A 101,347-nucleotide genomic window follows, 5' to 3' on the forward strand; every position below is an offset into this window, starting at 1 on the left:
GAGCAGGGTTGTGTAGACATGTGTCTACCTGGAGCACTCGGTGGCACAGACTCTTGTGACACGTAGGCGTTGCCGGACATCGCGATGTTGTCTGTGGGAGCAGCAGAACAGCGGCTTTGACACCAGTGGCCTGGCCACTCCTCCTCCTCCTCCTCCTCCTGACAAAGGAAATCACGGGTGTGAGGTGTAATGCTCGGAGGATTATGGTTAAACGAGGATTCAAGACAGCAGGACGATCTTCCAAGCAGCATTTTGCCGATCGTTTTTATCAATCATTGAAATTCGCCAACAGTTAAAGAAATAAAGAAAAGAAACACGTTTCTATGGTATTATAAAAAAATGAATAAAAATACTTCTCGTATTATTCCAAAAAAAAACTTCAAATTAACCAAATCATAAATGTACCGTTAAAATTTCTTTAAAATGACATGAACATATATGACAGTTTTATGGATTCCTCACCCCTCTCTCTCTCTCTCCAGTAAGCACATGTACCACATAAAGAAATGTACAAGCTGAAGCAGAACGATTTTGATAGAGAAAGAAATTACTTGATTATAATAGCGACAATGGTGACCACGATGATAAGACCGAGAGAACCCCCACCTCCACCGGCAATCAGCATCATCATGTTATCTTCCTCCTCAACTGCAAACGATTTCCCGTAAAATACTTTTATTCAGTGACGATGATTGAGAGACAAGGACTATTGTTCACGATGTAGGCCTCTAGTAATAAACACCTTGGACTCGGAATATTGTGACATGTCAAGCAACAACAATTCACATTTCTTTCTTTATCTCATAATCCACAGGATTCGTGTTTAAGTGCTGTAATTTTCTGCTTTCTCCTTTTTATGTAAGCATCTGTAATAGAAGAAGTTTATAGGGTGCAGAGATTTAGTATTCTGTCCAACAAATATCATATCAAAGTTTGGGTTCTTTACAGCACCATCAGGCGCTTTTGATGATCTGGTGAAGTGTATATAAGGCCATTATTGTTTCTGATGTCTTAATGTGCTATGAGTCTACCTTTATTATTATTATTATTTGTATTTTTCTCATAATTACCTTCGTCGCACCTGTGTCCAGTCCAGCCTGCAGCGCAACCCAGAGAACAGGTTCCATTGATATGATGACAGGTGGCATTGTCCTTACACTGGCCACATGTAGTGTTGCAGTTGTCACCGAATGTATACTGGGCACACACTAAGAAACAACAACAAAACAGATAAACAAGGGACTGTGTACTTGAAGACGGAGTCGTTGTACCCAGTAAATGGGAAATACATACTTAAATATGTAGAGAAGTAAAAAGTGAAGAAAAGAGAATTGTAAAAGAGAAAACATGGTTTGCAAAATCTAAATGCCGGATATTACATGGTCTGTCTCTATCATGCCAAAATTAACTCCATTACCAAAATGTTTTATAGGTATGGACTTGTGTACATCGTGTACTAAATAATGACTGGTAAGAACAAAAATTAAAAAAAAAAACTGATTCAATACCAACAAACAGGTTATTAGTACTTGATCCAAAAGCAAAACCAGTTCATAATAATTATAACAGAAGAGGTTGAAAGATTCAAAACCTTTTATTCTTCCGACTTTTTGTGGACTGGCTGACAGTGTGTGTGTGTGTATTTGCTTCCCTTTGTTTGTTTGTTTCTTCTGAGTGACACTTTGTACGACTCTTTATGATATTTTGTCATGAAAAAATAAAATACTCACAAGTTCGTCAAGTGATTACCTTTGTCACATCGAGGTCCCGACCATCCCGCAGCGCAGGCTAAAGGGCAGAGGCCGCTGACCCTGTCACACGTGACATTGTCCTTACACCTGCCGCAGGTGTTGCTACAGTTCTCACCGAAAGTGTGGGCTGGACACTCTGAATTATAATACGAGACAGTTTCTACTGTTAATGTCACGAAAAACCTTTTCTTTGAGGTCAAGAATCTAGAAGCATGGAAGAGTTTTGTCCCTTCAAACATAAAAATGCAGAAGAAAGGATTGCATGTTAAAAGGTGGGAAGAATAATGAACTAAACGCAAAGTGCACAATTATCAAGAAATAATTTGTCAAAAGAATCTTTTGCAACATTTTTCGCGATCCCTACACTAATCATCATAAGCAGTGAAGATGATAACGAAGAGACAAGCTTGACAGTTAAGAGAGACATAAGAGAAAGCATGAATTTTAAAGAACAGGAACTAATAAATTTTATTGAGTTTAAATATTCGAGTTGTTTCGGACCTGTGCTCATCGTTGAGAAACAGGGACTAAACTAAATATTTGAGTAACTATTGCTTGTTAACCAAACTGGGAACAGAAAGGAGCGATTAGTGACACAATTTGAGAAATGAGTTATTATTGACACAATCTGACACTAGTACAACAATCCTGGGACAACTGAACTAAAACTGCCGAGTAGTCGCTGACCGCGGTGTAGTACAAGCTGCTGAAGCTACCAGGCGGCCATCTTGCCACTCGTGAGTGTCCGCCAACATGGAGCATGAACAGAGAAGTCTTCAGTTTTACAAATTAATGAAACAAAGCACTTCGTGCCTCAAATATGAATGTACACTATAACAGGACATGCTAAATAATAAGACAGTGTCGCCTTTCAATATGGCGAATATTCCAATCAAGCAGAGCCAGCCTCGATCTGTTTGTTAGTTTCGTATCAGAGATGACATTTACACTTTGCTGCATTCAGTACAAGATATACAACTAGACCAAGACTTTTATTAAACTTCCCCGTGCTGTGTTCTCTCATTATCGGATGATTACCTGTATCACACTTGGGTGCAGCCCAACCTGCAGCACAGCCAGAGGAACAGTGTCCGTTGTCATGGCGACAGGTCTCGTTGTCCTTGCACCGCCCGCAGCTCATTTCGCAGTTTTCTCCGTATTTGTAGCGAACACATTCTAGGAAATGAATTCAATGGTTATAGTCTCTGTTTGTGCATCTGCATGCGTCCATCAGCGATGCAATGTAAAGTTCAATATGCTGCATGTGATGTACACAAATACCAGAGTCAACTTGCACATCGCCCCACAAACATTGGAATTTCGAGGATAAACACGCATGGGGCCTAATTGCACTTCAATTGGTTTCCATATTACAAGTGTTATCTGTTGTATAATTGTATATCAACCAACAAGATATACAAACATAACAAGTATTTATATGTTCTACTGTTTGACCTTATCCTACAAGGATGATAAGTAAGGTTTGCCTGCCTTGGCAAGTGTCGCCAGTGTAGCGAGGCTGGCAAGAGGGAAGCTGGCACTTTGCAGTGTAGCGATCGCAGTAACTGTTGCTTTCACATTTACCGCACGGACGATTGCATCTGTCTCCAAAATATCCACGGGGACACGCTGTGGGAGATCATCATCATCATCATCATCATCATCATCATCATCATCATCATCATCATCATCATCATCATCATCATCATCATCATCATCATCATCATCAATCACAGATACTATATCCGTAGCCAATGTCGCAGCCATTATTTTTCTCCTTCCCAATTCTTTTGTCATTTCATTGTCTGCTTTCTTTTGGCTTTCATGCTTCTCCTCAGTTTACTATTAACGACAATCCACGTATTTGTTTTCTTTGGAATTCACTACTAACTTTGGAGGCAATGGGATCATAAATTTTGGTAAAGCGCAAATTTTCATTGTTACCCATGATCTGGACTTCACAAATGTTGAGGACGTTTTCTTCAGAATTTGAGGAAATGAGTTCTTTTTCAAGTTTCACCCTCCGACCATAAAGTGTAGTTTCACATGAGAGGGATGTCCTCTGACTGATGGGCACTTCCGATCTTAGCACAGAAAGCACCATCGACACTCACCGACACTCCCTTAAGGCGACTGAGGTCTGTCAAAACAGATGTTACCACCTCGTCATTAAAAGCTGAGCCACATGGCTCAAGGTTCATCTCGCTGTCGATGTAAACAAACAAACAAACAAACACCTGGACGAAGGTGAAAATGTGGAGGAAAGAACTGTTAGTCAACGTAGAAGTTACACACAATGTCACGAACATAAACCACAGTTTAGCACATCGCTGGGACCACAACAGTCAGACGATGGATTCCAAAATAAAAATGACAAAATCCACAGCAATCGGGAGAGGTAGTCCCGTCAAGTCGGTAAGGCGAAGGAACATCACTCTTCACATCAGAAGAAGATCAATTAAACATGTAAAACAGAAGCAAAATACTGAAATCTCAGAAGGGAGAGTTTCAGCATGTTCGTTTGCTTGCCCTGTAGAAAACTGTACTGCGATTGTTCAGCATGATTAAGATCTTATTTTATATGTTTGTAGTAAATATACAGTATATAATGATAAGACAGGATTATAAAGATGCATGAGCTAAATATCAACTCACGACCAGTTCGTCCAAAAATCGTGATGTTCAACACTGGGTACACTTGCTGAAGGTTCACCTCCCAGAAAGGCTGGCTATCTCCGGCTTTGGTGTGTATACAGTTGTCGTTGTCAAAATGGCCGTCGGTGTTTCCGTTAGCAGCATTCTCTGGATTTTGAGCGAACTCCGGGTGGAACGAACTTTGTGTGTACCACTTAGACAGCGCCACGTTCTCTACAAAACAAAATGTTTATGAAAATGTATGTAGAGCTGCTTCTCAATGTTGTGTGTATGAATATAAATCTGTCTCTCAACATCCTTTATGAACGTGTCTGTCTTTCTATTTTCTAGTTTGTTACATGCGTAGACAAACACTAACTAGTCGTGTGAGTGCGTGTGTTTGTATTTGTGATTTCAAACATTTGTATCTCAGGTAGTCTTGATGTTGTTTTTTTTGTATGCCTTATGGTGTTTGCATAGAGTAATACAAGTATAAGTTCTAATGTGGACACGAAAGCCGTGTTTCTACAGTCAGAGAAGACTAAATGTTTAGTGCTACTAGTCAGGTAAAAAACAAACAAAAAAATGTCTGACCTACCCTCTGTTTGTGTAAATCCAGACGAAATCATCAAAAACAAAATGTGCACTTGGAGATGAAAGCCGGCCATTTGAAGATAAATTCAGCAAAAAATAAAAGAACTGTCCACCGTACAACTTCAAATTCAGTGAATAAAGAATCTTGCAGTTCCCTTTGTTCCAGATTATTTTGTCTTCTTCTGAAGCTAGTTACACTCGGTTTGCAATGGTCAGCGAGGAAGATCGTCTATGCCAAAGTTCAGCTATCAACTGAAACACTGTCAGAAAACAGTTCCGTGTCTGGGAGTGGTTTATACGAAATTTAAGTTTCGAGTGTAGTGGATAAGGAAGCGAGAGGAGCCAATGACAGTCTGTCTCTTTGCGAAGAGAACTGAAATATTTATTTCTTAAAAAGAAGAAAAAAAAAATATACAGAAAACATGTGATCTTTCTGGCCTGGTACGACCATCCACTTGAAATACCAACGAAGCTACCAAAAGTATATAACTTTCACCTTATCTACAATGCTTAATAAAAATTAACAAAATAACAAGCAAAAGATGTGAACAAGTATTGCTTGTGTACAGGAAATAAAGTTCACATAATTAAAAAAAAATAATCATTATTTTGTGCGTTTCTTTGAAGTTTTGATTTTGTAAAGTCATTATTATTTGAGTTGGTTATCACTGTGGTCGCTAAATTTTCACATAGCAGATCAGTGTCTAGTCCTTCAGAGAGAAGACACCAAGAGGATAACTTCCACCACCCCCTGAAGAAAGAATAAGAACACTGTTTCAAGCAAACATATTCAGGCAAATACTACAACCTTCTAAGCACATGCGAGGTTGGCAAGCTATTACAGCTTGTAGATGATGTGAGAAGCATTTTCTGCTGTTCAAACCACTGAGTACAGCTCAGCCTCTCGAATCAGGATTTGTGGCCGCAGGAAGAGGTCAGAGGAAATGCGGGTCAAGACAGAAAAATCCTCAATGTAGAAGGATGATACAATAGAGGGGAAAGTTTTGAGAGAAATCCTTTGACTTTTGTTTATCTAATGTAGTGAAGAAGAAGTATAGGAGAACGACAATGACAAAAGGAAATAATAACAAAGCACGCTTGTATGAATCAATGTGTCCGTTCTTGGGTGTAAAACACAGTACTGACATGAAATGTGTATTAATATTTTGAAGATTAATAGAACAGCAATGAAAAAGAACAAAAAAACCTGAAACTGTTTTCTTGAATAATTTATCGGCATTTTTGACAGACAGACAAAAACACAGCGACAGTCAGACAGAACTAAATTAATTTTATTAAATAAATGTAAATGTTAATAAGTATGTCCTTCATTAGGGATTTACTCAAGTTGTTCTTGGTTTTTGGCTTGTGGGAATTTATGATTTCACTTTAATTAATACTGTCAGTCGAAATTTAAACGATAGACGAGATTTTCTTAATTCCTAAGATGGTATCTTGGTGGATAAGTGAATCACACGATTCCGTCCGTGTTCCGCGTGGAAGAGACACAGCACAGTGAAATCATAGTAAGAGCTTGACACTCACGATTGCCAGAAGTTCAGGGGAAACACTCGTCTGGTTCATCCGACTATTGTAACACCAGGCAGTAAGAAGTGTTGGGTGTGTGAGAATACTTTTCGAAAAAGTGTTTGGTTCATTATGTTGTTTAAAGGGTCACAAAGTGCTGTACACTCAGCTTTTACTCAGTGGTGTACAATTGTAGTCCAAGATCAAAAATTAAAAAGATGTACAATCAACCAAAAACACTTGATACCATTTTCATAACAGGGAGGTGACATCCTTGGGTATTGCTTCTCTCTGTCTGGTAGTCGTCAAGTGATGATGGGAAACCGAGTGATGATGATGATACTCAACAACCCAGCTTGTGTTAATTATGGCCGCTCATTTATCCAACCATCCAACCAAGCACACATAACCAATCAAACAATCAACTACGTTGTAGGTTTATTGCAGTTTACAATAAGATAATTGCCGTAATCTGTCGACTTATCTACTATAACGATACCAGCAACAATAGAGATGATGATGATGATGATGATGATGATGATGATGATGATGATGATGATGATGATGATGATGATGACAACGACGACGACGACGACAACAGCTAATAAATCATTAACAACTCTATGAGACGTAGGTATGAGGATCACCGAATGGCAGCTCGTGCAGCAGACGACACCAAGTCACTCGTAGAGGAAAGATGTTTCCGGCTCTCGAGGGATAAAAAGTCAGACCTTCCTCACTGAAGATCGCGCTTTCCTCTCTTTTTCTCTAAAGATAGTTGTTAGGAAGATGAATCAGACGAAGTTTCAACTGGTGATGGCGAACCCCCAGGCGGTTGTAATGATGGCGGGAAGTCGAAGAGCCCGAGTGGTGGGAGGGAATGTTGAGCAATAAACTGCACGATTCCCGCTACAAACCTCCAGTAAAATTTAGTTAAAGTTAGTATCGATGTTTTTCCTTTCTAGGAATGTTTATCAATAGTGTTAGCCAGTGAGATTGTCTTACTATATTTCTATATTTTTTCTATATTTGTCATTGCACATGGAGCACGCGCTTTAAAGAGTTCAATTGTTCTTTGCTCTTTATTTATTAATGATAGTATAGAGCATCACACAAAAAGCTAAATAATCTATTTTACACATTATATAAGGTTGACTGTTATTTTTGAATAGTAAAATTATTTTTAAAAATGTACATATACATGAATATCCAGATTACTTTCAAGTACAAGTTTTATCTTGAATAAACCTCAAAGAGTTGGTTATAGCTATGTGTTATGTACACGTTTTGTATAAAATAAAATTTTATATTACAGACAAGTTTTCATTTAGATAAACACCTGATTGTTGCATCATAATTAAATAAGTGTGTACAAGCTTGCATCAGGTTCTTATTAAATTGTCATGTTTATGTAAATATCCGAAGTTTCCAGTTGCTGGGCCATAAGGTAACACAATCGGTATTGCTCCTGAAACATTAGAAAATTAAATATGCTTCTTATCAAGAAAACACGATTAGGACACTAACAAAGATTAAGCCCGAAGAGTCATGAGTTTCTGTTCATTGTTGCTTCAAAGCAAAGTTTGTTCCCTCTACCTTAATATACAATAAGAAAGTTTACAGGTAACAATGTTCTGATCGTGTACTTTGTGTTTTAGAACTGCTGATGTATAAAAATGCTTGAAATTCTTATGAGGAGATTGGAAATGGTTCTTTGTGGGACAAGAAAATCCATCACAAAAGCTAAGTATCGCATTCATGGTATTATTTTGAAGACTTACAAATGAATGAGGTTTATTTTGTGGACTCCGTGTATACAGTATTGGGTAAAACTGAGTTAACTATATTAGTCCGGCCCTGCGGCCCCTTGGGAAAATTAATTGCCCACATAGGTGGACACAACATGTAACCAATGTGGCGACAGAAGGAGAAGAGAGATACAGTTAGCGATTAACTATAGGAGTTTCTCCCTTGAATGCTCTAGCAGTCTAGCGAGTAGGTAATGGATTGGATGACCATATCCATCAATGTCAACGCATACCGCTGTCAGCAGGAAGTCCGGGAAGACACTCTGCACGTGTCTGACGGCCGTGAAGACGTCCACCTGTCCATCCATCGTGATCTGACCCAGCAGGTGACACATGACACAGAACAGGCAGCTCCTGGCCACACTATCACTGTCAACACCGTGTCAAAGTGGAGAAAACATGTCATGGCAGTCATGTTTGTCCTGTCACAGGATTTCTACACGTTATGTCACATGATTTGATGCTGCACAAGATTTTACATTTCAAGACTAAGGTAAATGATGAGAAGAAGATTATTACCTTAACACACACCTGAGAGGATAAGTTACTCATAACTTTATCTTCCCTCTGTTGGCCTTTGTCCTTCTCTCTCTCTCGAACATGTGGTTCTTTCCCTCGTTCTCTTTTCTTCCTTCCCCATCTTTCTTTTTTAGTATTTCTGTCTTTCTGTAAATCTCTTGTATATTTCTGTGTGTGTGTGTGACTTTATTACTGACTTTTTTCCCTTGTATGAATCTCTGTTTCTTGAGTTGCCTTTCTTCTCGCTCCTTTTGTTCTGTCCTTCACAGCTGAGTCAGACTAACATGTGAGGGAATAGGTCATGTTCTGGTGAATATCTATAGCTGTCACCTTCTCTTCATCTTTTCTACATATTAGAGATGGCACACAAATCCATTTTCCATTAAAGATTACCTTTGCACCTCAAACCCTACTTACAAATAACCCTGAAAAATGTCAGTTTTATCATTGAAGAGAAAACAATTAGCTCATGAGCTACTGAGGGGACTGAAACCTTTACTCTGTGGTGCATCAAGGGAGAGAAGTTGTACTAAGAACTTACATGGAGACGACGAGTAGCGGGGCCTGTGTCCGCTCCTGTAGGGTTTTAGTCAACCTCGTGAGCAGGTTGGCGAGTTCCCCCACATTACAGGGTAGTTCTTTCTCCCAGTCCTTGTAGTGCATGAGCTGCACCTCACCAGACTTTTCTTGTCTCTACCCAAGACCCAATCACAAGCAATCAATGAAAGTTCCGTTCAGAATAACAGGAACACTTTATTGTAAATCCAAAGAAATGAGTATCGTCGTCATTTTGTAAAACAAATTACTACAAAGAATTCAAATCTTAAAGTTACAATCTTCCTGTTTCTATTTAAAAAGATGTAATTGTTTTAAAATGTGAATCACTTTGCTAGATGACTGGATTTTGTATCATTTGTTTTTATACCCATGCATTAAAATTACTGAATATGTCAGACACGGGAGGGCAGACTTACAAACTGCTAAAGAGGCCAGACATATTAGTCCGACATAGACTAGTTATATTAGAGATTATATTATATTCCAAGCAATTCACAAAGACAGACAAAATGGGAAATTAAAGAGAGTGAGTTTTCAACAAACATTCCTCTGTTACTACAATTTAGACATTATTTTAATTATTTGTCAACAAAGATTGCGTGCGTTTACATTTTAATAAAGTGTATTGCTGTATTATATTTTAACAGACTGTAAATAATTTACTGTACCTGCCAGGTCATACAGTAGCTGCTAAGACATTCCGATATCCTCCCTTTGTCTGTGAGGCTGAGTGTGTAAGGCCTCACCTGAAGTCTGCTGTTTGCCTGTGTGGGCCAGTAGGGGTCAGCTCCTTGCTAGTGAGAAATTATTTGTTCACAACTATCATGAAGTTATACTCGTGAAACGAGTTTATTTAAAACTTATGTTTAACAGTTAGTGATTTATATAGACATGTGGGCAAAGTCCTAGTATTGAGATTTTTAATTAAAATGGCCATGGTGTCATCAAGACTCCAAAAACAACATAAGTAGCATATGGCTCTTTTATTATTAATATTATTAATTATTAATATGGCGACAGATTTTTTGTGGTCAGCAATTTTTTACACCTGTGTGCGCCTACAGACAGTAGCCTACAGTGTTGGTACAGAAGTCTTTGTCCAGAGACACTATTTCAGTGACATTGTAGTTCTCAACCAGTCTCCAAACTATTTCCGCTGAATTAGTCGGCGGTGACACAAGGATCCCATGGACATCAACCAAGGTCTGGAAATATTATGGTAGCTAATGCAGCAATGAACATTAAGAGTTTCACTGTGAAAGTGAAATATAGAAAAACAAAATGTTTAAATAAAATGACTTTTTCAAAAAATAAACAACTGTAAAAGCACATTTAACCTGCAGCTTAGTGTTTAGCAGAGTACAAAGGTCACTTAAACAAGTGTAGAAATAATTATACATTAGCATGTAGTCTGATTCAAACTGCAATGTATTTAAGAGGCGAAAGGATGTCATGATAGTCAATGTCATTCAACTTACAGGCAAGAAGAATGCTTTAACAGACAGAAATCTTCCGCCAGCTTCAATGCTGATGCTCCTTCTGACGGTTGTATCTGCCAATGACAAGTAATGTATGATAATTCTTTTATTCTTTTATTTTTCTCCTTTATTACTTTTATTTTTATTTTCTGTCTGTTTCGCCCGATCATTTGCACTTGTAGGAGAATTTATAAATGTAAGTAGCAGATGATGTTTGCATATACATTCGTGTCTGTGTTTAGTGTTTAGGGGGCTGGTGCATACCAACGGCCAGATTGTAATTCCTTTGAATAATTCTGCAGACCTTTGTGATGATCACTTTTTTAACCAGTCAAACAGAATTTTATCCTACGCATTGAATACACAGAATCTTTAAATATCAATGCATGGGACGACACATGAAGTCCAAAGGCAGCACCAAAAAAGGATTCGTACATCTGAGATGTGAATTTGTACATGTACAAACCCAGAGAAATATGATCTATGGGCAAATTAGTCAAATAACTAAAAAATACAACAGAAACAACAAGAGTACATAACTTCACCCAAAATTGCGGAAGCATACATAAACAAACATAATATATTAAAGCTTTCTTGCCTCTAAAGTCCTCTGCAGTTGCATAATAGCCGTTGACAAGAACATCAGGCAGAACCATCAGGGTCTGTTCTCAATGAATTTAATGACAATATAATTATTGTAATAATATATTGCATATTAATATCATTTATATTCAATTTTAATTCAGTTATGGTTATATTTATAATTTAGTTTACTGAGGGCAATGGCAATGATTTTTCTAGAGTTATCATGAATTTTGACAGACGATCAACATCCAGCTAAGCTGTACAAAGATCATTTATGGACCTACTTTCATGTCCACATGAATGCATAATTCAATGTTGTACCTGAAACTGCCATTCGATGAGGTTGTTTGGTTTGTGCACCTCCACGATATCATCAAAGACAATCTTGAAAGTCGCCGTGTCCAGGCTCGTGTGGCGGATGATGGAAGCCTCCAGGACAGCCCGGTATAACAACAGGTAATAGTCCTGTAAGACAATAACTACAGGTAACAGTCCTGTAAGACATTAATAACAGGTAATAGTCCTGTAAGACAGTAACTACAGATAATAGTCCTGTAAAAGAATTCAGAGTTACTGTCAGATGAACAACACTGTTACAATATTCTTGCAGTTTCAGACTCAAGATATAATCTCCGTTAGATGAAGCTCAATGGTACCACCCTGTCTGTGCTGATAACTTTTGTTCATTATCCACTCTCACATACAGACACATATCAACCCAGCTCTGACACTTGTTACTGCCCTTGTTCTGTGAGTTCCTCCTGCATCTCAATCTCTCCTCACTGGGAAACAACGTTTGTGATGAGATGACAATCGTGGCTCACCGATGGAACTTTTCTTGGAGGAATAAATGAGAATAAAATGATAATTTCAGTAATTTATCGAAACACGATTCACCTTGTTTTTCACCATGTTACACCTGTCCTGACGCATTCTGTTGACCACATCAAAGATGTTGGTCTCGCTCTCAAACTCCGCTTGCTTCATGACGATGTCGAGGGCGATGTAAACACCAGACAGACCCACGCCAGCGCTGTGGGAAATGACAACCGAGTGTGCAGTCAAAACTATCCTCACATGGAACTAACTGACCAAGTCCATTTTAATTTTTAATTAACAGTCATCTCCCTAACCCAAACTTAAATCAGTACGAATTTTTTGTACTGAGGTTTCTGGCTTCAGGACTAGAGTTAAGAAACCTGAGATGAAACCTTTTTTTGTAGAAAGTAGGACGCATTTGTTATATTTGTTATTTGTCTGATGTTGTGGTTGTCGTGGTCCGGCAGAAGGGAGATCACAGTTGACTCTTGCGGTATCTTCAGTTAATAACGGTTCTGTTTCTTAAATTACCTGCAGTGAATGATGGGAGGCGAAGTGTCATTGAGAGAAGCACGTGAGTTGACGAACCGCCAGAAGCCGACAAAGGACACTGGGGAAGGAGTTTGCTGCTCCGTGAAGCCAGTGAACTGGAACTGTTCCACATGCCGATACTCGTTGTCCTGCAACACGATGGGCTATGAGACCAACCAGACCCAAAGAAATTAGCACACGACTTCCTGGCGACTTACTAAAGTAACATTTTTTGTTTTGGGTGGAACAATATAGTTAGCCCCCTATACAAATCGGAAAAGACCTTTCCTTCGCTTTCTTTGTCTTTACGACCTATGAAACCCAAGTTGTTTTTACTTGGAGGAGGTGAGTGCCTGCGGTCGTCTGTCTGTCCACCTACTTGCTTGACGGAGAAGGTTCTGACGATGAAGTGAGCTTTGCTGACCTCTTCAATGTTGGTCACCTCCACCTGTCCGAACCTTCTTTTCTGTCCAGCGGACGGCCAGTACACGAAGAACGGGGCCTGGAGTCAGCCATTAACCTCATTAAGTTTTCAATAATTTTATAGATTAGTGGATGTAAGAATTATTGCGTACAGGCTACACAAGTTTAATGTTTCAACGAAAATCATTCATACAACTACTACTGTTAGCTTACAACTACTTCTCCAAAACACTTCTTCTTCCTGCTAAAACTAAAAACAAACAAACAAAGAAACAAAACAATACAAAGGAAATAAATACATTCTGAACTCTTGCAAAAAAAAGGAGCAAAACAAACAAACAAAACAACATTACTTTTATTTTTCATGAGTCGATCTTTTGCAATGTTGGGATGAAAGTATTTTGTTTGTTTTCTGACAGCCGCCACAGTTTGATGCACTGATATAGCGATTACTTACAGTCTTTCTTGGGTTTGGTGACGAGTTTTGTTACCATGACAATCTGTGTCACGTGTTGTTCCCACACCATGCGCCAGAAGTCGTCTGTCGTGTTTTCCTTTGGACCTGTTGGAGAATATTTTGTTAGAGGCCTGCAAGGTTTAAATAAATTACTGGGCATGGGTATGAGGTTCTCCTTGACTTTATGTCTTGTGATCTTGTTTTACATCTTTGTTACTATTTTGTGATCTTGTAGATATTTTGCTTTCTCAATAATACTAACAATAACAATAACAATAACAATAACAATAACAATAACAATAACAATAACAATAACAATAATAGACTATTCTGAAAATTCTTGAAACAAAAGACTAAGTCATACTGAAGTAAAGGCAATCTTAGAACACGATTTACTTTCATGAGATAGATAATCAAATTAACATAAAAAGTAAGATTATCGACAAAAGAAAAGTGCAATGGGGAACAATTGTAAGGGGCTAGAGTACAAAAGAGATTTCAAGAGATGAAGTGAACATAGTAAACAAAAAGGCGGGAACAGTAGCCCACCTACCTGAGTGGCAATGTAAGCCTTGTCCTGCTGACAACCCTGTGGAAACAGAACATGGACACAGAACTACACCAGTGCTCTGTATTATATTTTAATATTTCACAAACAATATTCCACATATAGTATTTGGCTTCAAAAGTATCGTGCCATTAATTGAATAAACCCTTCCAACCCCTGACCTTTTCAAAGCTGAAATTGTAAATTGTATGCATACATTTATCAATTCGTAATCAAGAAATAATAAAAACATATTTATTATAAAAATAACAAACATTTAGTAAGTTCTAAAATTTTTAATGGGTTTTAGTTTATTTGCGCGATCGGCTACAAAGAAAAAAACTGACAATAGGTATAAGAATCGAAAGATGAAAGGTTTTTTTTGAACAAACTTTTTTCACAAACCTTGATGTAGCTGGCGTTGATGTAGTCAGAGCAGTCGTCGCCATCAATCCTCTCCAAAATCACTCGTGAGTGGTCATCTGCAACAAATATTGAAGCAAACTGCTTTTTTTGATACTTGTTGCTATAGCACTGATCACACTGTGTTTTATTTTCTGCTCAGACATAGAAACAAATGTTATTTTGAAATCACAGATATCCTGTGACTTTGAGAATGTGCAAAATAAATTCTTCCTGGAAAAATGATATAGGTGGTATTCAACGGTAAACTTTATCATTATATGACTAGATTTTGTAAAAATATTATGCAGATGGTCTTGACACCGGGACTTACACGGGAGAATATCTTTGAAGCGATTTTTCCGACGGTTCTTTCTGCTGGCACCGACTGTGCAGTCAGAGACTTGGGTGGCAGTCAGATGCTGCACAACATTGGCACTGACACTGTATGACACTGACAGACTCAGTACACTAGTGAACTTGACATTAGCTGACAGAATGAATTGTGACTGTCTGCTCATCTGAACAAATTAAAATATTCTTAAATTATTAGCATCGTGTCTTGAGATGTTTTACTGATCAGAACAAATGAATACTTGCTGAAGTTACTGACAGAATATAGGAGGACATTGTAATGGTCTAAAATAAGGAATACAGATTGTTAGGAAGACAGACAGACGAATAGAAATATGAGCATAGAGACAGATGGGAAGAGAGAAAACATATAATGAACAGACATTTTCATCCTCATTCGTTAGTGAATCTACAGTCCGCACTTTCCTCCCTACTTGCATATAAACAGACGTGCAGACATACAGACATACATAAATACATATCCATTCCCTTTCCCATAGGTCAAAGGTCTGTTTTATAAGGTTAGCCTGTTCTTTACCGAGAATTCTCTGTCCAGTTCCGCGGTCTGCAGTTTGTTCAGGATGTAGATTTTCAGTCTGTTCATTTGAACTCTGCTGTCGTGTGCTGCCAGTGGTATGCATCCCTGTCCAGCTGCTTGTAGATGAGCATCAGGGCAAGCTGTGGGTGGAATAGGTGTTCAGTCAGCTTCCTGACAATCAGTGTACAGTCAGCTTCCTGACAATCAGTGTACAGTCAGCTTCCTGACAATCAGTGTACAGTCAGCTTCCTGACAATCAGTGTACAGTCAGCTTCCTGACAATCAGTGTACAGTCAGCTTCCATGACAATCAGTGTACAGTCAGCTTCCTGACAATCAGTGTACACTCAGCTTACTGACAATCAGTCAGCTGTATCATAATTATCAGCAGTAGATGTACAGTGAGAAGCAGGAGGTATAGATTGACTAGTAGACAGACAGGTGTTAACTTGTTACTACCTGATGGACCACAAGACAAGTAACAAGTGCTGTTATAACTTTGTCCACTCACCTAGCGAAGAAGGTGGATGAGAATACCGATCAGACAAATAGTCTCTCTCAGCCAGTGTCGTGTCGCCCGCGGGGCGAGCTGGCAGAGTGGTGCGAGCTGGCAGAGTGGTTCTGTAGAGATGATGCTTGCGACGACTCCTGGTGACACATGAACAGGTCAGTGACCTCATCACAGGATGGGGATCCCACAAACACGTGCAGTGGCATCATTTCTTGAAATGTCATATATTAAGTAAAGGTTGCAAGGTAGCTACGTGAGATGATTATAGAACTAATCGTCCACATGTGTATAAAATACACAAAGGTAAGTAGCTGTCATTGAAATGTAACACACGTGACATGCTTAATGACAAGGGATGCATCGGCTTCTAAACAATTACTTCTCGCAAAATGTCATTTAATTTCACAGAGATAAATTTTAGATGTGTTGTTTTTGGCGAGCTAGGGTTGTCGTGAACAGCCTTCATGAGCTTTTCTTTCTCATCAACAAGTGCATGCATGAAACAAAGGAAAATCACTTCAAAGGAAAAAGAAAACGTACCTTTGGACAACGACTATGATGATTATAATGATAAGTGCCAGAAGATTGCCGCCTCCAAGTGCAATCCACATCATGATGCTAACTTCCTCCTCAGCTGCAATTAAAATCATTTTTGTTGATTTTAAACGATAAAAAAAAAGTAGAGAACTTTTTACAGAAATTAATTTAAAGTTAAACAATCATAGGTCTTCGACACCAGTCTAGATATTGAAACTTGTAGGACAGTACAACAATCGCCAATCAATAGATAAATTATTTGGACCTTTGCTAGAAGGACCTTGAGTGAAAGTATTTGCCGGCCAGAATGAAAGGATAACAAATCCCGTTGGCTGTCCCATTGTATTACATGAGCTGTCTACTTGTTTACTTTTGCTCAGTCACATCAAAGGACAGAAGTGATATGTTTACTCATGATTACCTTCTTGGCACCTGTCTCCAGTCCAGCCTGAAGAGCAACCAAGGGAACAGCTTCCGTGGACATGGTGACAGGTGGCGTTGTCCTTGCACTGACCGCAAGTACTGTTGCAGTTCTCACCGAATGTGTGTTGGGGGCACTCTAAAAAAATCCACTATTTACACCTTCCTTTACAACTACAAAAAAGAAGAAAGTAGAGGGAGGAAAGGAGAAAAAAGAAAGAAAGAGAGAGGAGAGACTGGTCACTAGTAACAAGCTTCTGGTACCGGTTGAGAGGCTGCACTCGTGGAAAGACTAACGGTCACGAATGTCATGTTCATTTTGAACTGTCCCCCATCATCTGTCCAACTGACTTTAAACTTACAAAAGTGTCAACAAACGGCCAAAATTTAAGCACAAAGCATCTGGCATCTACGTCGAGGGGTTACCTTGATGACAGCGGGGTCCCGACCAGCCTGCAGTGCAGCCTGAAGCACAGTGCCCTTTGACCTTTTGACACGTGGCGTTGTCTTTACACCTGCCGCAAATGCTGCTGCAGTTTTCTCCAAAAGTGTAATCTGGACACTCTGAATACAAGTAGAAAAGACATGGAGTATGTAGCCTTTTTTTCAAAAACTGTGAAGCAATATTTTCATATTTTTCAATTAAATAATAAAAAACTTAATGAAGTGTCCGTCCATAGAAACTTCACACTTAGTAATTGCATCATCTTTGGATGAGAAAATCTGAGATGTAGAGATAAAGACATTAGTTCTTCTCATTCCTGTTAGTAGTTCGTCTGCGAGTAAAAGACTTGCCTCGGCACGTGCTGCCAGTGTAGCCAGGCTGGCAAGGGAGGATCCTGCAGTCTCCAGTGTAGCGGTCACAGTCACTGTTGTTGTAGCATTTGCCACATGGATGATGACAGCTGTGTTCATAGAATCCACGGGTACACACTGTGGACATGATCATCATCATCATCATCATTGCTTTGTGCTTGAACTTTTTACCTTTTAATTTATTCCTTTTCCTTTTTTCTTTCTACCATTTATGAACATTCTGTTGTGAGCTACATACCGCAAATATCAGTAGAAGGTATTGACGGGAAAAAATAATAAATTGAGTTTTTACCCCAAATCTGGACTTCACAAACACTGAGGACGTGTTGGTATGAAGATGTTAAACTGCTGTTTGGTTTTTGAAGTTTAACCAGCTGACCATAAAGTGTAGTTGTACACGACAAGGAGGTATTAAGACTTGTGGGTGTTCCCTTGATCCTCGTGCAATTTCGACCATCAACACTGACCGACACTCCATCAAGCCTGTGTAAGACTGAAATAAAGATATTCTGCTATACACATGGTCACACGACAAATTCGAAATAGATTTTATACTGTTAGCAATTTTTTTCACCGAATAAAGACAAAAACAGAAAGAAACAAAACATAATAAAAAGAACCAGCAAAAAAAACTATATTAAATGAAAAACACCAGATAGAAAAAAAGGAAAAGATAGAAACGAATAAAATAGGTTTATTTTTGTTGACATTTCCTGTTATTACTTTTAAAATCGATGTGGCACACTTGCTGTATGGTTTTGCTGTGCCCAGTGTTCAAATATGGCGAAGTACAGATTTGTAAAGGATGCAATACATTCTTCAACAACACAGGACATCGTGTTCATCTTTACTGCCGTATCAATAATTATCTAGAGCAAGGATCTTTTGAAAGAAACAAAAATCTTCAGAAATTAGTACAGAAAGAGACAAGTCATTTCGTCGACCATGGTTTGATGTGGGCTGACATCAAGCAGAGAAAGATTTTGTGGTGAAGCTTTCTTGTAATAGAACACAGTCAGTGCTGAATTATTTCCTTACAATTAGTTCTGCCAAAGATGGTGATGTTCAGCACGGGGTACACCTGTCCAAGATCCACCTGCCAGAAAGGCGCCATATCGGTCTCCATAGTGTCGATGCAGTTGTAGTTGTCAAAGTAACCGCTGGTGTTACCGTTAGCCGCATGCGATGGATTGTATGTGTACTCCGGGTGGAAGGAACTTTGCTTGTAAGTCTTTTTCAGTGCTACGTTTTCTACATGAACAAACAATGAGCATGCTTAGTGTCCCCTGACATCTTTACAAACATACATCAGCATACCTTTTGTACATAAACATATTCTACACACATAAATACATGGTTGAATGAGTGGTTGTCATGTCAGTCAGTGAGTCTGTAACTTTGTATGCGGTGGCGAGTATAAATATATATTATAGTGTGAGTATAAATATATATTTTATACTGTGAGTGTGTATATATCTATATGCAGCTTTGATGTTGTCATACACTACAGATGTGACTGCCTGACCTACCCTCCTGTTGGCAGAAAACAGACGACAGCAGTAAAAAGAAGACTTGTAGGTGGAGTGGACCGCTGGCCATTGTCAGATGAATGAATGAAGAAACTAATGAGCAGAAGACTTCTCTGGAACCTGAACACCGAGTGTTGAATCTCACAACTCAGGGCAACTTTCGTCTTATGTGGTCTTGAGATGTGAGATTAAAATAATTCTGGGCGTTAGCCCTCGTAATCTCCTGTTTCACACCGGCAACCATCCAGTTGTCTGCAGCACTGACTCCAGACTAATTACTGAGAAGCAGATTAGACCAATGTCAGGTTTCGAGTGAGCTTGAGTGCACAAGGAAATATGAATTATTACTCAGAGAAGTCAGAGTATGCTTCGAAGTTTATAAAAAAAGGAGGAAACACACACACACACACACACACACACACACACACACACACACACACACACACACACACACACACACACACACAGAGAGTTTCAAGTTTAACAAGGATTTTTTTTCAAGGATTTAACAAAACACTAGGATTGTTGTTGCACAGAATAGCAAACCTCGTGACGAGCCGTTCACTTGAGGTTCAAAGACAAAACTTGTTTTAATTCCACCTAAGTTGAGCTACGTTCTTTGCTTCCCCATCAAACTTACTTTACTATTATGACTCATTTAATATAAATTTGTGTTAATATAGGAAATATTTACTGCAATCTGCTGTTTCTTTACGGGCTGGATGAAATGAGTTTGTGGCCGAGGTCCGGACGTTGCTCATCCACGTGGTACAGGACCCAGGACAGTGAGTGACAATCACTACATCACAGTCTGATGGACTTTGCATGCAGAGGATAAGTCAACAATTCCCTGCAGTTTAAATCTGCTTATAATTAAGAAGTCTGGAATATTTGTACTTGTGTTTGTGGGTGTGGTGGCTTCGTCATCGTCATCGTCATGGTTAAACTAAACTGATAGACACAGACATAAGCATTTCCTGATTGGGACCATCGCAGCTCATGCAGGATGCAACAACTTAAGACTGAAGGAAGAGTTTAAATTTGTTCTGTCCTCTTGTCAAATGTCATGAAGGTTGTACTGCAGCTTCAACACGTAGTTGTTAACCGAAGAAAAAAATTCTACAAAACACAGAAAAACTACTGACGATGAGTTGTTTGCACCTGCTGTAGACTTTACCTTAGAAAGATAATGAAGTCTGTTGACTTGAAGAACGAAGAAGGATGTCAGCTTAAAGTGATAGATAAAAAAACACGACAAAACTTGCGAAGACACATGATCATCAGAAAAGAAAGGAAGAGACAAGAACTGACATCAGACAGCAGAGTAAATGTTTAATTGATGTCAGTCATGTTCCTCTAGGCCAATCTTTATGTTAATCAGTATCGGGTGGATACTTTGACCTTTTGCTGATTGATCAACAATTGAACGTGTGGTTATTGAGTACTTTTCTTTCAGGTTCTTTTTTGTCCTTTTAATTTACAGGGCTTCTGCGAATGCTAAAATCTTTGTGGTCCCTGAGACCCCTTCTTCAGATTTTTAAGGGGTCCTTGTTCTTCGCCCAGCTTTGGAGGGGACCCCATTGACGAAAATTGAAGGGGTCCTCCGAACTTTTAATGCGTACTGTACGCAATTTTTTGCGTAAGCAGAAGCCCTGAATTAATCATGCACCTCGTGAATACCTCAAATCTTTTCATTATCTCCATTTATTATGACTCTCAGAACATGTCTCTACCCTGAATATTCAGTCCTCGTGCGATGAAAACTGCAGTGAAACAGGTTGACCAGACATGTACATATGCATCAAAAATATACTTTTCTCATTAAACGGTGACTAAAAAATTATCTTTGCCTGTATTCTTTATTATTATCATTAATTACAACAAAGCATTTCAAAAATATGTTTTATTATTTTCAGAGAAGTAGTCAATATCACAAATAATTCTTATGCCTTGCAATTAATTAAAATAATTTTTGGTAAATACTAAAGTGCACAAAACAACATCTATATATACACATATATTGTCAATACAAACAAATACACATAGTAATAAATACGTGATAAATAAATGTAATTCTGAACATACACAGAGATTTCAATATCACTGTGACTACAGCAGTCATGGAAGTAACGGAAATATTTTAGAAGGAATCACGAGTGCTGATGATGGCTAAGTCTCTAATGAGTTTCCTCAGACCGAAAAAGACAGATAGTGTTCTCAGTGTTAGCTATGTGTCTGTCTACAGTGTAGCAGCAGTCGTCTGGGTGTCGGTGGCTTACACTCAGATTACAGCAGAGGTCGCTAGTCCAAACCTGGAAGACAGTGGACCATCCTCAGAGAAAATGCATGTTCCAAAGACAAGATTCCAACATATGACCTATGACCCCCAGTGTTTAAGATCGCCGACATCTCTATATTGTGCATCACATGACTGTCCTTACCCCGCCCCCGGATGCAATAAGCAATACAATGTTTGTCAGGAAATCAAGTTAAAAGAAGAACACAGTGTGAAGGAGTGATTATGGAAGGTCCACATGCTGGTGGTTGTTATCTGCTGGCGTAGAGACTCTGTAAAGCTCGGAACCGATGAGCTACTTCATAGCAGAATCGGTATTCCTCCTGAAATAGAAAATAGAATTACAACATGACGGTGGATATTTATATATATATAGTACACGGAAAGAAATCATCTTATATAATATTATAGAAATCTTCGCTTCAAGCTAGAAGCTTTTCGTAATCTTTTCCCGAATTTCAGTCGCTCAAATGATGAAACATTGGTAGACAACTGGACACAGCCCAGTCTGTGTAATTTAACTGACACGGAGGAACTGGCATCACTTTATTGATGAGGAGATAATTACAAATGCAAGTTGCATATTCATGAAAATAAGACTATTGAAGACGTTCACTGCAATTTGTTCCACCCATAAATCCCAAGTCTTCTGAAGTAAGAATAACTGACTGAAAATATTCAAGAAATAATCGTAGGATTCCTTTGATTATTAACAGCCATGAAAATAATCATCATCATCTCTATTGTTGCTGGTGTCGTCATAGTAGTAGTCAGCAGATTACAGCAATTATCTTATTGTAAACTGCAATAAACCTACAACATAGTTGATTGTTTGATTGGTTATGTGTGATTGGTTGGATGGTTGGATAAATGAGCGGCCATAATTAACACAAGCTGGGCTGTTGAGTATCATCATCATCACTCGGTTTCCCATCATCACTTGATGACTACCAGACAGAGAGACGCCAGACCCAAGGATGTCGTGTCCCTGTTATGAACATTTTATCAAGTTTTTTTGGTTGATTTTACATCTTTTTAATTTTTGATCTTGGACTACAATTGTACACCACTGAGTAAAAGCTGAGTGTACAGAACTTTTGTAACCTTTAAACAACATCATGAACCAAACACTTTTTCGAAAAGCTGGGTTTACTCACACGCCGAGCACTTCTTACTGACTGGTGTTACAATAGTCGGATGAACCAGACGAGTGTTTTCCCTGAACTTCTGGCAATCCTGAGTGTCAAGCTCTTACTATGATTTCACAGTGCTGTGTCTCTTCCAGGTAGAACACGGACGGAATCGTGTGATCCACTTATCCACCGAGATACCATCTTAGGAATTAAGAAAGTCACATTTATCATTTAAATTTCGACTGACAGTATTAATTAAAGTGAAATCATAGATTCCCACAAGCCGAATACCAAAGTCAACCTGAGGAAATCCCTAATGAAGGACATACTCATTAACCTTTAAAAAGTTAAGATTTAATAAAATTAATTTGGTTCTATCGCTGTGTCTTTGTTTTTCTGTCAAAAATGCCGATAAATTATTCAAGAAAACAGTTTCAGGTGTTTTTTTTTCTTTTTCACTACTGTTCTCTTAGTCTTCAAAATGTGAATGCACATTTCATGTCAGTTCTGTGTTTTTACATTCAAGAACGGACACATTGATTCATACAAGCGTGCTTTGTTATTATTTCCGTTTGTCATGTTGTTCTCCTTTCAGTCATGGCCACTATACTATATGAAATGAACAAAAGTCAAAGGATTTCTCTCAAAACTTTCCCAAAACTTTATTGTATCGTCCTTCTACTTTGAGGATTGCTCTCTTGACCCGCATTTCCTCTGACCTCTTCCTGCGGCTTGTTTGTGTTTTATTCCGTGCTAGCAACTATGGCTATATCACGGCAAAAAGTATTTGTAACTTTAAAGGTTTTGGAATAAGAACTTCCTAATTCTTATAAACATGATATATTTTTAAAGGCCAACATAATAAGTAACCAAACTGTAAAAAGGGTGGGTAAAGCATTAAAAGGGGTGTTGAAGCCCAAAAAGGTTACTATCACACCAAAAACAAAACAACTATCAGGATATAGACATTTTTAATTTGATGGTAGAGCCCTATCCTCTTTAAAAATAAAAAGATTGTGCCGATGGGATGGACCTAAATAAGGAAAATAAAGAATTCTTTGTACAAAAACTGACAACGGGTAGTTTCAAGCTCCGGACAGATAATCAAAAAGTGTAGAACATTAACATTTTCCCTACACCGGGGACAAACAGGTGGCGGTTCACCTCGCAAGAGGTGTCCTTGCGTGGCACAGGTGTGTCCTGTCCTTAATCTTGTAAGGACCACCTCCTCACGCCGCGAAAGGTGGCAAGAAGGTAGGCGGTCGAAAGGCAGGGAAGGGTTGCATGTAACTTGTTTTGGTCCAGAGTGTCCCAGCGGCGTTGCCATAAGGACTGAATGCAGGCCGAAAATAAAGATTTGCAGTCTGATGAAATAAGTGATTGAAGTTTACCAGGGGACTGGTATGCAGCCTTGGCAGCCTGGTCTGCTCGAACATTGCCTGGGATACCAGAATGGCCAGGAGCCCAAATAAAAGCAATGTCCTTATTTTGCTGAAAGAGTGCTGCATGAATTTTATGAATATGGACCACAAGGGGGTGGTCAGAATCATTTGAAATGAGGGCTTGAAGTGCAGAAAGAGAGTATGAAATAATCAAAAACTTGTGTTCTAAAGAGCGGTGAGCATGCTGCAAGGCATGTATAAGTATATAAGTATATAAGTATATAAGTATATAAGTATATAAGTATATAAGTATATAAGTATATAAGTATATAAGTATATAAGTACACAAGACTTTTTTTCTTCCTGCGGCCACAAATCCTGATTTGAGAGGCGGGACTGTACTCAGTGGTTTGAACAGCAGAAGACGAAATCCTGCTTCTCACATCATCTCCAAGCTGTCATATCTCGCCATACTCGCATTCATGTTCTTAGCAGGTTGCATTATTTGCCGAAATATGTTTGCTTGAAACAGTGTTCTTATCCTATCTTCAGGGGAGGAAAAATTATCCTCTTGTTGTCTTCTCTCTGAAGGACTGGACACTGACCTGCTAAGTGAAAATTTAGCGACCACAGTGATTACTAACTCAAATAATAATGACTTTACAAAGTCAAAACTTCAAAGAAAAAAACAGAATAATTATTATTATTGTAATTATGTAAACTTTTTTCTTGTACACAAGCAATACTTTCACACCTTTTGCTTGTTATTTTGTTAATTTTTATGTAGCATTGTAGATAAGGTGAAAGTTATATACTTTTGGTAGGTTCATTGGTATTTCAAGTGGATGGTCGTACCGGCCAGAAAGCATGTTTTTTTGCATATTTTTTTCATTTTTATAGCTCATTAACAATCTTTCATTTCATAGACGTATATGGTGATGATATGGTCGCTAATGCTTAAAGTGTTTTGGTTTTTTTGTGCTTTCTGTTAGACTTCCTTCCTGCAGTTATTTAAGCTTTAAACTCTCATCAAATAAATATTTCAGTTCTCTTCGCAAAAAAAAAAAAAAAAAGACAAGCTGTCATTGGCTCCTCACGCTTCCTTATCCGCTTAACTCGAAACTTAAATTTGTTATAAACCACTCCCAGACAAGGAACTGTTTTCTGACAGTGTTTCAGTTGATAACTGGACTTTAAAACAGAGATCTTCATCGCTGACCATTGCAAACCGAGTGTAACTAGCTTCAGAAGAAGAAAAATAATCTGGAACAAAGAGAACTGCAAGATTCTTTATTCACTGAATTTGAAGTTGTACGGTGGATAGTTCTTTTATTTTTTGTTGTTGATGTATTTATCTACAAATGGCCGGCTTTCATCTCCAAGTGCACATTTTGTTTTTGATGATTTCGTCTGGATTTACACAAACAGAGGGTAAGTCAGACATTTTTTTTTGTTTTTTTGTTTTTTTACCTGACTAGTAGCACTAAACATTTAGTCTTCTCTGACTGTAGAAACACGGCTTTCGTGTCCACATTAGAACTTATACTTGTATTACTCTATGCAAACACCAATAGGCATACAAAAAAGACAACATTAAGACTACCTGAGATACAAATGTTTGAAATCACAAATACAAACACACGCACTCACACGACTAGTTAGTGTTTGTCTACGCATGTAACAAACTAGAAAATAGAAAGACAGACAGGTTTATAAAGGATATTGAGAGACAGATTTATATTCATACACACAACATTGAGAACCATATCCAAGCAGCTCTACATACATTTTCATAAACATTTTGTTCTGTAGAGAACGTGGCGCTGTCTAAGTGGTACACACAAAGTTCGTTCCACCCGGTCTTCGCTCACAGGCCAGGGAATGCTGCTAACGGAAACACCGACGGCCATTTTGACAACGACAACTGTATACACACCCACGCCGGAGATTACCAGCCTTCCTGGGAGGTGAACCTTCAGCAAGTGTACCCAGTGTTGAACATCACGATTTTTGGACGAACTGGTTGTGAGTTGTATTTAGCTCTTGCATCTTTATAATCCTGTATTATCAGTATATACTGTATATTTACTACAAACATATAAAATAAGATCTTAATCATGCTGAACAATCGCAGTACAGTTTTTTACAGGGTATGCAAAAGAACACGCTGAAACTTCCCCTTCTGAGATTTCTGTATTTTGCTTCGTTTATATATGTTTAATAATATTTATCTTCTTTTGATGTTCCTTCGCCTTACCGACTTGACGGGACTAGCTCTTCCGATTTCTCTGGATTTTGTTATTTTTAGTTTGGAATGCATCGTTTGACTGTTGTACTGGACTGTGGTTTATGTTCGTGACATTGTGTGTAACTCCTAGGTTGACTAACAGTTCTTTGCTCCACATTTTCACCTGTCCAGGTTTTTGTTTGTTTACGTCGACAGCGAGATGAACCTTGAGCCATGTGGCTCAGCTTTTAATGACGAGGTGGTAACATCTGTCTCTACCTTGTTTCACCTGCAGAGGTTTATTCTAAGTATTCTTGATCGCTTCTTTCTTCACAGTAGGCGTACATTAAGGATGTACCCTAGCACCGCTGTTGTTTAATATCTTCTTGGAGAACATCCCGCTCGAAGCTCTCCACGACCATCATACTTGTTGGAAGTTGTTGGAAGTCCTATCTGCAACCTACCCTAAGCAGACGACAAATATCTGATAGCAGGCACTAACAAACAACTGCGAGACCTCACCAACAGACTGACAGTTAAAATTCATATGGAATGGAGACCAGCACTGTTGTGGTCAACGGCCGCGGCAAAGCAGAGATCTTTCTACAACTCGAAGAGGTCAGCAGCTTCAAATACTTGGGGGCCAACCTCTCCAAGAACGGCAGCTCCACACCAGATGTCCACATCAGGATCGTGACAACAACAGCGGCAATGGCTAGACTAGATAGGATATGGCATAGCCATAAGATAAGGTTTACTACCAAGTACAAGTTGTACAAATCCGTGGTAGTGCCGATCCTGCTGTAGGGATGTGACACGTGGACTCTGCTCGCCGAGACGCAAAGGAGAATCTAGGCATTGGACAACAAGTGGCTGAGGAGGCTGCTCCGGATCTCATACAGAAAACATAGAACCAATGGCTTTGTACAAAACAAGATGGCCACACTCGTAGGAACCAGGAACATTTACTTTCAACAGTCAAGTGACGTAAGCTGCTCAACTTTGGCCACGTGACCCAGGCACGACACCTGTCAAGACACCTTGGAGGGTGGCCGGCGCCGCGGTGGTCAGAGGAAGAACTGAGTAGTCTGGTCGTCCTGTACAGGACCTGCTGACGTTTGCCCACAATAGACAAGAGTGGTGGTCCTGTCACCTGTCAGGTGGTGGTCAAGGAACGACCGACTGACTGATGGCTTCACCGATAAATGAAAAGCGGATGTCAACTCTAAATCACAGACAGTGAACTGTGTGACTAAACTGCAAAGACAACTCTGGTTACCTGTCTTCTTCTGTCTACACGATTTTATTTTGCATAGTTTAATTTTAATTTCAGAGATTTGTTAGATCCCAGAGCACTGTGTTAGTTCAGTTGTTAATCACATAGCACTACACTTTTCCCTTATGTGCTTTGTCCTCTTTTCTATTATGTTGTTTTGGGTTTTTTATACATCATTCTTCTATTATTTTTTTCTTGTGTTGGGTGCATTTTTTAATTTAATATTATATTTTTCACTTAAAACATAAGAGCATGCTATTAAACACCAATAAAAATACACCATCTAATAAGGGGAAATTGTTTTCACAGTCCTCCGTCGCCTTGTGGGAGTGTCGGTGAGAGTCGATGGTGTTTTGTGTACTAAGATAAGGGAACTGCCCACCAGACGGAGGACATCCCTCTCGTGTGCAACTACACTTTATGGTCAGAGGGTGAAACTTGAAAAAGAACTCATTTCTTCAAATTCTGACGAAAACGTCCTCAACATTTGTGAAGTCCAGATCATGGGTAACAATGAAAATTTGCGCTTTACAAAATTTATGTTCCCATTGCCTCCAAAGTTAGTAGTGAATTCCACAGAAAACAAATACGTGGATTGTCGTTAATAGTAAACTGCGGAGAAGCATGATAACCAAAAGAACGCAGACAATGAAATGACAAAAAAATTGGGAAGGAGAAAAATAATGGCTGCGACATTGGCTACGGACATAGTATCTGTGATTGATGATGATGATGATGATGATGATGATGATGATGATGATGATGATGATCTCCCACAGTGTGTCCCCGTGGATATTTTGGAGACAGATGCGATCGTCCGTGCGGTAAATGTCGTAAACGAAACAGTTACTGCGATCGCTACACTGCAAAGTGCCAGCATGCTCTCTTGCCAGCCTCGCTACACTGGCGACACTTGCCAAGGCAGGCAACACTTATTTATCCATCCTTGTAGGATATTGTAGGATAAGGTCAAACAGTAGAACTTATAAACACTTGTTATGTGTGCATATGTTGTTGGTTGATATACAATTATACAACAGATAACACTTGTAATATTTGGAAACCAATTGAAGTGCAGTTAGTGCCACGTGTTTATCCTCGAAATTCCATTGTTTGTGGGTCGATGTGCAAGTTGACTTCTGGTATTTGTGCACATACATCACATGCAGCATATTGAACTTCACATTGCATCGCTGATGGACGCATGCAGATGCACAAACAGTTCTCAAAGCCTTCCTCACGAGAAGAGACTATAACCATTGAATTCATTTCGTAGAATGTGTTGCTACAAATACGGAGAAAACTGCAAAATGAGCTGCGGGCGGTGCAAGGACAAAGTGGCCTGTCGCCATGACAACGGACACTGTTCTTCTGGCTGTGCTGCAGGTTGGGCTGCACCCATGTGTGATACAGGTAATCATCCGATAATGAGAGAACACAGCACGGGGAAGTTTAAATAAGTCTTGTTCTAGTTGTATATCTTGTACTGAATGTATCAAAGTGTAAATGTAATCTCTGATACAAAACTAACAAACAAACAGATCGAGGCTGGCTCTGCTTGATTGGAATATTCGCCATATTGAAAGGCGACACTGTCTTATTATTTAGCATGTCCTGTTATAGTGTACACTCGTATTTGAGGCACGAAGTGCTTTGCTTCATTAATTGTAAAACTGAAGACTTCTCTGTTCATGCTCCATGTTGGCGGACACTACGAGTGGCAAGATGGCCGCCTGGTAGCTTCAGCAGCTTGTACTACACCGCGGTCAGCGACTACTCGGCAGTTTTAATTTAGTTGTCCCAGGATTGTTGTACTGGTGTCAAATTGTGTCACTAATCGCTCATTTCTCAAATTGTGTCACTAATCGCTCATTTCTGTTTCTAGTTTGGTTAACAAGCATTAGTTACTCAAATATTTAATTTAGTCCCTGTTTCTCAACGAGAAGCACAGGGCCTCGAATATTTAAAGTCAATAAAATTTATTAGTTCCTGTTCTTTAAAATTCATGCTTTCTCTTAAGTCTCTCTTAACTGTCAAGCTTGTCTCTTCGTTATCATCTTCACTGCTTATGATGATTAGTGTAGATATCGGGAAGAATGTTGCAGAAGATTCCCATTGACAAATTATTTCTTGATAATTGTGCACTTTGCGTTCAATTCATTATTCTTCCACCTTTTAACATGCAATCCTTTCTTCTACATATTTATTTTTGAAGGACAAATGCTTCTAGATTCTTGACCTCAAAGAAATGGTTGTTCATGACAGTAAAAAACGTCTCGTATTTAATTTAGGGCTCGTCAATTTTTTTTTAAAGTCTCTGTCTCGTATTATAACTCAGAGTGTCCAGCCCACACTTTCGGTGTGAACTGTAGGCAACACCTGCGGCAGGTGTAAGGACAATGTCACGTGTGACAGGTCAGCGGCCTCTGCCCTTTACACTGCGCTGCGGGATGGTCGGGACCTGGATGTGACAAAGGTAATCCTTGACTAACTTGTGAGTATTTTATTTTGTTCATGACAAAATATCATTTAAAGAGTCGTACAAAGTGTCACTCAGAAGTAATAGACAAACAAACAACAAACAAACAACCCAGCCTGCAAAACTAATGGGGTAGTAGTGGGCCCTACTACAGGTTGCCCACAGGTGGGCTGTGGGCTGTCCCATCACAAACTACACTATGCGCCTACCAGTTTTCCCACCAGTTTTCGCTAAACGCAGTTGTGTCCCCTAACGTCGGCATACCCGCTTGGCGCAGTGCAAGCAAGTGGTGTAGAAAGAACAAACAAAGGATTATTCAAATGTAGAAGAAATCAAGGTGTGTCAAAAACATTTGAAAGAAAAGGTCAACCAGTTGCTGCGCATCCATAAGGTCAATGATGACCAAAACTTGAGTGGAGCAGCACCTGATAACTTTTCATTTCCCTCTGACGATAAAGGAAGATGGCTGGAAGACCGTGGTGTGAAAAAGAGAATGGTATGTTTTATAGCAGCTGTTTTCATTAATTTTTTTTTTTTGTTTATAGAGACGTTACTGTTTTTTCCAAGATTATTGCATGGCTATCTTTAAGTGTGTCTTAATTTTGTCACAACAAATTTCATTAACATGAGCTTTTGGTTGCATACCTCAGTATTATAGCATTTTTTACTTTCCAGATTATCTCCTGTATCCAGTGGGTGGGTGGTGAATAGTGTTGCCACTTTGGTATGCATCAAGTACAATTTCACTGATGCCAAGAGGAAAAGAAGATTCAATGTACTCAGATTAAGAGGAGTGATGATGAATGAGTTAGCTCTACTGTATTTGTGGAAAATATTTCTAATATGTGAAAATTTAATATTAGCATTGTTTTGTACTTCATCAGTATCATTGTAAAGGCATATGGAGAAAGAAATATAATAAGAAATAGAAATGTTAAGTTGCTTGTTCAGCTGATGCAGCATGTTTTAGTCTTTCCAAGAACAATGGCTTACAGTAGATACCTCAGTTTGATGTTTGATTCATTAATAAATGCAAAGGAGGTAAGAGAATTTTCTCTAAACTTCTTCACAATCATAGTAGTTTGCTGAATTTTGGAGGCATACCGTGGTTTTTTTTTCCAGCAAAGTAGAGAGACATTATAGCTTCTGTTGGGGCTTTTTTTCTCATTTATATCAGAGGATAGAACTTTGATGATTGTTTTCTTTTTATAAAGTGTCAGTCAGGAGAATGTTTCCACAAGCAACAGAAATGGAAATAAATAGTGTGGCACATAAATGGTTCATTAGTGCCAAGGACAGGGATGGTGAGCGACATCAGCAATTCAACTCAACTACTGGTGAGTAGGCGAGTTCTTCGCGATGACGATCGGGGTCCGTCAAGGGTGCCTACTCTCTCCCATCCTTTCCTTGAAAATCTGTGCAAAGATGACATTGACCTCATGGCAGGCAGTAACAACGAACTTCAGGATTTGACGGACAGACTCTCCAGGCGAGCGGGGGCCTATGGCATGGAAATAAGCTCAGAAAAAAGGAAAGTAATGATTATTCCACCACCGACAGCAGCAGCAACATCGTCATGAACGGCCAGAAACTGGAGGAGGTCAACAGCTTCAAGTATTACCCTGACTAGAGATGGTTGCTGTACAGCAGAGATCCGTATCAGGATTGGTATGGCAACATCCGCAATGTCCAGGCTGGATAGGATCTGGCGAAGCATCAATCAGCTTCCAAGTCCCTCGTGGTTGTCAATCACTCTACGGAAACTTGGACGCTGCTTGCCGCAACGGAAAAGAAACTCCAGGGCTTTGATGCCTGAGAAAGCTGCTCCGCATCTCGTACCGCGAACACAAGACCAACGCATACGTTCCCTCGTGGGCCACATGAACCCCTTCTGGCAACAGTTCGCCTGGTTCGGTCACGTCACCCGCCACAAACCCTGTTCCTACAAGGAACCTCGAAGGGAGCCGTCGTCGTGGTCGTCCGAGGAAAAGCTGGGTCACCAACATTAAAGATGGACGAACGCGAGATGCCAGACCTGCTCTCATCTGCTCAATTCTGTCTGTTGCTGTTGCCGGACGGTCCCCCCTACGCCCGGACCGGGCATGGGACTGACCTGACCTGACCTGACTGGTGAGTGGTCATGACTGACACTTTTTTTTGAGCATCACTAGTGAATCTGTTAGTAAAAGTACATCCAGAAAAAATGATATTTAATTCATCGCAAGAGACGGTAACCTTACCCTCTGATTGCTCAATAGAACAGTTTATTTCTGTCGGCAATTTGTTTTTCAGATTCTGGCTCCCGGTTCCCTAGCAGGCTGTCTGGTGGTGCATCAGTTAATGAACCAGTAGAGTGAGGATTAGCTGCACAGGGTTCTTGGACCTCGTCTTGGACACACTACTTTTGCATGTGACATCTGTTTGCTTCAGCAAAACCCGAGTTACAAAAGTAAAAGTTAGAAATAAAAATAAACCTGAGAGAATCACCCCAATGTAGAAAAATAATCATTTTGAATTGTCATTTGCTTCTTGGTATTGTCTTAGTGTGGTAGAGATTTGATATCATGCTGTGTGAAGGACCGACGGTTTTGGTGGTTAGAAAGTGGTGTAGTGGTAGGCAGAGCACCTGCTGGTGGTATTAAGGTGGTGATAGGGTGGGATTTTGATGGTGAGAAAGTGGTTAGAGGTGCCGAGGTGGGTAGACCACCTGTTGGGAAGCAAATAGTCACACACACAGTCAGCCAGTTTGTACATGTTACACAATGTCCACAAAAAGCCGAAAGAATAAAAGGTCTGAATCTTTAAACCTCGCCTGTTATAATTATTATGAACTGGTTTTGCTTTTGGATCAAGTACTAATAACCTGTTTGTTGGTATTGATCAGTTTTTCTATTTTTTTCTTACAGTCATTATTTAGTACATGATGTACACAAGTGCATACTTATAAAACATTTTGATAATGGAGTTAATTTTGACACGATAGAGACAGACCATGTAATATCTGGCATTTAGATTTTGCAAACTGTTTTCTCTTTTACAATTCTGTTTTCTTCACTTTTTACTTCTCTATATATATCGGGATGGATTTCCCATTTGTTACATTCTTCAGTAATATGCAATAATAAAAGTGTAAGAACATTTGTATAAGGTTCCAACTGTTGATCAAAAGTTGCCAGTTCCATATAGCTGAGAGCTGTATATCTTTCCACTTTCATTAGTCCATATAATTCTTGTCAAAAGACCTGTATATATATATATTATTTCTTTTCTAAATCTGGATTTCTGTATGTAAAACTTTGCCATTATTATTATTGTCTATTACTTTAATCGTGAGACTATTGTGACAAGGCTTGAACACCTTACTAGACAAAGTGAAGTTTGAAATCAGTTCCTTTAGCTTTTTCAAGCATTTTATTTCTTAAACTGGGAAAGTGGGTAACCAAGAGGTCAGAGCATCTGCCTCCTAGTCTTGAGGCCCATCAACTAGCCGATGTGTCATTAATTACGACAAAGCATTTCAAAAATATGTTTTATGATTTTCAGAGAAGTAGTGTATAATATAAGAAATAATTTTATGCCTTGCAATTAATTAAAATAATGTTGGTAAATACTAAAATGCACAAAACAACTTCTATATATACACATGTATTGTCAATACAAACAAATACACGTAGTAATAAATACATGATAAATAAATGTAATTCTGAACACAGCGATTTCAATATAACTGTGACTACCACTGTCATGGAAGTAACGGAAATATTTTAGAAGGAATTACGAGTGCTGATGATGGCTAAGTCCCTAATGAGTTTCCTCAGACCGACAAAGGCAGACAGTGTTCTCAGTGTTAGCTATGTGTCTGTCTACAGTGTAGCAGCAGTCGTCTGGGTGTCGGTGGCTTACACCCGGATTACACCAGAGGTCGTTAGTCCAAACCTGGAGGACAGTGGACCATCCTCAGAGAAAATGCTTGTTCCAAAGACAAGATTCCAACATATGACATGACCCCCAGTGTTTAAGATCGCCGACATTTCTATATTGTCCATCGCATGACTGTCCTTACCCCGCCCCGATTCAATAAGCAATACAATGTTTGTCAGGAAATCAAGTTCAAAGAAGAACACAGTGTGAAGGAGTGATTATGGAAGGTCCACATGTTTGTAGTTGTTATCTATTGGCGTAGAGACTCTGTGAAGCTCGGAACCGATGAGCTACTTCATAGCAGAATCGGTATTCTTCCTGAAATAGAAAATAGAATTACAACATGATGGTGGATATTAATATATATATAGTACACGGAAAGAAATCATCTTATATAATATTATAGAAATCTTTGCTTCAAGCTAGAAGCTTTTCGTAATCTTTTCCGGAATTTTAGTCGCTCAAATGATGATACATTGGTAGACAACTGGACACAGCTCAGTCTGTGTAATTTAACTGACACGGAGGAACTGGCATCACTTTACTTAATTAGAGGATATAATTACAAATGCAAGTTGTATATTCATGAAAATAAGACTATTGAAATTCACTGCAGTTTGTTCCACCCATAAATCCCCAAGTCTTCTCAAGTAAGAATAATATTCCTTTGATTATTAGCAGCCACGAAAATAAGATTGCGAAAGAGTAATAGGTCCACGAAGACTAATCCTTTAAATAAAATGTTTGTTGTTATTATTGTTGTTGTTGTTGTTGTTGTTGTTGTTGTTTTGTCTTGTTTAGTGTCACATTCAATAAGTTCGATGTTGACATGAGATCTCAACTACTGATGGACGTTCACCTACCAGCGACGTGACGACCTCAGGTCTGACCTCCTGCATTTCTCTGACCTTCATGAAGATGTCGGCTGTGAGGTCAGAAGTCATCTGAGTGATGATGTTACACAGTACGCAGAACAAACCACTCTTTGCAGCCCCGTCTCTGTTCACAAAAATAATATTTAACTTTACTGTAAGCTGTTCAAACTATCAAGGAAGCAGTTTTTGACAAATGACCGTAGAGGTTACTACCATTACTATTACTAACAACAAGTAGAAGAAAAAAAGATAAAAAGATAAAAGAGAACAAAAATCAACAAATTCATCAAGAAAACATTAGCACACGTCCTTTGTAGAGTACTGCATGAAACTTTTTTTTGTTTTATTTTGATGCTTAAAAGAAGGAATGAACACTGTGTGGCATCACTGACATGCACTGGATGAGGACGGGGCAGGACTTGGTGTCGAGGGCAAGTCCAAGCAGCAGCTGCAGCAGGTGTACGAGGTCCTCACAATAGCCGGGGACCTTGTCTCGCCAGTCAGTGAAGGACAACAGGTGGACCTCCCCGTGTTTGTGCTTTCGCTGTCAACACAACAGACAACAAACAACTGCATCACCAGAAACCAGTAAACAAATTCTTGAGAACTGGTGTGGCGAAAATATTCTTGTAGTGATTATAGTAAACAACAAAAAATAGTTTTTTCGGCGACATTGTCAGCCACTTACAACAGGCGTCAATGTTAATTGAAGTCAGTCTTAGAAAAGTTTTACATGTCATTTTCTTGTTTGCTCGAAACAAGTTCTCCACATTTTAGATGAGACATATCAGAAAACATTCCAGACATTCTCTGGACATAAAATACAGACTTTGTGTGTTGCAAGTGTTACCTCCCACTTGAGACTGTAGCTCTGTAAGCTGACTCCCAACACATCTTTGTCAACTAGTGTCACAGTGTAATTCTCAGCCACCAACTTTTCTTCTTTTGTCGGCCAATAAGGACACAGATTCTGATGGACAAGGATGAAAATGTAAGAAAACAAACAATTCACACAGCAGTGCAGGGTTACATACAGAATAGAAAATGTCTGAGGTATAAGTGTTTGTTCCTAAGTTTATGCTAGTATACCAAACTATAAACTATGGTTGTTTTTTGTTCTAGTTTTGTTCTTCTTATGATGACATCAATAATAATGAGGATGATTATGATCGTCATCATTATTTTTATGATGAAAACTTATTAGAGACCAAGAAAATAAGCAAATAAAAACAAAAAGAAGGTCGACCCTGCGTGCCTTCTGGTTAGAACGACTCTTGTGTACTAACGTATTATAAGCTATCTGCTTTTTCACCCAAAAATATCATACATAAAGCAAAGTAGCTAATAAACAAAAATTATTAAATAACTATTTTCCAATTCATATCGGCAATGGTATCAAAGGGTTATCATTCAGATAATAGCCTTTATAATTCTAGCTTGTGTACACATTTATAACTCAGTCTACCTTTTGTAAACAGTCAGCACTTCCCAGAGACACAATGTTTGTGACATCAAAGCTTTCCACCAACCGCCACAGGTCTTGGACGGTGTCTGGCAACGGCAGTTGTGTCAAGATGCTGCCTCGGGCATCAATCAGGGTCTGACAACAGAAGGTACAGGCTAATCAGCAATACAATTCATCAATTTAAAATCATTTAAATAACATTCAGCTTCATAGAGCATGCACATCCTATTATATTATTATTATTAATAATTCACATTATCAGAGTTGGCCATTCAGCTTTGTAGTCCTGTCTTTAAGTCTAAGACTAAAACTTAAAATCTTCCCAATATGAAAATAATATTTAACAACAATACAAATTTACTCAGTAGTTCAGTGCATTTTATGTCCAAGCTGAAGAAGGGTAGCTTTCACACACAAACCACAATTTTAATGAGTATGGAAACCACATAAGCAGCAAGACTTATCCGAATTCAGCCTGTAAGCCATGAATGTCAGTCTGAGACATGACTGGAATCAGCCACAGACTAGCAAAGGTCAAAGGGAAATAAATAAATCGTGTGGGCCACCTCAATACCATGTTATAACCACACACACACATTATATTCTAGGATTCATGCTAAATAGTGAGCAGCACTTACTGGAGCAAAAACAGCGGAAATGTAGTTGTTTCTCCCTCGAGCATGCGCAGTGAGGTAAACCAAATGATTGTCAGCTGATAAAAGAAGAATAAATGGACATGTAAAAACTAGTTTTTGATGCAGATTTTAGTGCAGACAATGATATTTGTGTTTCTTTCTCTGTGTGTTCGTTTGTTTGTTTGTTTGTGTTTAGCCCCTGGGCTAACGGTTACTGGGCTAACGGTTCACTACCAGGCATGGCTGTCTATTACGTCACAGTCTGTATATTTTTCTGTCAGTACCTTTCTCTCTCTCACTCACACACACACACACATCAAGCCATTGGATGATGAAAAGATTGCAAAAATATTTTCTTACGAGGAAGAGAATTCATATTTCGATTCTTGTCTCGGTTCTCGGATGAAGTAGAAATCGTGTAACGTGGTTGTTTCAGACGATCTCTCATCAACTGTAGATTCTATAATTAACAACAACAAATTATCTCTCTCTTTTCCACATGTTCAGAGATTCGCATACAAAGATACTCTTACTAAGAGGTTATTTATTACTACTACTACTAACAATTACAATTACGACTAAAGCAATAGTAAATGAACATATAGTATCTGCATTTTTAGTCTACCTGTTCATACTACATTCAAATAAACATATATATATATATATAAACAAACCGACAAAACTAAAAAAGAAATAAGACAAAACTTGTACACCGAAGCAAATCCCGGGAACGAGAATGAGAAAGGAAGGAAGTTGGAATGAAAACAAATTTTTCTGAGACTACGATAAGAACAGACAAGAAAAGCATCATCAATATACATGTCATATTGAATACAGATCGAAGTGGATAAAAACAAGATGAAAAAAGGCATTTGGTAGGTAAAGACGAGACAAACACCAGACAGCACACCACCTGAAACTCAGTGTCCACAATCTTGTCATCAGTTGTGGTGGTGGTGGACATTAAGGAGGCCATGTCAAAGTAGGCGACTTCTCGCCGAGTGTTGAGGCTGCTGTAGGCTTCCAACACCACCTCGTACACAAACGAGTACTGCTCCTACCAGGACATCATATTACTGGCTTCTTCAGCAAATGACTAGCGATTTTTAAAGATATTCTTACATATTTTTTCTTATTATTTATCTGATTGAAACAATTGCAATTGTACCTAATTGGTGTGAACTGTTCAAGTGTCTCAACTCTTATTTATCGCATAACATTATTCGCAAGTGTTTTTATTGATTGAAGTATATAGCTATATTTTGAGTGTTTGTTGCATAAAATAAGCTGTAAGTGTCATTTTTTTCAATATTTGATTTATTTTTGCGGGACGAATACATGATAAAGAACAACAACGAAAAGGATGCCACTTGTCTTCCACAGAATAAAATCAGAGAAAAAGGCGAACCTTGTTTTGCACCATGTTGCATCGGTCGTCCCGCAGTCTCTTGACGACATCCAGAACATCGACAGTCCCATCCTCTGTCGCCTGGTCCATCACAATATCAATCGCTATGTAGGTACCCGTGCGTCCAACACCAGCACTAGAGGGGGGAACGGGAAAGTTGTAAAGAAACTGTCCAACAGCAGCACTAGATTAAGGGACAAACTTTGTTTTATTTTGAACACTGAGGAACCTAACACTTTAGCGGAGAATTCAGTTTTAGATTTTCATCTTTCCCACCAACTCTCTGGAACCTGGAATTTTTAGCAAACAGGCAACAGAGAGTTTGTGTTAAATGTCTTTTCTCAGATCCTATTGTCACCTGTACAGGCTCCCTTCATGGCCGCTGCTTGTCTCTACTCCTGTACATACTGTATATTAACAGTTGTAGAGGCACTACATATAGGAGCTTTCTAGTAAAATGTGGTGATGACACTGCCTTGCTGTCTATTTGTATGATACTGAACATGATCATAGTGATGCTCTTCCTGACTTTGTTCACTGGTGTGACGAACACTTTCTTGTCTTCAATGCCTTAAAGACTAAGGAAATGATTTTCGATTTTTGGACGAAGAGGGCTTAGTCAGTCATCAGTATTATCGATGATAATAACATTGAGGTATTAACCCTAAACCTAACCCTGACTCTTACAAATATCTAGGTACTATCTTCGATAACAAGCTTAAATGAGATGAGCATCCATGAGCTAATAGCGCCTGTACACATCTGTCAGTCCTTCTCCTCTAATACAAGAATGCTACAAAATTTGTGAAAATTACAACAAATATTTAAAAACAAAGACATGTTGTAAAGTGATAACAAGCGTTAAACTATAGTTGTTTTTTTTTTATTGGAAAACATAACGGGTAAACGCAGGGGAAGCAGATGTGCCATTTCGATAATTATTTCCCTTGTTCCTCGCTTCTCTCCATCTGCACGTGTGTCTATTCTCCCTCTCTTTTAACTACTTTCTCTTGTTATGATCTTTATTACAGTAACAAACTATAAAGAATGATTCGTTTAATATTAATAGAGTTTACCTTGATGTATCACTAAAACTCGTCTTTAATATAGAGGCAACTCTTCTTTATAATTATCTAGACGTGGTTAACAGTATGCTGGCTGGTAAGGGAAATAATCGTGAAAAAACCTGACAGACGTCCATCAGTAATTTTAAAAGCTAGAGAGATTGTTTACAATCAACATCAAGAGTCAAGCGCTGACAGGGAAATTAATTGCTTCTTTTCCATGGTAATTACACAAAACTTTCTTCTCTATTTAATTAACACACATGAAATAGTTTTAGTGTGGAGCTGTCTATGGTTACGATCAGACTGACAATACAGATTTGTGTTCACGCACACACAAACACACACACACACACACACACACACACACACACATCACACACAGAGTTAAACATAGAGAACTCGGTGTCTCCATTACCTGCAGTGAACAAGGGGAGGCGACAGTGTACTGGCAGAGTTACGGGACTTTGCAAACTTGCAGAAGTCAGTGAGGGCGATGGTGGAGGGGATCTCGTGGTCCTTCCAGTCCACGTAGTGAAGCTGTTCCACCAGGCGAAAGTTCCTCACCTTTGAGAGAGCAAACAATTTGTTTTATGTCTGACGTAATTGGGAAAATAATAACAATAACAACAATAACAATAATAATAATTACAATAACAATAATAAAGCACATTTATAGAGCTTAGTCGAATATTAAACAAGCTGTAATCGTTTTCCAAAGTAATGCAATCCATAAACTGTATTCATATTTATTAGTTTAAAAAGATTTTTTCCCAAGAATTTGCCGGTGTTTACATTTGTAAAATTTTTTTTTTAAATTCTCTACATTTTGTTCTCAAGTTCTAAAATCCAAACAAATGGACTTAAAGGTTTCAGTCTAGCATTCTAATCAGTTAATAAAACTGATTTTTTTCCAACATAACGTGTAAATTTTCAAATCTGTAATTGCTAATTACTTTGTGCTTTTTTTAAAATGGTTTAATAACTGAAATCATAGAAGGACAACAGGGATTAATACTTACATTGACTGGCTGTACATGAAGAGTCCTTACGATGAAGTGCGCCCTCTTGTCCTCCTCAGCACACGTCACTTCCACCTGCCCGTAAACGTTCTTCTCTCCCTTTGCCGGCCAGTACTCAAAGCACTTGGACTGCACGACATACAGAGTGAGGTGGGCTGCATGGCATGTAGTCACATAGTTCATCTTCACAAGATATTATACACATTATACATAACTGAATGATCTAGGCAATGAAAAAGCTGCAGAAAAGAGCCGACGAAATAAAAATAGGAAAGAAGAAAAGAGAAACTACCTATTGTGCGAACAAAAGAAAGAAAAAAAAACCCAGAATGAAGTAAGAAATGAACAAACACATGAGTAATTAAATAAAACAGGAGGGAAGCACCGCATGGGATTTTTATGAATGTGATGATATCGTTGTTGTGAAGTGGATTACCTTCCCATTTTCAAGAGCGTTAGTCAACATGATTATCTGAGTTACGTTTTCCTGCCACACCATTCGCCAAAAGTCATCAACGGTGTTGTTTCTGGGTCCTGTAGACAATCAGTCAATGATCTCGTCAGTCATTCAAGTTTATTTGATCCTAATTAAATAATCAATTAACAGATTACATTTTATTCATCCACTAGAATTTCTTTCTTTGATCGAAAAAATGGGATAAAATATAAAGCGAGTGAAAGGAGATCTGAAAGAAGAAAACAAGATATACATATAGAGCTATTTGAGCCTGTCATAGTATACACAATACAGTTACACATACCTTGGGCTGCAATGTAAGCTTTGTCTCGCTTGTATCCCTGGAGAAAAGACATTAAATTATATTATAATTTAGAATCCAACAACACGAGTAAACAAGTATTAAACGTTTACTGGCCACAGGAAGCCTCCAACAATAAGTTTCTTCTTTAAAGTGAAGATGCCGAGCTAGATATTTGAAAAGACGATTGAAAGAGTTTCCCATTACTCTTGCTTTTCTTATTGCATTTAAAAAGTGATGCAGACAGTTACATTTTTTACTGTGTTTTGATGTCTCTGTAAGATGCTTTTGCAGCAAGTCTTTTAATTTCCATCTTATTGTTTTCGATTATTAGAACACTAGCATCTACAGCCAGCAACCGTCCAACCCTGCTTCAGGGTGGCACACGAGGTCACGGCCTCTGTTCTACTGGTATCCAGACATCGTCACGATAAGTAGTAGATGATTGTTGCTGCTCCACCCTGTAGACCTCTCTACTACTGAACTCTCACTGACTAGAAATGAAAACATTCAAACACTCAGTCTCACTGACAACACTCACGGTGATGAAGCTGGCGTTGATATAGTCCGAAGAGTTATCACCCTTTACCTTCTCCAGGACAACTCTGTTGAAGTCGTCTGTTGTATGGTGAAAATAACGTAACAATGTTAGTGGGTTTTTTTAAATACACCAAAAATAATTACATTGATAAACATAGTGCATAGTACCAGATTTGTGAAGTTCTGCATAGTTTACTATTAATTCTGTTTACTTTAAAATAGCAATGTTTAGAGAAAAATTATTTACAATTTTTTGCACATTTTCTGAAAGATAACACGGAATATATTCCAAAAATTGTTCTTTCTTTCGAAATGAAAAGATTTTTTTAATTTTCATTTGTGAAAGGTACTTTTCTATGTCACCAATAAGTAACTAACTCACAAGGAAGAATAGTGTTAAACCGATTTTTGTAGTGATTTTCTTTCTGTGATCCGTTTTTGCAGTCATAAATTAAACCAGAGGGCAGCTCCTGCCAAACAAATTTTTTCCATAATTATTTATTCTTTGATTTATTACAAATGTTAACATGAGTCCGTGCGTGCGTGCGTGCGTGCGTGCGTGTGTTCACCCAGGTAAACAAGAAAAATCCGGGCACTTGTCTGCATCCACAAATAACTTAGCCCTTGCATAATCTTGATATTTTCTTAAATACATAGATTTCAAGAAATCAAAACCTGCCACGATTGACCACAAGAAACAAAAATAAATAAATAATAATAATTTATCGTAAATTTCAGCAAGAGATAACAGGAGGTTCAGAATAAATTGTCAATGTTCAAAAAGTTTTCTACGAGGTTCCTCTTACAAAAATCTATTTCCCTTTCTATTATTTTAGTTCTTAGAAAACAGTTTTAGGCTCTGTTACAGACAACAAGTGTATCAACTCGCATAACAACATTTCTTCCTGATTTTACTGAGAATTCGTCGTCAACGGAGCGCAGTTTCTTCTCGACCTCCATTTTGAACATGCGCAGTGACACGCCAGTAGTGGCGGCGTGCATCCGGGCATCTAGGTGTGATGTTCGTCCGCCTGCAGTGAGCAGAGCTTCCGTCCGAATGTTGACATAAACATCAGCAGCCCCGAGTGAGTGCGCAGTGCCGGCCCCTTGTCTCACTTCCGGCTGATGGTGCAGCTGTAGCGTAGCGGTCCTCGCTACCGTAGCGTATTCGTCTGAAATCAAAGGTAAAATCGAAAGTAAACATTCAGTGTGTAAATAGGCAAATACTAATACATACTTTGGTTAATGCAAATTTAAGCACAAAAAATATATTTAACATTTTCTTAAATCTTCAGCTACGACAACTATCCACGGACTATAGTTCTGATAATGAGGATGGAAATGACAACACTGATGGCGACGATGATGACGCTGATGATGATAGGGACGATCATCTCACCATTGGAGACAGGTGGTGAGCACGCATGAGCGACCATGTTGTTGATGTAGTGGACATCCGGTGTATGATTTTCATCAGCGAGGTGAGGAGGCGGACACGATCGCTGAAAACAGGTTTCCGTTGCAGCCAATATCTCCTAGAAAAATTATCAGTTATAACAGATGGGCGATGACATGGTATTTTAATTATAGTAGACTGACATTAATCTACACGAACTGAAGCTCTAGTGGCTTGATTGATGCATGTATACACGTGTTAGGTAAGCACAAAGCATTTTTAAAATTCAGAGAAAGGTCATTGAAATGTGACCTCTCTACCTCTCACCTTTGGAATTGCATGTTATGTTCTTACGTCCAAAATACAGTGCATCGATTACATCTATGAGGCATTTGAAGTGCGAAATTTAAATAATAGTTGAGTTTTATTGCATTGTTTTATATTGTATTGTGTACTGTTTGGATTCCTGTTGAAATGGGTCAAAGGCCTTTTTAATACATTAATCATTAATAAATCTTTATCCAAACCACATTATAATCTACATTCCATCATAGTAGTAACCATGACCAGCATTACCCGTCGTCATCAGAATTTTAAAAACTGGACAGAAAACAAGAGTTCACAGAGTGGAGAATCACAGAAGACTTACCTCACAATGAGAAAAATCACAACGGCCAGCAGAATGATGACAAAGATGATTCCTACAGCAACACCAGCGGCGCTTGTGCTTGTATCTACAAGTTCTGTGGAAAAAAGTTTTCAATGTATTTTGTGATAGTCTTCAAACCACAGAGGTTAAATTTAAAGTAAATTTTATATCAGAAAAATACATTATCAAGATTCATAACATTAATTACTGAAATTTTAATCTAGCACTAACTGTTATCTCAACACGTTGAAATAATTTGTCTGTAAATTTTGAGGGAGGAAAATGCCAAAAGATACTTAACTTGTATGGTAATGGAGGCAAATCTCGAAAAGCATCCTCTTACCCATGCACTTAGTTCCTTGGAAACCCTCCAGACAGCCGTTGCTACAAAAGCCGTTTTCGTGGTGACAGTCCTGCTGGTGACGACACCGTCCGCAGGTCTGGTTACACCCATCACCATGTGAGCCAAGTGGACATTCTGTAAACACGCCATAGATAGTTGTTGTTGTTTATTTTTAGTGTGAGCTTCTGTCTTTTTCTAACCACAGGACTTAATGTTTCTTGGACAGTCTACTATTTGTATTTTTTGAGCTACTACTCACGTTGGTCACAAAGGTCACCTAGAAGTCCAGGTGGACATCCTTTGGCACATTTGCCAGTTTTCTTGTCACAGGCCTCATCGTCCTTACACCGACGGCAAGAGAGTTGACAGTTAGCGCCATACTTGCCGTCTTCACATTCTTCAAAAAGATTCAGTTACTAAGAGAAATTCTAACTGATTTTGAGAAATGATGTCAATATTTAAAAGCATTCACATTTTTATCATACTCATATATACTAATTTACAATGAGCACAGCAGATTGTTGTTATCATCTGGGTAATACAAAAGTATTTGAAGAACAAAATACTCGCCAAACACACCCTTTTCGCACTTATCGCCATTCCACCCTGTTTGACAGCCGTTCGGACATCTACCCGTCACCTTGTCACATGTGAAGTTGGCGCATTTTCCACAAGATTGAGAGCAATTCCAGCCATACGTCCATTCTTCACAAGCTTCACATAATATATAAAGTAAATATTTTTTTAATTTAATTACCTACAGCATCACAAGGTTTTTTTGCTACATGTTTCTTTCCTCATGTCTTTGTGAAACGCCCATAATTTTATTTTAATCGATTTTGACAGATTTTAAATGAAAAGATTTTGCTCGTACATTCGGAGAGCTACTTCTGTCGGTTGTTTTTCTTTGAAAATTTTTTTTACGTTTTCGGTACTCAGGAACAAAATAAATTATCAGACATGTTCGTGTCAAACATACCCGTCTGGCACAAGTCGTCTGTCCACCCTGCTGCACAGCCAGTCGGACATCTACCCGTCACCTTGTCACAAGCCAAGGAGTTGGCACACTGACCACACGACTGAGAACAGCTCCAGCCATACTTCCCATCCAAGCAACCTAAAGTACAAAACAGTCATTTGTAAATCCTAATTTTAATCGGGTGTTACAAGGTAAAGTTTTTGATGTACTTTTCTTTACTTGTCTTTTTCCCTCATTCTCCCAGCTGAGTTTATTTTAAAACGACTTTCACATATTTCAGTCTGCTTGGCTTTACTAGTACAACCTGGGATTTAGCTTTGTTGGTTGTTGTTCACTGAGTTCTGTTTGTGAGAGCAAATGATAAGCCAGATGTCTAAGAAAAGCATTTGTGAAATTAAGTTACATGTTTCACACATGTGGCTAAAAAAAGGTCCTTTAATCCTTTAATCAGGGCATTTTTTTTTTAAATTTACATTGAAAGGACCAAGCTTTTACAAATAAAATCAACCCTTTTTAACTTTTGATCTTTCCCATTTTCCCATTTCCCATATCTCTTTCTATTTTTTTATGCATGGTTATTTTTTATGCAGTTCAGGGTCTAGCATTACTTCTATGATATCATTGCATGATGATTAACATTTTAAGCCTCCCAGACATTATCAGCAAACTGTGGTTGTCATTACTTTTGTGACATCCTTGTCCTTGCCATCCTGGGTGACAGCCTCTCGGACATCGTCCACTTGCTTTGTCACAAGTCTCACCCTCACAGTGACCACAGCTTTGATGACAGTTAGCTCCGTACTTTCCGTCCTTGCAAACTGAAAATGTATTCTTATCTTCTTAATATTTTAAATTCATAATTTGAAAACTCCAATATATTGTCTGCATGATACTTGAATGGTCCAGGCGCACTACATGCTAAACTATGAGAGTGCTTCGGCTAGAAACACTGCATAACATGCGAGTGGAAATAGGTAGGTAAGTTCGCAATTACAAATTAAATGTTCTGTACTTTGTTACGAAAATTCCTGTCGATTTTAGGAACAATATAATAGTGTAGAAAACTGACTTCTAGAGAACAAGAATGATGTTATGTTATACTAGAGGAGGAAACACGTATGGTTATTAAAGTAAAGAAAAGAAAGTGTATACGTACCCCACACCTCAACCTCACACATGTTGAGGCTGATATCGTTCCTATTTCTGCTGTCTCTCCTAATCTTGACTGTCCTGCCAGACAGCGCCGTGGTACAGGACAGGGTAAAAGGGTTGGTAGAGGGCATGTCTTTAATCGAGAAACACTGGTGGTTGTCTATGGTGACAGTTGTGTCCACCATTCTGCGTAAGACTGTGAAGGAATACAGTTGTAGGTCGTTGAAAGGTACAAACATTAGACAAACACACATGTACACAAGTATTATGTTCCTTTACTTATATATAAAGATGACTTTAAACATCACAAACACTCAAATGCTCTCTTTACCTGATAACTAAAAGAACTTTAAGCCAGTGATGTGTTAAGAAGATTAATCCAGCAATTACAAGTTTCTTCTCACTCGACTAGTGGCTAACCTTTGTGGTTCTTAGTGTTGAACAAAGACAAAAAAAGGAGTATTGAACACTAAATTAGAATAAAAGTAAGAAAGCACACAAACAATCCCACCCGACGTACACACACAAGCAGACCCATCCACCCACCATACACACAAACACCCATACAAACTCCCCGTCCAAAAATAGAGACAAAGAAAGAAAGAATAAAGAAGAAAAAGTAAAAAGTGCAATTTTGATTCTGAGTTTCAAATCCGAGTAACTTGAATGGTGCCCACACTATAGCGGGTTGGGAGGTGGGCGAGGGAAAGAGGGGTTGGCGTAGGAGTTTAAGGACGAGTCAGTAGTTGTCACCAAAAGCAGCCCTGTACTAATATTCAGGAGACTGACTCAAGAAAGAAGCGATAGTTAGCAGAGGTTGTGAGATAATTAGATAACAATAAGGGGATTCCTTATAAGAAATCTACATGGTTTTTCTTTTATTGAAAATTTAATTGTTACAAACTGTATAATATACATGTCGCCATCTTGTGTTTCTAGTGCTGAGTAACACTTTAGTATTTGTGTAAAATATTGAAGAGTAACTTACAGCCAGGACGGCCATAGATGGTGATGTAAGCCACAGGGTACACGTGACCAAGGTCTACTTCCCACGATGGATACTCGTCTCTGGGATTTTCAGATGTGTGGATACAGGTCATGAACTCGGTGATATTTCCACCCGGTGTCCTGCCATCCACCGCCGCAGACCCTGATGTAAATTTACTGTGAGTGGAGCTCTGCTTTGTTGCCTTGCTCAAAGCCATGTTCCCTGTAACAACGATCGAGTCAAGAGTTACAATATGAGAGAAGAGGTGTGAGTGAACTAAACTGTAGCACTGGTAGCCATATTTACTTTTAGAGGCTTTCTTCTTTAAATCAACAAACATACATTATAAAAGATTTCTGTGCTCTAGTACACCTTAGCGGGTAATATAAATGGTGTTTACAATATTTTGTGAAATAAAATTGTTCTCACTAAACACAGTGTACAGTAGGTCCCTTGTGAAATGTAAGTACACACCAGTTATGATGTTATACAGCATCTCGAGTATTTACTAATGATGGTATCGATATGAAAGTGTTTATGTAGATAGACAATAATAACACTAAACTTTTCCTTAGGATCAAAAGCACTCGCCTTAGCCTATAACAGGAAGTGGTCAATCGGATTAATAAGACAAAATGTCAAAGGATTTGTTTTACGGGGTGGGGGTGCTGGCCCCACGCCCAACCCTCCTCCTTTGTCAGCCGAGCTTGGGACCGTCCTTGGCGGAGGGCAGCCAGCCCTGTAAACAGATGCCACGTGCAGAGAAAGATCAGCGTGCCCGAGACGAGAAATGAACTCAGGGCAGCCAACCTTCACTGTATTGGTGACAGGCGCTAACAGCGCTAACCGTTGCCACCGGGCCGCTCAAGTGTTTATGTAGATAGACAATAATAACACTAAGCTTTTCCTTAGGATCAAAAACACTCGCCTTAGCCTATAAAAGGAAGTGGTCAATCGGATTAATAAGACAAAATGTTAAAGGCTGAGTCTCAAGGACTGTGACCACGAGAACATATGGATATAATAGTTAATAGACTGACAGAGCAACTATTAAAACAGTTAAATACTAACATCATAAACTATATCAATATATATATATAAAGTATAATTCGCTTGCTTATTCTTTGCTGACTAAAGTCCTGAAAAATAAATTGGCACTAACTTAAAGTAAGTAGATCTTTCTACTGACATCTATAATAAAAATACGAGGAAAACTTCACTTACTGACATCCTGGGCATGACAACAGAAAGCTGTTAACCACGTGACACACAGCTTGAGTAACATTGTCTTTGTCAACTTATACAAGTGATGACCACATGTAGACATCTACCTCTGTCCTGCTATACAAGTGATGACCACATATAGACATCTACCTCTGTCCAGTCTTTGCTGCCAAACAACTTCTCGATGGCAGTGCTAGCATCCAGTACACGATGTGTTACTGTCAGCAGGCACTGACAATGATTCTTTACTGACAGCAACAGTCCACAATTCACTTCTCTGTCAGCAAATTTTCGAAGACATCGAAGGACGATGTTTGATATTATCAGCAGGAAGTAGTTAACTGCGGCTGGAGCAATGCGAGCTTTGTTTTCTACTGGGTAGACACTACGCATGAAATCATCTACCTCTCTTCCATCACTCTTTTATATCTCTACGTCGCTTCTTTTGCCTTTAAATAAACCATCTTTGATTTTTCAGGTTGTTTTGATTTGTCTTTGTATATATGAAATACATTCAACGAGCATGTAGCGATACCATGCTGTCCGGCCTCTTTCACAGAATGTTGTGTGTTTCACTGTTACAATGGCGAAGGAACCAGGAGGGCAATGGGGCAGCCACCCACTTACTGTCTCATGGAGTTCCACATAACAGTTTCCCACAGTGTACAGAGCATCGATGATCGTATCCCAATCTCTCGGGAACTCGAGCGATTACAGCTTCGTGTCTTCATCCTGCACAGTTGGTCCTTCACAGTCTGAGTCATCGACAAGAGCACTGAACTTATTGAACCACTCGAAATAAATGAGCCTGTAATGCGCCAACAATGAAATACTTTCCACCTTTTTTATATTGGTCATCAGGGAGAGGCAAACAGCGAGGGTCAATGTCGTGACACTCTGACCCCGGAAGCTTTACAAAATTAGTTGACCTTCGATTACAATAAGTTTGTCTTTTTAAATTAGTTTGGCGAGTTGTCCACTAGAAATACTCAGTGGTCATCGTTGACGTTGGGAGAGATGAGTCCACAGCTGAAAATCATCGTTTAATGACAGACAGGAAGTGATGATAGAAGACTTGCTGGGTCGCCATACCACCTGCACATCCTGCTTATTGTCAGGTTCGGAAAAAACTACATTTAACACAGGATGCTGTAGGCACGGACCGGACATAAGTTGTTAATATTCTCTGCCACTGCACTTGAGTGAAGTATTTGGCACTGTCCTGTATGTAAGCGATTGTGGGATGTATACTAAAACTTGTTCCTCTATTTTTCCGTCAGTAAACATCATGATGTCGAGTTACTCTGATGCCATTTCTGTTACTCATTAAAATTTCTGATTGAGCTCAAGCATAACCACACACACAAACGCATGCATTTGTTTCAACGATAAATCCCTGTGACATTAAATGGCAGAGAAACAGACAGACAAACGGACTGATATTGATGACACAATAAAACTTTTCCATTCATGTATGTTTTTATTTGACAGAAAGTGCTTCGATAAATCGTTGTCACTCTGATCTTACAGTCAAACATCCTGATAACAGCGAGGCTGACTAGACATCGCCATCCACAGAACTGATGACACTGTTCACTGGCAAGACATACTAGCAGAACTGCTCAAACTGCACACTGGCAAGATACACTCAGAGCTGCTCACATTACTCAAGCTGCTCACATTACTCATGCTGCTCACACTCAAAAGCCGTGTGTCGTTTTGAGATAGAAACTCTCGCATTGTTCTACCCTGTGATACTATCTTCTATATCTGTTATCGACAAATTCACCATTTCTCTTTTCCTAACGTGAAATTTGCTGTCATCGTTCCTTAGACCAGACATGTGCAACGTGCGGCCCTCTGTTCACGTGTGCGGCCCTCAGGCCGCCCTCCTCTTGACATGCTTCCTTTAGACAGTCATGTGGACTACACTGACATGTAGTCAGTATATTTCCAGGTTTATAAGAACCACAGAAACTTCTGTGTAGTCTCATAATGTTACAGAGACTCAAAAGTATTTTTTGTTGGTAGTGACTAATGTCTCATGTTTATAATTTTTAGTTCGCTTTCTTTAGTTAAAATGTGATTTTACATGTCGATTCTTTGTTCTAAGGACTAATAGCCTCAAAGATAATATATTTTAAATATTATTCTAATCTAATAGAGAAGGCAGTACTATGATACAAACTTACAGATGAATATCATCACACAATCGAATGTCGGCGCGCACACTCTCTCACTCGCTTATATTAAGGATCATGAAGTCTGTGTTTTATATATAAACATCAAATCACAAATTTACAATATTCCAATAAAGTGACACATGTCATTGTATTATAAGGAGATAATGAATCTTTTCTGATGCTTCTTATTTAACGGAATATTTTGTTTTCTTGAGCTGAAACTCTTTTTTGTGCTCATCTTGCAGACACACTGACAGATAATATATATCACAAGGTATGATGTGCAGATTGTATAAACAAACACAGTTCCGCTAATCATTAGGATCTTAGAAAAGTGGTTTTGTTGGTCAGTCTGGAAATATCCTGAAGCTGTCGTAGGAGCCAACACCACTGGTAATAATTGTGTGTGGTTGAAAGAGATAAACTCGAGTAAATAAAGTAGGTATGTTTCAAAACCCAGTGAGTCTGTCGTGGATGTCTGGTTGAATACGAATTAAATGAAAAAGGTAATTATTTCACGAACAAATTTACTGCTTAAGTAAATGGCATTATTAAGAATCTCTATCTCAATTCTTCTGACAGTTCTTGTATGTTTTTGACTTTCTGTTGGTGATGAGGTGATAGTAGAAGTAAGTTTGGATGTGGGACAATTTAAAGTTTGTACATTGTCTGTAATGGTAGTGGTTCATCATCGCGAAAAGTTCTGTGTATCAGTGAGTGAAGGCCAGACAGTGAGAGTACTGAACAGGATGCAGACAACTGATGTGATGCATCAGACTGCTCGAGCTGGAAGTGAAGACACTTGTATTCCATGACAACAACAGTCAGCTTGTCTCCCCTGTGAGAAACGACAGAAAAGTTAAACAAATTAACATTAGTGTAGTCGACAAATTTAGAGATTGGTGGGCTAATTAAAAATTAAAATACTTTGAGTGGACCAGTAAGTGCTCAATGTGTAAAACTATTTTTAATTTATTCAATAAACTTAGAAAACAAAACATCTCTACATACTTTAGGTCTTGATCTACAAGTAAAGATGTTGTACATTTACAGTTATTTGTGTCGGTTTTAATAAATTACTGGAATAAGAACTATTTTGAAGAATAATAACAATACAATTGTGTGCATAATGAACAGGATGGTCACAGATGAATGAGCTCAGTGAAAAACCGCAGGTCCAGCAACCGATGTATGAGGTTGCGTCCCCTTTACTGGAAGGTTGAAGGTAGCTCACCAAGATAGACATTGGTTGTTGTGTCAGTCATTCTGTAATCAAGTATCTCTCACACACCCACACACACTCACACACACACACACACTCTCACACACACACAAACCTCTGAAAATAAATCAGAAAAATATTTGATACAAGCACTAAGAAATCTTTAAACAGCTTTTGTAAAGTGAACAGTAAACAAAGATGAGTGTGGAATAAAACGAGAAACACGCGGATCTTTACTGATGTGTGACTGTTATGTGTTAACTTCAGGGTTAGGGAGTCGATACCAGTAAGAGGCTGGTTATTTCTCTTGCAAAGTTTTGAAGAAGTCTCACAAATAGAACATTCATTACAATTGTAATATGACTGTTAAAAATTTGAATGGCTAATCGCATTACCTTAGTGTAGTCTTACCTTGGTTTGTCTCCCTCCTTGTGTCCACGTGTGATTCATCTATAAAGACATTTGATGCCAGCAAAATTACAGTGGGCATTGATAACTTGTAACTGTGGATGCTCATGAAAACAAGAAAATAAGATAATATTGTGTAACCTCGCCAAATTGTTATTTTTAGTAACAATGAAATAAATAATATTCTAAAACATATTTATTAATCAATGTATAGGACTTTTTCCTTGTAAAATGTTGCATAATCGTTTTGACTAGGGTTAAAAGAATAACCATTCAAAGTATTCTTACTATTCGATTTGCTTCTAGTCGTGGGTGTAAACAAATTGTAAGCAAATTGAAGGTTTTCTTGATAAATGTTTTTTTCAGAACACAGAAATGTGACAAAAACTTCTGGTAAAAACTTCCGAGAATTATTTCTTCCATCGGAATAGACTTTTGATATTATCAACATCCTTCACACAAGTGTACATTGAAAGTGTTTCTCAGGTTGGTGTCCATCTCTAGTCGGATGTTGAGGAAGCTGTCATAACAAGATGTACAAACTTCTAGTGACAGCTGTATCACACTGTACAAGTTTGTATCAGACAATTCAGTGATGTGTGTCGGACTGAGTTCTTACATGCTAAATATGTCACTACTGTATGTCTGTGTAATCATCACAACCATCCTTTACTGAAACTGTCAGTTTGGGTAAAAAAAGAAAATCATCGCGTGTTTCAAAAAGATTGTACAAGAATACCTTTCTCGTGGTCATCGTGCTTTTTTTCGTGAGTCTTCATGGTCCCTGTGCAGCCCAGTTTAAATTTAACTGTTTCAGAGAGAAATCTGTCGGTATCATCTCTCAACACACGATCGTGGACCGTCTCCTTTTTAGAAGTAAATCGCGAGTGTCGATCAACAAACACCATCAAATGTTATTCGAAAGTCGATGGTCACAAACTCCTCACTGAATGTCGGTAAGGCTCGGTGGAGTTTGAAAAAGCATGTAGTGGCAAGATCAAAGAAAGCTGCGCACGTGTTACGTAATCACTCATTTGTATTAACTCATCACTCGGCAAGTCTCGATAAGCAAATACAAAAAAAAACCACCTGTTTGCATAGAAAATGACATACGCATCACTAAATCCTTCTGTCCAGAACTTTCATGTTGTAAAAGATTGGATAATTAAAATAATTATAAACTGACTAAAAGTCTTTTATGAAGTTAATAAAAAAATAAATGTCTTAAGATAATAATTATGGGTGAAAGTGACAATGAGAATACGAAGAATCTGGCAAATTAATTGAAAAAATAAAACAGATTGGTATGATTAAATTATATATATATTTTTTGGTCCAACCGAATTCAGATACTAAGCCATCACATCTAACTAATCAAAGAATAAAACAAACAAAACTAAAAGGTTTTCTTAGTATGAAAGTGTCTACAATTAACGGGGACATCTGATTTTTCGACTTTGCGTGATAAACTGCTTGCTGGCAAATGTTTGGCTGTCTGCTAGCTATGCTATGGCTGGACACTTTAAAGACCGAATGATGATAATTGGGATAAATAATATTAAGGATAAGGACACTGTAGGAAAAACGGAGTAATTAAAAAATGAAAGAGGAAAATGTAAGCAAAACATCATGGACACCCAAAGCTCCAATAAATGTGATATTAGTTACACAGTATGGTGATGTCTGCGACACTGTGGTGTGATGTGACATTGATACACTGTTTACAACACTGACGTAATGTGACACTGACAGTCTACAACACTGACATGATGTGTACAACAGTAATGTGCTTTTAAAGACATAATGAACTGTCAGCCGCCCTCTCCATCATCAGTGGTAAAACTTCCTGTTTACTTGACACTCTTTTCTCCGGTCCTGCTGTGAAAGTCGAAACGTTTAAAAGATTTATAAATAATTGTCAAACTTACCGTCTGGCACAAGTCGTCTGTCCACCCTGCTACACAGCCACTCGGACATGTACCCGTCACCTTGTCACAAGCCAAGGAGTTGGCACACTGACCACACGACTGAGAGCAGCTCCAACCATACTTCCCATCTTCACAAGCTTCACAGAATATTTAAAAGTAAATAATTTTACATTTAATTACCTACAGCATCACAAGGTTTTTGTTACATATTTTTTCCTCCTGTCTTCGTGAAACTCACACAATTTTATTGTAATCGACTTTGACAGATTTTAAATTAAAAGATCTTGCTCTGAAAGCTACTTCCGGTTGAAACGTGTTTTGAGTCCCTGGTAATTAGGAACAAAGTGAGTTATTAGAAATAATGATGTCATTGTCAAACTTACCAGTTCGGCACAAGTCGTCTGTCCACCCTGTTTGACAGCCACGCGGACATCTACCCGTCACCTTGTCACAAGTGGAGTTGGCACACTGACCACACGACTGAGAACAGTTCAACCATACGTGCCATCCCTGCAACCTACAGTACACAACAGTTGTAGGTAAACTTTCTCACCTGCTGTTACAAGGTAGGAGTTATTACTACATCTCTCTTCTTTCTCGCCTTGTCTTTCTTACTCATCCCCTCAAAGACTCAACCGAGTTTTCTTTAACGATTTTACAGATTTTAGGTGGTTTGATATTATTAGTCTATTCTGAGAGCTAGCTTTCGGTTGCTGTTTATTCAGTTGTTTTTGTGTGTTCCTGATACTCACAAACATCACAACTGCTCAGACAGTCGTAAGTCTAAAAAGATTTTAAAATTTAGTGTTAGTGACATATTTGATGTTGTGTTTGTGGTTAACAAAGCTCTATACTAACATCTCAGTGAAATAATTCAGACAAGTTTTTTTTTTTTTTCTTGTATTAATATATCTGTAATTGGAGCAAGGATTTTACTAATAGGATCAAAGCCATCTGTCGCTACTAACCTACCCCTTATGTTCTATCTTTCCCTCTCTCTCTTCCTTATTGTATAACCTTGGTCAATTAAGATTTATCCTTTGATATTTCTTTCTCTCATTCCTTCTTCAACTATTTTTATAAAAGTATAATTTTATTTTATGTTACGTTTCATGTAGTGATATAGTGTTATGTATCAGTATCCTACAGTTTTTTTTCTATTATCCCTTTACATATTTTAAAACTGTTGTTGACTCATAGACATTATCAACAAATTGCTATTGTCATTACGTGTGTGACATTGTTGTCCTTGCCAGCCTGGGTCACAGCCTCTCGGACATCGTCCACTGTCTTTGTCACAAGTCTCACCCTCACAGTGACCACAGCTTTGATCACAGCTAGCACCGTACTTTCCGTCCTTGCAAACTGAAAATATATTATCTTCTTAACATCTTTAATTCATATCTTCAAAGCTCCATTATATCTTGTGCATGATACTTGAATCGTCCAGACACACTACATGCTAAACAATAAGAGTGTTTTGGTGAGACACACTGTGAGGGAATTTATCGTCTGTGGACTTAAAACACGCATTGGGATATAGGCAGGTGGGAAAATATTATAGCAGATGTTTTTCATGTGACGAATTGATTTTATAATTTTCAGTTGATAATAATAATAATGAGTGAGAAAACAAATGCAGAACAAAAATCTTTAATTACCAAAAAAATCACAAAAAAGACACTGGCGAAAAAAAATCTTATCCAACATATCAGAAATAGGTTTTGTGTAGTGTCTTTCTGCTAACATATAGACACATCATATTAAACATTGAATGCATATAATTTAGTTAAAGATATCTATTTGCTTTATAAAATATCATTAAACAAACTATCTCGATCACAATTTCAAATTAAATATTCTGTATATCGTTCTGAAAATTCCTGTCGATTTGAAAACAACAGGTAAAATAGTGTAGAGACATGGGCAACAAGAATGGCGGTATGTTAGAGGAGCAAACACTTATTGTTATTATAGCAAAGTTAAGCAAAGTGTATACGTACCCCACACCTGAACTTCGCACATGTTGAGGCTGAAATCCTTCTTAACCCTGCTGTGTCTCTCTATCCTGACTATCCTGCCAGACAGCGCCGTGGTACACAACACGTTAAAACGGTTGGTAGAGGGAGCTTTTTGGATGGAGAAGCACGTGATACTGTCTATGATGACAGTTGTGTCCACCATTCTGTGTAAGACTGTGAAGGAATACAATTGTAAGTCATTGAAAGATACAAACATTAGACAAACACTAATGTACACTAGCATAGCGTTCCTTTATTTATATGTGTATAATAATATCTACAAACATCACAAACACTCACATTCTGTCTCTGTACCTGCTAACTAAATCAACTTTAAACAAATGTGTAAAGAAGTGTTGTTCCAGCAACCACAAGTTTTCTGTCTTATGTCTTGCGGCTAAACTTCATGGTGCTTAGTGTATTGGACAAACACAAAAATGTAAATTAAGACTATTGAGGACGGAAATAAATAAAAAAGAGAGAAAGCATGCAAAGATTGTAACACACATGCCTTTACAGACAAAGAAAGAAAGAAAAGAAAGAAAGAAAGAAAGAAGGAAAGAAAGAAAGAAGGAAAGAAGGAAAGAAAGAAAGAAAGAAAGAAAGAAAATAAAAAGTGCTATTTTGCTAGTTTTATATCTTGATAACTTGAATGGCGCCCACACCATAGCGAGTTGGACTGTTGGTGGGGATGTTAGACGACGAGCCAGTGGTTATCACCCAAAGCAGCCCTGTAGTATACTATATTCAGGAGATTCCCTCAAGAAAGAAGCGATAGTCAGCAGCGGTCGTGAGATAAATAGATAACAAGAGGATACTTTATTAGAAAGCTGCATAGATTTTCTTTTATTGAAACATTTTAATTGTTACAAACTGTAAAATATACATGTCGCCTTCTTGTGTTTCTTGTGCTGAGCAACACTTTAGTATTTGTGTGTAAAATATTGAAGACTAACTTACAGCCGGGACGACCATAGATGGTGATGTAAGCCACAGGGTACACGTGACCAAGGTCTACTTCCCACGATGGAAACTCGTCTCTGGGATTTTCAGATGTGTGGATGCAGGTCATGAACTGGGTGACATCTCCACCCGGTGTCCTGCCATCCACCGCTGTAGACCCTGAGGTAAAGGCACGATAATAGGTGCTCTGACTTGTTGTCTTGTTCAGGGCCACGTTCACTGTAAACACGATCCAGTCAAGAGTAAGAATATTAGATAATAATTGTGAATGAACTGAATTGTAACAATGATGTATTAATTAGAATTCATATTTAGAAGCATTCTTATCTAAGGAATCAATAAAAATTATAAACCAATTTCTTGGCTTTAAAACACTGGAGAGGGGAAATATAAATCACGTTGCAACATTTTGTAAAATAAACTTGTTATCACTAAACACAGAGTACAGTCCCTCGTGAAATGTAAGTAGACTCCAGTGTTATACAGTATATCGAGTATTTACTAATGATGGTATTGATATCAAGTGTTTATGTAGATAGACAATAATAACACCAAGCTTTTCCTTAGGATCAAAATCACTCGCCTTAGTCTATAAAAGGAAGTGGTCAATCGGATTAATAAGACAAGATGTCTACTGACAATGTTAAAGGCTGAGTCTCAAGGACAGTGATCACGAGAACATATGGAATTAATAATTAATAGACTTCCAGAACAACTTTAAAACAGTCATGTATCAAAGTACAACGAAAAGCTAAAAAAAGTCTTAAATTGTTATTGACATCATCATAAATAAACAATTCACATATTAACTTAAAACATATTTAAGCTGATTTAAAGTAAGTAAATCTTTCTACTGACATATCAACAACAAAAAAACCAAGAAAACTTCACTCACCGGCATTTTGAGCATGACAGCAGAAAGCTGTTAACCACATGACACACAGCTTGAGTAACATTGTCTTTGTCTGCTTATACAAGTGTTGACCACATGTAGACATCTACCTCTGTCCTGCTATACAAGTGATGACCACATGTAGACATCTACCTCTGTCCTGCTATACAAGTGATGACATGTAGACATCTAACTCTGTCCTGTCTTTGCAGCCAAACAACTTCTCGATGGCGGTGCTAGCATCAAGTACACTTTGTGTTACTGTCAGCAGGCACTGACAATGATTCTTTACTGACAGCAACAGTCCACAATTCACTTCTCTGTCAGTAAATTTTCGAAGACATCGAAGGACGATGTTTGATATTATCAGCAGGAAGTAGTTAACTGCGGCTGGAGCAATGCGAGCTTTGTTTCTCAATGAGTAGACACTAAGCAGGAAATCATCTTCCTCTCTTCCATCACTCTTTTCTGTATCTATGTCGATTCTTTTGTCTTTAAATAAACCATCCTGATTTTTAAGTTCCTTTTGATAATCTTTACTGCCATCATGGAGTTCCACATATCCCCCTCAAAGTTTAACATCTTCCTGCGCCACTACAATATTTCATGGTAACATAGAAATACGAGTGTTTATTTGAATTTTAAAATGAAATGTAGTGTTATGACCATAATGAAAATCTTTTCTAGTCCTGCACTGGGAAGACAGCAAAAGCCAGACGGTGCATTGATACCATGTGACAAAGGTGTGCGCACACCCGACATAAAACTCATCTAGAGGTCAGTGGCGATGATGTGTCAGTGAGTTGTAGTCTCACAGTGTGTAGTAGATGATGATGTGTCAGTGAGCTGTAGTCACACACAGTGTGTAGTAGATGATGATGTGTCAGTGAGCTGTAGTCTCACACAGTATGTAGACTGTAGAGCATCGCTGCTCGTATCCCAGACTCTCGGAACTCAAGCGATTAGAACTCGGTGCCTTCATCCTGCTCAGCTTGTCCTTCACAGTCTCCTTTGTCGATAAGAGCACTGAACACAGTTAAGTCCACATCCAAACAATTCGCAGAAATACTTAATCCTCACTTCTCACTTAACCTGAGCTATTAATCCTCTCTACTTTCCCACCTCCTCCTTGACACGAGTGTGTGTGTGTGTTTAAGTGACAGAAGCTACAGTTGGTAAACCATGTACTCAGATGAGAAACGACCTCAGAACACTTTGACGAGGAGAGTGACGTGTAGACCCGAGGGTTTATTCATGTTTATTCATGTCTTCCTGCTTGTAGCATATGTCTGGTTATTATGATGCTATCAGAAACACACACACACACACCACCTACACTTATTATTCTAGCTGTGTGTCAGTAATTGTCATAGAGAGACAGGAGGACAAAGAAATAGTCACATTACCTCTGACCCTACATGTATTTTTTATTTTGCAAAACATAAACAAAACATCTGTGTAATGTAGTCCAGTAATAACTGGAGGATGTTGTTGCTAGTCATCTAGTCCTAGTAATTACTACTTCACCCACACAGTGACACTGAGGCTGATGTCTTTGAGATAACAGACTAAAGTACACACTCACTGTGGCCACTGTCATATTATCTTGGTGATACTTACCTGTGTAGTGTGCTTATCTTTGTGTTGTGATCTTGACCTGTATGTCTACAAATATCAAATCTTTTTATGTCAGAGCCTCACATTATTCATTTTCTCTCTCCAAAACTACTACTCATATGAGTCTATCATTGTGGCACAGTTCTGCTCTTCGTCTACCTGGTGATGTTCACACACTTCTTTCTACCTGGTGATGTTCACAGACTTTCTTCCTACCTGGTGATGTTCACACACTTCTTTCTACCTGGTGATGTTCACACACTTCTTTCTACCTGGTGATGTTCACAGACTTCTTTCTACCTGGTGATGTTCACAGACTTCTTTCTACCTGGTGATGTTCACAGACTTCTTCCTACCTGGTGATGTTCACAGATTTCTTTCTCGAGAGGAAAATGTGTTTAGTCATCCCAACCTTGAGAAAGCCTCATTGTAGTGGACCAAACCAAGTGATTTGAAGTAGACAACCTTGAACTGTTGTTTACTTTGTATTTTAAACAAATCTGTTTCTGTTGGTGCTTCTGATGGCGAGTTTCATATGGCAGACGACATTTTAACCTGTAGACCTTCTAGAAACCTGTATCTCGACTGGTCAACAAATCAAGTTCTTCCTTAATAGTTCATTACATTTATCATCATAAGTTTATTTGTCGTGAGGGCAGGTGCTACATGAAATGAAGCCGAGAACTGTTCCACCCCCAGTCTGTAGTTTGTTTAAACAAACATGTCTGAAGTTATCTGCTTTGACAGAACTTAACCCGATGTTAAAGTAGGTGGCTCACTGAATAATTCACAAAGGCCACTGGAGGACCTGGTGATTCTTTATCTTCACCTTTGGGATCAAGTGACCAGAAAACACGGGACGCAGGTTGGTTTTATGTTCTTGTTTCTTTTTTGGCAGAGAATATTTCTTATTACTATTTTAAAACAATTGTTTCTTCACTTTTAGACGACATATTGTTACATGGGATGGGATGGGACAGGCATAAATTGCCATGGGATGGGATGGCCATGGACAACCCTACTTATCTATTATCTGCGAGCAATCTCCGGAGCCGGAAGAACTTGTGTACAAAATACTTGAAACACTAAATTTCCTTGTTTAAATTCTTCTGTCTTTCTCTGTCTCAAGCTGCAACATGCGTTGACGACCAGCAGAGCAGAATGTAGAGAATGAAAAGCTAGACATGTTGAGTACTAGTAAAAAATAATATAATGGCCGGAAAATTGCACTGCATCTCTCTTCCTATTTATTTTATATTTGTTTTAATGTCTAGACACTTGGTCAGGTTTTGATGCCATTTACAACAACAACAAACATTGTAACTGAATGAGAAGAAAATGATTAAGATTTATAGGCAGGTAAAAATTACTTCTAATTTCCTGATTCAAAACTCAAAGTGTGTCAGTTGGTTGCCTATAGTATAGGTTAATACGTGTAAATATTGAAATACATTGTACTTCATGCAAACACATCCGGATTCTTTTCCATACTGAACAAAGTAAGAAAAAGTAAAGTCTATGAGGGATGATCATTGTTAAGGAAAAGGAAATAAATGCGAAAGACTTGCTGGTCACACTGACCCCGAGTACCTGAGGTATCCGGTAGCTGCACATAAATACTTTTATTGCATTTTAAGGCAAAACATGTTGTTGGAGGGAAAGGAATTTATCTAGCCTAAAGTGTATTACTAAACAGGTTTACATGATGAACACTAAAACTCTCCTATTTGTTGCTGCTGTAAAGGTCAGCTTGTTATCTTGTCATCACTTGACCTTAGTCCTCCACTGCCCACATCCATGTATTGTTGGTTGTGTGGGAAGATGTTGGTTCTCTATTTTGACTATGCTTGTTGGTTATGCTCGATTATGTCTGCGTGGCAGGCCATTCTTAGTTTGTTTTATCCATAGACCTTTCTAGCAATGTCCGTATGTCCTGGTCACCACATCAAGACATTTCTGTTACCACTTCATTACATTCCTCATCACACCTGTACTTTTAGTTGTCGTGCTGTGCCTGCTGTTCCCTGCAATTGAAAAGCCAAGAAGTGTTACAGACACGTGTCTATGGTCCTTGGTTTACTTGGAAACAATCACATCCTAGGTCCTAGGTTACATCACAAGACGCCACAACTAATTCTAATATTCTAATATAACAGCAGGTGGATCTTTGAATAATTCATACAGGTAAAGGACAGTAAAGATGATTCTTTATCTTCAACTTTAAAATCAAGTGACCAGAGCACGAGGGCAACATCTCGTGCTGCAGGTTTGTTTTGATGTTCTTGTCTTTTTCTTTTCAAAGCTGCACAAACATAATGTTTTAAAGGATTTTTATCTTGGTTCAATACGAAATCTTTTATTCAAGTAAGAAAGGTAGGCCATGTCTTCCTGGATCCAGACTGCCCTGGCTGCTCAAACGCCTTTCCGTATTTAGTGGTTGACCTCCCTGTAGTCAGCAGCTGCCTCGGAGTTTTCATCTTTTTGCTCTTCGGATTTCGCGATGGTAGCAAAGGTCGAGAACTTGCCTTTGTGACTTGGGTCACCCAAGAATCTTCAAGACCTGGGTGGGCATGCTATTTGAGTCTACAGGGAGGAAAGCGGAGTTGATAAAAGGTTCAAGAGAAGAGATGTGGAAGGTCCTTACCACACTGTACCGAAAAGTCTGGGCGACCAAGCCGAGGCACAAGAGTGGATGCAATCACTGGTCGTACCCCGGCCTGAAACATTTAGGCAGTGTCATCCCGTTCAGTCACCCGAGTAAAGTAAACTGATCCAAAGCCGCCTCACGACGGCGACAGAGGTGAGTCTAGGCAGTTAAGAAGCCGACATCTTGCCAGCAGTTGAGGAGATCTTTATCGAAAACTGCCTTTCAAGATGGTAAAGGTCAATACCATGATGTTATTGACTAAAGTGCTTTTCTATAGAGTATGGTTCGAAAGATGTAAATATTGAAGTTGTTGTACATCCTGCCACCGCTTGTCTTCAAAATCTGTAATCGCCCCAATTGTAGGAAGTCGGAGAAAATGTACTTGACTTAGTGTTGTCAAGGAAATAATAGTTACCTTTACATATATTTTATTATATATTTTAAGACGAATAACTTCAACGCCAACAAGCATGTCGTCTGCTTCATCGGAAGTGCACCTGTACCGTGGTGGACTACATCGTGATGGTCGTCATGCTCGTCGTCTCGCTCTCGCCATCGGCTTCTACTTCGCCTGCACGGGCGGCCGCCAGCGCTCACAGCGCGAGTACCTGTTGGCGGAGGGCAAGATGAACTTCTTACCTGTCTGTCTCTCTCTCTTTGCCACCTTCCAGTCCGCCATCGGGTTGCTAGGTGTGCCTGCTGATGTGTACGAGTACGGCACCATGGTGGTGTACAACGGTCTGGGCGTCGTCATCGCCAACCTCATCACAGCCTTCACCATAGCGCCCTTGTTCCACCCTCTGCAGCTCGTCAGCGTCTATCAGGTAGTGGTGGTGTCTGTCGGTGATGATGTAGAGTGTTTATCAGGTGGTGGTGGTGTCTGTCGGTGGGTGTAGATTGTCTGTCAGGTAGTGGTGGTGTTTGTTGGTGAGTGTAGAGTGTCTGTCGGGTAGTAGTGGTGTCTGTCGGTGTCTATCAGGCATTCATGTTTGTACATATGTGATCCAGTTTCTAGCTGTGTTAGAATAACTATTTTTGTTGGACTCGGGTCTGTCTTTGTCTTTAGTGGTGTCTGTCTGTGGTTGTGTATTTATCAATAGTCTCTGTCGGTGCTATCAGGTATTGGTGTCTGTTGGTGTCTATCAGGTAGTGGTGGTATCTGTCGGTGGGTGTAGAGCGTCTGTCAGGTAGTGGTGGTGTCTAAGCTCCACTAATCTATGGACTTTTTTGTTTGTTGTATTTGTTGTAGTACCTGGAAATGCGCTACAACTCCAGGATAGTCCGGTGGATTGGGGTTTGCATCGGCATGATGTGGACGGTATTGTTACAACCTTTATTACAAGTGTTAGTAGGAAAGTCAGTTAACAGGAAATCATTTATATTTTGTTGTTTATTTTTATCATTTACAAGACTCGACGAGACAAGTGTACTCTCAATACCCGAGAAAAAGTTACTGTGGTTTGTGATGTTCCCCTAGGACAATGGATATTTGTCAGACCATCCAGAAATATTGTTTGCTTCCTTGTCATTGTATTTTCTTGTGTGTTTGCGTGTGTGTGTGTGTGTGTGTGTGTGTGTGTGTGTGTGTGTGTGTGTGTGTGTGTGTGTGTGTGTGTGTGTGTGTGTGTGTGTGTGTGTGTGTGTGTGTGTGTGTGTGTGTGTGTGTGTGTGTGTGTGTTTTTTGCAACCAGACTCTATACATGGGGATGGCTTTGTTATCTCCAGCACTGGCGATGAAGGGAGGTAGGTTTACTAAAACCTTTTATTGAAATGACCTGTGTAGCAAACTGTTGAAACACACATATAAAACAAAAGCTAACAAACTTAAACATAACAAACAAACACATATGTACGCATACAAACATATAAACAAATATTTGTGTCTATAAACTGGACAGCAATGTAAGAAATACGGAACTAATCAAGAAAAAGACATATTTTCATTGTTTGGAGTGTAGATACATTTTCTAAGAAATCATAGAATTTAGTTTACAGACAAAACAATAGATTACTCGGAATACAATTACTATGGCTAGTGGACATCGTGGTAACACATACCTATCGTTACCTTCAGTCACAGAGATCCCCATCTGGATGTCTGTCGTCGTCGTGGCTGCCATAGGAACGGTGTACACCACAGTCGTGAGTAGAGCTTGTCGGTAGGACAGATAATCACATGTTGACATAGACCAGGTGAATACAACAGGGTATGACATATGTACCTGGATAAGGTGCTACAGGTGTAACACAGAGATTAGTGTAAGTAACACAAAGATTATCAGATGTAGGAGAAACATGTTAAGGTGTAACAAAAAGATCGTAACGTGTAACACAAAGGATATGACATGTGTGACATGAGGAATGTCAGCTGTGGTGCACGTGTAGGACATTAACTCTCCCTTGGGTAGATTAAGACTGTCTCGTGAAACATAAAGGACATTACTTATTTGTGCCAATGTGTCTGTGTCCGTCTGTCTGTCTGTCTGTCTGTCTGTCTGTAGGGTGGGATGAAGAGTGTCCTATGGACTGACGTCTTTCAGACAGCCATCATCTTCGCTGGTCTCATTGCCGTCATCATCCAGGTACTGCAACTCCTGCTTATCCTCCCTCTATAGACGTGCAGGTATCCGCGCGCGTGTAATTATGTATCAGCATGTATGTTCACATGTGCATCCATTCAAGCAGGTCTTTGTGGATCAGATAGAGAGCTGATTGTCACTACAAGAACAGCTAAAGTTTGTCCTCTGTGTCTTCACATGACTGTAGTCCTTGCAGATACTTTTATGTTCATTTGTTTCAAACAGAATAATTTCCTTGCAGTAAAACCTTGTAAGGTGACCACAAAGGTTAGTTAGGGTGAATTGATTGATTGATTGTGTCAGGGCTGGTTTCAATAACTTTTGTCATTTGCTCTTTTTTTCTTTTAAAGGGAATAATAGAAATCGGAGGGGGTCACGAACTCTACACTATATCACAACGAGGCCAGAGACTAGTGTTTGATGAGTGAGTAGGTTCTCAGCCAAACAACTTGGACACTACTAGCAACGACTGAGTCAGAGGCTCTACTTGAAGCTTTCCGTGAAATTCGGTTTCTTTGGTGTCCATTTCTTTCTTTCCTGCTCTCTTTCTTTCTCTTTCTTTTTAAGGAGAGGTTTTACATCTGACAGAGAGTGTAACACTCAATAAAAATGTGGTTTATGTTCAGGTTTTTGTTTATAAATTGTATGTTCATTTTTTGAGATCGCGATGTATTGCACCAAGAAATCATTGCAGCATATCCCCAGACCCACGTGTTCGACACACTCTGTGGGGCTTTTTGTTTGGGTACACGGTCTACTGGCTGTCCTGTAACCTCACCCAATCGTCCATCCAACGAATTTCATCCACGAAGTCTGTGCGTCACGCGAAGCTGTGAGTGTTGTACTCGCACACGAATGCAATTACAAAAAATAAATAATTAGTTTTAGTTTATTTCAAGGTGTGAGAGTCCCAACAAGTATACTCGTGATACAAAACTGTGACCATCACCCTGCTCACCGTCTTTTACTGTCAACAGATTTTTGTATCACTAATCTTATTTACAGCTCGGCCATTGGCTGCCGCCGTCTGTGACGTCACGATAGAATTGAAGCCTAGTAAACAGGAAAGCACTTTCTCCCACAATGCTCTACTACTTTTTTTGAGGCACCAGTGCTGACGTCACTCTTACTTGCGCATGTGCAGGGCCTTCCTGACGGCTCTTCCTGTGAACATCTGCTACGCTGTGTGTCAGGTGTCGGCAGGACTGTGCATGTACGCCTTCTTCATCTACACCGGCTGCGATCCCTTAAGGGCAGGTCACGTGACCACCAGTAACCAGGCAAGTTCTGTAATCTTCATCAGCTTACAGTAGAGAAGGAAGGAGTGTTTGCCCTTGCTGATTGCGTCATGGTTGTATTGCGGTATGTTCTGTAACATGAATATAAAGTTTACTGACAACCATTAATTAAAAGATTGAAGATGGTCCATGTTCTTGTTGTAGTCTACTTACTTTCTAACTTCATCTCGTTCAGCAGTCTGTGTTTGTTTAATCTCAGGTCATAATCTACTATGTGGTGAAGGTGATGGGGTTTCTTCCGGGTTTTTCGGGTTTGTACCTGGCCACCATCCTCAGCGGTTCACTCAGGTGTGCAAGCACTGTTCATGGATAATGCATGTGTAAGAGAAGAAGACAGCAATATATTCAACCTGTAAATTAATTGTCATTTCATTTTTAAAAATGATTTGGGTTATGAGGAAAAAAGTCTAACCATGCAGCCAGACCATGAAGAATTTTACGGTTGAATGCAAATAAACAAATAAGGCAAGCAAAACAAAACTTTGCACGTGCCAATTACATATGCCATAAAGTTACATACCGGTCTCTCGTTTATATGCTATTTTTTCTTGTATTAACAGTTTAACCTGTTATCTTTAACCTCCAACTTTTCTCGATGTTTTGTTGACATTGTTGCCCAGCACCCTGTCCTCCGGCATCAACTCGCTGGCAGCCAACACCACAGAAGACCTTCTTCGCCGTCCGTTGTCCAAACTGTCTCCTGCCTCCGTCACCAAAGTCACCAAAGTCATTGGTGAGTCGACTCATTATTTTTAACACTCCTGTTTTCCACAACAATCTCTGTAACATAAAATTAATTCTAAAGGGATACAGATTCTGGAATATTTGGACAAAAAGCTCGAAGAAAAAGAAGCAGAGCAAGAAGAAAATAAGAAGAATAGGAAATCCTGTGAGCAGTGATGGTTCAGCCTCCATCTCTAGTTTAGTTTGGCTTACTGACACTACAAATCAATATACTTTTGTACACATATCAATTCCTTCTTTTTTAATGACCAACAAAAGCCCGAAGAGGGACTAGCACCTTAACAGTTTATTAGGTTAATCTTAATTTGTTTGATTTTTGTCCTTTTTTTTCTCCCCCAGCGCTTTTCTTTGGCTTTGTGGTCACAGGTGTCGCCTACACCTTTCGCGGCTTGGAAGGGCCGGTGTCTCAGGTAAGTCCACGAGGTCTCAGTCCAACACCGGAACGAACAGTCAGTAAATGTTTCGACAATATGAGCCCTGTCTTGGCAATAAATATATTACCATTAGTTAATTATTTCCATAGTTTCTATGTATTTGGAAACGGAAAACGAATTTAAGCTTTTGTATGAAATGTCTACCTGTGACTTTTTTCTGTGACTTCTGTGACCTTTGTATAGTCTTCCTGTGACTTCTGTATGTGACCTTTCTCTTTTCCTTACCAAATGTAGCCATATGGCTTTATGTCTCTGTGCTGTTTGTTTTATCCATGCAGTTTTAAACAGATGTGTAGACCAGTGTTTTCAGACTAATATACAGTCCAAGATGTACATAGCTTGTAAACACCAGCACAACAACAGCAACAACAAAATAAACAAATTAACAACAAAACCCAAGGCACATTATTGCAAACTTATTTGTGCGCATTAGAGGCAATTTCACAAAAATGTGAGAAAAATATTTCTTTATTATATCTACCCAGACATTACAAAGAACACCTGAACCCTACTAAATCATTATAAAAATACCCTTGGAAAAATGCCTCTTGTTCTTTCTTATTTGTTTCCAATCAGTTGACAACAACAATCCTGGGCGCCAGCAGCGGTCCGGTGACGGGTTTGTTTATCATGGGCTTCGTCTTCCCTGGAGCCAACAAGTTCGTGAGTACCAATCCCTCCACTTACAAGCCTATTTATACATTAAACTATAAGAATGTATTGTTCATAAAGTATATTACTTTTAGCTATTACCCAAGATGAAAAAATTCTTTATCATCACAAATTTAAATATTACCTGTTTATCGATCAGCTGATCAATGTATGAAAATGAAATTTCTAAATATTTCCAACGGCGCCCCTCACATTTTTTATATGCTATTTGTAATAAAGAAAATCCTGAAATAAAAATCTGTTTAGAAAAAACAATTTCTTATTTCATTTTTGTTACAATGGGTTTGTATTGATTCTACTGCTGAACTAATATCATTTTTTCAGTTCTACATAATTAATGTTTTTCACTGATATAGTTTGTTGTTATCTTTTAACACATAAATAGATGCTGGAAGTGACATAATACATCACTCATGATAAATTGATGCTGTAAAAACAAAATCCTTGTTTTGACTAAGTATAATGTCAGCATGTCTCTGTGTGTACGAGGGCGCCATCACGGGCTCGGTTGGTGGCCCTTGCCGTCAACATGTGGATGAGTGTCGGCGGCTTTGTGTACGGAGCCTGCAAACCCAAGAAGCCTGCGGGCCCCGTGTCCGGGTGTCTTGACTACAACAGCAGCTCCACACTTTCCTCACTTACAACTCAGTCTGGAATCAACCTGAGAGAACCTGCTAGAAATTTCTTTGGCAACGAGTCTGTGACTGTTAAAGCCACGTAAGTATGGGCCTGGATGGATAAAGCATCTTAAGCATCTTCTAACGCTCTGCGAAGAGGTCAATCTGACGACCTTTGCACTGTAAAAAAATGTATTTTGAAATTTCTTCTAATTTTGTTAAAGGACAGGTTTCACAGCCAAGACAAGGTTGTGTAAGAGAAACAGTTTCTCTGTAACAGGTCTTGTGACGTCACCTCGGGTTTTTCCTGTACAACATTTCCTATCTCTGGTATACTCTCATCGGCTGTGTCGTCTGCATTGTCGTCGGCCTTGCTGTGAGCTTGATTACAAGTAAGTAGTTGAACTAACATGTCAAACGCACTCACTCTGACTAGATGCATACATGTGTGTGTGAGTGTGTGTGTACATAAAAGGCAGTTTGTAGAATGTGTCAGAGAAGAGGACATCGAAAGATGAAGAGGTATAGAGTAACATCTGTACAAGCCTGATGCAACCAGTCAGCTTACAACTACTCTCGTATACAAAATTAAGTTATATCCAGGTCCTTTCACTGAGTGGCCTCATGTTTGCAAACGGACATTTGCATGTGCAGGCAAGTTTCCCATGTTTTTCTGAGGCTGTGTATTCGCTGCTTCGTGAAAATACATAATTATACTTATACTACCTTTGATCTACCTCCAGACATCTTCATACCACACAACTACCCGTCCCCCAGGCTGCTGCTGCCCCTGGCCCGACGGGGTATGAAGGAGGTGACCCTGACACCAGACAAACCGGAAGCTGATAAAAAGGGTCAAGAACTGGACGTGAAGAAATGATAATCTTCCCATGATGCTCAGCTGTCAACTGTCAGGCTTCATCGTTGGCCGAGACATTCTCTTTGCTTGCTCATCATTTAATGTCCATGTCTTGTTAGTAATTTAAGAGAATAGTTTGCTGATATTACCTTTATCCCAAAGTGGACTTTGTTCTGAGAGAAGTATAGTAGAATAAAAAAAAACATTTCTCTCGCGTTTTCTCTCTCTGTGTGCATACGTACACGTGACAGTTTGTGTGAAATCGTTTGTTCAGTTTTTACCAGTGTTTTTTTTTTCTCTACACAAAGTTTGCAGACTATTCTTGGTTTGCTGTGAATCCTTTTCGCCTGAACAGTCTACCCAAGAGCTGTTACTGTTGTCAACATCGAACATCAACCAAAAGTAAACTTAACAAAGTCATTGTTACAATTAGTCCGTTGACCCCATTCTGTAAAAGAGGGATGAAGAAGAAAAAGAAATCACCTTCGAGTGGAAGCACTATTTCCTTCGTAACTGTCTTTAATTTCGTTTCTCTTGTCTGCTTTTATGTTCCGCGTCTGGGACGATGTCCATGGGAGTGATAAGTTGTTTTAAGAATTGCTTTTATTCACTTTCAATGACTTGCCGAAAAAATGTTTGATTTTTCTGCGAAGATACTCTTCATCAGTCGACCAGAGAGCAAGCAAACAAAAAACAAAAAAACAAAAACAAAAACAAACAAACAAACAAACAAACAAACAAACAAACAAACAAAAAACCACTTGTAAATATTGTGTCCACCCTTGAGGAAAGAAAAATAATTCTCATTCCTAACAAGTGCCACGGGCAGACAATATTTCCTAGATCATCTCTCTAGGTTATAGTTAAATCCCTTGAATTGATTAATAGAATTCTACAGTCTGTCAAGGAATCTTGCCATTTAGTGATCAAATATAATAAGCCTTTTCTTAACGGTTAATTTTATTGTCTCCCTAACCATTCCAGAATCTTCTAAACTATTTTTAAAAGTTTGTTATTCGTGTTTTCGATGTTACTTTCTCTACACGTGTGGATGGGCCTGTCACACCTCACTGACTCGTTCACTCATTGCCTACATGTCACCTGTAACCTCTCTTGACCTCATGCAGGTCATATTGCAGTTGTCTTGTACATGCCTTAACTCAAACATCGCTCATTACTGTCATCATCGCCGTCGTCATCATCATCATCAACAACAAAAACAGATATTTTATGCTATAGTCATTACACCTCCTATTTATCTGATCTGGCAAGCATCTTTTTGTTTATATCTTTATCAATATATTCCCCTACAACTATAAAAATAAAGTTTTCAAAAATACTTTTCAAAGACTTTATTTAAAGCACAATGTTTTCCAATAAAATTGTAATCTGTCGAGGCTGAAATCATTGCTGTATGTCAAGGAAAGTAAGACTGCTTTTAAACTTTCATAAACATAAACTTCCCTAATATTTAATTAAGACAGTGTTATTACTTTTTCGTATTGGGGTGTGTAATCTATGTTAAGGCAAGTAAATATTTGTAGACAGGATCACAAGAAAAAATGGTTTACAAGACTGTATCTAAGACAGGAGACAGGTCAGTGCGTTTGTCATAAGTGTAAAATGTATGAATCTGTACAAATATACAAACACATTAGTCAGACGTTTGCACATACCCTCCTTTATACTTTTTGTACATACCAACATATACATACGTGATATACATGCATATTTACACCCGGACATGCACACATATACAACTATACACCGACTACCCCAGTGACACAATTAGTCATCAAGTGACAGTCGTCAGGACAGGACTACCAATGTCCGTGGTGTGAAGGTTGGGAGCTCTCCATTGTTAGTTTGTCTTTCTTGACACAAGATGCTCCTTGGGCATGTCTCTTGGTCAGTGAAACTCTCAAATAACACAGCTGTCGTCTCATTTTGGTAAAAACAATACAAGCATGTGTATGGAACATTGTGTGAAAGGAACATTGCAAGTAAACAGAAGATCAGCCTGTAAATTAGATAAACATAGACATGAGTAGGTGGGAGTATTTATTTAGCTATTATTTGATAATACTACTCGATTATAACCACAGATCAGCCTGTAAATTAGATAAACATGGACATCAGTGGGTGGGAGTATTTATTGAGCTATTATTTGATAATACTACTCGGTTATAATCACTAACTTTACTTCAGAAATAAAAGACGATATGATCCAGAATATTGTTAGCTCAAACCAAGCAAAGTATGTTCAGTAGCAAAGACAATAAAAATTACAAAGAAAAAGTCATTTATTCTTTTTAACACTATTGTCTTCGGGAAGGGTCGTAGAGGTATCAAACTATAAATGTTGCCATCACATCAGTGCAATGAGAATCAACAGTAACGACCACAATTGTTTACAAAACACTCAGCCACACAAATTATAATTTATGTGTGTTTGTTTTATCCCTCTGTATGATTATTTAAATGCATCCCAGGATCCTCCGCTAGTTGATCTTTCTTGATGAATTGTTTTTGGTCTAGAGGCAAATTTGTGACAACCTCTTCTTTTCCCGAAGAATAACTTGCGATACAACTATTCTGAAAGAAAGGAAATGACATCACGTGACATAGCTCAGACTGGAAGTCGAACCAGGTCGGTATAGCATGAACAAGTAAGAACGAAACAATAAAACATTTAAGATAGCTGGACACAGAAAAGTAATGGGTGTGTAGACAAATAGGTCAAACACAATGGGACCTGACCCTGTCCCCCGTCCTGTGACATCTGGCAATGTCATGTGACTCAGTGACGTCAGCAGTCAGCAGTGTGCATGTTTGTGTCGGTCTCTCGTCTGCAAGTACACAAGTAACACACGATGTCTACAGCTTCCTTAGCTAAGTTAGAGTTTAAGCATGGAGAATAGGGAATTTCAGTGTGTGAACTCACTCGTTCTGTAAATGAACAGGCTTCTGGGCTTTCTTTGGTGATGTATTCCTTATGGTATCGGCGTTTTCTTCGACTGTATAGAGGACATATTGATGATTAGTAATATTTCTAAAGTGGAGTAGAGTGCAGATATTTCTGTATAATGTAGTGTGTACAAGATACTACTCGACAGAATCTGGCTAAAGACCTCTTTCTGTTCCTGATGATTGATGGATGATGATGGATAAATGGATGGTGAGTGGATGATGGGTGGATGGATGATGATATGGATGGAGGTATGGAGGATGGATTAAGTGATGATGATGATGATGATTGATGATGATGGGTGTGTATGTTCTGTTTACATATATTGATTACTTTGTGAGCTAATGAAACATTTTTGTTCAGGATTATGTCTAACACAGACAATACAGATTAATTGATTGACTTTTCACTGAACATTTAACAATAAGAAGTAGAGGAAGTATAGGAAGTATAGGATGACTTCTGAACTAACCCTGGCATCATCCATGATAGTGTCTCATAGCATCCAGATACATGTCGTCTGTTTTCAATATATCAAAGTCTAAGTCTTATTATTATCGTTGATGATAAAGTCGTTTGTGTCAGCGTCCACGTGACATGACGTCCACAGTCGGCTTGTTTTCTTCAGTAGAGAAGGATGCTTAGAGATGGCTTGTTGCTAGTCAGACTATAGCGATATGTATTTGCCTGTGTGTATATGTCATTGTGAACTATAGTGATCTCTCAGACCCTTCTTCGTGTAAAACTTACTAGACTACCCCGGCGATCCCGGCACAGATACAGGCACACACCGAACCAACCCCGATCAAAGCTTCGGTAAGTAGAGTGTCTTTGACTTCTGGAAATGGATTCAATGAGAATTGTGGTGATGCCATTGATTAACTACTTTGTCTGCAGCCTTTGGGAGATAAACATTTTATAAGCTTTTCAAATACGTTGCATGTAACAGGGATATTATTAAACTTTATTTTAAGGGCACATTAATATACATCTACAATATATTGAGATGAATGTAACCAGGAATACATGCTGATTATGCTTTATCACAAACAATGTAGACAAATAACTGTCTCTACTAACTGTCAGTACACTTGTTCCCAGTCCAGCCATCAGAACAGCCGTTAGGACAGGTTCCATCCTTGTGGTTACAAGACTCGTTGTCTTTACATTTACCACAAACCATGCCGCAATTTTCGCCATAGCTTTTGTTTTCACATTCTGTCAATAGAAGATTGACAATAAAAGATTGAATCATTGCATCGTTGATAAACCCACATAGAATCTGCAGATACATGTTGCTACATTCAGACCTACAATGACCAATGGCACTCTAGAGTCACTATATGACCAGGGTACAGAATGCAGTCCTGTTCTTTATATTACTGTATCAGACACATAGTTATCACTGTCTCAAATACAAAATTAAAAACTAAAATGTCTTCACAAACACACCATGTGGTCTGTAGTAGTGTGATTTTACATTATTCAGTGTAAGCCTTGGCCTACAACTGAACAGGGTGAACATAAAAAAAAAATAGAAAAGAGAAATAAAAAAGAAAAAAGAAAAACAAAGAAAACATTTACAAAACCTATTGACATAGATTTGTTAAGCAGCACAGGTGACATTCCAGTCACAAATAAATATAATAAATGTATCAATAGTGTAATCTAGCTGATGTCCTGATTAATTTAGCTTTTTTAAAAACACTTTTTGATGAAGAATATATAGTGCAACATACATCAGCACTCATGCAAGTATATGGTAAGATGTAGATACATAAAAGATATAATATCATTTGACAACTTTTTTCTATTGCTTATTTAGAAAAGGCCAGCACGTGTTACTGTTTAGAGTTCAGAAAAATTATATTTTGCTTTAGAGCACGAAATACAGATTTTTAAATGGATTACACATTATTATTTCTCCCTCTCTGACATTACAAGTTTAAAAGAATTGATGCCAAAAGAGTTCTAGTAATTTCTTACATTCTTTCAAGAGTTGATTATTATCACTTTGCTGGCTGCACCTTTAGGAAGTCAAAATTCCGCTAATTAGGTTCATTTTATTTATTTTCATAAAATTCCACTTTGCTATTAAAGCTGATTTGGTATCAATAAGAATCACTCCACTGTATTGCAAGAGGCACATTTGCTCCTCTATCCAAACTTTTCTTTTTCGTTCTCCATTTCTTGTCTTTAATGAAGGTTATGCTGATAATGATAAATAAATGTATACTTTCCACTTTTACTTTTACTGTTTTACTGAGGTTCAAGCACCAGTATTTTACAGTATACAGTTATGACATTTTCCTATCAACTGTGTATAATCAAAATCAACTGACCGACTAATGCTATAAAATCGTAACCTCATTATGAAAGCTGTTACCTGTGTCACACCTGTCCTCAGTGTAACCTGGGGCACATCCCCCATGACAAGGCCCACTGATGTGGTCACACGTGGTGTTGTCCTTACAGTGACCACACCTTGAGTTGCAGTCCTCACCATACACACCACCTTCACACTCTAAAGGACAGAACATTTCATCTTGCAGGTTAGTAATCCTCTTGTCTCCACACATCACAGTGTATGCGCCTTAACTCGGCATGGTCCTTCCCTCTGTCTATCACCTCTGTACCTAAATATTCATTTGTTACATTCATATATATGTTTTATATTTATATCCCCATTGTCTTTAGTAATAAACATAGGCTCAAGCGCGCGCACACACAAACACAATCGTGATGGAGCACATCATTAAGGGTAATGAAGTTGATGACAAGATGATGCACATGAGGCACAAACACACACAGTACAACGCACAACAAATTCGCGGGAGGATGCATACACATGCACAATGAAAGAAACAAAAGTACCCGAATAAAACTATTAAGATGTACCCAGTTAACATGTATTGTGTAGAATATTGTTTAGAATTCCATAAACATTGCTTCTAACAACCTTTCCCATATTGCTCGTCCTTTGTCACACACTTCTTTTGTAATATCATGTTACTCTCGGCTCTTGTTCTTATTTGTTTCCTCTAAGTGTTTTCTGTATTTTATTTTATATTCTTCGTTTAGTACGGTTGTTTATTCTTTTATAGTTCATATGTTGGTTGTTTGTTTTCCTGTCCCTCGCATGCTGTCCATGTTTCGTTCTTAGGAGTGTGAGTTTATGACAAGTGTTTTAACTGTTTACACATAGTCAAAATGTACGGTCAACAGTTCTCGTCATATTTCTCCCAATGAAAGATGTTCTACTTACGAAGAAGACTACACAATACTTCAGCTTGTACTCCATGTCTTATATTAAAAGCACAACAACAAAGTGAACCAGTAGACATGTAAACTTATTACTATAGGCTTGTGTAACTTATTATTACTTTGGTTACACATGTTTGCAGTCCATCCTGCGGCACATCCATCAGAGCAAGTGCCATTGATGTGGTGACACGTGACATTGTGTTTACACTGACCACAGTGTTGAAGGCAGTGAGTTCCGTATGTTCCATCTTCACAAACTGGAGACAAAAATAAACTCAACCGTCGTCATTGTCTACAAGTCTAACATTACTTTCAAATAGTACAAAGTATATATGTTTTTATAATTGTCACCTTGGACAAGCACACACTTGTCAACTGTTCAGTTATCAACTATATATACTCAAGATAAGGAAACCTTAAAGAGCATGATGATTAATTGTGTTGTTCATTTTTGCTACAATGTGAGTATTTTGAAAAAAAATCAAATATCAGAGGAGTTCATGTTTACCAACTGTACAAAGGTTTCCTCTCCATCCGGCATCACAGGAGTTGCATTCCCCAGTCACGTGGTTACAAGTGTACCCGCCAGTACAATGACCACACGATTTATCACAATTTTCTCCGTAGGTTCCTGCTCCACATTCTGAAATGAGAACCACTTATTATTCACCAAAATTATTTACCAGAAAGTAGATGCTCTGCTTACGAAAAGAAAAGGTCAAGATATGTCAGCTGTATTTCCTAATTACCTAAAGTAATGAAAGCATTGTAACCTCATTATATAATTGTTACCTGTGTGACAGCTGAATCCAGTGTAACCAATGTCACACCCACCAGGACACCTCCCACTGATGTGGTCACACGGTGTGTTGTTATTACAATGACCACACGATGAGTTGCAGTCGGCACCATACACACCACCTTCACACTCTAAAGGACAGAATATTTCAAACAAACAACTTGTGTGATAAACAAAGCATTTGGCGTTAAAAGTCTGTTTTAGAGTGTCTTAATACACAGAACATTCTATCTCCACCACTGGCTGTCATCAGCAACAGCCATACAGACAAACTAACACACACCTTGTAAACTTTACCTACATTTATACTATATACATGCACACCGCGCGGACACATACAACAGAACAGGCGCACGCACACAGGCAAACAGTCAAATACACACCCACACACACGAACCCATCACATCCCATTCTTACTGTCTAACTGACAAGTGTCTTAACCACTGATCCACTAGTCACCCCACTTTAACTCTTTTACTTTCCTCAGCTTTAAATACTTGAACATTGTATTACTGCAGACAAAATAGAAATCAACGAGGAGCAGCACTGTAGCTTGGAGGCTGGTTATACTAGTAACAATGCTTAGAGAACAAAAGTGAGGCCACAATGTCTCATCATATCTTGTTCAATAAGCAAAAAGCTTCTTTCAAGAAATAGTGTTTACTTTGGTTTAATACTTGTATTCCATGTCTTATATTAAAACCGAAAGGCGACAGTGAATCAGCAAACATGTAAACTTATTATTTAACTTATTATTACTTTGGTTACACGTGTTTCCAGTCCATCCTGAGGCACATCCCTCAGAGCAAGTGCCATTGATGTGGTGACACGTGACATTGTGTTTACAACGACCACAGTGTTGAAGGCAGTGAGTTCCGTATGTTCCATCTTCACAAACTGCAGACAAAAATAAACTCAACCATTGACATTGTTTACAAGTCTAACACTACTTTCTGAAAATATACAAATATAATTTTTTTATAATTGTCGTCCTGCACATGCACCCAGTGGTCAACCTTTCAGTCGTTTACTATATATACACATAAGGTAAGAACACCATAAAAAGCATAATATTGAACTGTATAGTTAATTTTTGTGGGTATGTGAAAAAAAACTTGAATATCATGAAAATCAAGAAGAAGAATTCCTGTTTACCAACAATACAAAAGTTTCCTCTCCATCCGGGATCACAGGAGTTGCATTCGCCAGTCACGTGGTTACAAGTGTCCCCAGTGCAATGACCACACGATTTACTACAGTTTTCTCCGTAGGTTCTTTCTGAACACTCTGAAATGAGCAGTCGATGATGTTTTACTTTGTAGCCACGAATGTTTGGTGCTGTAGTAATACTGTCAGAGAAACATGCTAGATGACGAGTAAAATCTCTGGACTTATATCTCTCGATTATATAATTTTTAATTAAAGTAAGCATTGTAGTTTCATTCTGTAAGTTGTTACCTATGTCACACCTGTCTCCAGTGTAACCAATGACACACCCACCAGGACACTTGCCACTGATGTGGTCACACGTGGTGTTGTCCTTACAATGACCACACCTTGAGTTGCAGTCTGCACCATAAGTACCAGCTTGACACTCTAAAGGACAGAATATGTCAAACAAACATCTTGTGTGATAAACAAAACTTTCGGGGTTAAAAGTCTGTTTTAGAGTGTATTAATATACTGAACACTTCATCTGCACTTTCATCAACACCAGCCATACAGACTAAAGAATTTTAGACAGGACTAAATAGTGCACAAAACTTCTATTACAATCAAGTGATTGGCGTATCTAGCTATACAACTATTGTAGTTTTAATCAGTGAGTTGTTACCTTTGAACTTTGAACTTTGCTGTCTAAAGTATCGGTTTATGTAGTAATATAAACATTGTAACCTCATTATATAGACTGTTACCTGTGTCACACCTGTCTCCAGTGTAACCAATGTCACACCCAGCAGGACAGTTCCCACTGATGTGGTCACACGTGGTGTTGTCCTTACAATGACCACAAGATGAGTTGCAGTCTGCACCATATGTACCACCTTCACACACTAAAGGACAGAATATTTGAAACAAACATAGATAAATTTGTAAATGTTTGAACGGTTTATTACTGCGAACAGAATAGAAATTAATGAGGAGGACGAAGCATGAAGGCTTTCTTACTAGTAATAATACTTTAAAAAAAAACAGTTAGACCAAGATTTCTCACCACATGTTGTTCAAGGGACAAAAAGCTTGTTACTAGCAATAGTGTTTACTTTGGCTTAATGTTTGTATTCCATGTCTTATACTGAAAGCTAAAGTCGACAGTGAATCACCATTGATGTAAACTTATTATTATGAGCTTGTGTAACTTATTATTACTTTGGTTACACTTGTTTGCAGTCCATCCTGAGGCACATCCCTCAGAGCAAGTGCCATTGATGTGGTGACACGTGACATTGTGTTTACATTGACCACAGTGTTGAAGGCAGTGAGTTCCGTATGTTCCATCTTCACAAACTGGAGACAAAAATAAACTCAACCATTGACATTGTCTACAAGTCTAACATTACTTTCTAAAAATACACAGATATATATATTATAATTGTCTCCCTGGACAAGCACACACTTGTCAACTGTTCAGTTATCAACTATATTAACTCAAGATAAGGAAACCTTAAAGAGCATGATGATTGTGTTGTTCATTTTTGCTACAATGTGAGTATTTAGAAAAAATCAAGTATCAGAGGAATTCGTGTTTACCAGCGATACAAAGGTTTCCTCTCCATCCGGCATCACAGGACTTGCATTCCCCAGTCACGTGGTTACAAGTGTGCCCGCCAGTACAATGACCACACGATTTATCACAATTTTCTCCGTAGGTTCCTGCTCCACATTCTGAAATGAGAACCGATGATGTTTTATTTGCTAGCCAGGAATGTTTGGTGCTCTAGGAATAATGGATGATGAGTAAAAGCTCTGCGCTTTGATTGTTTTCTGTCTGTCTCTCTCTCTCTGTCTCTCACACAAAACACAAAGAAGCGCCGAACCACACACATCACCCACCATCAGTTGGTGCTTGATTGTAAGTGTATTTAAGTTGTTTATTTTCGAGTTCGACAAATGTCCGTGTCCTTACAAGTGACCTGGTTTGTATTCGCATGGTGATTATGGTTTGTAATAAGATTTCCACTTGAAAATCAGTTGATGTTGCGTGCAGAAGCACAGTCGGAGTCAGGGTATCCACTGCCGTACAATATCTATTTGTAATGACCACGTGGACTTGCCCAGGTCACGGATCATATTCCAATGACTTTCCCCCATCATTGTCGCCGCCATTGTCCCAACACCACGTGGACACCAACAATGTTCCCCACACACTGCAAGCATTCAACCATAAATTCCTGCTGCTTGTAGGCCCTCGGCAGTCAAAGATCGTACCACAGTCCGGTGCTACTTTTGAAACCTTCCATCTCCTTTCCTTCTCTTGCAAGAGCTCCCAGTCAGGGGCGCTAACTCCTTTGGTATGTAGGGAGTCCACGAGCAGCCGCCCTCTATACTTCAGTTTACTGCTCCTCATATATACAAACTCTTGACACTTTGGATTTAGGTTTAATAGTATAAAATGTGACATATACAGTAGTCCTAGAAATATAAACCCACATTTTGAGTTTAATTTACATATGGCGGATGCCATCTAGATGTATCATCTACACTTGACTCTCTCATTTCTTTGTATGCAGTCTGTCCGAAAAGCCACAGGGAAAAAAGCCAAACTAAAAAAATGACAGATGTGCATTGTTTTTTGAGTTAAAAAATGTAATCATACTAATTTTCCACTTGTTGATTACATCGTTATCTCTTTAAACGGAAAATATCTATGGTTTCAATCTAAGACCTGTAAGATATACATTCCTTCAGATTCCCTTTAACTTGGGAATTTCTCTGTCATCTCAGAGACTGTGAAAAACACAGAAAGAATGGACTTAAGTTTTCAGTTCTTAAGAAAGGCCAGAATTTGTTACTGTTGAGTCCACCAGAGGTATATATTCCGTTAGAGCACCGAATATAGTTTTTGCTATGGCTTCTTACTCACTACATACCTACTTACTTAAATGGTTCGTGTCGGCTACTAAGACAAGAAAAGCGCTAAAACCACTTATTAATCACCAAAATTATTTACCAGAAAGTAGATGCTCTGCTTACGAAAAGAAAAGGTCAAGATATGTCAGCTGTATTTCCTAATTACCTAAAGTAATGAAAGCATTGTAACCTCATTATATAATTGTTACCTGTGTGACAGCTGAATCCAGTGTAACCTGTGTCACACCCACCAGGACACCTCCCACTGATGTGGTCACACGGTGTGTTGTCCTTACAGTGACCACACGATGAGTTGCAGTCGGCACCATACACACCACCTTCACACTCTAAAGGACAGAATATGTCAAACAAACATCTTGTATGATCACCAGGGCTTCTGCTTACGCAAAAAATTGCGTACAGTACGCATTAAAAGTTCGGAGGACCCTTCAATTTTCGTCAATGGGGTCCCCTTCAAATTTGGGCAAAGAACAGGGACCCCTTAAAAATCTGAAGAAGGGGTCCCTGGGACCCCAAAGAATTTAGCCTTAGCAGAAGCCCTGGATCACGAAAATATTTGGCGTTGAAAGTCTGTTTTATTGTGTCTTAATGAACCAAACCTTCCATCTGCACACTGTCTTTCATCAGCAGCAGCCATACAGACAAACTAACACACACCTTGTAAACTTTACCTACATTTATACCAATAACTGCACACCGCGCGGACACATACAACAGACTGACAAGTGTCAACCACTGAGCCACTAGTCTCCCCACTTTAACTCTTTTGTTTTCCTCAGCTTAATCAATATCTTGAACTCATTGAATATTCGGATAGTTTGTAAATATTTGAACATTGTATTACTGCAGACAAAATAGAAATCAACAAGGAGTAGCACTGTAGCTTGAAGGCTGGTTATACTAGTAACAATGCTTAGAGAACAACAGCGAGGCCACAATGTCTCATCATATCTTGTTCAATAAGCAAAAAGCTTCTTGCAAGAAATAGTGTTTACTTTGGTTTAATATTTGTATTCCATGTCTTATATTAAAACCCAAAGGCGACAGTGAATCAGCAAACATGTAAACTTATTATTTAACTTATTATTACTTTGGTTACACGTGTTTCCAGTCCATCCTGAGGCACATCCCTCAGAGCAAGTGCCATTGATGTGGTGACACGTGACATTGTGTTTACAACGACCACAGTGTTGAAGACAGTGAGTTCCGTATGTTCCATCTTCACAAACTGGAGACAAAAATAAACTCAACCTGTCGGAATTGTTTGCTAGTCTAACACTACTTTCTGAAAATATACAAATATAATTTTTTTTTTATAATTGTCACCTTGGAAATGAAAACAGTTGTCAACTTTTCTGTCGTTTACTATATATATATATATAAACATAAGGTAAGAACACCATACAAAGCATAATATTGAATTGTATAGTTAATTTTTGTTACATTGCTTGTATGTTGAAAATCAAGAAGAAGAAGAATTCGTGTTTACCAACGATACAAAAGTTTCCTCTCCATCCGGGATCACAGGAGTTGCATTCGCCAGTCACGTGGTTACAAGTGTCCCCAGTACAATGACCACACGATTTACTACAGTTTTCTCCGTAGGTTCTTTCTGAACACTCTGAAATGAGCAGTCGATGATGTTTTATTTTGTAGCCACGAATGTTTGGTGCTGTAGTAATACTGTCAGAGAAACATGCTAGATGACGAGTGAAATCTCTGGACTTATATCTCTCGATTATATAATTTTTAATTAAAGTAAGCATTGCAGTTTCATTATGTAAGTTGTTACCTGTGTCACACCTGTCTCCAGTGTAACCTGTGACACACCCAGCAGGACACTTGCCACTGATGTGGTCACACGTGGTGTTGTCCTTACAATGACCACACCTTGAGTTGCAGTCTGCACCATAAGTACCAGCTTGACACTCTAAAGGACAGAACAAACAAACATCTTGTGTGATAAACAAAACTTTCGGGGTTAAAAGTCTGTTTTAGAGTGTATTAATATACTGAGCACTTCATCTGCACACTGTCTTTCATCAACACCAGCCATACAGACTAAACAATTTTAGATAGAGCTAAATAGTGCGAAAAACTTCTACTGTAGTCAAGTGATTGGCGTATCTAGCTATACAACTATTGTAGCTTTTAATCAGTGAGTTGTTACCTTTGAACTTTTAACTTCACTGTCTAAAGTATCGGCTTATGTAGTAATATAAACATTGTAACCTCATATATAAACTGTTACCTGTGTCACACCTGTCTCCAGTGTAACCAGGGGCACACCCATCAGGACAGTTCCCACTGATGGGGTCACACGGTGCGTTGTCCTTACAATGACCACAAGATGAGTTGCAGTCTGCACCATAACTACCGCCTTCACACACTAAAGGACAGAACATTTCAAACAAACATCTTGTGTGATCAAGAAAACATTTCGTGTTAAAAGTCTGTTTTAGAATGTCTTAATATACCGAACATTCCACCTGCTCACTGTTTTTCATCATCATCAAGGCCGGCGCTAAAGCACCAGCCATACAGACAAACGAACACACATCTTATTAACTGTGATTACATTTATTACAAGACTATGCACACAGCGATTTCTATTATGGTTACAGGACAAGAAGTAAACTCTGACCCCACACTTGGAACTCGCACATCATCAAGTTCTTGGGAGGACTCTTGCTGATCCTGATGGTCCTCCCGTACAACGTGGAGCTGCAGCTGATGTTGATGGCCCTTGATGGCATGGAGGTTATCCTGACACACTCACGACCGTCCACGGTGATGGTTGACGGCTCCAGGTTACTTTCAACTGTCGAGATAAACTAAGGCCTTACTGTTGTTTTCAGTGAAAACTCACAAACACTTGTCAGCCCCTGCGTCTACCTGTTGCTCCTTTCCACAATCAACACCGTCAGACCACTATAACCTTTGTTTCAAATGTTACCAGTCTATGAATAAATGAATGAACGAATGAGGAAGGTTGCATTTACAACGGCTTACTGTTTCTTGCAATACCAAGGTTGTCCATGGGACATATTTTTCTATCCCGTCCCATCCCATCCCATGGCAATTTATGCCTGTCCCATCCCGTCCCATCCCACAGGATGTTTCCCATGGGATTCCCATGGTATTAACAATCCTATGGACAACACTGAAAACCACTTTTCGGCTTTTGTTCTATAATTCCTGCTACTTCACATGCAATAAATGATTCAGAGGAAAGATTTAAATCCTTGATGAATGAAATAACAGTAAATTTACTTTACAATATCAAGTATCGACTACCATGGGAAATACAAATGTGTGCTGTCCCATCCCATCCCATCCCATGGGACGTTTCCCATGGGATTCCCATGGGATTCCCATTCCTATGGACAACACTGTGCAATACAACATAAAGATTGTAATTGGGGAAAATAATCTTCTTTTTTATATCTCAAATTTGTGTCTTAAATGTGACTTCACTCACAGTTGGCACGTCCATATATGGTGAGGTTCAGCACCGGGTACACCTGTCCCAGGTCCACCTGCCACCAGGGATTGTCATCGCTACTCGAGGTGCGAATGCAGTTGTTGTCGCTAAAGGTTCCGTCGGTGTTGTCGTTGGCGGCGTTCTCAGGGCGACGATCGTCAAAAGAACTGAAAGTACTTTGTGAGTATTTCTTGTTCAAAGCTACATTGACTGAAATAGAGAATGAGTTTAGTGACTAGTAAACTCACTGTAGTGTTGTTTACAAACCTGAAATACAATATTTTATGATTTACAATATTATATTGCACCTGTCTCGTCCTCATCACTTTAATTAACGGTTGCTATTTCGTGCTAGAGGACAGCGTGATTAATTTTACAGGAATTTAATTTGTGTGTCAAGCATTTTGGGTGAATTATATGAATTAAGTATTACATAATTCAGAGCTTGTATTCGTCACCATGAAACGGAACCAAAGCCGCAAGAGGTCAAACCCATGATGTGCGATAAAGGTCACATGAATGCAAATTCTCTGAAATCCTCAATATTCAAGTAGGAATCCAAGGGAAGGAATCCTGACGTTTGTTAAATGAATATTTACACAGTTATCTCCAATGGACTGGTGTGTGGGTCGTTCAACAGAAAATAAGAATGTCTTCATACTCTCGTATTCTAAAAATATTAAGATTTTAGCAATAAACAGTTCTTTGTGTATGCCTTGTATTGCTTCACAATATCATTAGTAATTATTTTATTCATTAACGATCAAAGACTGTCAACGTGCACTTACCTTGCCCGCTGTACACCACAGTGAACCACACCTGTAGTAACCACACGGGTAGATACCATCTGTAGAAGGCTGTGCACCTCATGGTTGTGGTGTCAGATGTTATCAATCTGTCACAAGGGTAAACAAAGTTGGATGAAAGTAGATGTAAAGTTGTTTTTGTTTTAGCAGAGGGGATCAGCTGCTCAAGCTCCTGGGTCAGTGGACAGACACCAGCAAGGGATATTTTTTGCTGAGGATGACCACAGTAAGTGAATGTTCTCCCGACAGCCGGAAGAATCTGTATAACCAGCACCAGCCGCCTTGATCATTAGAAGTGTAAATGTTTTTTCCTCCGTCAGCGGGGAGAAACAGCAGAGGAACAGTAGCGCTGACTGCACAAGGGAGTTAATCCAGTCACGACGATAGCGTAGTCAAGGGACATAATTGTAGAGAGATGTGTGTGGGCACGTGTGATGTGTGGACATATTTCCTCACTCCAAACACATATTTGTGCTTTTTCGAAATGTAAGCCAAGAGTGGAGTGCCTGTCAGCTGCCACGTCTACCCACGTCAGCACCATGTGGTGCTGGTCAAGGGTCAACTGACTGATTAATCTTGGGATAAAAATGTAGTCAAGAGAATTGTTTACGTTCTAAAAAATTTTTATAAGATCAGCTTTTACTTGAAGTAAAAGTTTGTAACATGCACGCATACACAAACAAGAAGACATGCAGAGAAAAGAAGAAAGAAATCAGTGTTGCCAACAGCGAGGAAGCTAACCTAAGGTACAGAATGATGAGGACACAGAAGTGTGTTTACACCCTCAGTACACAGCTGTGTGTTGTCGCCTACACAGGGTGTGGCTGTGTAGCTGTAGTGGTGAAGGCCTAATTCCTGCTTCGAAAGGCGAGAAGGAAGCAGAATAAAACCGTCCTTCCGTTCCTGGAATTCCTGCTGCAAGTGTGAGATGTTTACACGAGCATCTGTCAGCCCTGCAGTCGGGTCAGCCTGTACTACACAGCCTTATAATCACTCAGTGCAGCAGATGATGTCTTGGGAACAACACAGGGATTCTTTGATCATAGCGAGATCATGTCAAATTAAAATGGAGATTGCAGACTCACATACAAACAAACGTTCACCTGCTCTCTGCTGCAGAACTTTGGGTTATCTCCCTCCCAACAGCTTGGACTCCATCCAGTCGGGACACAATCGAGAGGCAATCGAAAGAAGAAGATAGGGAGGAAGTAGCAAACGGGGAAATCCCCACACAGGCACACCCTCCCCTTATCAAACGCTGGCTCCTCGTGCCGGCTCTTACTCTCCCTGGTCACGTGACGCAACGCGCGTGCGCTGGGCGATGTGGCGAGCACTTCAACCGTCAAAGGCGGCGATGTTGAGTATGGAGGATGTGTGCTGGCGGCTAAGTGTCAGGCTGACAATGTGTTGTAAGTGGTACAGCAGTGCAAATACGACTGTGACTTGTAGACAAGTGAAGCGGTGTGAGTGCAGACAGGCTGACAGACTGACAAACATAGAGACAGAGACATTGAATAAGTAAATAAATGAATGCTTACCTTTCCTTAGCTTGCTCTCCTAAGTGTGTGTGTCACATGGCACTCATTACTGTTCTCATTCACCAGAGGACAGCGGCCATCAACTGTCTTGGTGCAGGTCTCACTTGTCAGTTGGCAGTCCAGTCCAACGGATCATTATTTCAAATGCACAACAAATGGCGGCTTTGTTCACGGAAGGGTCCAGACAGAAAGAATGAACTGCTCCCTCACGGATGCAACTTTCTCAGCAACTGTGGCAGCTGTGCCTGGGATGTGGGATGTGTAGAGGGCGACACTATCTACACTGTGCGCTGCTTAGCGCGGAAACCCCTACTTAGGAGGATAGCAACATGGAAGTGGATTAAAGTATGGACACACGTGTCGACACTGGGCCTCTCCCTGGTTGTTACTTTGCTCTTCGAGTTTCACATTCATCTTTGCTTTAACCAACTAAAGCCTTGCACAAGGTTTCTCTCCAAGCAAATTAATGTGACATTCTGCAATAGTGTCTGATAAATAAAAAGGTCAAAGGTATCGTCTGATAGCATTTTGTCTGTGTGTCAAACGCGTAAACATGATATGTCTCTTTTTCTGTGCGATTAATATGTCATCGCTTGCTCACGTATGTATGAATGCTTGTGTCTCTTTATTTGTTAGTTTGACCAGCGCGTGTGAGAGAGTGTATGCATGCGAGTGTGTTGATACTCATGCTCAACGCCGCCGGCGAGAGGAAGACTTGCGCGTGCTTCCTAGAAAGGGTTAAAGGTTAAAACCTCGCCCTGGCAATGTTATCAACGTAGAAAAAGGTCAAAGGCTGACAAACTATTTATCAATGGTATTAATTCCAGGGAGGTTCTCGAATATTCTCCCCTTGGACTGATCCCGGGAAGGCAAATGGCGAGGACAAAGAAGTAAGACAATACAGGAAGGACAAAGGAGAAAATAAGTGAGACCTGAAACATGACTAGAAGGCACTTCTTGTAAGTTCAAAAAGGTCGAGAATTTTACAATTTTGAAAATGCCATGCTTGAGGATTTCGTAATTTTTCTTACATGATAACACTCAAGATTTTGGTTTTAAATGTTGGGTTGTGTCACCTTGCAGTGATAAGTCCTTTCATGGTTGTGGTCCTGATATTCTGAGTGGATGACGAGTACGAGTAGCCAAGACTGTGTAGCCAAGACTGTGTAGCTAAGACTGAGTAGCCAAGACTGTGTAGCCAGGACTGTGTAGCTAAGACTATGTAGACAAGACTGTGTAGCTAAGACTGAGTAGCCAAGACTGTGTAGCCAGGACTGTGTGGCCAAGACTGTATAACCAAGACTGTGTAGCCAAGACTGGCAGCGCCAGTTCCGGTACACGGCCAGCCGGAGTTATTAGATAAGGTTCACCACATTATGGTATCAACAACAACGCCCTGTATTACTTCCTTTATCACAAAAATAAACCATGTAACAACAGTGACTAGACGGCTACGGCTGTTGCAGCAGACAAGTGCAGGCGGCGATGATGTTGTTAGAAAAGACGAGACTTTGCGGCGCTGTCGATGCTTGTCACTGGTACAAAAGGCATGTTAATGTAAGAATACTTTATTGATACATTTGTCCACGTATAAGACAGTCAAACAGACAAGCAAGTAGAAAAGAAGAAAGATAACTTTCTGAGAAAGATTAAAATATACAGAAAGCTTTTCATGCCGTCCTCGTATTATTCCATCCACTTAAATAAAATTCTATAAATGTTTTAAAAATTCTGTGAGCTGAAACTTGTTTATGTTTAAAGCATATATGTCTGTGACATTGTAATTCTTTCATGAGTGAAACTGTAAATTCTCAAACATAAGCTTAACTCATGTGAACAGGTCACCAGAAAAGCTTAACACAAGTTCCGGACTAGACAACATCAGTTTATACATGAAAAAATGAAAAGTAATGAGTTTTGGTGAGTCTCGTATTGTTTCGTGTATGAATGGTGTCTTTGGACTGTGTGTGATATGATTCTGTTTGCAGATACCACAAGAATGTTTGGGTGGTGCAGAGGAGTTGAAAAAGAGAAGACGGATGGATTAATGGATGGATTGGAGCTTCTCCTTTAGCGATGTAAAAGGGAGATAAGCCTGTTACATAAGCGTACTATTATTTCCTTATTTGGACCCAAAAACCGTTTAAATGGAACAAAGAGGTGGAAAGCAAATAAGAAGAGGAATCTGCAAGTCATCTGCTTGAAGCATTTAGTCTTGGAGATAGATGTAGACATGTTCATTAAAAGTTGAAATTGATGATGGAGATGTGGAACTTGAAGATGTGGAAAATGACGAATAAGATCCGAAGTAACTATCGTTTGTTGAAGGACATATTCACAGAAATAGAATATATCTAGACAAACAAATAAATCACATTCCTATAGCTTTCACAAACTGTTGAACGTTTCAGCATACATTTTGAAGGCTGTAAAGTGTTTGCTCTTATTCACTTCTATTTACAATTATATATGTAATTATAGCTTTCTCATCTTCCTACATTTTTGTCTGCGTGCGTGCGTCTTTGTGTTTGTGTAATTGTCATTATCAACATGTTGACATCATCATCATCATCAGCAGCAGCAGCAGCAGCAGCAGCAGCAGCAGCAGCAGCAGCATCCTCATCGTCATCCTCATCGTCATCATCATCGTCAACAGATATTTCATGTTGTCGTGATTGAACCTTCATTTAACACGGTAAATTATCATTTTATTTATAGCGATGCATTCCACTTCAAATGTAAAATAAATACAGTAACTAACAGTTTTAAAGTTTTTATTTGTTGCAGAATAATTCTCAATGTAATTGCCGTAAACACATAATGTGTGTCAGCAGACAAACAAGCAGGACACAAAGACATCGAATGAAAACAAAAATAATACAAAATAAGGATTATAAAAATTACACTTGTAAAGACAAAAGAAATATTTAATGTGTTACAAATTATTTACACCGAGGACTGAAAGATATGTTAAATTTAATATGTTAAATATTGTTTAACATTTAAAGTGCAATTAATCATATTTATTAACATATCACATTTTTATACCTCCAGCTGTAGGAAAAACACATTTCATACGCGTTAACAAGCAACTGCGTGTTGAAGTAACACAGGTATGTTGTAAAAGTGATTATTGTTGAAAGTATTGTCTAGCTGTACCATATATTATGAGTATGTTGACCAGCTCAACATCTACAGATTAGCTTGACTACACACTGATGTACACGCCTACTGACATCACTTTTTATCACAGATAATGTAGGTTGGTAGCCGCAGGAGAAGTGTGTAAAGTTTGAGTAGAAATGTGAGTGTAAATAATGTATTTTTGTGTAAGAAAGAGTTTATGTGCCATTAAATAGAGTACTCATTATGTCGTGAGAATTGCAGGAATTAACTAGGGGGAGAGTTGGAGCTGAGAGGACAACACCCTGTCTACAGAACATCACTTCCAAGGGAACCCAAGTGTTTACACACTTATAGTGGACGTAGCCTCACCTACAGAAGAATCCGAGGTTCTAATGTTTACCTAGAACCCAGCTGAGTTCACAGAAGTTACCTGCGGGTTTTGGGATCTTCGTCAGATGGACTTGGGTACTTTGTCACGTGGTGCAACTGCCAGCTACCGACTGAGGGCAGTACGAACCTCTACCGCCACCCAGGGCTTCTGCTAAGGCTAATTTCTTTGGGGTCCCAGGGACCGCTTCTTCAGATTTTTAAGGGATCTCAGGCTAACTCTAAGGGGTCCCTTTACAATGTGAAAAAAATATCAACAAATCAACTATTTTGTTCAACTGCCTTTCAGGCACACACATAACTTTAATGTCTAGTCAGAAACGGCGAGATTTCTGTGCCATGAAGTCTGTGCAAGCATCTGTGATGAGCTTATGCTCACTGTACTTGTGGTGCTCACTTTCTTTCCGTTTCTGAGACGATGATACTAACCACGCTGTCACCAACATCTTGGAAATAGGTTAATGGAACTCTTCCCGGTAAGGGAAAAAAACTCAGTGCAAGGGAAGTAACTCTCACCTTGTAGCAGACGACAACAATAGATTGGGCTACGATGTCAGACACTAACTACACTTACCCAGTTTTGTTCTTCGCCCAAATTTGAAGGGGTTCCCTGGGACCCCATTGACGAAAATTGAAGGGGTCCTCCGAACTTGTATGGGTAGTGGACGCAAGCAGAAGCCCTGACCACCTCTAGTGACACAGTCACCCATGTGTGCCCCCAGAACACCTACTGAGAGAACTCTCCCAGTGGAATACCTCTCAGTTTGGAATTAATGTGTGTTTAGTGTAGTATTCACCAGTTAGTGTTGGTGACTGTGTGTTTACGACAACTTTTAAGGATCGTTTCTCCAAAACAGAAATAAATAAGGAGCAACACTGCAATTAGGAAATTATTATACGCTAGTTACAACGTTACTCGATGTAATTCATGCAACGAGCTAGAAAATGATATGAAATAACATTTTGTGAAAAAATCTTAGTAAACATCAAAGTAGAGGTTAGGCCAAAATTCCTCATTGCATGTCTTACATTGAAAACTTTGTTAATTACGAGAAAGAGTATTATTAAAAAGAGAACGAGACAGTGAACCAGTGGACCTTCTAGCAGATTTTCTGTGTGTTGTTATTTAATATTTTTGGCTTGTGTAACTTATGATTACTTTGGTTACACATGTTTCCAGTCCATCCTGGGGCACATCCCTGAAAGCAAGTGCCATTGATGTGGTGACACGTGACATTGTGTTTACAATGACCACAACGCTGAAGGCAGTGAGTTCCGTATGTTCCATCTTCACAAACTGAAGACAAAAATAAACTCAACCTGTCGGCATCGTTTCAAAATTTCATATAAATTTATAACTAATTTACAGACAAAGCTTTTAAATTTTTATCATTATCATATCACCATCTTCCTCAACGTGCACACGCACACTTCAATCAATTGTGCCGTTCATTTACTAAATAAAGGTAATTTACACAGCAAACCTTCTACAATGTTTACAGGACAAGAACTAAACTCTGACCCCACACTTGGAACTCGCACATCATCAAGTTCTTGACAGGACACTTGCTGATCCTGATGGTCCTCCCGTACAACGTGGAGCTGCAGCTGATGTTGATGGCCCTTGATGGCATGGAGGTTATCCTGACACACTCACGACCGTCCACGGTGATGATAGACGACTCCAGGTGACTTTCATCTGTCGAGATAATTTAAGGCCTCTTACTGTTGTGTTCAGTGCGCGCACACACACACACGCGCGCGCGCAGGACTTGCTCACAGCCTTTCAGACAGACCTCATGGGGGACACCTGTCAACAACTGTCTACCTGTTGTTTCTACGACGCCAGACAGCCACAGCCTTAGTCAAAAGAAATACATGGAAAAAAACAAACGAAGGAATGAGGTCACATCTACAAAGACTTACTGTTTCCTGCCATACAGCCATATAATGGTCCAGAATTATTAAATAATGCGTTATGGCTTGTATCAATAAAAATTCTTCCTGTCTTGTTCATTATGTTGCTATTTTTAGAATGTCTGTATTAAATGAGACTTCACTTACAGCCGGAACATCCATAAATGGTGAGTTTTAGCACCGGGTACACCTGTCCCAAGTCCACCTCCCACCAGGGATTGTCATCGCTACTGGAGGTGCGAATGCAGTTGTTGTCTCTAAAGGTTCCATCGGTGTTGTCGTTGGCGGCGTTCTCAGGGCGACGATCGTCAAAAGAACGGAAAGAACTTTGTGAGTATTTCTTGTTCAAAGCCACATTGACTGAAACAGAGAATGAGTTTAGTGACTAGTAAACTCACTGTAGTGTTGTTTACAGACCTGAACTAAAATATTTTATAAGCCGCTTCTAGAAATGTTTACCATCCAGGATCACACTCTGAGCCATGTTGAAACCTTTTGCTACGAAAACATTAGACAAGCTGACCTTGCCCGCTGTACACCGCGGTGAACCACACCTGTAGTAACCATACAGGTAGATACCACCTGTAGAAAGCTGTGCACCTCATGGTTGTGGTGTCAGATGTTATCAACCTGTCACAAGGGTAAACAAAGTTGTGTGTCTCTACATACAGTGGCTTTACACACAGTGTGTCTACAGTGTCTCTATATACAGTGTCTATACACAGTGTCTCTACACAGTCTCTACATATGTAGCGTCTACATACAGGGTCTCTACATACAGTGTCTCTTTCCAATTAGTCTACAAACAGAGTGTTATAACAATGTGTCTCTACAGTGTGTCTCTACAGTTTGTCTCTACAAATAGCGTGCTTCTTCAATACGGGAAGAAATTCTGAAGCATGATGAGGTGAAAACTTAAATCTTCAAAGGCGGCGATGCTGAGTATGGAGGATGTGTGTTGGCGGCTAAGTGTCAGGCTGACAATGTGTTGTAAGTGGTACAGCAGTGCAAATACAACTGTGACTTGTAGACAAGTGAAGCGCTGTGAGTGCAGACAGGCTGACAGACTGACAGACAGACATGGAGACAGAGACATTGAATAAGTAAATAAATAAATGCTTACATTGCCTTAGCATGCTCTCCTGATTGTGTGTCACATGACACCCATTACTGTTCTCATTCACCAGAGGACAACGGCCATCAACTGACTTGGTGCAGGTCTCAGTGTCCAGATGTCGGGCCCAGTCCAAGATTTGGTTATTTTCAAATGCACAACAAATTGCGGCTTTGCCCACAGAAGGAAGGAAGACTGAACTGCTCCCTCACGGATGCAACTTTCTCAGCAATTGTGGCAGCTATGCCTGGGATGTGGGATGTGTAGAGGCGACACTTCACGGTGCGCTCCTTAGAGCGGAAAGACATACTTAGGAGGATAACAACCTGGAAGTAGACTAAAATACTATGCCTTCTGAAATTCATGTTTCATGTGTGCACGTTAGTGTGAATGCACATAATTGTGTGTGTGTGTGGGTGTGACGGTCAGTCAGTCAGTGAGGTCGGCAGATGAGTACCCGTCATGCTGTATGTACCCGGCCTCATGCCGAGACGGAGCCAGGGGCTGACCAGACCTCGTGACGCCGCTGTGAGGACCGTGAGACCCCGGGTCACAGAGACGGCAGCCTCCATCTGATACTGTTGTGCTTCGTGAATTAGAGGCACGAGACCTTTGTCCCGGGGTCAACCACATCCTTTAGCGCAGACCAGTTTTTTGGTTGGGGGCAGACTCAACGAAAGAGCATCAGTGGCCTCGTCAGAGCTTCTCGTCTACGAGGGACACCAACAGAAGAAAGATTCGAGTTGCGTGCTAAAGCGTCTAAACTTTCAGTACCCTTCCACAAAGTTGGTTTCACAAAAGGAGAAGAGTAGAACAAGGAGAAATGGGGAGGTACTTGAGTTGACACCATTGCTCTGAGACTTGAATAGTTAATTAGTGTTTGTGCCACTATAGAATCTATAACTGTGTCGGACTGGAAAACCATTACAAAATACTTTCTGTGTGTTTTGTGTTATGAAAGTTCACACATGCCAGACCCTGTTGTTGCGGTTGATTTTCACAATCAAACCTCGACGATGATAAAAATCCAGCTGACGGTAGTTCATTAATTGTATCAGCTAATTTAGTAGGCAGACATTGAAAACTAACTCAATGCTTGATATTTGTGTACACATTAAACTGTTATTGTAAATAAAAAAGACTTAGTGTTTGATGATGTTCATGCTCTACGCCGCTGCGAGAGGAAGTGTCACCATAGCTGCTGTTAAAGACCTTTGTCGCGTGGCGTCCCTGATAAAGTGCGCGTGCTTCCTAGAAAGGGTTAAAGGTTAAAACGTCGCTCTAATAATGTTGTCAAAGCAGAACAAGGGCAAAGGTCAACAAGCTATGTATCAATGATACTCGTGCCAGGAGGTTCTGGAGTATTCTCCCCTTGGACTGACACCAGGAAGGAAAATAGCAACGACAAAGAACTTCGATGATACGAAAGTTCAGACCTGAAACATGTAAACAAAACACTTTTTGAAATTTCTTTGAGATGTCGTGTTAATTCTTCACATGTTTCCTACCTACGACAACCACCACCACCACCACCACTACGCTTACAACAGTTACAAAAAAAAGCAAGAAAGAATTACTCATACATATTCATGTTTTAAAGAATAGGTGAAAAATTCAACATATAACAAAGTCAAAACACTCACAAAGTATGAACTTCGCACCTTTCCACTCAGACGCACCCTCCACCCCCACTGCACCCAGTGACCTCCACTCGCCGCCTCCTTGGGAAGTCAAGCACTTATTTGTTTTGTATTGAAATACATGTTCTAATGCAGGTTTTGCTTAAATACTAGATAGAAAGAGAAAATACTTTTCACATAAACAGTAAAGGATAGCTTGATAAACAAATCATTAATATCATTATAACCTTGTGATTGTAAGTCCCACAATGTAAGGAGTTTTACCATTAGGTTAACAATGCCATGTCTGACAGTTTTGTCATTTAGGTCAATGTTTATTAAATGGTAGCACTCAAGCTTTTCGTTTTGATTCTTGGTGTATTGCTTCACCTTGTAGTGGTTGAAGCTAATAGCAGCGGGCGAAGGATGCTGATGTTCTGTGTGGATGAGGAGGACGTGTTAGTCATGACTGTGTAGCCGAGACTGTATGGCCAAGACTGTGTAGCTAAGACTGTGTAGCCAGGACTGTGTAGCCAGCACTGTGTAGACTGTGTAGCCAACACTGTGTAGCCGAGACTGTGAGGCCAAGACTGTGTAGCGAAGACTGTGTAGTTAAGACTGCAGCAACACCAGTTCCGGTACATGGCCAGCCGGAGTTGAAGAGATTTTATCAGAGATATAGTTTGCTACACAGGGTGGTATAAACACAAAGATAAAACATGTAACACCAGCGACTGACTTACATCTTTACCAACTTGTCGGGCAAACAAAAAGCAGACAACGCCCACAAAGTTGAGGAAAAGATGAGACTTTGCAAGGCTGTAGGTGGCACTGTCGATTATTGTCAATTGTATAAAATGTAATTAATGCAAGAATCCTTTAGAAAAGATATTTGTATAATGTATAAGCCAGTCAATCACTGTTTTCAGCTCAGCAGACAAGCAAGTAGAAGAGAAGACAGATAAAGCTGTCATCCAATAGCAGAGTAAGCTTTCACACCATCCTTATCACATTATGTCATCACCTTAATTAGCCATATCTGTTTTAATTTTGTGAACTTAAATTTAATTTGAGAACATATGCATATGTTGTTTTGAACTTTGTCGTCGTATTTATTTTTAAGAGTGACACTGTAAGTCTTCAAACATCAACTTAGCTCGTGTGAACACAAGTGAACTGAAAGGTCATAAGAAGAGCTTCACAACAGTTCTAAAACAGTTTTTTTTTCAGCGCTTGTAGCTTGTGTTTTGAAAGTCTGCACAATAAATAATTAAAACATGTACAAATGTAAACCTTTACAGTTTTCTCTGTGTGTTTGTGTGTGTGGAGGGCGTGTGGGTGTATTCTGTTTCCAGGTACCAGAAAAAGTTAAGAGAAATGCGCAGGAGAAGAGAAAGAAAGAATTGATAGATGGATGGACGGATGGATGAATGGATGAATGGATGGATGGATTGCAGTGTTTCTGCATTTAGCTATGTAACAGTGGATATAAAGACCGGTTACTCTAGGCAAGAGGCATTGGTTCTTCACATACACGGCAGCCATAGGTGGGGCACACTATTCAATAAATTTAGGAGAAATTTTTTATAACTTCAAAATTAAAACTTTATAATTAATATTGCTATAAAGTAGATGTTGAGAGACAAGAGATGAAATCTATTACATGATAGACAGAAAAACACACAAGGACAGACACAAATGTTTGGTAGGCCTGTCACTCGGTGTCTGACAGGGTGGGAAAATACATGTCAAAGTGTCAACACGAAGTACCAAAGTACCGTAGACAAAATACAACGGGCGTGTCTGTAAGTTGATAATTATGTATGTCCCGGGAATCATGTTATAAAGTTCAAAATGTCCATGGCAGAAACAAATGTTTCCCACTCATTCTGGATGAAGACGCGGGTTCGCCAACGCGCGAGACAAATCGCAAAATAATAAATCGCAAAATAACAAATGACAAAATAACAAATCACAAAATAACAAATCGCAAAATAACAAATCGCAAAATAACAAATCGCAAAATAACAAATCGCAAAATAACAAATCACAAAGATGTCGCACGCCCTTACACAGTCAGCAAACTCTACATCTGCGGAATTTGAATATCGGAATATCTAAGAGTTTGCACTTTGTGTAAGCGATATAACAAAAATTGAAATCACGAAAACTTTTGAGTCGTCAACAGCTTCTTTGCACACTTCAGATCATGGTGCAGCTGTGTCATCATGTAATAATACATATTTTTCCACTTTTATGATAAAGAGTTCCGACTCATTGGAATAATCCTCTTAAAATATTAGATAATCTATTATTAACAGCGTGTAACGCAAGTATCGTACCATGATATATAACATTTCTATCATAAAGGTAGTCGATCATCGCTTTTATCTTCACGATAACTGAAAATACTCTACATTATTACCTGTAATGCATGTGAGTCCAGGTGTACAGTGACCAGGGCACGTGCCGGTGACGTGGTGACAGGTGGCGTTGTTTGCACAATGGCCACAGGGTAAACTGCAGTTTTCTCCATACCTTTTCGCCTCACATTCTGGAAGATACATCAAACATTTGGGAGATCCACATGTCTAAACATGTACCGTCCATAGTCAAAGGAACAACTCATCCATCTTTTGGAAACTCTGACTCCCAGGTGATACTAGTGCTGACATCTAGTGAAATCTAGTCTTACTAGCTCTCTAGCATTTTGTATTGTAAATATTCTTGTCTCTCCTCCATGTCATAATGACCATGTGTCATTGGCAATAAAAATGTCATGTCACTTCAGTATATAGTGAGTCTAGTCAGGTGGGTAAAGCTTCCGTCGTCAAGATGGCAGGTGATGTTGTTCTTTGACTTCATTTCAAATAACTAATCAAACCATTGTATCAATGTATGTACTCGAAAACGTGGAGGCAGACGTGCTCTAACTGTGGTAACATGTCTTTCATCAGTGAGTACACTGCTGCTAATAAATAGGTTCTTACTGTCTATGCAAATGTTGCCATGGTAGCCGGGCTGGCAACGGGAAAACCTGCAGTTGCCATTGTAACGGTCACAGAAACTGTCCTCACACTTGCCACAGGGGATCAAGCAGTTGTCTCCATAGAATCCACGTCTGCACACTGTGGGGTTAAATAAATGATGAATAGGAGGAGGCGGAGGAATAGGTTGCTCATGATAACATCAACAATAACAGCAGCAGTAACAACAACAACAACAACAACAACAACATGATAATGATAAAGAAACTTTTGAATTTTCTGACTTTACAGAAGGCTCTATGTTCTGTAAAGTAAAAAGTGACAGAAAATATACGAATATAAACTCAAGTATTATACACTGACATAAACAAATTCATGTCAATAAGCAGAGAGAGAAACATTAAAAAAGAATTAGAAGGAACAGAACTTAGTGTCTCTTGCAGTCAAGGCAAAATTGAGAAATGTTTGTATGAATGTTTTGTGTGTTGTTTTTTGCTTTTTGTTTGTTTGTTTTTGTAGTTTTTTGGTTTTTTTTTTAATTGTGTTTTTTTTTTTCCTTGTTTTTTTTTAATTTCTTGTATCGGGGTATTAACGGAAACACAGTTAAGAATAGAGTTCAACCTAGGAACGAAGCAAGCTTATAATGAACACTAACGTATACTAGAAATTTAGACAGAGCAGGATGCAGGAAGACAAAACACTCTCGATATCAGAAGATCAAACGACATCGTGTATACCAAACTCAAAAATATAATTTGCTTAGAGCTTAAAATATTTGCAGCGAAGTGGAGACAATCTTATAGAGAAAAAAGAAACTTGAGGCAAGATCGACAAACAAAGATCAGGCTGCAGAGACTAACAGTGGATGAAGATGGCTACAGATACAAGTAACATCATCATCATCATCGTTGTCGTCGTCGTCGTCATTACACGTTCTTACCCCAAATCTGGACTTCGCAAATGTTGAGGACGTTTTCATGAGGGTCTGACGAAGTAAGTGCTTTTTCAAGTGTGACCTGCTGACCATACAGTGTAGATGCACAGGACAAAGAGATGCTCTGGCTGCTCGGCGTCTTCTCGATCCGATAGCATGGATGACGGTCAACAGTAATGGACACATTCACCAGCCGAAACAAGACTGGAAAAAAGGGTGTACTACCACATCACAAACTGTACAAAGACTAGTTCAAGTTCTAAAGGATTTTTATACAGTTTAAAGAAACACAAATCTGAAGCAACGAAGAGAAAAAAATAAAAGAGAAGAAACAGGGATAAACTGTTGTTATTGTTTAAAGCTGCTTTCATTAAAAGAACAAAGTATAAAATAATCTATGTAAGTCGTACATTTGTTTGACATTTTTTTTTCTCTTCTCACCTATTTTTCTTGTCCATCGTCTCTTTATCTTTCTTTCTCTCTTTTTCATTTCTCGTTTTTTTAAAATTATTTTTAACATTTGCAGCGAAGTGGAGCACCTGTTAAATTTTCTTGGAAAAAATATTTACTGCAACAAACTTATTTTTAGATTGGTGAAGCGTGCACCTACTACCTATACTCATCTTGAAAGGCAGCAAAGACGTTTACTTACACATCGTGCGTCCATATATGGTGATATTCAGCACCGGGTACACTTGTCCCAGATCCACCTGCCAGGTAGGTTTCTCATCCCCAGCAAGGGTGTGGATGCAGCTCTCATTATCAAAATCACCATTGGTGTCTCCATTGGCGGCGTGCCAAGGCTTTTCTTTTGTGTGATGCGAACTTTGGAAGTAGCTCTTGTTGAGTGCGATGTTTTCCCATTACCTTAGGTGAGATACAATTTACTTGTTAAGTTGTTAAGAACGAGTCTTATGTGTTAGCATGACCTTTGCTTACATTGTATTTACAACATCACAATACTTAGAGTTACTGGTTGAGTCATAATTATTCTGGCAAAGTAAAAAAAATCCTCTGACCATTTGTTTGTGCTGCTCCAGAAGCCATCAGCCAGAAGAGTATTTGCACTTGAAGTCGAACACTGGACATTTCAAGATTAAAAATGATTTGAAACAAACAGATGCACAATTCTGAATGACGATTGCAACACTATTGATGGCTTAAAGACCAAATAAAGATTTCACGATAAAGGAGTCTCAAAGTACTCTTTGTTTTAGTTTCCTTCTGCGCTTTCTTGTTCTCGCAGTACTGTCAAAGACAGAGCACTCCCTAATGACTTAATTTAAAGCTGACTTTAAGGAAGGTTGATTGCACAGGGAAGAACAACTATTAATATCACTCGCTCACACAGCTGTTAGTGATTTATTTGATTGGCTGGCCTTGAAAAACACTAAAGACTAAGGAAAACTGGCAGGAAGGAAGGAAGGAAGGAAAGAACAAACGACGCTGTGGTTAGAGAGGCTGTGTTTAAAGTCTGAACTAGCCGGTTCGACACCTGTGTAGCACAGCTTATTTCCCAAAGTAGACCCAGATGTGGAATAAACATTCTGACCCATTATACGGAAGACAAGAGCGAGAGAGTGAGAGTTATCTTTCTTAGTATAGAGAAAATAACTATTATTGCCAGTCACTCTAGCCCAATATTGGAAGTCATAAATCTCTCCGTATTGTAACGAACTTCTCTGTGGATCCATACCACATCCAGATACTCCCCACAGGACATGACACAAACATGATAACAGAAAGTAAATAGTACTGTGAGTCTTTAAATTGCAAGACAGAAAACACAGAAAATTGTTTTCTTTAGTTCACATGCACACGCACGCACTCACACAAAGGAATAGAAGTGACGGTAGTAGATACATTTAGTAAATGCTCCACAGTTTTCTGGCGACATCTTTGTTGCTGCTGTGCCTTTGCACTAACTCAGAGTCAAGCTCGGGCGATTCTTATCGCTGTCGGATGGAGCACTTAGGACCTTGTCATCCAGCCTCTCATCCTCCATCTTTGAATGAAGCGACCTCTACAAGTGGATCACAATCTGCTACAGCGAAACACTGAAGATCAGATCACAACAATGGTGAAAACAACAACAAAATGGATTCACAAAACTTTGCACGCGCAAATAAGTTTTAATCAGTAGACCACAAAGAGTGCAACTTTGATGGGCATAAGCATGAAGACCTACAAATCACAAGCACAAAGCAATGTTTTGAATTTCAAAGAACTATTAGTGTTTGACAGAACTTTAGTAATGGCAGCTCGTGCAGCCTTTGGTGATAAATGGCGATTGCAGCCCGGACGGAAGTGAAGGCCAAAGCTTCGTTCTAACATTGCTGTCAAAGAAAGGTCAACAGACAAAGTACACAGTGCTCAGTGTCTGATAGTCCCATTTGTTAAACAACGCTTGTCAGCAGTTTCCATCAAATTTATTTTAAATACTGTTACCTCAAAATGATATGATAGACAAACATTTACAAAGCGATTGTATTGGGATAAAGTCTTGTTTATTAGTCTGCCCTACACAACATCAACACCATTCCCTTGTAAAGTAGGAGACTTTCTAGGAAGTACACGCCTGCACGAGGCAACCTCTCACAGACACGCCAGACCCGGAGGCGCCATCTAGGAACAAGCTCTACAACTCGGTGTTTCTGCTCTTATCACGTGGCTCGTGAG

The 101,347-nt window shown here is 39.1% G+C and overlaps 9 protein-coding genes and 1 long non-coding RNA gene across 29 annotated transcripts; 3 read left to right on the top strand and 7 right to left on the bottom strand.

The window, feature by feature from the left end:
- Positions 1 to 12,809: 12,809 nt before the first annotated feature.
- On the bottom strand, positions 12,810 to 20,206 carry LOC112571903. Of its 2 annotated transcripts, XM_025251297.1 has the most exons (16): positions 20,032 to 20,206; positions 19,338 to 19,615; positions 18,847 to 19,059; positions 18,101 to 18,301; positions 17,788 to 17,925; positions 17,419 to 17,556; positions 16,994 to 17,131; positions 16,576 to 16,669; positions 16,036 to 16,172; positions 15,526 to 15,665; positions 14,968 to 15,055; positions 14,637 to 14,713; positions 14,238 to 14,273; positions 13,685 to 13,790; positions 13,184 to 13,306; positions 12,810 to 12,953 (listed from the first exon to the last, which is right to left on the bottom strand). In XM_025251297.1, exons 2-15 carry the CDS (start codon positions 19,405 to 19,407, stop codon positions 13,233 to 13,235), a joined length of 1,650 nt encoding a protein of 549 aa, XP_025107082.1. In that variant the 5' UTR covers positions 19,408 to 19,615; positions 20,032 to 20,206; the 3' UTR covers positions 12,810 to 12,953; positions 13,184 to 13,232. The 2 variants fall into 2 exon arrangements, with proteins under 2 accessions (XP_025107082.1, XP_025107083.1); XM_025251298.1 differs by lacking the exon at positions 20,032 to 20,206 and having other exon boundaries at positions 19,338 to 19,634.
- Positions 20,207 to 25,469: 5,263 nt separating this feature from the next.
- LOC112571909 (fucolectin-7-like) lies at positions 25,470 to 32,936 on the top strand. Its single transcript, XM_025251306.1, has 6 exons — positions 25,470 to 25,579; positions 25,961 to 26,173; positions 27,961 to 28,158; positions 28,431 to 28,572; positions 28,928 to 31,467; positions 32,423 to 32,936. The coding sequence occupies exons 1-5, from the start codon at positions 25,510 to 25,512 to the stop codon at positions 29,109 to 29,111; spliced, it is 807 nt and encodes a 268-aa protein (XP_025107091.1). The 5' UTR covers positions 25,470 to 25,509; the 3' UTR covers positions 29,112 to 31,467; positions 32,423 to 32,936.
- Positions 32,937 to 33,521: 585 nt separating this feature from the next.
- Positions 33,522 to 43,951, bottom strand: LOC112571902 (receptor-type tyrosine-protein phosphatase kappa-like). The gene is made up of 18 exons (XM_025251295.1): positions 43,864 to 43,951; positions 43,218 to 43,353; positions 42,734 to 42,990; positions 42,201 to 42,288; positions 41,820 to 41,896; positions 41,282 to 41,318; positions 40,957 to 41,054; positions 40,521 to 40,649; positions 39,917 to 40,065; positions 38,435 to 38,570; positions 37,940 to 38,083; positions 37,387 to 37,486; positions 37,030 to 37,103; positions 36,392 to 36,526; positions 35,777 to 35,896; positions 35,319 to 35,470; positions 34,915 to 35,050; positions 33,522 to 34,369 (listed from the first exon to the last, which is right to left on the bottom strand). Exons 2-18 carry the CDS (start codon positions 43,252 to 43,254, stop codon positions 34,298 to 34,300), a joined length of 1,941 nt encoding a protein of 646 aa, XP_025107080.1. The 5' UTR covers positions 43,255 to 43,353; positions 43,864 to 43,951; the 3' UTR covers positions 33,522 to 34,297.
- A 506-nt stretch (positions 43,952 to 44,457) lies between these two features.
- Positions 44,458 to 47,542, bottom strand: LOC112572989 (multiple epidermal growth factor-like domains protein 11). Its single transcript, XM_025253020.1, has 4 exons — positions 47,326 to 47,542; positions 46,342 to 46,533; positions 45,186 to 45,323; positions 44,458 to 44,603 (listed from the first exon to the last, which is right to left on the bottom strand). Exons 1-4 carry the CDS (start codon positions 47,540 to 47,542, stop codon positions 44,458 to 44,460), a joined length of 693 nt encoding a protein of 230 aa, XP_025108805.1.
- A 2,477-nt stretch (positions 47,543 to 50,019) lies between these two features.
- On the bottom strand, positions 50,020 to 59,295 carry LOC112571911. Its single transcript, XM_025251308.1, has 6 exons — positions 58,170 to 59,295; positions 57,272 to 57,493; positions 56,294 to 56,485; positions 55,521 to 55,655; positions 54,674 to 54,807; positions 50,020 to 54,427 (listed from the first exon to the last, which is right to left on the bottom strand). The coding sequence occupies exons 1-5, from the start codon at positions 58,270 to 58,272 to the stop codon at positions 54,782 to 54,784; spliced, it is 678 nt and encodes a 225-aa protein (XP_025107093.1). The 5' UTR covers positions 58,273 to 59,295; the 3' UTR covers positions 50,020 to 54,427; positions 54,674 to 54,781.
- A 1,211-nt stretch (positions 59,296 to 60,506) lies between these two features.
- On the top strand, positions 60,507 to 69,842 carry LOC112571905 (sodium-dependent multivitamin transporter-like). 2 transcript variants are annotated; one of them, XM_025251301.1, is made up of 16 exons: positions 60,507 to 60,648; positions 62,876 to 63,254; positions 63,680 to 63,748; positions 64,122 to 64,173; positions 64,505 to 64,572; positions 64,932 to 65,012; positions 65,360 to 65,433; positions 65,704 to 65,841; positions 66,154 to 66,289; positions 66,507 to 66,595; positions 66,928 to 67,040; positions 67,391 to 67,461; positions 68,062 to 68,148; positions 68,647 to 68,874; positions 69,055 to 69,166; positions 69,518 to 69,842. In XM_025251301.1, exons 2-14 carry the CDS (start codon positions 62,901 to 62,903, stop codon positions 68,764 to 68,766), a joined length of 1,452 nt encoding a protein of 483 aa, XP_025107086.1. In that variant the 5' UTR covers positions 60,507 to 60,648; positions 62,876 to 62,900; the 3' UTR covers positions 68,767 to 68,874; positions 69,055 to 69,166; positions 69,518 to 69,842. The 2 variants fall into 2 exon arrangements, with proteins under 2 accessions (XP_025107086.1, XP_025107085.1); XM_025251300.1 differs by lacking the exon at positions 60,507 to 60,648 and adding an exon at positions 61,542 to 62,049.
- A 1,128-nt stretch (positions 69,843 to 70,970) lies between these two features.
- Positions 70,971 to 86,841, bottom strand: LOC112571899 (multiple epidermal growth factor-like domains protein 10). Of its 13 annotated transcripts, none has more exons than XM_025251275.1 (23): positions 86,585 to 86,834; positions 85,029 to 85,135; positions 84,238 to 84,450; positions 83,401 to 83,577; positions 83,008 to 83,145; positions 82,549 to 82,686; positions 82,246 to 82,377; positions 81,847 to 81,984; positions 80,945 to 81,082; positions 79,416 to 79,550; positions 79,035 to 79,172; positions 78,581 to 78,718; positions 78,123 to 78,260; positions 77,820 to 77,951; positions 77,424 to 77,561; positions 76,658 to 76,795; positions 76,374 to 76,508; positions 75,985 to 76,122; positions 74,988 to 75,125; positions 73,682 to 73,819; positions 73,352 to 73,439; positions 72,578 to 72,650; positions 70,971 to 72,228 (listed from the first exon to the last, which is right to left on the bottom strand). In XM_025251275.1, exons 2-23 carry the CDS (start codon positions 85,108 to 85,110, stop codon positions 72,091 to 72,093), a joined length of 2,961 nt encoding a protein of 986 aa, XP_025107060.1. In that variant the 5' UTR covers positions 85,111 to 85,135; positions 86,585 to 86,834; the 3' UTR covers positions 70,971 to 72,090. The 13 variants fall into 13 exon arrangements, with proteins under 13 accessions (XP_025107060.1, XP_025107062.1, XP_025107065.1 ...); XM_025251277.1 differs by lacking the exon at positions 86,585 to 86,834 and adding an exon at positions 86,150 to 86,324; XM_025251280.1 differs by lacking the exon at positions 82,549 to 82,686 and having other exon boundaries at positions 86,585 to 86,838.
- LOC112571914 lies at positions 86,794 to 90,363 on the top strand. 6 transcript variants are annotated; one of them, XR_003100920.1, is made up of 6 exons: positions 86,794 to 86,929; positions 87,412 to 87,543; positions 88,051 to 88,141; positions 88,573 to 88,892; positions 89,172 to 89,279; positions 89,639 to 90,363. It is a non-coding gene; the product is annotated as an uncharacterized LOC112571914 (long non-coding RNA). The 6 variants fall into 6 exon arrangements; XR_003100916.1 differs by lacking the exon at positions 86,794 to 86,929 and having other exon boundaries at positions 87,243 to 87,543; XR_003100917.1 differs by lacking the exon at positions 86,794 to 86,929 and having other exon boundaries at positions 87,243 to 87,543; positions 89,175 to 89,279.
- Positions 90,364 to 90,657: 294 nt separating this feature from the next.
- On the bottom strand, positions 90,658 to 93,272 carry LOC112571910 (fucolectin-like). Its single transcript, XM_025251307.1, has 5 exons — positions 93,143 to 93,272; positions 92,538 to 92,644; positions 92,162 to 92,374; positions 91,620 to 91,796; positions 90,658 to 91,394 (listed from the first exon to the last, which is right to left on the bottom strand). The coding sequence occupies exons 1-5, from the start codon at positions 93,148 to 93,150 to the stop codon at positions 91,198 to 91,200; spliced, it is 702 nt and encodes a 233-aa protein (XP_025107092.1). The 5' UTR covers positions 93,151 to 93,272; the 3' UTR covers positions 90,658 to 91,197.
- Positions 93,273 to 96,814: 3,542 nt separating this feature from the next.
- Positions 96,815 to 99,955, bottom strand: LOC112572412 (cell death abnormality protein 1-like). Its single transcript, XM_025252082.1, has 5 exons — positions 99,688 to 99,955; positions 99,321 to 99,535; positions 98,675 to 98,872; positions 97,738 to 97,875; positions 96,815 to 97,301 (listed from the first exon to the last, which is right to left on the bottom strand). Exons 2-5 carry the CDS (start codon positions 99,322 to 99,324, stop codon positions 97,141 to 97,143), a joined length of 501 nt encoding a protein of 166 aa, XP_025107867.1. The 5' UTR covers positions 99,325 to 99,535; positions 99,688 to 99,955; the 3' UTR covers positions 96,815 to 97,140.
- Positions 99,956 to 101,347: the final 1,392 nt, after the last annotated feature.

The sequence above is a fragment of the Pomacea canaliculata genome, linkage group LG9 (genome assembly GCF_003073045.1).
Source record: "Pomacea canaliculata isolate SZHN2017 linkage group LG9, ASM307304v1, whole genome shotgun sequence".
Classification (NCBI taxonomy): domain Eukaryota; kingdom Metazoa; phylum Mollusca; class Gastropoda; order Architaenioglossa; family Ampullariidae; genus Pomacea; species Pomacea canaliculata.

What these genes read in the sequence shown, in the direction of transcription:
- LOC112571903 (XM_025251297.1), bottom strand. Translation starts at nt 19,407, where the DNA reads ATGGCCAGCGGTCCACTCCACCTACAAGTCTTCTTTTTACTGCTGTCG. An exon ending in CTTCAAAGATATTCTCCCGT is followed by an intron (nt 14,714 to 14,967) that starts GTAAGTCCCGGT and finishes TATTTGTTGCAG; the next exon opens with ATGACCACTCACGAGTGATT. An exon ending in AGGCTTACATTGCCACTCAG is followed by an intron (nt 13,791 to 14,237) that starts GTAGGTGGGCTA and finishes TATTCTCCAACA; the next exon opens with GGTCCAAAGGAAAACACGAC.
- LOC112571909 (XM_025251306.1), top strand. Translation starts at nt 25,510, where the DNA reads ATGGCCGGCTTTCATCTCCAAGTGCACATTTTGTTTTTGATGATTTCG. An exon ending in TGGATTTACACAAACAGAGG is followed by an intron (nt 25,580 to 25,960) that starts GTAAGTCAGACA and finishes TTTGTTCTGTAG; the next exon opens with AGAACGTGGCGCTGTCTAAG. An exon ending in TTGTGAAGTCCAGATCATGG is followed by an intron (nt 28,159 to 28,430) that starts GTAACAATGAAA and finishes GATCTCCCACAG; the next exon opens with TGTGTCCCCGTGGATATTTT.
- LOC112571902 (XM_025251295.1), bottom strand. Translation starts at nt 43,254, where the DNA reads ATGGTCGCTCATGCGTGCTCACCACCTGTCTCCAATG. An exon ending in ACGCTCTTGAAAATGGGAAG is followed by an intron (nt 40,650 to 40,956) that starts GTAATCCACTTC and finishes TATGTCGTGCAG; the next exon opens with TCCAAGTGCTTTGAGTACTG. An exon ending in GCTACAGTCTCAAGTGGGAG is followed by an intron (nt 35,471 to 35,776) that starts GTAACACTTGCA and finishes TTGTGTTGACAG; the next exon opens with CGAAAGCACAAACACGGGGA.
- LOC112572989 (XM_025253020.1), bottom strand. Translation starts at nt 47,542, where the DNA reads ATGGCTTTGAGCAAGGCAACAAAGCAGAGCTCCACTCACAGTAAATTT. An exon ending in GTGTGAGGTTGAGGTGTGGG is followed by an intron (nt 45,324 to 46,341) that starts GTACGTATACAC and finishes TTTGTACTTTAG; the next exon opens with GTTGCTTGGATGGGAAGTAT. An exon ending in AGACGACTTGTGCCAGACGG is followed by an intron (nt 44,604 to 45,185) that starts GTATGTTTGACA and finishes ATCTTTTTGAAG; the next exon opens with AATGTGAAGACGGCAAGTAT.
- LOC112571911 (XM_025251308.1), bottom strand. Translation starts at nt 58,272, where the DNA reads ATGTCTACATGTGGTCAACACTTGTATAAGCAGACAAAGACAATGTTA. An exon ending in CTGTCATGCTCAAAATGCCG is followed by an intron (nt 57,494 to 58,169) that starts GTGAGTGAAGTT and finishes TCGTGTTTACAG; the next exon opens with TGAACGTGGCCCTGAACAAG. An exon ending in CATCTATGGTCGTCCCGGCT is followed by an intron (nt 56,486 to 57,271) that starts GTAAGTTAGTCT and finishes ATTCCTTCACAG; the next exon opens with TCTTACACAGAATGGTGGAC.
- LOC112571905 (XM_025251301.1), top strand. Translation starts at nt 62,901, where the DNA reads ATGTCGTCTGCTTCATCGGAAGTGCACCTGTACCGTGGTGGACTACAT. An exon ending in AGCACTGGCGATGAAGGGAG is followed by an intron (nt 64,174 to 64,504) that starts GTAGGTTTACTA and finishes CGTTACCTTCAG; the next exon opens with TCACAGAGATCCCCATCTGG. An exon ending in TCTGTGCGTCACGCGAAGCT is followed by an intron (nt 65,842 to 66,153) that starts GTGAGTGTTGTA and finishes GCGCATGTGCAG; the next exon opens with GGCCTTCCTGACGGCTCTTC.
- LOC112571899 (XM_025251275.1), bottom strand. Translation starts at nt 85,110, where the DNA reads ATGAGGTGCACAGCCTTCTACAGATGGTATCTACCCGTGTGGTTACTA. An exon ending in TGGAGACAGGTGTGACACAG is followed by an intron (nt 82,687 to 83,007) that starts GTAACAGTTTAT and finishes TCTGTCCTTTAG; the next exon opens with AGTGTCAAGCTGGTACTTAT. An exon ending in TGCAAACATGTGTAACCAAA is followed by an intron (nt 75,126 to 75,984) that starts GTAATAATAAGT and finishes TCTGTCCTTTAG; the next exon opens with AGTGTGAAGGTGGTGTGTAT.
- LOC112571910 (XM_025251307.1), bottom strand. An exon ending in CATTTATGGATGTTCCGGCT is followed by an intron (nt 91,797 to 92,161) that starts GTAAGTGAAGTC and finishes TTATCTCGACAG; the next exon opens with ATGAAAGTCACCTGGAGTCG. An exon ending in GTGCGAGTTCCAAGTGTGGG is followed by an intron (nt 91,395 to 91,619) that starts GTCAGAGTTTAG and finishes TTTTGTCTTCAG; the next exon opens with TTTGTGAAGATGGAACATAC.
- LOC112572412 (XM_025252082.1), bottom strand. An exon ending in TTGCGAAGTCCAGATTTGGG is followed by an intron (nt 97,876 to 98,674) that starts GTAAGAACGTGT and finishes TTAACCCCACAG; the next exon opens with TGTGCAGACGTGGATTCTAT. An exon ending in TGGCAACATTTGCATAGACA is followed by an intron (nt 97,302 to 97,737) that starts GTAAGAACCTAT and finishes TGTATCTTCCAG; the next exon opens with AATGTGAGGCGAAAAGGTAT.